General features: G+C 40.5%; 7 protein-coding genes and 1 long non-coding RNA gene across 9 annotated transcripts; 5 read left to right on the top strand and 3 right to left on the bottom strand.

Annotated features, from left to right (window-relative positions):
* The first annotated feature begins 800 nt into the window (after positions 1–800).
* Positions 801–36986, top strand: LOC122668105 (ATP-dependent Clp protease proteolytic subunit-related protein 4, chloroplastic). 2 transcript variants are annotated; one of them, XM_043864679.1, is made up of 8 exons: positions 801–1185; positions 2627–2830; positions 13338–13393; positions 28147–28273; positions 28436–28513; positions 36242–36355; positions 36434–36504; positions 36866–36986. In XM_043864679.1, the coding sequence occupies exons 1-8, from the start codon at positions 922–924 to the stop codon at positions 36969–36971; spliced, it is 1020 nt and encodes a 339-aa protein (XP_043720614.1). In that variant the 5' UTR covers positions 801–921; the 3' UTR covers positions 36972–36986. The 2 variants fall into 2 exon arrangements, with proteins under 2 accessions (XP_043720614.1, XP_043720622.1); XM_043864687.1 differs by lacking the exon at positions 36866–36986 and having other exon boundaries at positions 803–1185; positions 36434–36711.
* A 2577-nt stretch (positions 36987–39563) lies between these two features.
* LOC122668121 (expansin-like B1) lies at positions 39564–58181 on the top strand. The gene is made up of 6 exons (XM_043864698.1): positions 39564–39752; positions 39889–39995; positions 40255–40433; positions 40692–40824; positions 41588–41802; positions 58172–58181. Exons 1-5 carry the CDS (start codon positions 39617–39619, stop codon positions 41786–41788), a joined length of 756 nt encoding a protein of 251 aa, XP_043720633.1. The 5' UTR covers positions 39564–39616; the 3' UTR covers positions 41789–41802; positions 58172–58181.
* Positions 58182–65074: 6893 nt separating this feature from the next.
* On the bottom strand, positions 65075–65665 carry LOC122653013. Its single transcript, XM_043846923.1, has one exon. It carries the CDS (start codon positions 65663–65665, stop codon positions 65075–65077), a length of 591 nt encoding a protein of 196 aa, XP_043702858.1.
* A 12595-nt stretch (positions 65666–78260) lies between these two features.
* LOC122643536 (CASP-like protein 1D1) lies at positions 78261–80471 on the top strand. The gene is made up of 3 exons (XM_043837153.1): positions 78261–78554; positions 79473–79608; positions 80179–80471. The coding sequence occupies exons 1-3, from the start codon at positions 78328–78330 to the stop codon at positions 80410–80412; spliced, it is 597 nt and encodes a 198-aa protein (XP_043693088.1). The 5' UTR covers positions 78261–78327; the 3' UTR covers positions 80413–80471.
* A 5368-nt stretch (positions 80472–85839) lies between these two features.
* LOC122662208 lies at positions 85840–86554 on the bottom strand. The gene is made up of 4 exons (XR_006332990.1): positions 86448–86554; positions 86231–86299; positions 86061–86132; positions 85840–85912 (listed from the first exon to the last, which is right to left on the bottom strand). It is a non-coding gene; the product is annotated as an uncharacterized LOC122662208 (long non-coding RNA).
* Positions 86555–98361: 11807 nt separating this feature from the next.
* LOC122653018 (putative F-box protein At5g55150) lies at positions 98362–99511 on the top strand. The gene is made up of 3 exons (XM_043846935.1): positions 98362–98424; positions 98543–99040; positions 99077–99511. The coding sequence occupies exons 1-3, from the start codon at positions 98362–98364 to the stop codon at positions 99509–99511; spliced, it is 996 nt and encodes a 331-aa protein (XP_043702870.1).
* Positions 99512–125478: 25967 nt separating this feature from the next.
* Positions 125479–125989, top strand: LOC122653026 (glycine-rich cell wall structural protein 2-like). The gene is made up of 2 exons (XM_043846942.1): positions 125479–125891; positions 125928–125989. Exons 1-2 carry the CDS (start codon positions 125537–125539, stop codon positions 125987–125989), a joined length of 417 nt encoding a protein of 138 aa, XP_043702877.1. The 5' UTR covers positions 125479–125536.
* A 16240-nt stretch (positions 125990–142229) lies between these two features.
* On the bottom strand, positions 142230–143492 carry LOC122651505 (APO protein 4, mitochondrial-like). Its single transcript, XM_043844948.1, has one exon. It carries the CDS (start codon positions 143290–143292, stop codon positions 142729–142731), a length of 564 nt encoding a protein of 187 aa, XP_043700883.1. The 5' UTR covers positions 143293–143492; the 3' UTR covers positions 142230–142728.
* Between the last annotated feature and the right edge of the window lie 687 nt (positions 143493–144179).

A 144179-nucleotide genomic window follows, 5' to 3' on the forward strand; every position in this document is an offset into this window, starting at 1 on the left:
GCGGCCCGTGATGGCCTACACCATATCCTTAACCTAAATTTGGGGGCGTTACAGTAGGAAGTAGTGGGAGATAGGGTCAATCGGTGGCTACAGCTCTCCGGTGGAGAGTGAGTTGGAAGAGGTGAGTGAGCTCCACAGTGTTTTTAGAAACATGGATGACTACGGTAAGGAGTAGAGTAAGGGCAAAATTGCAATTCTACACTCTCAAGCGTAGAATGGTCATAAAATTAGGGAAGCAGTTTTCTGTGCGGGAGTGTGCCCTACGCCAGCACTCCCATGTGTCTATCTCTCTCCTCCTTAAAATAAGGGGACAAAGATGTCTTTTCACATGGGGAGGACAGAGATAGACTCATGGGAGTGCTGGCGTAGGCCACACTCCCGGACAGAGAACTTTTTCCCTAAAAATTATTAAAAGTTCCTACCATTAGCAACAAACAGATTTTCCTAACGACCTGGGTTTTAAGTGTTAATTAGGTTGAAAAGCAGGGGATATGTTTGTAATTATAAGAAACACAGGGGGACAGTGTAATTTAGGCGCATAACCATGGTTCTAGTGCTTGAGGAAAAATTAAGATTTACTTAAAATGTTAAGGGAAGCAGTTTTCTGTACGGGAGTGTGGCCTACACCAGCCCTCTCATGTGTCTATCTCTCTCCTCTTTAAAACAAGAGAGCAGAAGTGTCTTTTCACATGGGGAAGAGAGATATAGACTCATGGGAGTGTGGGACTGAGAACTTTTTCCCATAAGTTATGCGCTGCCGTGAGTTTTAAATTTGTTTGAAAAAGAACAATTTTTAATAAGAAACCCTTGTATCGCTCTCTACTTCTCTTATCTCAGTTCGTCTGTACCGTGTTCTTCTGTGTCTCAACGTCAACTGATGCAGTAACTATTTATTCTTCTTCTTCTCTTCCGTTACCCGCCATGGAAGTAGCCACCATGTCTTCGCGCTTTTCGCTCGACACTCGATTGTTATCAACTCCGAATTCAAGAACTAGAAACTCAAAACATATCTTGAATCCCTCTGCTAGTGTTTCTGTGAAAGCTTCTCTAACCAGCAACCTAATTGCTCCATTTGTTGGTGGGAGTGTCACTGGCGATTTCGGCGGTCAAAAATTTCGTCCTTCGTCTCTCAATCCGTCATCCATCTCGTCCGGTTCCCGCGGCAAGAGAGGTGTCGTCACCATGGTACATTCCTTGGCGCCCGAAATGCTTTCTTGGCTGCATTTTTTCTTATTACTCTTGGATTCCGAATGACGGAGAGAGTATAATTAGACAGTCATGGAGTTTACTTAATGTTTGATCTTTCTGTTCAAGTATTTAGGATCTTATTTCATTGAGAACCGACTAAAGACTGAAATTTTTAGGATACAGACAGAGAAAATATTGCATTTTGCACTCTCGACCTACATTTTGGTTGCCCGATGTGATATTGAGCTTAGGTGTAACTGTAGGGAGCCTTTTCCTGGTGAAAGTGTAAAATTCGTTTGGGTGGCTAGGAGCCCAGGATCCCCCAATGTATTTGGGTTGCCCTTTGCTGAAACCTATAGGATTGTGGAAATTATTGTTCTTCTCACAGATTCATTGGCTAACTTACACAAGATTATTGTTTATCCCAGTTCATGTTTTGAGGTTGTATCAATTACTGAACCATTCTGCTTTTTTTCACACTGAGTTGAAGTTCTACCGTCTGCACTGAATTTAAGTACAACATGGCATGCATATAGTAGTGGGTATGTCCTTCCTATATCCACTTGCAAAACATGATGATCTCATATTCATATTTATTGATTTTCCTAATCCTCATTATCCAAAAAGAAAAAAGTGTATAGGTGAACTAGTACTCCTTTGTAGCTCAGGTTATATCTGAATTTTAAAATCCCCCTTACTTTTAGGTAATCATATTGATAGCAAGATTTAAAGTTTAAACTGAAAAGATTTGGTTCTTCTAACATTCCAAATACAAAGTTTGCTTGGTCCTTGATACACTTAAGATGTGTTTAGTTGCCACCAAAAGGATCAATCCTATACGTTGAAGATGACATCATAATCAAATTGATTTAAGGTTCAGGACACCAAATTGCTTATTGGTTGTTACTTGGAAATAGGGGCAGTAGTACCATCTGTTCTTACTTTTACTTATGTTTTTTTGTTAAAATGGGCATCTTTTGGATGAATGGAACTGTTAATGTGGGGGCATGAATTACTTTGCGTTTGTCCTATTCTAAGGTATGTTTTCGATGATGAACCTTAAAAAACTGACTTTCAAGGGTTCAGTCTCTTGCTATTTCTTGCTACCATTCATCGACATACTAAACTAAAAGTATCTATTTCTTAATATTATCAAAGTGATCTGTTTTAGTGATTTTCTTTTTATATATTTCCCATGTCTCTCTTTTTTTCTCATTTAGAATGTCTTAATGTTTTGTATGTCTATGGTACGATTAGATTGGTCAGGTCAATGTTGCTATACATTTTGTTGTTTGCTCCTTATTGAAGTTATGTATCATTTCCTCTCACACCCTGATGTTGTTACTTGTTGCATGTAATATATTGAATGTTGCTTCATTTTCTAATTGGCATTTCCTTTGGTTTTCTACTGCCTCCATGGGCATTGATATTTTAACAGGTCATTCCTTTTTTGAGAGGAAATGCATGGGAGCAACCTCCTCCAGATCTAGCATCATACTTGTACAAGAATCGAATTGTATATTTGGGCATGTCTCTTGTTCCTTCCGTCACAGAGTTGATCCTAGCTGAATTTTTGTACCTTCAGTATGAGGATGCTGAGAAGCCAATCTATCTATATATAAACTCCACTGGGACAACAAAGGTAAGCACTATTCTTTATTTTACCAAACTTGCTGGAAAGCACACATGAACACACGTAGGGAGTTTTTTTTTTCTTTCTCTTGAGAACACACACACAAACTCTCTCTCCCCCTCCCCCTTTCTCCTTTTAAGGTCACAAGTATTATCTAATTGTACGTGATTGATCCATAAGGTTGAGCCAATTGAAGCAATTACAACAATATGAAACCAGGAACAATCTTATCCATTAGAATGTGTGCACTCCATTAAGACTTTGTTAGACTTATTCCTGGTGCAAGTTTTGTGGTAAACTGGTAAAATCATTTCACTGTCTAGACATGCGTCTCTGTTTTCACTAATGACAATCCACCTAGATTCATGTTCGTACTGTTGGTAATTTGGTATGTAAAGTTGTATGATATCCTCCCCCTCCTCCAAAAGAGGGAGGTGGGGGTGGGGGAGAGAAAACATTTCCATATGTCTGATAGTTGTAACCATGGTTTCAACTCTGTTCATACAATTGAGAATTGATATCAAACCAATACGGTAATACACCCAATAAAATGCATACCCAGTGCATGAGGCTCCCATCACTGCGGGGTCTGGGGAGGGTCATAATGTACACAGCCTTACCCCCGCTTTGCGGAGAGGCTATTTCCCGACTCAAACCTGCGACCACTAGGTCCCAATAGAGCAACCTTACCGTTGCTCCGAGGTCCACCTTCTTTAATACACTCGATACACAGGGTGCCAAAACCCCAAAATCCTAGTTTTTGAAAGAAAAATTCTTCCTATTCTAGTGATTAAACAAGCAAAAATTTGTACTTGTCAATGAAAAGTTGTATCACATAGTATTAATTTCAAATCTTTTTGCTTAATTGCTTCTCATTACTTATTAGCAGGTTTGATCATAGTTCGAGAACTCGCGAGATCTCGCCGAGTTTCTCGGTTTTTAAAAAAACCAAGACGATACTGCCTGCGAGTCTCAAAAGTGCAATATCTCACCGAGATCTCGGATCTCGGTTCGGGTCTTGGTTTTGACCCATTTTGTAACCCACCTACCACTTAAATACCTCACCTAACTCGACAGAACTCGACATATCTTGGCGAGATCTCGGATCTCAGGTTGACCCATGGAAATGACCCATCTACTATGTATTTACCTAACTCAACAAAAAAAAAATAAATGCACCAACTCGGCGAGATCTCGACTCGACTCGGTTTTTCCAAGAGCCAAGTTGGTACCGAGACCCGAGTTTTAGTACCTTGGGTTTGATGTTGCACTTGTCAATGAAGATTTGAATCACATAGATGCCATAAAGACAAAGTTAGCCTGATATTGGTTGGATTTCATTATTTAATATTTATTTATGGTGTACAATTCTTAAAACTTTAGCTTTTCATGTATCATAAGCATATCCATGCAATATCAAAGCGTGTCCAGCGTCTCTCTGATACATCTCTTAAAACCGGCTTTCCAATACACTGCCCAATATCGATACTTGATACCTTGGTTGTAACTCGTTATATCTGGATGTTATTTTTCTCTTTTGACTAGCAACTATTTCATAAAAACTTGGAAAGCATTATAAAGTAGTTTTCCATAGCATTTGGTAAATTTCTTAATAACAAGTTTTAGTAAAATTTATTCAATTCCTATTTTCTATGATCTATGAAGTATGGCTTCCAACAGGAACTTCCTAGGTTGACATGTTCCGGACATGGACATGCATGTTGACCACGTTAGACACATTGTTGTATGTGACGGTTGGGGGGCAATGGAAATCAAAAGGGGGAGGAGTAGGAAGAAGAAGAAAGAAGGAGGGAAGAAGGGGAAAAACCCCCAAAGGAAATCAAATATTTGAGGGGGAGGGGGTTAGGAGGAAGAAGAGGAAAGGAGGAATAGAGGAAGGTGATGCGATCCTGGGTTCTGAAACCCTCAAATTGGATCTCTATGGGCCCACATGAGTAGTAAATAACTCGAATAAAGGTTCAGTGGCAAATCAGTAATATTTGAAGCAAGGCAAGTCCTTAGAAGTAAATAACAGAATTTGGGGACCAATCTGGAATTAAATCTAAAAGTAAAAGGCTATTCTGGAAAGTAATTTAGAGATGGATATAAACTGGAATTAAATTCCATAATTGGGGGTTTATTTTTTAATATTAAGATACAGGGGTTTAACTGTGTAAGGGTAAATAGAAGGTCTTAAATCCTTCTTCAACCTTAAACAATGGCAAAAGCCATGAGGCAGTGGTAAGGAGAGATCGATTCCGGTGGAAGAACTTCCTCTACGGGTCTCGAGTTAACCAGAAATTTTAGGCATGAACTTCCAACATATAGACCTCATATGAGTGGTCAATAATAGCTCTTGAAATCAGGTCGTTAATCAAATAAAAATTTCTGAACTATCAAAGGGCAATGGATGCAGAACCAGATGTAGTTTCAGGTAAGTATCTCACAGTTTCCGTTGAGTTTCAGACTGAAACTCAGTATGACGTGTCACCTTCTACAGAGAAAGGTATTCCAAGAAGTCCCAGTCTGAACTGAGTCGCATTGATGGAGTTCTAGAAATTTTCTCCAAACCAACAAGTACTGCAGGTACAGGGAATAGGGAGAGAGTACAACAATACTGCTAATAAAGAAGAGAGGGAAAGTAATGTAGCCCTAGATAGGGAATGAATCCTACTAGAGGCCAAGCAATAGGATGTAAAAGGGGCTGCTGGTTCGAAAAGGCAGAATTATGGAAATTAGGGCAAAACTAGGGTTAAGATGAATGGAATGGGTGATTGTGATAAACCATAAAGTAAGGTAGGTCTCAAGGAGTGTAATGAAGTAGGTTTCACTAGGTTTAAACAAAATTTGAAAATCTGGAACTTGTAGGGTTAGGGTTTTGGGAAACAGGAAAAATATGATTTTAGGGTTTAGAAGGATAGTTCTGTCAAGTGTCAAGGGCTTCTGGTCGACCTTTCCAGTGGCAGAGAAGAACACTCGGCCAAAGGGGAATGAGATTTTGATGGCTGGATATGTGGGATCTGCAATTTAGGGTTTTCTAGATCTGGTAGAATTGAAGGGAACTAGGGTTTATGTGTTCAGATGGGGTTGGGAATGGGATCGAACAGAGGGAATGATCTAAAGGAGCTGAGTGACTTTGAGACAATTCTGATGAGGGAATTATGCTGGACAGGTCTAAGAATGAGTTAGGGTTTATGAACTTTAAACAAATAAAAAGGGGGATCGAATGGGGGGAAGGGTTTAGAGGATTAGAAGAAGAATTTGGGTGTCAAACTTACTAGAGGTTCCACTGGCAGCAAGCTTCGACAGGTTTGAAGGATAGAACCACCTTCGGATAGGGATCCTCCTGGCCATCATGGTGCAAGGAGTCACAGGAGATCCACCTGTCCTTCTTCCTTGATAGAACCACAAGGCAAAACACTCTAAAGAGCAGTAGCAGCAGCAACAATGCAGCAGAGAAAACTTCATGATTGGGAGACTTCAAAACTATCTCTTCTGTTTTTCTTTATTCATATATATAATAATAGGGCCAAAGGGCCATCCAAGATTCAGCCTTGGAATATTATTCCTTGGCTGAATCAAATTACAATTCTAAAGCCCTTCAAAAATCGTGGAAGGGAGGAAATCCTAATTTAAAACAAAAAAACTTAAAAGATTCCTAAACTACCCTTCTAAAGTCGTGGAAGGGAGAATTCTAACTTAAAACAGCTGATTCAAAAGAAGATTCCCTACTAGCGAACAAGATTTAAGAACCAATTAGCCAATAGGAGCACTTCACTTAAATTAGACCAATTGAACCAATTGGATGCAACCAATTTAAATCGGTTCAATTTAAAAAATAGAAAATAAAGCTAAGTATAGAAAATGTAAGTAAACTACTAAGTAATTAACTAAGTATGGGGGCCAAGGGCCAACCCTAACTAGCTACTCAATGGGCCCCACATGGGAGTGGGGCTTGTTCCTCTTCTTCCTCTTGATGTGGCCCTTTGATGCTGCATCAGAAAGAGGGAAGAAGAAGAAGAGTAGTCTTAGAAGAGAAATAAGGGAAGCAGAAGATCTGATCTGAGATGGGGGGGGTGAAATCAAACAAAACAGAGAAGATGAATGAGAGGAGAGAGAACACACCAAAGCTATTAGCAGTGTACGGAACCAACAAATTTCGTTCAATCCATTTCCACCTTCCAGTTGAAGGATTGCATTCATGTATAGGTGATGGTGGCGGTGGAAGCGATTTGACGCATTATGTATCTCAAATTTTTTTATGGAACAAGGATCTTAATGAACACATCGAATAAATCTAACAACGTGCTTCATGGTTACCTAGAACACACAAGTGGTGTGCTCGTCCAAAAGAATGCAGCACTCAAACATGATCACTGTCAAATGCACCTTCTCCAATGGTTGAATCCCAAGCTTGAAGAAGAAGAAGAAGACTCTCTTTTTCTCTCTTCAATCAATTTCTCTAAATTGTGTTGTTTTGCAATCAGGGTTTCAGCCACAACTTCTCTTAAATAGAAAAGTTGAGTTAGGAGATTGCAATCTAACAGACTAAATCATGTCAAGTGGTGTGATCCTAAAGGGTAGCCTTTAAGTTGTCCTTAATTGCACAAAAGGATGATACTACAAAAGGTGTAACCTGAAAACTCCCAGTGGTAGATATTTTCATTATACTTATCCTCCACACTACCAACATTCGTAATGGACCTTGAAACCATGGAATGAAATCACAGCCATGTAATTAAATCCATTGCATTCAATTATGAGAGTGTCATGAACATTGATTGGACCCAAAAACATTTGAAACACTTTTCAAATATAATTTTTTTAATATAATAACAATAAAATAAACACTTTTTGCAAATTCTTTTCAAAACAATTACCAGGTCCTAGATTTCGACTAGTCACAGTCCGACAACTCTCTCTCTTGGATGTTCTCCCTAAACTGGCAGTGGAAACCTTATTGAGTGTCACCTTGACACCCTCATTACCATTTATATAGTGTATGTCGAGCGGCTGGTGTGTAGCTAGTCTTATTGGTAGACATCAACCATCGGCACACCACAAACACTCAAAATACAAATGTAACAATAAGTCAATAAGTGCCTCCCAAGTATGGGATAAAGAGACTACCAGAAATTCCTGTTGCCATACACAACTGGCGGTGAACCATTCAGGAATTTCAATGGATCAATGTTCTACACATTAAAGTGTCTGTATTTATATTTCCGACCAATCCTTATTGCGAATTATACAATACGGCAACCCTAGAACAAAGTGCCCAAGTCTGTTCATAGTTGAGAACAAGTAATGGTACTATTGGGCTGTTGCACAAAAAATAACAATTATAACAAGCAAATAATAAAAAATGTAATTAATTAATTAAATCCAACTAAATTGGGTTTGATGGACACACGTCAAATGTCAATATATCCAACAATAGGCTCACTGACTCCCACTTGTAATCTAAATTGAAACAGAATTAAAAATGAGCTCTAACTCAACTTCTTACTAACTTCTGACTAATTCCAACAAAATAAAATTAAAATTGCAATTTACATAAATAACCATGATTAACCGAATGTTTAATTGCATCATAAGGTAACCTTGATTGAGAGTGGAACTTTGCAGCTCTAGTCTCCTTGAGAAGAAGGGAGGAGAAGGGAAATTTTGTACCTTTTTTGCTGTTGCTACATGTTTGCAAGAAATAATAACCGTAAGCGTACGGATCAATCGTAGCTACGGGTCGAACTCAAGGAGATGTACGCCACTCTATTTTACTCACTTTAAAGCAATGCAAAGTGAGCCAAATTAAGGTATTGGATTGAACTAATTAAACTAACGAAAATTAACGCATCCTAACTCACAAGCATCTAGCGAATTGAATTGGCGTCCTAACACATAAGCATCTAACCTATCAAAACTAACGCGGATTCGAAGGAATAAATTGCAGCCACACATCACAACCACATAAAAAAACCAAAAGAAAGAGATTAGAGAGGGAGAATGAGACTAAGAGATTAGAGATGTAAAACCCGAAGGGGCTTGAACCGGATTGAAATTTGCTTGCTTCTCACACTTAAAATGGTGCTACCAAATCTGAAATTAAAACAAAAATTATTAAATTAAAATCCTACCATAATGCATAATGATAATAGTGAATAAAAAATAAAAATCCTAAAAGCATGATTGAATTAGAGAGATAGAGAATGAGAATGAAAATAAAAATAATGGAGACTGAAAATTCCTAATAGAATGGAGGGACTAATGGAGATGAGAATACTAATAAAATAAAACTAATAGAAGAAGAAAGAGGTAGAGAATAAGAAGAAGAAATTAGAAACTAGAAGAATTAAGAGGTTGAGAATAAGAAGAACACAAAAATAAAAATAAGAACTTGATACTCCCTTCTGCCAAAGTTGAAAGTGCATGAATTAACTAGGCCTTGCATGAATGTAATTTGATGAAGCTTGAACACTTGATTAATCCTTGCATTGCTTCCTCTTCCAAGTCTTCTAAATCTTCTCACTAGAATTTAGAAGCCTAGACTAGAAAGCTTTAAAACCTAAACAAGAATTATTACAACCATATTGAAGACATGAATTGAAAGTAAAGCTTGAATTAAACCTATTACAACCATGAACTAAGCTTATAAAATCAAAACTAAGAACTAGAAAGCAAAAAATCACAAATTAGAAGGAGGAGAAGAAGAAATTTTACTAAGTAATTGAACTAGTTTACAAGAGAGTGGCTAGGGGTATTTATAGGGAAGGAGAGGAGAAGGGAGAAGAGGTAGGAGAAATATTCCCTTCTCCTTCCTTTACATAGCTTGATCCCCAAGAAAAAAGAGAAAAATAGAAAGAGGGAGAGATAAAAATTTTAGCTACATAAACCTTCTATTTTTTAAAAAGTAACTTTCTAATTCTATTCTTGTGCTTCCTTTTCTTTGTAGGTGTCTTCTCCAAGCAATGAGATCAAGGCATCTTTGACTTTTCAACCTTCCAAGGATAAGAGAATATTTTTCAAAAGAAATCTATCCATAGTACAATTCCAAAAGTGCCCTTGGAAAGTTGGAGGAGAGAGAGTGTGATGATGATGATTGGGATTTCCACTCAATCAATTAATTAAATACCAAAGCTGTCCTCTAAAAAAGCATGGAGGGTGGGATGCTTATATAGGCCTCACTGTTGCATTCCTTGCGAAAAATCACCCAAAATAGACCCAAATTTCGTTCAATTTGGAGTTCGGGAGCCCAAGATATCTCAAGTTGAAGCTGGACTGCTCCAGAGCCTTCCAAATGGAATCTTTCGGCTAACAGACAAGTCGACTTTTGATAATTGCAATATGGCCCCTCGAATCCAAACTTCTGCTTTACTTTGTCCCTGGCCAATTTTCGATAATTACAAACAAACCCCTACATGCCATTTTTGTGCGTCGTTACGGAAACGGCCGTAACTTGTTCGTTTCAACTCGGAATCAAGTGCTGTTTGAACCGTTGGGAAGCTGACTCGACGGGCTACGCATCCATACTATTAACACCTCAAAATTATACTATGGGGCCCACTATATTCACGTTCAAATTTGATTGATTGGCGTGATTCTTTCAGTGCTCAATCCAAACTTGATTTTCTCGACTCCTGGGCGCTTCCAGCTACTGCCAAACACCACTAAACAACTTAAAAATGGCTCCTTAGCATCACTTGCTCCATTTTCACAAGAATTCGCCTAAAACCTGAAAACACAAACAAAAACCTCGAGTAGCTCTGTTCCAAGTATAAAAATGCATGCTTTATGACCCTAAGATTTCACACATAAATGTGCTCATCACTACACTTAGTAACTTGAAGTTTGGCTTGCCTGTAGTTCAAAGTTCCATTAGAGAACTCCAATGTCAGACCCATAACTCTTCCTTTTCTACCTTACGCTTTCCACACTCTCCTACGTTCAACCAAGTCAAACCATTAACAGGGCCCTAACTTTGAAGCTTTCTAGCACATCATTAGAGCTTGTTCCACTATTTCAGGTAAACCATATTCTCCAAAAATTTTTTTTTTTTTTTTGAAAATCATATGATCAATACATGCTGGTTAGTGATGAATTTATTATATCCAACTCACCAGCCGTACCAGTACATGCTCCCAGAGGCGTCATATCACAGTTGATCAGTGGGTAGTTCTTCACACTTTGCAGACCCATATCATAGGATAGGTTACCTTCAGTATATCGATGATGCAATTTACATGGCAACTGTGGAGGACTATACCATAGTTGTCATGGCGTCATGGCGATCCAAGTCGATGGAGTGGTGTCTGATCGATATATCGACACGTCGCCCGCCATGGCGATCATGTTGACCATGGCAGAATTGTAATTAAATCCAAAGTTGAATGGCAAACTAGTAGATAAATCAAGATTTGTAAGAGCAATGGCAGAATTGTAATTAAATCCAAAGTTGAATGGCAAACTAGTAGATAAATCAAGATTTATAAGAGCAATGGCAGAATTGTAATTAATCTGAAGTTGTAAAGGAGTGGCAGAACTGTAATGTAATGGAGTTAAAGAGAAAACTGAATGGATTAAACAGAATAGCAATAGAGAATATAAGGGGTTCTATATAAATAATATAAGTTGTCCTTACTTGCAATTTTAAAGACTTAATGTCTTCTTCAACCTTGCAATTACACGATAGAAAGAGAGGCAGAGAGGCGGTGAACTGGAGTAGTTCCAGCAGAGGAAACTCCTTCTTATGAAGACGATTCTCCCTGCAATTTCTGGAACAAAATCGCAGCACCAAGGTCTGTCGATCCCAACGAGAAATAGCCCAAAATTCTACTAGCAACCGAATGGTGAGATCTGAAATCAGATCTGGCAGATGTCTTAGTTGCAGGTTACTAAACCAAGGCTAAAATAGGAGATTTAGGGAAGCAGGGAGTGGGTCTAAGGTTGGGGAAGAAACAAAAAATTAAAGAAGAAGAAATCGAAGAGGGAAAGAGAGGCAGGAAGAAGAAATCGAAGAGGGAAAGAGAGACAGGATGCCATGGCGTAGGTCGATATGCACTGACCTCCAGCGCCAGGACGCCATGACAACTATGGATTATACTCGTTTCTTCTCCCAAACTATGGCGTGACATTCATATGTCCTACAGTCAGAGGACAATGCACGTCAGGTCCTCAGACTATGAGTGAGATCGATCTTGGACGGCGCAATAATTATGATTAGTAGACACTTGACTTGTATTAGGAGAGTGTATTGATGTCATCCAAATTATGTACTTAATATTATGAGTTGTTGACTCTATGTTTGTATGATTTACTGTTTAAATTGCTTATTATGTCCTCTAGTACTTAAACAATGTGTAATTATACATTAGGATTCGACCGTATATTGGCAATCAAGGGTGCAAATCCAAATCACCACTTTGGGTGACTATTTTTGCAATATGAACATTTGCATGTGTTTATATAGCCTAAAATAGGGTTTCCATGAAGTTTGAGGCTTTAATTTGGCCTAAAACCTACCAAAATGACCAACCGCTTGCACAAAAAGTATCAAATTTTGGCGAAATTTCGCCAATATTTCGGTATCTCGGAAATTTCGGTCCGGCGAAATGGCCTTGCCAAAACGAGATTCAATACTATGATTATACTCGTATACATAATCACGCTTATATATAAAATTATTCATACATGGACACTTATACATCATTGCGCCCCCCCCCCCCTTTTTTTTTTTGGATTGCTTAAAGCATTCATTGCAGTTCTTTGGAACCATCCAATGTTTACCCTTCTTCACTGCGAACATTTCTATTCTGCCGTTTCTTTAGATTGAAGCTCAAACTTCCAACCATCATCATATGTATATTATTCCCCAAAAACCGGCTTAAGAGAGGATTCTGACTGCAGGGGCGGAACGAGAGTTTTTTTCCCTTTTTTTACTGTAATACTTTCAAGACCTACACACATTGGATCATCCACACCACAGGATTTGTTGGACTGGTTATCTTTTTACCTTTCTACTCACAATAAATCAGAAATTCTTGCTGAAGATTGAGAAGAGAAACTCTGGTATACTTAACAAAGCCCTGTACAAATGCTTGCAGTAACTAGATTGCATGGGAAAGAACAGCTATTTTCTTCTAGTGTAGGATGCAGAATGTTCCCTCAACCTCGAATCTTGAGAAATTGAAGGCTGGAGTGGGCTTACATGTAAAGCCCTCATTCTGATCTCATAGGCTGGTTCTGCATTCTCTTCATAGACCCTTCTGTTTCTCTCCATCCAAATACTTCGTGTAACTGGACTTGAGCTAATTGTCGCAGCTTTTTCCCCTTATTTGCTGTTATATTGTTCAAGTACTTTGTTTTTATGATGTCTTAGTTTCTTTATGAATTGTTCTTTCTTTATTTTGTGAATATGGTATTTTCTTAGTAGGATTTTTTCTTTATTTTGTGCATATAATATTTTCTTAGTTATTCGATCCTATATTTCCTAATTTTGATAAAAATTCTCTCTTTTTTCCAGGGTGGCGAGAAGTTGGGTTATGAAACAGAGGCATTTGCCATATATGATGTTATGAGGTTATATATCCTAGTTCATAATTCTTTTGTGAATCATTTGCTACTTATTCTCATGAAGACATGCATAAATTCATTAGGCTCACAAATTTAATTTTCTTGCTGTCTTACAATAAAAAATAGGGGTGCAAGTTTGGCCCTGTCGGCCCGAACCCGCCCTGGCCCACCCTGAGCCCGAACAGGGCCTGGGATATTTGGCCCTGAGGGGCCCGGTCAGGGCTCGAAATTTCTGGCCCTGAGTTAGGGTTGGGTCGGGTTAGGGTTGAGGCCTTGGGCTAAGACTGGCCCGACCCGGTCTGACCCTGTTTTAAGTTATACTATAAAATATATATTGATATAATATATATATTATATATTATAAACTTTAAATGCCACCCGCATTTTGTTATATAATATATTATATATGAAGACAATAAGTGATATAATCATATAATACATTTTATTACAATGTTATTTTACGTAAAGTTAATAATTTTCTCCCTGGCACATTCCAGCCCATGCATTTCCTTCCCCTCCCCATGATCAAGGCCAATCAGGGTCAGCCCGGCCTGACCTTGAGGGCGGGTCAGGGTTGGATTTTTCTGGTCCTGAGTCAGGGTCGGGTCGGGCCTGGGCCCAGTTAAGGAGTCTTAGGGTTGGGCTAGGGTTCTATAAAGCCCGGCCCAACCCAACCTTGTTGCAGCCCTAATTAAAAGCATTTGAAGAATTACAAATGGCGATTAGGAGATTTCAATTTCTTGTCTTGTAGCTTCTGCGTTGTTTTTTTTTTTTGTGGGGTGGGGGGGGGGGTGGGGAGAGGTTGGGGAAGCTTTCAAATGAATATTCACAAAGCTAAATGTGTTTTACACTATAACTAGGCATGATGGAAGCAAGGGTTCCATTACCAAAAAAACAAAAAAAAAGAGAAGCAAGGGTTCAAAATGAGAGCTACAAGTCTTATTCCCTTGGTTCTCATAGGACACATGTTTCCTCAATTTGATACCTGAATAAAATGAAGAATCACCCCCAGAATTTTTTTTTTTGGCTCTCTTTAATGTAAGTTAGGGGAAACCCTCCCCTGGAAGCTTTTTTTCAGTTTAGACATGATATAATACTAAGTAGAAAAGATTGGGCCACATCATCTTGGTTATAAATCTAATAGTTTCAGTCCTTGCAGAGTACCACATGGGTACCATGAATTCTAAGTTTTTCCTCATGACACTTCTCTTGCTAGAGCTGGTTTTACTTAGGTTATCTGGTGAATTGTTTTCTGAAAAAATAATCTCATTCAATTGAATATAGCATAACTTGGTTTGGAACAAAAGATCCTATATGGTCATGATACTCAATCAAGTCTATCAGACAGATTATTTGATTGCCAATTGTTGGTTCGAATATTTTCGAGATACAGATTTAGCTTCTTTTCATGAAATAAGAACACATCTTTTTACATATATGTAGTTATATCAATTTGCAGATATGACATGTATAAACTATTTAGAGCTTATAATATGCTTCAATGCAAGATACGCTGTACTCTTTTTTTTGGTGGGGGGTGGGGGGGTTGGAAGGGAGACAATAAACCATTCGGGTTCAGTGAAATAACCTGTAGCATAATAGGGAGATTGAACCTTTTTCTCCAGAAATACCTGTGCAGTATCAGATATTTTGCATTGTGTTATCGGGGCTCTGATAAGAATTTATACTATCCACGCCTTCTAGATTTAGAGTAAATAACTCAGCAATTGAAACCTGAATTCTGGGTGTGCTCATTGTCAATTTTTGAATCATTTTCACCATGGGTATGGATCAGCACTGGCAATTTACCAGGTCAAGAACTATCCACACCTTGTAGATTTTGAGTAGAAGTCTGCAAGTAAAGAGCTGAACTGCATAGCTTTGTGAAGAAAGGTAAAGAGGCTTGTTCCAAAAATACAGATTTAGAAAATATTTCTTACTTTGTTTTTCAATTGAAACTACTCAAATGACGGAGTAACCAATCCACTAATAGGAATGTTATACTGAGTTGTGACAATAGGCCACAAATTTACTGGTGACAATAGGTAGTTTCCCTATAGTAATCTAGGAAGCTGGCAACAGGATTTTTGAAGATATAAATTGGTAGGCCCCTCTCTCTCTCTCTCCCACCCCCACCCACTACGAAAAAAAAAAAGAAAAGGAAAAATAAATATATTCCATTTTATTTATTAAGCCTGCAATTTTGAGCCCAATAATGATTAACATATGATTAGTGGGGAAAATTACATCTCACTATGTCTAGTGCAGTGTATAGCTTCATGAGCTGACATGTGGCAATACATGACTACAACAACTCAGGCTTATCCCAACTAAATGGGGTCGGCTATATGGATTTGTACCCTTGAATCAGCTCTATTCAAGGTCGTACTTGATACAAGGTCTAAGCTATGGATGTCTTTCCTCACCACTTCTCCCAGAGTCATTTTAGGTTTGCCCCTAACTCTTTTAGCTCCTACAATCTGAATCCAAATCACTCCTCCGCACTGAAGCATCTAAAGGTCTTCGTTGAACATGGCCATGCCACCTCAAATGACTCTCTCGTAGCTTATCATGTATCGGAGTTACACCCAAATTAGTTCTAATTTGATCATTCTTTACTTTATCCTTCCTAGTTTTGCCGTACATCCATCTCAACTTCCACATCTCAGCTACACTGAGTTATCTATAAGTTGCTTCTTAACTACCCAACATTCTGCACAATACATTATAGTCGGTCATACGACTGTCCTATAAAATTTTCATTTTAAGTTATAAAGGAATGTGTCGATCACACAACCTCTCCACGTCATCCATCATAGGTTAGTTCTTTGTGAAACATGATCCTTTTTATCACCTTTATTTATGATTGATCCCAAGTACCTAAAATAATCTCTTTATGGAATCTCCTTCTTATCAATTTTCACCACCTAATTATCTGTCCTAGTGCAACTAAACTTACACACCATATACTTCGTTTTTGTTCTACTTAACTTAAACCTTTTTATTCCAAGGTTGAGGTTGATCTCTATAACTTTCACTTGGTGTTAATCCCTATTTTTGTTTCATTTACCAAAACAATATCATCAACAAAAAACATACACCAAGGAACCTAATCTTGAATGCCTCTGGTTAAATCATCTATGATAAGTGCAAACAAATAAGGGCTTAAAGCTGATCCTTGATGTAACCTAATTGTAGTTGGGAATTCACTACCTTGACCCTCCTCAGTCATAGTTCACAATCTCGCTGAGATCTTGGCAAGATCTCGAAAAACTAGAGAAACTCGATCTGGTCGAGACAAGATACTATACGAATTAAAAAACTGCACAGTTTCAAAAATCTCGGTTGAGATTTCGGTCGATATTTCGGTAGTTTCGAATATCTTGCCAAAATATCGATGAATTGCTACAAAGCACTTTATAAAAGTGCTCTAACTCGATTTTTATTTGGAGATTTCGAACTTTCTCGCTAGAGAGAGTGCTGGTTTGATCTGGAGAAGGGGAAAAACTTGGTTTCTTCACTTTTTGGCCACACCATCATCACTCCTTGCTACTGGGATACACAACTAAGAGATCGATTGCTGCCTATTCCTCCAGATTTGGCTACATTCAACCATTGCAGGTAAAGTTACTATTCACAAAATCTATTTTATGGAAAAAAAAATGACATACTTATTTTATGGGTATGGATTTTTTATATGTTAAACACCGAAGGCCAATCTACGACCTCATGGTGTCGAACAGCCTTACATACTTGGGACTTAGGAGACTTATGTATTATTGTTCGCTGTACTTGGTAGTTGGTATTATTGACTTATTGTTGGTGGTTGGGACTTCGGACTTATGTTATGTATAATTGACTTATTGTTCTTTGTAGTAAATAATGTAGTTTGTAGTAGAAACTTTAAGTCTTTAACTGTTTCTTTTCAAGATTGTGTGTCTTCATCCATTATTGCTTAATTTATTTGTTTTACTTTCAAACAATGTTTACATTAAGGGTTCGACCTTTACTGCCAACCAAGGGTGCAAATCCAAAGCACCAAATTGGGTGTGCGTGTGTATGTCTTTTTTTTTTTTTTTTTTCAATTTGAACCTTTAAATATGTTTATTAAGCCTAAAACAAGCTTCCCTTAAAGTTTCAGAGCCAACTATGGCCATTTGCCCACCGAAACATAGTTCAGGGAAAAAAAAAAAAAAAAAAAAAAAAAAAAAAAACCACTATCTCGGCGAGATCTTGAGATTTCGAAAAACTCGACCTGGTCGAGATGGCTCTTCGAGACAAGTTTTCAAACTATGCCCTTAGTTCTTACACTAGTCAATGTAGTCACCACACCATTATACATATTTGTAACTATTTCCACCCCATTTAGCTGAGATCTTCCTGACTTACTGGGTTGTGCCTCTTTCCCCTTACTTTCATCTTTCATTTTTCTTTTTATTTTCCATCTATTAGTTGTCATTTTCCAGTTTTTCATTTCTCATCTCTTTTCCCATCCCTCTTTTCCCCATCTCTTAATTCCCCATCTCTTAATTCCCCCTTTTTTTGTTTAGACCTCAGTTTTACCTACTTTGTTTTGTTTGGATCCATGTAGCTGGCCCCATTAAGTTGGGATAATTATTGTTGTTGCTCGAAACACTTCTCTTCTCTAGTACTTGTTAGATTAACTCTCTAGAGACTCTGTCATAAGCTTTTTCTAGGTCAATAAAGACCATATGGAGATCCTTTTTGCAATCTCTACATCTTTTCATGAGTCTCCTAAGTAAGTAAATAGCTTATGTCGTGGATCTTCCTGGCATAAAAGCAAATTGGTTTTCCATAATGGTAGTTTTTTTTGTCTCAAGCGAGTTTCAATGACTCTCTCCCATAATTTCATAGCATGACTTACTAGTTTTATGCCTCTATAGTTATTGGAACTCCGAATATCACATTTCTTTTTATAATTTTATTTTATGATTCATTAGTTTTATGCATAGTACTAAATCTCGTCTCGGAAGGCCATTTTGGCCAGACCGAAGTTTTCGAGATACCGAAATTTCTCCGAAACAATGTATTTTTTCTATGAGTTTTGCTTTGCTATTTTCGGGTGCAAAATGCTGAAATGAGCGTGTAAATAATATGAAAAAAAAAGAAGAGAGAGAGAGAGAGAGAGAGAGAGAGAGAGAGAGAGAGAGAGAGAGAGAGAGAGGCAATGGTGAAACTTTTGGGGGAGAGAGATTAATTCAATTTCCTCCCTCTTTTCTTCATTAAATAAATCCCATTAAGGGCATAATAGTAAAATACCCAGAAAACATAAATAAAACAACTTTACCAAACTACCCTTTTCTCCTTTCTACTTTCGGTATTAGCGTCAGGCGTTAATACCGAGAAGACATAATTCTCGATAACACTCCCCCTCAAGCTGGAGCATAAATGTTATTCATGCCCAGCTTGTTACAAATATAATCCACTCTTGGACTCCCCAAAGACTTTGTAAATATATATGCAAGTTGCTCTCCTGTACGAACATGAATAGGAGAAATCAGCCCTTGTTGCAGCTTCTCACGTACAAAATGATGGTCAACCTCAATGTGTTTCGTTCTTTCATGAAACACAGGATTTGAAGCAATATGGACAGCAGCTTGATTGTCACACCATAGTTGCATCGGAGAATCATCAACGAACCCAAGTAACATGGGCCATAGCCCTGTACTCCGATTCTGCATTGCAACGAGCAACTATTGTTTGTTTCTTGCTCTTCCAAGACACCAAGTTCCCTCCAACAAACGTACAATAACCTGTAGTGAACCTCTTGTCAACTGGAGATCCTGCCTAATCAGCATCCAAAAACCCCTCTTTCCGCCCATGGCCATGATCACTATAGAGGAGACCACGTCTAGCAGCCTTTTTGAGGTAACGCAAGATACGCACAACTGCCTCCCAGTGAGATGTTCGAGGAGCAGATAAGAACTGACTCACCACATTAACAGGAAAGGCAATGCCAGGCCGAGTCACTATTAGATAATTCAATTTTCCAACTAACCGTCGATACTTCTTAGGATTACCTAAAGTATCACCATCATCAGCCATAAATTTTAAATTGGGATCCATGGGAGTATCTAGAGGTTTGGAACCCAACATCCCTGTCTCTGAAAGAAGATCAGGAACATAGTTTCGCTGTGACAGCAAAATCCCTTTCTTCGCCCTTCCACACCCAAGAAATACTTCAACTTTCCGATATCCTTGGTCTGAAACTTCTACTGCAAATATACCTTCAAGTCCTCAATACCAGTAGCATCATCTCCTGTAATGACTATATTATCTATATAAACTACAAGAAATATTTTCCCTGCACCAAAGTGGCGGAAAAATACTGAATGATCATTACTACACCGCGACAGCCCAAATTCCAACACAACTTTAGTGAAGCGACCAAACCAAGCCCGAGGGGATTGTCTACCCATACAATGACTTCTTGAGCTTACAAACCAAGCCAAACTCCCCCTGAGCAACAAACCCAGGAGGTTGTTCCATATAAACCTCTTTAAGCAAATCCCCATGTAAAAAGGCATTCTTAATATCTAATTGATACAAAGGCTAATGATAAGTAGTAGCAAGTGAAATCAAAATACGAACAAAAGTAAGTTTCGCCACATGAGAAAATGTATCCAAGTAATCAACACCATATACTTGGGCATTGCCCTTCGCCACAAGGCTGGCCTTCAAACGGACCAAGGATCTATCAGGGTTCACTTTCACCATATACACCTAACGACAATCAATAGCAGATTTACCTGAGGGTAAGGGAACAAGATCCCAAGTCTGATTTTCCTCCAATGCCAACAATTCCTCATTCATAGCAGCCCTCCAACCAGGACTAGACAATGCCTTTGTGATAGACTTAGGAACAGGATGATTTCAATGGTATTTAAATAAGAATGGAAGGTAAGAAACAAAGTTAGAAATGGGGTGTTGGGTACAACTCCAAACACCCTTACGATGAGCAATAGGAATATCAAGATCAGAAAGAGATTCCACAGAAGAAGAAGGATTACCTATTGGAGGATCAGCTGGCGAAGAAGTAGATGGGGCAGAAGTAGCTGAAACGGGGGGAGCTCATACTTTCCATTGGTGACATTGGAACATAATAGGAGGAGGTGCCGTGATGAGGCAGCCTGTGGAACAATGTTAACAGTAGACTAAACAACATACAAAGGAAGATCATCATCCAACTCAGACACAGTAAAAGAAGAAGCATGATACGGGGTGGATTCAAAGAAGGAAACATCAGCAATAACAAAGTATTTTTGTAAGTCAAAGGAATAACAACGATAACCCTTTTATGTGCGGGAATAGCCAACAAAAAGATACTTAAGAGCTTTAGGGTCCAACTTTGAACCACTAGGACGATAATCTCGAATGAAGCAAACACTTCCAAACTCCCGTGGTGGTAACACAACTAAAGGCATAGAAGGAAATAATAAAGAAAAAAGAATACCACCACGTAAAACAGAGGAAGGCATGCGGTTAATAAGGTAACATGCAGTCAAAACAACATCTGCCCAAAAAATTTTAGGCACTTTCATCTTAAATAAAAGAGACCGAGCGACTTCCATTAAATGTCTATTCTTCCTCACGGCCACTCCATTTTCTTGTGGAGTGTTAGCACAACTAGGGGTGTCAATGGGTCGGGTTGGGCCGAGCCTGCCTAAACCCTGACCCTGACCCAACCCTGGCAGGGCCAAGAAACCCTCGCAGGGCCAAGAAACCCTCAACCTTGACCCGACCTTGCCAGGGTTTTCCTTAACCTGGCCCGACCCGAACCGACCTTGATAGGGTCGGGCAGGGTCGGGTTGGCCCTGATTGACCCTGACCTTGACTTTATTTATTTATTTATTTATTTTTGGAAATGGTTTTTCTTATGCCTGTAATTTTTATTATGTCAAAGTTGATCAGATTGTAATTTTCTAGGATTTGTCAGCATTGCAAGTAAAATATTTTAACTTAATTTGAAGCAGTAAAAATGAATAGCTTATAAACACTGCACTCAATGAATCTCGTTAGATTGTCCTATGGTCAATCTCTTGATAAGGCACCAATCATGTTACATTCAAACACCATGACCGATCAAAAAGCCAAGTAAGAGAAAGAAATAGGGCAATAAGCTCACAATACTCAAATTAAGATCATTAAAGCCTTAACCAATATAACATCTTATACAAATAGAAAAAATTCTGAGTATGGAGTCTGAGTAGTTCATGCCGTAGATACCCAAGGTTAAGACCCACTCCAATCCACCTCTCGTGAAACCTTATGAAAGCAGGATTCATACTACATCATAACTCCAATCCACCTCTCTTGAAACTTTATGAAAGCAGGATTCATACTACATCATATCATTATTTAGTGTCACATTAAGCTGACAAAAAACAGGGGAAGCATCATCAATCTCATGACTGTGTAACCATCACACTAACCCGAAGGTCAGGTTACTAAAAGCCACACAAAAAAAATTCAATAATCCAAAATAAAGAATGATATGAAGAAGGTATTAGAAAAACAGAGGAAGAGTGTACGGAAAGGGAACCATGGAAGAAAGAATGGGAATGGAAAGGAAATCTATTTGTACAGTAATGGATATAGAAAATGGGACATCTAAAACCTAAATCCGATATAACCGACCAGAAATAGGTAGGGGATGATGAGAATTGACTCTTTGAGTCTTCATATGGCGACACTTTGGCATTCTAGGTTTTTGATTGTTCTGTTAATCTAATATAATGGAAGAAGAGTTGGGCTCACTGGTCGAGTTACAGGCTCCAAGAGATGCTTTGATCCAAGAGCTAATATAATGGGAGAAGAGTTGGGCACTTAGCCTCACAGATTCGATTTTTTTTTTTTTTTAAATATTTTCTTGATACGAGAAAAAATTGGAGAGATATAAAGAGAAAACGTCATCGACATTCCCTGAGCGAAATCAACCCGTCAATCACTTGCAGAAGCTGGATGCCGCCGCTGCTATGGAAGAGATAGAAGTGCCGCTGGGAGTGAGGGAGAGTGGAGAGGTACAACGCAAGCTACTGGATTGCCGCTATGAGTGAAGGAGAGGAAGGTCGTAGATTGTTGCTTACCTCTGAAAACTTTGGTCACCGATTTCGCCGTTGTGCATGTAGCTTTTGGTCAGCCTTCTCCTCCAAAGTCCAAACGAGAACGATAGATAAGGCAAATCCAGACATCGCAGAGGGAAAGAGATAGGGTTTCGAGACGGCGCATGAAGGGAAAGAGAAGGGAAAGAGATGGGATGAGTGAAATGTGAATCGCTTTTAGGTTTTGAGGGTTTTGAGTGTTTTTTTATTATTTTTTGTTAGGATAAAGAAGAATAAAATATATATAAATATCTATATATCTATATATTGTATATATAAAAGCATATATATATATATATATATATATATATATATATATACTTATAAACAATTCAGGGTCGGGCAGGGCCGGGTCGGGCTCAACCCGAGGCTTAAACCCGAACCCGACCCGACCCTGCCGGGGTCAGGCTATTTCTAAACCTTGACCCGCCCTTCGGGTTGAAAAATCAGGGTCGGGTCTGGGCCGGGCTTAGGGCGGGTTCGGGGCCGAGCGGGCTTTATTGACACCCCTAAGCACAACAGGATTGATGAATTATACTACATTAAACCATAAATTCAGCAAAGGGAGCAGAAAAATACTCCTTAACATTATCACTACACAGAATACGCAAAGGAGTCTGAAATTGGGTATTAACTTCATTCACAAAAGCACAAAAGATGGAAAATAACTCCGAACGATTTTTCATTAAATAAAACCAGGTAACCCTGGAATAGTCATCAACAAAGGTAACAAAATAGCGAAAACTTAACTTGGACACGACAGGACAAGGACCCCATACATCTGAATGAACTAAAGAAAAAGGTTGGTCAGACCTTTTATTAACTCTAGGAGGGTAACTCACACGGTGAAGTTTCCCAAACTGATAAGACTCACAATTTAAACTAGAAATTGACCGAAAATGACTATCTAGAAGCTTCAAACTGTCCAACGAAGGATGACCCAAACGACAATGAATCTGGTGAGGTGATGCCACACTGGAACACGCCATAGAAGAAGTGTCCTCAAGTATATATAACTCCCCCGATTTACGACCTCTACCGATCATTTTCTTCGTCGTAAGATCCTAAAACACACAAGAGTCGGAGAAAAAGGTTACAGAACAATCATAGGTTTTGATAAACCTATTACCAGACAAAAGATTGAAAGGAAAATCAGGTAAATAAAGAACGGAAGATAAGGACAAAGAAGATGTAACAGGAACAGTACCAGTACCAGTCACTTTAGCTAAGGAACCATCAGCTAAAGTAACATTAGACGATGATTTTTGGAAGGAGGAAAATATACCTGAGACACCAGTCATATGATCCGAAGCCCCTGAATCAATGATCCGGGGATGAGAAGTAGCAATCGAAAGACATGCAATGGCATTACCTGTCTGAACAAAGGTGGCAGTTGGAGGCTGGGATGACTGAGAAATCTGAAACTGGGTAAAACGAGCATACTCCTCATCAGACATCTTCATAGTCTTATCCTCAGGCTGTGGAGATGTAGAAATAGCAAACTCAGTTAGTAGCAGAATTGGCAAACTGTTACTGAGGAGGTTTGCCATGAAGTTTCCAACAAAAATGTTGGATATGTCCTGGCGACCACAATGGTGACAAGTCTTCACCGAATGGAACTATTTGAAGTGCCTTGAGTACCCAAAGAAGGTGGTTTACCAGAACCAGCCCCACGTCCACGACCACCACCATTATTACCATTGCCACCGTTACCAGCCCCACTATTGGGCCCACGGCTGGGTGGAAAAGAGGCCAAAGCCGATGTGTCAACAGAAGTAGTACTCTCACAGGAAACACGTAGAACTCTGGATAATGTCTCGGACAGTGTGACTACCTTATCACCACCAAGAATTTGGGAACAGACTGAATCAAACTCCTTTCCAAGTCCTCCCAAAAATCCCATGACAGCAAGTTGTTCCCGCTGACTTTGCATTTGTTCCACATTAGAAGAGATAGGAAGTAGAGAATTTAATTCCTCATACATCCTCTTGAAATCAGCAAAGTATTGGGTCAAAGGATGACCCTTTCTATCAGCCCTATAGAACTCTTGAGACAGATTATAAATGCGACAAAGGTTAATCTGTCCAGAGTATAGAATATTGAGGTACTCCCACAACTCCTTGATAGTGTCAAATGTGTGGGTTACCAAATCAACAATTTGGTTCTCCATAGAATTCAGTATCTGTCCCAAGATTCTAGCATCAACAGTGTCCCACAATGGGACATCATCAGGTTTGATCTTGAACAAGTGATCTTGTTGATCACGTTCGGTTAGAACCAACTTCATAATTTTCTTCCATTGTTGAAAGTTGGAGATCCCCTCCAATTTATTTTCAGTGATACGATTGGAGGAGGAAGAGAAAACTTCAGTCATCACAGTCTTTGAATTGTCAACCATTATTCACAGCCCAATCGATGGAGGAAAACTGCAAGAAAATATAATAATAAAATTCTGCAAAAAATTCGATCCTCAAAAACCCTGACAAAAATCGATCTCAAAATTTTGATGATCCACGAAAAATTCTGCTGCCCCAGTAGCTTCCAAAAATCCAGTCAACAAAAAAGAGAGTCCAAAACTTCAACCAAAAAATCGATTTCTCACCCTGGAAAAATCAATCTCAAAAACACTGTCAGGTGCTGCCGATTTTATTCTTCAACTGTCAATGCAATCTTCACTCCATCAATCACCCATAAACACAAAGAGAGACCTAGTTCTTAATTTAGAACATGAACTAGTCTCTAAATAGTCCCAAAAGCAGCATAGGGTGCTGCACCCCTTCAAAAAAAAGGTAGGAGAAGGCGCAAAAGCTTACAACAGTTCACTAACTCTTCAATATCAACAAAAGGCTTGAGAAAATAGAAGAAGATGATCAAAGAGAGTGGTAAGCAGTACCTATAGCTCTGATACCATGTAAATAATATGAAAAAAAAGAAGAGAAAAACAAAGGAGAAACAGAGAGAACCAAGTGTGAGAGAGAGAGAGACGATGGTGAAACTTTTGGCGGAGAAAGATTAATTCAATCTCCTCCCTCTTTTCTTCATTAAAGAAATCCCATTAAGGGCATAACAGTAAAATACCCAGAAAACATAAATAAAACAGCTTTACCAAACTACTCTTTTCTCCTTTCTTCTCTCGGTATTAGTGCCACACAATTCTCGATAATAGAGCGAAATACCGAAATAACTGAAATTTTGACGAAATAGTGCATTTTTTAGACCGAAATTTCCAAAATATTGTATTTTTTTCATTTTGACCTACCATCTCGTCTCAGACCCACCGAAATATCCAAAATTTCAGCAAGATTTTGAACTATGGTTTTATGCTTTTATAGTTATTGCAACTTTTAATATCACATTTATTTTTATAAATCAGTACCACAATTTTTCTCCTCCATTCATATGGTATTTTCCTTGTGCTCATAATCTTATTAAACGGCTTAGTTAGCCAAGATAAAGCACAAATTGCTAAGCTCTTGCACTCTTCTATTGGGACCCTCTCTGGACTTGGTGTTTTGCCTATTTTCATCCTCCTTAAAGGCTTATTTACTTCGGACACCCAAATTTTTCATATTTATTTACGACATGTGGTGTCTTGATGGATAATGTAGACTTCCAGGATACTGTCACTCAAAATGTCTTTATTTAGTAAGCTGTAGAAATAATCTTTCCATCTCTCATTAATGTTCTCATCCCTTATTAGTACTTTTCCATCTTCACTTTTAATCATAGTTCAAAAACTTGTTTCGTCTCGTCAAAATCTCGAATATTTCGGTCGAGTCGAAACGAAATGCAAGTTCAAATTGAAAAAATGCAATATTTCGAAAATTTTGGAAATTTCGGTCATCTCGTTTTGGAAATTTCGGTTATCTCGGTCATTTCGGCATTTTAGACCCACAAATGGCCAAGCAAAACTCATAGAAAAAATACCATATTTCGACAAAATTTCATCGAAAGTTCGGTATCTCGGAAATTTCGGTTAGACCGAAACACCGAAACGAAACGAGATTTTAAATATTGCTTTCAATACATCTAACATTGGTCAAAATCTCTACTCTTCCTTTCCCTCATTTTAGCCATCTTATGAATAGCTTTTTCCCCTTTCTGTGCTCAGATTGTGGCAATACGTGACCGAGTCCATGTAATAGAGGAGCCCACACTCATCTCATTTGTTGGGTCTATAAGCAGATGAGTTGACTGAAAATTACTAAGTTGTCAATGTGTATCTTATATTCATTTCCTTCGGTGGCTATTATATCGTCGTTTTTTTTTTGGAACTTTGGTTTAAACTTTTAGCTACTTGCTCATTTTGAGGAAAATTTTACTAGTGAGATGGGTGGGGGGGGGTCCTCTATCACATGGACACCCCCCCAATGTACTGCCACATTGCAAGTTGTGAAGCAGCACACTTCAATACGCTTGGTGAAGTGTAGCAAAATTCCAAACAAAAACTTGCATTTCTTTTCATCAAATAATCTCTTGTTTAACTTTGTTTTCTTCATTTAGCTCCCAAGAAAAGGGATTAGGTTATGTCTTGATAATGGGGGCTTCAAGGCCTGTGTTGTGAGAGCGTTATATGCCGCAAAGAAACTAATGTCTTAGCTCCAAATCATGAGTGACCGTCTTGATTAGCCTCATTTAGTCCTAACTTGCAAATGCCTCACATTGTGTTGTAGTTTTTTTTTTTTTTTTTTTTAAATAAGATCTGTTTAATATTTTTGAATCTTGGCGCATCGAGGATAGCCTGAGGAAGACATGGATACCTTTGGGCAGCCAACTCAGTCTCACACGTCAGAAGCAATTCCAAGCAGCAAACTTGGACTCAGGAGCCATGAAGCATGGAAAATACATTCATCATTTCTTATGTGTACCCCCCAAAAAAAAATTTACAATGGGGGCCAAGATCAGCTAATGGCATATGAGGAGTGCAGTGTGATGTTGGGCTCTCCTCTTGGGATGAGTCCATTATGACCTATCTCTTGTTGTTTCATGTATTCCCCTCATTTGGTCTGGCCTTTTGTCAGACTGAAGCATGTTCTTTTTACTTTCTTCCTTTTTAATATTATTCATTTTATTAGAGATTAAATTAGAGTTAATATGCATGTGAATTTCTTTCAAAACAGAAGGTTAGAACTAGCAATTCTTTATTGCACCATGGTTTTAAGTATCCTCCCATATCTACTGATACGTATCGTATCTTTAAGGTGCTGATATGATGCGGTACTGATACAATACTTTAAACAATTGGTATTAATACATGTAATTGTTCTCATCCTTTATACATAATCAATTGAATGCATTTGTCTCATCATGCTTTGTTCTTTTTTATACATATTATGTTTTACATATTACTTATTTATAGTGTTTTATGCTTCAAAACTGTATTTTGCATATATCTTAAGAATTTCCATACGCATTTTTAGCGTATCTTCTATCTCTCTGATACGATACGATATGACACCTCTCTTAAAATCACACTTCTGATACGATACCCAATACCGATAATTTAACCTAATATACTTAAAATGTTAGGGCTAAGTTTATATGCGTATGGATTTAGAAACAAATTCTTTCATACCATGAAGTATTAGTGTTTATTAGTTTTGGTCAGTGAAAATTGAGTTGCTTCCTTTACGGCAGGTATGTAAAGCCACCTATTTTCACCCTTTGCGTTGGCAATGCTTGGGGAGAAGCAGCACTGCTTTTAGCTTCTGGTGCCAAAGGAAACCGCTCTGCTTTGCCCTCTTCAACCATCATGATAAAGCAGGTTTTTCTTAGTTATTAAAGATGCTAATGTCCCTCTGTGTGTGTGTGTGTGTGTGTGTACTATGATCTAGTTTACCTTCCATTTTCATCTTTCATATGGCTAATCTAGATATTTCAATTGGATCTTAATATTAAAACAATCTTTCTCTCCCTATGTATGCAGCCAATTGCAAGGTTTCAAGGTCAAGCAACAGATGTTGACCTTGCAAGAAAGGAAGTAAAGAATGTGAAGAAAGAGTTGGTAAGATTTCGCTTACGGTTTCAATGTAGTTATGCAGTAATCCTGTTGTATAGCACATACAATTTTTTTTAATAAATGGTGCATTCTATTTGGACCTGAAATATGAGGAAGAAGTATGAAATTTCATTTATGAAAAATGTCCATTCCCTACTTGAAGTCTGGATATCAGCACACAATGCAGTGATCCCTGAAAAGCTAGGAAATGGGATAAGGAAGAAATTTTTCTATGATGTTCTAAACCTTCTGAATGAGTTCTATTATTCTATAATCTACTAATTACTAAATAAGACCTTAGTCTGTTGTGTTGTATAGTATATTTATTAAGCATCAGTTTGGATGGTCAGAGTTTCAATTCTCATGATTAGGATAGACAGTTAAGATTGAGATGAGATTTCCTTGGGTAGCATTCCAGATTCCAACCAGACCAGTTGTTCTCATGTTTCATGGAGTATCTTCTTCTTGTGTGATTAGAAGTGTTGCACAGTCAGTATGGTTCAGTTTCGGTTGGCTGACTGAGGCCCTTGGCACCATTCATGCCAGACCCAAACTGAACTGATAAGCTATTGGTCCTTAAAAATCGATTTGCTATTTGTCGGTCCGTTTCGGTCTCTCATCAATTTTTTAATATCGGGCTAATATCGGTTTGATCTGGGGCTAAAAGCAGTTTCAGACCCGGTACTGACCTGATAATAACCCAAGAGAGAGAAGTCAACAGAGGTGAGTGGGGGAACAAGGGAGTGGAGGCTGCCGTTGTCGGCAGCAGATGTGTGAGAGATAGATTTCCAGAGTGAGATGGAGGGAGAGAAGGGCAGAGTTGGAGGGAAGGGTTTGCGAGTGTACCCACAAATGCTGTGGAATGCATCTTAACAAAAGCATTTCTTTTGTTTATACCAAATTACATAAAATGCCACCCTACACATATTTTCATGACTTGTATGTTTGAGAACATTATTTTAGCCACATAAGCCAGATTAGCGAATGTGGCAACCGGACACGTGTCAACTACTTACAAGTCTATAATTACTAACTGCTCGCCAACTCAAACCTATTATCTTTCAACCACCCATGCTCTCGCATTAAGCAACACAGGTTGAGGAAAACATTTCGTTCATTCATAACATCTATCTACTTGTCCATACAAGACCTCATGTACACGTTCAGGTCCTGTCAATGCTTTATCATGTACACGTTCAGGTCCTGTCAATGCACTATCTTGAATAGGCTCTCTAGTTTACAGTGAATCTTCTGCATGTAGTAGTAGAGCCATACACATTGCAGTATCTTCCTTATCAATCTGATCCATGCGTGCACTAGACATACGAATGCTATGATCCATTCCTAGAGTGTCATTAAAAATATACTCAATCAACAAATTATAAGAAGTTAATCTAAAAGCATTCATATATGATCTTATGTCATCCATCAAAAGTAAAAATAACACAAACTGTTATGACTGCAGTAGTTGAAGGAAACCCCAAAGTCTAAAACCATTGTCATCCTTAAAACCATCCAAATTAAAAACCACAAAGTATCCAAGTTACAATCACCCAGATAAAGACATCAATAGAATAAAGAAATGATCAGCCAAGCATTCTTAGAAGTATGGTCTTCCGGTGTGCAAAGCATGAAATGAATGCCTCTCACCATTGCGGGTCAGCCATGACCCGTGTAAGTGCCTTCGTATATAATTCTTTATTTAGATCATTGACGGTCTCGAGCTCTTCTGTGGCTCTAGTAATGTTGTATTGTTGTTCAACAGCTTAGGTTGACGTGCAAGACATACTAGCATTCCTCTCCAACCTTGATCTACTGATGTCTTGAATGACCCTGCAGGCCATTGAGAGATCAGAGTTTCTGCTCATTTTTCTCTTTGTATTAGGAGTCCTATCATGCCTGTGGGTTGGAGCCAGTGTGTGGGTAGCTTCAGGTTGAGTGTCTCCCAACGGCTCGACTCCGTCAGCATCAGTAGACTCATCATAAGACTCATGATTAACCTCCATGTCAATTGACTCATTAGTTGACAAAGCATTACGATTGATCATGCCTCCATCACCGCTTGCATATGTATCTCCAAATATCATGCATAGTTCTGGCCACTGTGGAAGACCATACTTCTTGGACTTTAACACATGGATTTGAGGTTTTCAAGAGAGAAAGAGAGATTCTAGGGCAAGGAGAAATGCAATGGTAGATGCAAATACACTATCCATACCTGATGTTTGAGAATTTATACCCCTTTAGGGCAAAACAGTTTTCCCCAAATTTGAGAAATTTCAGTGGAAAGTTCTCAGAAGCGATGATCGCGCGGTGGAGTTCATAGTTGCAAGGTGGGTGAGAAGAGGAGTTCACAGTGGGAGATCTCAGTGGGGTCACAAACCTTGATCGCGCGGAGGAGTTACACGGTCGCAAGTCGGGGGTGAAGAGATCAGTAGTTCACAGTGGGAGGAGTTCACAGTCGCAATTTTGGGGGTGAGGAAATCGCAGGTTGCAAGAGGAGTTGAGCATTCGCACTAAAGTAAAGAGTTCACAGTCGCAAGTCGGGTGAGAAGATCGCAGGTCACAAGAGGAGTCGAGCATTCATGCAAAAGTAAAGAGTTCAGTCGTGCAATAGGGAAAAAAAATCGTATATCACCGTCAATCTGTCATCACCTTTCCAAAAAAAATAGGCTTGTTTCTTTGGAGCTCCTTTTTATGTTTCTCAAAAGGGCTCCAAAACCGTTTCTCTTACCTGGTTCGTTACAAAAAAAAGAAAACAAAGAACAAAAAAAAGGCCGGACATCACATATATGTTATGTTCCAAAAGTGTTCCAAAACCATAAAAACACCAGAGAATCATTTTATTTTTGAACATTGCCATACAGAGCTTAAGAGACATAGAGGGGGGTGGAGTCGCTGAGGAAAGTGCACAGAGAGAGAGATTTTGAGGGTTTCTTTTCACCCCCTGCTCGGAGATCGCTGCCTGCCACTCTTTGGTGTTGCAGGCACCTTGCTTGCGGATCTCATCACTCATTGAAAGGATTAGTGAAGTTGTAGGCGCTGGTGAGGGGTCACCTAGTGAGGAAATAGGTTACTGCTACCCTCCAGTTCATGCTCTGTCATCCAGCGATGCCTTCGGTTATGGCCAGTTGCAGTTTTCTTCTCTGTTTCATGGTTATGAATGGCCTTTTCATCCGGTGACGCCTTTGGTGCCACTCCTAGGGAAAGGATGAACAGTGAGAGAAGGGAATCAGAATCAAAAGCACCAGATGAGGTATGAGGTAAAATATCGGTTTTTTTATCACTTCGCTCTTATGGTTGGTTCTTATTTGCTCTTGATGGTTGGATCATCCATTCCTTGGATGATATAATATCTTGCTGACATTCGGGCATAGTGTTTGTCCAGATTGCCCAGAGAAAAGAACAACATTTCATCTGTAGGAATTCTTGGTGGGCTTTTAGCCTTGATGTTCTCTGGAGGGCCAAGGAATTCTCTGTGCATGAAATCCATGAAAGCTTCAATGGAAGGGAACGGCAATGAACTGCAATAGTTGAAGCTGTCTGTACTGTTCGAGTGCCAAAAACCAATCTCAGAGAATACCTGTGAGACAGGCTAGAAATCGCCCAAAAACTTCTGGCAATGTTGTACCAGTAACCAAGAGTTCTGAAGTCATCCATGCTGTGAATTCAGTGAAGTGTTGGGACCATTGTGATACCGGGATTCCGTCCAGTGTGAAAAACTGTTTGGAATCAAACCTCTGGGAGTACTCCGGGTTGTGAACGAGAGGGAGGACAGCTTGTGGTCCATTGACCTCATCTGTTTCATCTGTGACAATCGGCTCAGTCTGCTCCTGTGTTTCATGTGGTTGTGGAGGAGCTGTTCTGTTCTCTGCTCCTTCTTGTTGCTCAGTTGTCTGGTTTATGTATTGTTCAAGATTGAACTTATTCATTTCTGGATCAGAATCAGAGTCTTCAGTGTCATCTTGTTCTTGTTGCAGAGTGGCCTGGAGGGACATGGATAGCTAAGGTATGGAGATATGAAGTGAGAATATTTGCATTCTCGATGGCACCAATGGAGGAGGTTGAACTAGAGGTAGAGGGGAGAGTGGTTGGAGGAGTGTAAGGTTGTAAGGGAGGTGGAGGTGGCCTAGGGGAGTGTTGTGGACGATATGGGTGATGCTGAGGTGGCTGTGCCTTGCGAGGTGCAAGATTCCGCTGTTGTTTTTGTACTTGTTTCAGCATTTCTATAGGAAAATGGGGGGTTGAGGTGGGGGATACTGGTGGGATTGCAGGATAGGGGGTAGGTAGATGGGCATCTAGGAAATTCTCATAGGAAGAAGTATGGGAAATTGAGAGGGTTGGGTATGGTGAAATTGTCCACTCTGAAGACTTTGCAATTGGGCTTCAAGATGTTTCTTCTCAAACTCTTTCTCTTGGATCAGTCTACTTGCTTCTTCAAAAGTGGGGATTGAAACTGAAATATGTTGTAGTTCCGTATGAAGAGCTTCAATCTCTCTTTGGAGGCTATCAATAAGTGATCCTTGAGAAAATAATGATCCTTTCATTTCTTCTTGATTCTGAACAATACGATGAAGATATGAATTCTGAATTAGTGCATTCTCATTCTGCAAATTCATAGCAGCTTCGACTGGTGTAACCTGTTCTTGTCGTCCGCTGGGAAGGACAGTATTTGTTGCTTCAATTTTCCACTTATGCCTGATGTGCTGGGAATCTTCATATTCTGCAGTAGGAGGGAAATTTCTGAGAGAAGATGAGGATGAGCCTGCAATGGGGGTGAAAGTATAACAAGGAATGGCCGGTGTTGGTGGATCTGGTGGTAATGAGGGTTTTGGTGCTGGTTTGCAAGTAGGTGTTACTGGGGGTGGAGGCTCAGTTGGGGCTTTCCTTTTTCTTGGTCCATATTTCTACCAAAAACTGGTATCTTCCTGGGTCATCTCCAAGGGGATCAACAGTTGGGTCTCCTTCCCTGTAGCGCCGCTAAAGCTCCTTTTCAAAGGAAGACCTGCCTTCTTTTTTCGAGGCTTCTTCCAAAGACTATCTTCATCGTCTGATGAAGTCAAGCAATCTGGGCAGTCGCAGATGTCAAACCATTTGTGTCCAGTAGGAGATTCAAACTCATAGTCAGGGTGTCCATCTGGTTGGAAGTTTTTGATGGGGACATTCTGCAAAGTGTCTATTTCTGTAGGAAAGATGGGAATTGCTGTCATCAAATCTGGAGGTCTGGGAAATTTTTATCTCTACCTGACCATCAGGTCTAGTGGTATAAACAGGGTTTGAAGAGATTACTGGTTGAGTCTCAGGTTGCTGTGTCTGTTCATAAGCTGTAACTGAAGTTTCGGGTAATAGCTTAAGAAGCTCAAGTTGAGTGATCTGTCTGGGGACATGAGTACAAGTTGGGACTTGGTTTGAGTCCACATGGATAAACAGAGCATCACTATTGTGACCTGTATGGACATCAAATGCATGATTTTGCAACCTGTAGGCCATCTGGTAATGGAGTGGCTGCAACTGCTGTTGAAACCTGCGGAGCTCCAGTGATCTGAACCTGAAATTTGAGGGCTGTAGGAAGATGGATGTCTGATAGTGGGATATTAAAGTTGGGGTACAAGGTGTAAAATACAGTGCCCGTATTCAAAGTGGTCTGGATGGTTGCTATGACGACAGGTTCATATTTCTTGAAACGGCTGTCTATTAGTGCACACCTGGACGCCACTGGCAGACCTTTTCTTCCATGAAAAGTAAGGGCTAGACGGATAGCACTGAAATGCACATGGGTGTATCCTTCTGCAACCCATTTTCTAACTGCTTCGGAAGGTAGCTCTAAAGTAAAGAGCTGCTCTTTTTCTGTTGCCGGGATTTGGTACTGGTGAAATCTGGATGCTTGGACAATGTCCTTCAGATCTGGTGGAGTTTTCTTGGCTTTGAAAAGAGTCTTGATGGTTTTTGCTGCTGTGTCAGGATTCTTTGGGAAAACACTGAAGGGATTGATGAGGGGATAATTGGTGGGATGAATGACCTGGTTCTCTGGGAGATAGTTGATCTCATAGAGGTACTCGATCTTAGAAGAGGAGGAAGTTCGGAATCCAGAGGAGGACTTAGAAGAGGAGGATTGTGAGAACCTATTACTGTTACTTATAGATGGTGCAGAGAAGATATTTTCACTCATTGTTAAAGTATGTTGTCATCAGAAGAGATCTAACTGGGATAATTGCAGAGTATAATATACCCAATAATGATCACTGTAGCAACCTTACGTTGGACATTTTCCTGAGACACACTGGGCAAAAGTGGCCCTTGCCTGAAAGCCCGAAAATAGTCTTGAAGGACTTCGTCAAATGGAAGTTATGCAAATGATCTGGGGGTCCGTCAAAGGATAGTTCTGATATGGAGGATCCTCGTGAAGAGGCAACCATAGAGCATACTATACCCAGAGACTGTGGAGCAATTATCAGGGCTAGAAAACTGTCATACGGAGGAAGAACTCAGAAAGAAAGAAACATTGTAGTGATAAAAAACCGATATTTGGTCTAATGGTCTATCCTATCGAGTAACCGTTGCGCTATTGCAACCTGTTGGTTGCAGGTTCAAAACTTGGAAACAGCCTCTCCTACAAAGCAGGGGGTAAAGTTGCGTACATTTGCCCCTCACAGACCCTGCAATAGCGGAAGCCTTGTGCACTGGGATGCTCTTTTTTGGTCTATCCTATCAAACACCCATTGATTCAGACCGGACCAAACCGAAACCTAACCATTAGGGGTAATGGTCAATTCTATCGGTTTGTGTCCGATTTTTGCCATCCTACCTATGATCATGGGAGTTGGATCTGTAGATAAAAGTTTGCAATTTCCCCTTTGCTGATCAACTGTGTAAAATTGAACCAATTTTTTGTTTTACCCATTTTTTTAAGGTTCAGACTGGACCTGAAAGTCAAACTCTCCTCTTGTGGGTATTAATTTTCTAATATACCTAGACTTGGAGAGTGGAACTGAAATTCACAAGCAACTTTGTTGCATAGATTCTTCTTAAGAGGTGAATTACCAGTGTCAAACATTCAAGATCCCAAAATGTCAGATACCAGTACCGCGATTTTGTGTTTCTTTTATATATTTTGATAGTTTAACAATTTTATTAATAAGAAAGGCTATGACAAGAATATCAACAACAACAAAGAACTCCAAGAAACAGCAATGTCAAAACTAACCGCCTCCCCCACCCAACCCCCCAAAAAAAAAAAAGAAGGAAAGGAAAGAATAAGAGCCACACGGTAGGATTGGCTAAGTCATAAATTACTGTTAGCTGATTTCCCCATGCAAGATATATTACCAGCAGATTATAGGAATGTGATCACATTGTGAGATATTGAGATACAATTACCTCCATTCGGGGTTTCCTTTTGTCATCTCTTTCCATTTGTGCATGGACAAACACCAATCTTAGATTATTAGCTGGACCTTTCAACAGAAACTTTTTTCGTGGCATATGTATTAATTTTTAAAATCTCATTAGCTAATCCTTTTTTGTTAATGTAGTTTTGGGGGGAAAAAATGTTACTGCCTTGTAAATTTCTGTAATTTATATCCTGATAAAAACAACACGAATAAAATGATTGCTTAGGTCAATTTGTTTCTAAATAAAAGTGTCACTGTTCCAAGCCATATAAGTGTTTTTCATTAAACTATGTATATGCTGTTGAGAAGCCGACTTCATCTAACTATTATATTTCTTCTCAAGGTTGATCTCTACTCAAGGCATATAGGAAAATCACCTGAGCAGATCGAGGAGGATATCAGGCGTCCAAAATATTTCAGTCCTAGTGAGGCGGTTGAGTATGGTATCATTGATAAGGTAAGATTAGTGAAAAAAATAAAAATCATTTCCTTATGTTCTTACGACAAACTTTGCATGATCCCGTAAATCTTTTAGGTACTGTACAATGAAAGAGGCAGTGAAGATCGTGGAGTTGTTTCTGACCTGAAAAAGGCTCAACTTATTTCGTAAACTCTGCTGGGCAGTAGAACTATGGAGGCAATTTTACAGTTGATAATTTGCAGTTGCAAGTCATCATCTGGTCTGGAGTGACTGAAAGCTGAACTGTATTATTGTATGATAAAATTAAATAGTTTCAATCAATTGTCCAACGGGGACAGTCTTTATTTATGTTATTCCTAGATAATTGTCGATAATATTATCCCGCACCCTTGGAGCTTGTTTTTGCAGTGCTTATGATTAACCGCTGTCTTTTATCAGTACTGTTGAACAATTTTTGACGAAGCCGCAGTCGACTGTAAACCAATATCGTTAATCAGTTGACTAAAGGATTCAAGAATTCTCTCATGATCAAGTTTTATCATAAAGAGCATGTCATGCCCTTTTGTGGCTTCAAATGAACTTTCCAAATTTCAGTCGCAATCAGTTGCCTTTGCCGTATCTATGCCTACAGCACATCAGTTCCTGTTCTTAACAAACCTATGGATAATGGTAAGTGCGAGCTGGTTCTGGAAGTGAAAGATAATGGATTGTTGTTTCATTGCCACATCTTATTATTATTATTGCTTTCTCATGAGGGAGGTATTGAAAGCAATGTTACTTCTATGTGGGCTAGTGGTGCATATATTATGCAGCTTCAACAGCTTGGGGGTTATGTGACATCTGGAAAGAGTGGTAAAGTGGTTGCTTTGATTGTTTAGTAATTTTGGGTTACACATTGCACCTGCCTTATGGCTTGTTTCCGCATTGAGATAGTTGGTTGCCTTTGAAATCATTCTTGTTTGCATAATATATAGTTTCACTTTCAACCCTCACCAGTCACCACTACATTCTAGTTGGTCCTCTGTGTCTTCCTCTCTTGCTCAAACCTCACAAGTGTAGGAGGGAGATGTAAAGAATTCCCACAGCTATATGCAAATGTGGGCTATACGCGTAAGTAAAGCCAATTTTTGTGCCAATTTTGCCTTGCTCTGCCTCCATGTGGCAAGGGACAACGACCTTTTTTTCTGGAACTTGAACGAGAGGTCACTGGTTAACCTCACCACTAATATGATCAATTCTTTGGAGGTTGAAGACAATTGATATTATACCCATTCTCCATTTTTATCTTTTTTAATTTTTTAATTGTGGGTATTTCTTTGCTCGATTGAAATACTATAGGGGGGCAATTTAATACCATAATAATAGACCCTAAACTTGATTAGGGAGAGACATCGGCTAATTTTATAATTTTTTAGTATCAGCAGTAGGGATGTAAATGGCGGATACGGATCAGATGTGATCGGGTCTAGATATTCTCTGGCTGAATACGGAGTCTTTTAAACAGATTCGGATGCGGATCGAATTCAGATTTTCGACCATCCGTTTACATCTCTGCCTTGTGTAATTCGGACCTTCCTCCCCCTAGATGATACAATTCACACGATCCATTTCTACCTATTGAATCTTCAAAAACCTTCAAGATCATTATTTACTTAATTTTTTATTATTAAGTATTTGGATTTTTTTCCGAACGGATTTTTATCAGAGTATTTGGAATTTTTTCCGTATATCTCTAAACAAATATTGATGTCTCTAAACGGATACGGATGTTAATCGAATTCGGATTTTCGATTATCCATTTACATCCCTAATCAGGAGCTTGTGTTGTGGTTGCTTTGGGCAGCTTGATAGTCAGATTATTTCAATTGCTGGTATTGTGAACAAAATTGAAGTCAGGAAAAAAAATTAATTATAATAAGAAAAATCTATATTTTATATCATCATGACGTATCAAATTATCAAAGATAAATCTATAGGAGGAAATTTTATCCTAATATTTTTAATAATAGGAAAGATATATATAAACCCCAAAAAGGTAAGAAACTTCATGTTTGGATCTATATGAACCCCCCCCCCCCCCTTCTCTTCCCAAGTGTTTTCTTTCATAGATATTTCGGGCCTTTCTTAAAAGTATATGAGACTTTTAGTCCTATACCAGGGACCCTTGAATTGGATGGCCTGGATAAGTGGTTACCTACCTCAAATGTGATCTTCTATTCGCTTCTCCAATATTTACATAAATAAATTTAAATTAAAAAAAATATATATATATATACCATTACCCATGGAAGGATATTCCATATCATCTTATTTAGTGATCTAGTAAAATGTGCTATAGTGTTAATGAAAAAAAAAATCTGAAAAATGCCACAAAATTAGCGGAAGAGAAAATTCCCAAAAGAGGAACATGGTTTTGGAGGATAGATAGTTACTAGGGAAAATGATGTACAAATTCTAAGTGACCTTGGAAAACCACAAATGAAACAAGTACATACATGTATCTGAACTCTAATTAGTTTCTCATTTTACATATTTTAAGTGACCTTTACCAATGTATGTGACTTATTACTCCTAGGCCCAGAGAACCCAAAAATTGGATAACTGGCCACCTACACAATTGTGATTTTCCCACCCACTTCTGATAAGTATAGAGCTATACAAGTATTAATTAGTCCACTCTACTAACATCATTTTCAGAGTAACAATGACGGGTCCAAAGGATCAAATCTATGATCTAGTGACAATATCTTATGGGTTTTCTTGAGTGCTTTTGCCCCAAATTCCAAGAATTTGACACTTAATTTAGTGAGTCATTTGTCATTTACCAAACCCAAATAAGCCCAAAGGTTTATCCATTCACTTAATCATCACTAGAGAATGAATATTAAATTAACCACCAAATGAAAGAGTGAGATTTTAAGGATAAAAGAATTGTTTTGAAGTCTTTAAGTACATGTGTTGAAAAGAGTAGGACCAAAAAAGAAAAAGAGAGAGTGGGGAAAAAACAGAAAAATTAGGCATGGCTGCTAACATTCTCTTTGTCTCTCTTTGTCTTTGAAGAGATAATTTTTCCAAAGGGTCAACAAAGGAGTCTCTCTAATTTGTACACGTTGCATATAGCAACCAAGTTTTAGACTACTAGCTAGCTAGCTACCTCCCAACCCTTCAACTATAAATACAGGTAGGTTAATTCCTCTCTTCACCTCCTCCTCATCCCACAAACTTGCTTTCGTCCTCATTACAATATTTGGTCATCTCTTTTAATATTTAGAGTAATTAATTCTGGTTCCCTCAAACATGGGTTTGCCTCTTGGCTTCTCATCTTGTGTTCTGTTTCTCATGGTGCTCTTCCCTGTTTTATGTACTTCCCAGGACAACTTTGTATGCTCAAGGGCAACCTACTTTGGTAGCCCTGATTGCTTAGGGAACCCACGTATGCCTCTCTCTCTCTCTCTCTCTCACACACATATAGAATTGAGTCTAAAGCATTTGTGCAAGAATATCATGAACAATTGTTTTAGTTTGTTCAATATGAAGGGAGGGAGAAGACTAAATGGTTTTTGAAACAGGTGGAGCATGTGGGTATGGTGACTATGGACGAACCGTGAACGATGGAAACGTAGGAGCCACCTCTACGCTTTGGAGGAGCGGTGCCGGCTGTGGTGCATGCTACCAGGTCCATCTCTACCTCATGTTCTTCTAGACTCTAAAAAGGCTATGTTTGGTATGTATTCTTGAAATGCATTCTAAATCGATTTCACATTTTTGGGCGATAAAAGTAACTATTTTTATCATTCGAGAACGCAAAATACAAAATCGACTTAGAAGGCATTGCAAGAATGTAATAACCAAACGTTGCTTTATTTCAAATTCAAAATCCGATAGAAAGCTAATAATGAAGCTCAATATATTGTTCACTAAATGATGGAAATCAGGTTAGGTGCAAGATCCCATCAAAGTGCACAGACGAAGGGGTGAACATAGTGATCACTGACCATGGTGCAAGCGATAATGCTGACTTCATCTTAAGCCCTCGTGCCTTCACAAAGATGGCTCGCCCAAACATGGCCTTAGATTTAATGGCGTATGGTGAAGTTGACATCGAATACAAAAGGTGAATATTGCTCACATGATCACATCAATGCCTTCTTGCGTATGTGCTTGCAGTGTATACATAGGCTGCGTTTGGTATGCATTCTTGAAATACATTCTAGTTCAATTTTGCATTCTTGGATGATAAAAATAGTTGTTTTTATTGTTCAAGAATGCTAATTTGACATAGAATGCATTCCAAAAATACTTACCAAACACATCTTTAAATTAATGATTTAATTAATAACCTTCATGTCACTTTTCAACTGTTCATGTGCAGAATCCCATGCCAGTACCCGGGGTACAACCTTATGGTTAAGGTCCATGAACATAGCAAGTTTCCTGATTACTTGGCCATAGTTTTCATATACCAAGCTGGCCAATATGATATTGTAGCTGTTGAGATATGGCAGGTATGTTTGGCAACAATAACTATTTTGTAAATTCTAGTAAGAATCAAGAGGCAGGATTCTTCGGATTTGAATCCTCTCAAGTACTTAAAAATCCAATCAATCGTAAAAATATGGGCAGTGGAGTTTTTTTATCATCTCAAGTGTTGGGTGGATGATTGGGCAGTGCCTAGTGCACCACACTTGAGAGGATAAATTTCCGGATTCTTCATTCTCGTCCATGGGTGAAGGAAAATTTTTGCCTATTTTCTTTTACCAAATGTTTTTTTAGGGGGAAAATCTTGTTGTAACCAAGATTGGTTATAATAAGATTGTAATTTTAATTTTTTGCCCTTTTAGTTTACATATTTTTTTTTAAATGAGGGTAAATCTTGTCATTTTACATAAAAATTGTATTAAATATTAGGACTAAGTTTCCCTCCACCCATAGAGGACAGTTATTCACCCACCATCCAAGGGTTCACAAACCCCTCTTAAGATTTTAGTATGTTCTAAAATACTCTCCCGATACCCTTTCCCGCTCTCTCCGTCCCATGGGATCCCATTCACCGTGGGTGAAGGGATAATCTCAGTCCTATTAAACAATTTTCAACTTTTTAAAAACATTTTTTACCCCCTGTATTTAATACTGCATTAAATTACTTTTGAAAAATAAGATAATGAGTATTTTAAAGAAGATTACAACTCTTTTTTGCTTCACCACTTTAGTGACAACAAATTGTTCCCTTATAACTTAAGTTTTAGCTAATATATTTATTGGGTGCAGGAGGATTGTCAGCAATGGAAGCCAATGAGGAGGGCATACGGCACAGTCTGGGACACACCAAACCCGCCGAGAGGTGCACTTACAGTGCGGTGCCAAATGACAGGAGGCGCCGATGGGCCAAAATGGGTGCAGATGACTAATGTGGTTGCTAGTGAATGGAAGGCTGGGGTTGCTTATGACACTGCAGTTCAGCTTACTTAAAAACTACTTTTGGGGTGGTGGGGGGAATAGATAGTATTTACTTTGCTTAATAAAAATGGTTATGTTTATGTACTTTGTTTAGTGATGATAGCTTTATTAATGATGAAGTTTTCGCTTCACTTTCTTGTATGATTGTGATTTCTCTCAACTTTTAAGAATAAGAATGGGCACTCAAGGATAAATTGGTTAACCACTCAACAAATTATAAAATTAAAAAAAAACAAACAAAAAAAGGCATCTCATGATATCTAAGGGTGGTAATCGATTTGGTTTCAATTCGATCAAGGTATGAGATGTATAATCAAAATCGAACCGTTTAATTAAATGGTTTCAATATCCCAAATCAAAATCAATTATTAAATGGGTCCAATTAATTGGCTTTTATCGGTTTTGGTTTTATTGTCAGTTTGAGTTTATTGGTTCGAGTTAACGGTTCTGGGTCCAATTGGGAATGAACCTAATTTTTTAAGTCAATAAATAAATCTGATGTTGTTGGGCTTGAACTACAACATCTAAGCCCAAATTGTGATTTAAGAAATAAAAAACAATTTATATTAATTTATAGGTGTAAACCCACTACAAAACACTAGAGAGTTTATATATAATACCAAGACTAATCGGTTTATTTAATTGGTTTAGAATATATACTTGGTTTAATAGTATACCCGATAATTGATTTTAATTGGTTCAAAACCAAACAATACGAGTCGAACCAATTAGCTTCTTTTTAGACTTCTTTTCCCATTCCTATCTTGTTTTGTTTGGATTCATGTAACCGACCTCATTAAGTTGGGATAAGGCTGAGTTTGTTGTCGTATTAGGATGATATTGTAATCTTCAATTTTAATTTTGTTTAATTTGGTAGAGTTAGATACGTATTAAAAATTCTTGCTTAGTTTCCTTATTGAGTGAGTTTCCTAGCTTTATAATAGTTTATATTGGTAAGGATCTTTATTTTCTTAAAATATGCTCGTAACCCAATGAATTGAATAGATTTGAAGTAGCGATTTCCATCTTCTGCCATCGGTCCCACTCAAGCCAAAAATATAGATCTGCGTCTTGAACCGAAGCTCTGATACTAATTGTTAAGAAAACAACGCTCAGAAGTGGCGATTTGCAGAAGAAAACGAAATATGAAAGAGAAGAAATAACACACACAACGTACAACACAAAGGATTTACGTGGTTCACCCCCATGATGGGAAGCTTCGTCCATGGCCGAGCAATAGAACTGATTTCACTATATCTGAAAAATATGGCCCAATTGTAATAAGACTCACTAATCTTTACACTTTAGGGGGGTTAACTGAAGCCCACAATACCCATTAGGAGATCACTCCTGTATTGGGCTTCATCTAACTCAGCCTGTCAATCAACACCTATCCACTACTCTGACCCACACAATGACTGCCACTAGCCAATACATGAAATAATGTAACATATAAAAGTTGGGATGGATTCAAATCCTGCCCTAACCATCCTAGAAATATTATTTTTGTACTTTATTACAGAAAGCATGAAATAAAATTCCATTAATATAGCAATATTGTTACATGATTCATCTCTTGCGAATGGTATTGTTCTACTACAATTGAAGAAATCAATAGAAAAGGTCTTTGCACGTCATTGATTCGTCAAGGTATTTTCATGGTAGCCAACTGTTAAGTTAGTATTTTGGAATGATATAATATGAGTATCGTTTTATTTTTAGATAGATGGATGTGAAGGAAAGAATCTACTTTATGGGTACTCTAATCTGTTTAGTGGCTGGTCAGATGGGCTGAAATTTTTTAAATAGGTAAACCCCAAAATCCCTTGCTCACACATCAAATTTCAGTTCAAACATAATTTAATTATCAAACAAGTACTTAAACCATTGGAAAATTATGAAAGACTTGATTACTTTCCAGACTACTAGTAGGCAAGCGTCCATTGGCATAATTTTCACGGGGCTAATCCAAACAATTCCCTACTATTAAACCTTAAACTAATCTGAATTGTTATACCATAACAGAATATCAAAATCTGAATCCTTGCTTTTACATTAACGATGATAACAAATATATATGTATTGGGTTTTGGAAACCCTACATGTGATAACGATAGAGTTCTATTCTAACTCAAACTAAATCTAGCGTAGATAGAGATTGTGAAGAAGTGAAATTCTATCTACGTCAATACCTACAAATCCAATGGCCAGATTTGCCACATATATATATCTTTCATGTGGCAAAACTACGGCAATGTTTGGTATGCATTCTAAGACAATTTTGCATTATCGTATGATAAAAATAGTTGTTTTTATCGCTAAAAAATGTGAAATCGACCTAGAATGCAATACCTAAGAATGTGATGGTTCTGTTCGTGACAATCTAGGAGGATGTGGCGCCATTGGCTGCAATGAAACTGGACGTGTAATTTTTGTATTAGAGGTGCTACACAAGAGGACAATATTGTGCGTATTGAACTGTTGACAATTAAGAGTAGCCTCCTGAAAGCTCGGTCTTTGAACATATTTCAGGTCTAGGTGCAATTAGACTCTTTAGTGGCTGTGCAAATGATTATCGATCGATTCCAGATCCCATGGCACCGTCTTGGATTGGTCGATGACATTCGTGAGCTGAGAGACTGCATTCGGAGCTGTGTTTTTATACATCATGTGAAAGAGACCAATTCATGTGTAGATTTCGTTGCTGGGTTATTCATTCTTGCCACAAAATCCATATATGTATATATAGTCTCCTAGAGACACTTTCGTCTTATACAGGATGATGCCAATGGGAAGAAATTTTTTAAGATGGAAATTCTTCCTCTTAGTCTTCTATTATTCCACCAAAAAAAAAAAAAACAAACAACAACAACAACAAAATAAAAAACAACGAAATACAAAAAAAAAAAAAAAAAAACTAGGAATGCGCTTGTCAAGAATACTCATCCCCAGATGACCATTTGGGAAAACTTTTGCCATATAATTTCTTAGAATAAGATACAAAATATATATTCTATGAAGGAAGAAACTTCATTAAACTAAGAGAAGCAATGGTTAACAATATTGTTTGTTACGTACATCCCCATGAATATTATTGTGTCTAGCTAGAAGAGTAAGCTTTTGGACAATGTAAATGTTGACTCTGTTCATTTTCTTGAAACAAAAAGAGAGAAAGTTGCTTAGATCAGATTGAATATAAAAAATGGCCAGGGGTTAATTGTGGATAGTTTGAAAGGTGGAGTTTTAAGGAGAGAGGGAGTGGAGGGGTAGTGGGGCAATTGTGGGTAGTGTTAGAAAGCTGAAACAAAAAGGAGAGGACAAAAAGATGGCCTGAGTCGAACGAAATCGTTCTGTCCTTAAGACAGTATTTGTACCCTCCTAATCCTATAAAGGTTTGCAGCAAACCTGCCTCCCAAGATAAATCAGGCGGACTGTTCGAAGTGCAAAGTGCGTCATCAAAGCGCCACATTACGCGTCACGCACGCGTACGCATACGCATACGCACTCGACCGTCCTCGCTCGCAAGTGCATCGTACAATCTCTTCTAGCATTACATGTGATAATAATAACTACTAACTACTAACACATATAAACCCAATGAGCTTTCCTTTCATAGCCGATGTGGGACTAAAAGTCCACATCAATATTTTGAAAAATTCCAACAATTTTTCTCAATTTTTTAAAATAATTGAGCCTCAGTCAATAAACTCTCTGTACTTCTAAATCATACTTACATAAAGGTGTCTTTCGACTTGAACCTTTATGCTGTCAAAATACATTAGTACTTGTAAAAAACGAAGTAGCCGTAGCCTTGAACTTAGAATTTTATAGTGACAAATCTAATATACTAGACATATGACTGACTTGAACATAGTTTCAATAATACCCGCACATTTATGGCCTTGTGCTTTCATCTTAGGTTTTCATAAGTGCCTTAGAGACAAGCTTTGAATCTCACAGAAGCAGCCCCACGTCCTGTATTTATATAGGTGAATCTAATAAAATGTAATTGTATGACTTGCATTTCCTATAAGGCATAGACTCATTAAAGGATTGATCCTACCCTCTGTCCGTTTCTCCATACAAATATGCACTACCTTAAGATGTCAAGAGATCTTATCTCTACTAGTTGAGTGCATAATCGGTTATTACTACAAGTGTTTTTCCATTGAACTAGTTGACTAGATGTTGGTCTAGTGTCTAGTTGATTTCCACTTGCAGGTTACCTTTCATTTAAAAGCTTTAAACCCATCTCCCTGGAAGTCTTCCATACCACATCCCTACCCAGGCCTTTTGTAAAGGGATCAATCAAATTTTTCTTTGACTTTACATAACTAATAGTCACAACTCCTTTGATGAGTTGTTCTCTTACATAGCTATGTCTTAAACTGATATGCCTTGACTTTCCATTGTAGACTTTATTATAAGCCCTTGATAATATTGCTTCATTATCACAAGATATTGATATAGCATGCATTGGCTTAGGCCACAGAGGAATCTCTATTAAGAGGTCCCTAAGCTATTTTGCTTCCTTTACTGCCATTGCTAAAGCAATAAATTCAGACTCCATAGTGGAATGTGAAACTACAGTCTGTTTCTTGGATCCCCAAGAAATTGATCCTCCACCAAGGTAAATATCCAACCACTTGTGGACTTTGATTCATCGGATCCTATGATCCAATTGGCATCTGTGTATCCTTCTATTACTGCGAAAAAATCCTTATAACTTAATGCATAATTCATTGTGCCCTTTAAGTACTTAAGTACTCTAGAAACTGCATTCTAATGAATTTGTCCAGGATTATGAGTAAACCTACTCAAAACATCAACTGTAAAAGCTATATCAAGACGAGTGCACTGCATGACATACATTAAACTGCTAATGATACTAGAGTATTCCAATTGAGATATACAACTCCCTTCATTAGAAGTTAATGTAATAGAATGATCATATGGGGTAGCAACTGGTTTACAATCCTCATGATTGAATTTCTTTAATATTTTCTTTATGTAATGAGACAGTGTTAAAAAAATACAATCAGAAGATCTAACAATTTTGATTCCCAAAATTACATTTGCTTCACCCATATCTTTCACATCAAAACATGAAAATAGAAAAACTTTTGTCTCTAATATGATGCTTGAATTAATACCAAAGATTAACATATCATTAACATATAAGCATATTATACCATCATGTCCATTCTTGAATTTAGAATAAACATATTTATCAGATTCATTTATTCTAAATCCATTTGCTACAATCTTTTGGTCAAATTTATCATGCCATTGCTTAGGAGCTTGTTTTAGACCATATAAAGATTTGACTAGTTTGCAAATCTTATTTTCCTGGTCTTTCAAAACAAACCCTTCAGATTGTTTCATTTAAACTTCTTCTTCTAAATCTCCATTTAGAAAAGCAGTTTTAACATCCATTTGGTGTATAATAAGTTTATTAATCGATGCTATAACAATTAACAATCTAATTGTACTAATTCTAGTAACTGGAGCATATGTATCGAAATAGTCAATACCTTCCATTTGCTTAAAGCCCTTGGTTACAAGCCTAGCTTTAAACTTATCAATGGTTCCATCAGCTTTAAGCTTTCGCTTAAAGATCCATTTACAACCAATAGGTTTAAATCCTGGAGGTAAATCTTTTAAAATCCATGTTTTATTACCCATGAGAGAATCTATTTCATCATTTATAGCTTCTTACCAAAAAGGCAGAATCTTGAGAATTCATGGCTTCTCGAAAAGTCATTGGATCATGTTCAATATTATACACACAAGAATATGTAACTTCATTTCTATTACCTTCTACCAAAAATTGATAGAAATCTGGACCAAAGGATTTTTCTACTCTAACTCTTTTACTTCTTCTTAGTTCAACACTCTCATTATTTTTAGAGTTTGATTGTACTGTATTTTGATCCTCCTTGTTTGTATCTTCATTCTTCCGTTTCCTAGAGAATGAATCCTTAAAGAATTCAGCATCTTTAGATTCTAAAATTGTATTTTGGCTAACGGTCTCTGTAGATTCCATTGTTAGAAATCTATAGGCCTTGCTATGTTGGGCATAGCCAATGAAAATACACTTAATTTAGGTCTTTTAGGATCAGTTAATCTTACTAATGCTCTACATCCCTATACTCTGAAATATCCAAGAGAAGGTTTTCTCTTCATCCAATATTCATAGGGAGTGATATTAGTCTTTTTATGGAAAATACGATTAAGTATATGACAAGCAGTCATTAATGCTTTCCCCCGTAAATTCTTTGGTAAGTCAGAAGTAAGTAAAAATGTATTCACCATTTCTGTTAGAGTCCTATTTTTCTTTTCTGCTACTCCATTCTGTTGAGGACTATAAGGTGCCGTTGTTTGATAGATAATTCCATAAACTTCACAGAAATCATCAGTAGAGAAGTATTCCTTTCCTCGATCAGTTCGTAAGATTTTAATCTTACGATTTAATTGATTTTCAACTTCGGCTTTGTAGATTTTGAATTTCTCCAAAGCCTCATCTTTAGTCCTTAACAGGTATACATATGTATATTTTGAACAGTCATCTATAAAAGTGATGAAATATCTTTTACCACCTCTAGTTAGAATACCTTCTAACTCACACAAATCAGAATGTACCAATTCTAAGAGTTGTGTATTCCTTTCTACTTTTTTAAAAGACTTCCTAACAATTTTAGACTTGATGCATACAGAACATTTGTCTTGACTAGAAGATGTGAATTCTGATAATAATCCTAATTTAACCATATTTTTCATGCACTTATAATTAACATGCCCAAGTCTAGAATGCAATGTATCAAAAGCAGAAACGATATAAGCAGAAGATGAAATTCCATTTATCATATTAAATTTATACATCCCGTTCGATGCATATCCTTTCCCAACATAAACTCCCCCTTTGGACACTATGACATTCCCTGACTCAAACAGGATTTTAAATCCATGTATGTCAAGCAAGCTTACAGATATTAAATTCTTCCTAATATCAGGAACATGAAGTACATCATTCAAAATAAGCTTCTTCCGGAGGTGAGATTCAGAACCACTGTGCCTTTACCTATGACCTTAGCAGTTGAAGAATTTCCCATAAAGAGATCTTGTCCATCTGCTATAGGTTCATAAACCTTGAACAGACTCTTGTTCTTGGTAATGTGTTTGGTTGCATCGGAATCAATCCACCATTCCTCATCATCATCAACTGTATATACCTCGGATATCATAGCAGCCCAATCATCATTGTCAACGACGTTGGCTTGGTCCTTCTATTGCTTCTCCTTGAGATAAACTCTACACTATTTTTTGAAATGATCGGCTTTTTCGCATTTCCAGCAAGCCGCTTTAGGGTTAGTAAAAGTACCATTTTTTTTCTCCGAAACAGTGCCTTTGCCATCATACTTTCTCTTTTTTCCCTTAGAAGATGCAGTTTCTATAACATGAGCCTTAGGAGATTTTTCTTCCAATTCAAGTTTATCCAGTTTATGAGAATTCTATTCAACTTGGATATACTTTATCAGCTCTGGTATAGTCATTGCATCTTTCTTTTGTTTCAACTCTTTCGGACAGTCTTTCCAAGCAAAAGGTAACTTAGAAATAATAGAAGATACTTGGAAAGATTCGTCAAGAGAATGGCCCTCAGAGATGATTTGATTCATGATCGAGACCTTGCAACTCATAGGTTTGAAAAATAATGGACTTATCTCCTAGCATTCTGTTATCAAATAACCTACTTATGAGAAATTTCTTGTTGCTAGCATCTTCAATCTTGTACTTCTTATCAAGATCCTCCCATAATTCCTTTAAGGTGCTGTCTGCAAATTTGGGCTCTTACACAACATACAATGAGTTCGACAGTCCATTAAGGATATAGCCTTTGCACATGAAATCATCTTGTTCCTACTTCTGGCATTGCTTGATTTGAACCAGTGTTTCTGCACTGGAAGGTTCTCCATCGGTGCTTGTCGGTGGTACTGGCTTCTCTTCATTCAGGACATGAGCAAGCTTTAAAGCAGTGAGGAAGAAATACATCTTCCCTTTCCAACATTTGAAAAAGGATCCATCAAACTTCTCTAGTTTGCTTATCTCGTTCCCAGGTATCTTCATTATTGCAGTCTCCTCCATTGAATTAAATACTGTCTTAAGATTGTTAAAAAGTTGAAACAAAAAGGAGAGGACAGAAAGATGGCCTGAGTCGAACGAAATCATTCTGTCCTTAAGACAGTATTTGCACCCTCCTAATCCTGCAAAGGGTTGCAGCAAACCTGTCTCCCAAGATAAATCAGGCAGACTGTTACTGGTTGCAGAGACAGTAACACTATGAAGCTATCAGAGATTTTTTTGATATGTGGACTGAGAGAATTCGTGGCCCATTTATAGGCCCACAAGGCCTGTTCGGATGGGTCACACCCATTGGTTCATATGGCTTGACCTGACAGGTCATGACTATTGGGCTGGGCTCTCTTGGCTATTCGTGTGGGCTGCAACTCTTGGGGTCAATGTTGAACCAAGGGTTGCACTTCCTTTTTGATCAGCCACTGATCCGACGGTCGGATCGATCCTAAGCACCCTTTGATCAAACACCGTCGATCCCAAAAAGATTAAGGCAACGATGCACACGTGCGAAGTGCAAAGTGCACCATCAAAGTACCACATTGCGCCTCACGCACACGCGTACGCGTACGCGCTCGGACGGTCACCGTCCTCGCTCGCAAGTGCACCGTACAATCTCTTCTAGCATTACATGTGATAATAATAACTACTAACTACTAAAACATATAAACCCAATGAGCTTTCCTTTCATAACCGATGTGGGACTAAAAGTCCACATCAATATTTTAAAAAATTCCAACAGAAAGTTTCAGAGATGGGGCCGTGTGGTGGCAAGGTAGGGATGGTCGATGATGGTGGCAGGGTTAGTAGTAGGTTTTAGGAGGGATGGGTGGTTGCAAGGGAAAAAATTTTGCTGCTACACTTGTAGCAGGAATATTCCTACTACCCTGCTGGCACCCAAGGAAATGGGATCAGGGAATGGGTAGCAGCAAAATTTCGTCTGGTTGCAAAGTGGGGGCAAGGCGGGGATGGTTGAAGGTTTTTTTTAAACAAATTAATAATTTTTATAGTAAAAAACCTTTAGTGATAGTAAAATTAAACCGTCGTAAACGATTACCTCTTTTTTTTTTTTTTTTTGTAAAATACTGCCGCTAAAGCCAAACTTTAATGTGTAATTTCCGCCACAAAACAATAGTGACGTCACATTCACCTAGTGGCAGATTCTTAAAAAAAAAATACCTTTAGTTGCGTTTTTAGATTTTATTGGTGGTTAACAAAAGACTTGAACCCAAGACGGCTTTGAAGAAATGGGATTTTAAGAACAATAAGACACCAAATGCGCTAGGTATTTGTTGCCATGCATAACGACTACTATTTTTAAATAAATAAAGAATCCTCTTCACAGAGATTTGCTTCTCTTCTATTTGGCTTTTTTTTTTGTACAAAATATTCTACATCATGTTGGAATAATTGTCTCCATCTGAGAATTAATTAATCTAGTTTTTCTTTTGCATTATGATGTTGCTTTGCATTTGTATTTAGAGGTCAAATTTTTTCTTGTGTCCCCCTCAGACCTCTGATACTTCTCAGTCTTTTATTTGTTTAATGAATTTACACTTTAATCTTTCCCAACCCTGCTTATATAATATATATAATGTACTAAGGCTCTCTTTGGCATAGTTTATATTTATATTTATGACCTATTTATGAATATCAATTATGATAATAGGTTATGGGCTATAAACAATAATCGTTTGGTTACTACTAATTAAACATAATAGATAATATAATGAAAAATAGGTTTGGTATACTTAAGTGAAGAATATATTATGTATTATATAGATAAGATACTATATATAATATATATAATATGATATATGATATAATAATATAATATATATATATATATATATATATATATATATATATATATATCATATTAAAAGATACTATATGATAATATATATATAATATGATATATGTTAGGGGTGCTAATCGGTCGGTTTAGACCGGTTTCAGTTCAATTTCAGTGTGAGAATGAGTAATTCCAAAACATGATCAAACAAGGGTGCACCGATTTTGGTTTGATTTCAGGTTTGTATCGGTTTAGTTTTGGGTTACCTTGTAAATATATTTAAAAGCGTAAAGAAAAATTGCATTTGTAATGAATTTCAATCTGGTATTGGTTTCTTACCAGGTTATATCTAACATGTCAATACAGTTTTTTAAGTTCGGTTCGATGTCTTATTGGCTTCAACACAGTTTGGTTTGGTTTCGGTTTCACAAAACCGCATCTGAAACATGATCCAATAAGCTCATATCGGTTCAGTATGTTCACCGTGGTTTCAGTCGGTTCGGCTCAGCTTCGTCGTTTCGGGCTAGGTTTTGACATCCTTAATATATGTTGAAAGATGGTGGGGGCGAGTGGGGTTGGACAGAGAGAAAAAAAGGTTTTGTTCTAATTTTCACTAATTTTACAAATTTACCCCTACTTAATTAACAATTCTGCACATGTTTATTAATGGTACCCGCATAAACAAATATTAACAATTTATGGTGATAAATTATATTATGAATTTATGCTTATATTGATTTATTTTAATGAAAAATAGGGGTCATAAATCATACCAAACACATCTATTTATATTTATGTGTCAAATAAACATAAATTTAAACTATACCAAAGACAACCTAAGAGGTCAAATTTATGAACCCTATTTTATTTAAAAAAAAAAAAAAATAGAAAAAGAATAAGAACAGTAGTTGGTGACTTGGTGTCATGTTATGTTTTGATAAATAACACATCCTTTTGTTGTTAGTTGTTCTATTAATAAGTTTTTTTTTTTCATTTTAAGCTTTAATGATATATGCCATATTTTTGTGTATCTATAGATACTTTGTGGTTGCTCTATCAGTGTCTCTCTCCTATGGTTTCATTACTTCACTTGCAACCTTATGGGCCCTTATAGCGTTGGTCCCCAAAAGCCTCGTCAAGTTCCTTTTGGTGTTAATGGCTAATGACGTGGTAAGATATCTATTATGTGCCTAATGGGATCCAGTCACAGTGTATGGGTGTTATCTTGATTTAACGTGTTCTATCGGTTCTATAAACTTAATATATGTTCTAATATAAGTCTACTTGAATAAAGAATCGGGTGTGGTGGGCCCCATTGGATAGAACTCATTTAACCTAAAAACCCTAGGAAAGAGGGTGTATTACTTTAAACAACCTTGTGCTTAAACCCTAAACCCTAACACGGTCAACTACCTAACATTATAATTGAACAATGAAGAAAAAGGTATCATCATATACGATATAAGAATGAATTTTTTTTTTTTTTTTTGGTTGTGTGTTTTAATGCGGGTGATGATTGGGATAGTGGCGGCGGCCACCGGTGCAAGCGGTACCGTTGGTTATATTGGCATGAGAGGAGATTCTAAAGTAGGATGGAACAAGATATGCAATGTTTATGCCAAGAGTTGCAGGCAGATTGGGGTTTCAATTATAATATCCTTGAGCGCATGTATTCTTCTTATCATGCTTGTTTCGCTATCGGCATTCTCAGTTCACATCGGCTAGCTCGCAAAGCATTGAATTAGACTGCAACCGTTGTTTCGACATCGATCTACATAGTTATATCAAGTGTTCTTTCTCTCTATCTTCATCTTAAGAGTACTTTGTGTTAAAAAGTATGAAAAGTTAGGGTTTATATTATGCAGTAATGAAACTGTGTAGAGCATATGTTTTGATAATTTGAGATTGTTTCTATTCCCTACTATGATACTATCAACTTCTATATATATAAATTGGTGACCTATATAGGGTTGGGATGGATTCAAAACCTGCCTTAATTACCATCCTAGGACCTCTTTATTTATTTTTAACAGAAAAACATGAAAGAAAATTTCATGAACAAAGAAAAATCATTAATATACAGATAAATTCAAGAATTCCCCATAGCAAAGCTGGAGGATAAGGAAAGGATCGGTCAAGATTCGGCTTAAAAATCCATAAACCCTAGATTTCATATAGGATCATTTCAATCCGGATCGGTCAGATTGGCCAATCCAATCCATTTTTTTCAAACCCTGATCTGAATGATGGAATGGATTTGATGTTAGAACAAACACCAAACAAAACACGAATATAAATAAAAACATAGCAAGAAGACACAGAGATTTAACGTGGTTCACACACCAATATGGTATGCTACATCCACGACGAATTGGAGATGTTTCACTATGTAAATTGGAGAAAATTATAATGTAAATCTCTCAAGAACACCCAAAACGGCGTTGTTGTTTTCTCCTAGAAACATTAAATGGAAAACCTCAAAATTTCACACCTTTACAACAAAGTGGGTAAAGAATATAAATCCTCCAAGGGGATCAGGTCGAACCTCCATCCTATCACCCCAAACCCTCCGCTACCATCATAGATCTCAGAAAAAGTTTTATTCGAATCGTCACCAAAAATGTCGAAACGGGTACAAGAATTCAAGACATACATAACATTTGATATTATGAGAAGCTGCAGCATGGGAAATATTTTGATTGCTTTTAATGTGTGTTACACTTTTTTATTAGTGAAGCTTGATTTACCAAAAAAATTATATGTAAAGTTTGTCCCTTGTGGAAGAATTAATCACCAATTGTGGTTTAATTTCTTAACAAGAGCTATTGTGACTGGTTGTTTTCTAATATGTATATTAGTTATTGTTTTTAAAAACCCACCTCCAATGTTTGTACAAACCAATGGCAGTTAATTGTCTGTAAGTTTATGTGAGAAATAATCCAATTAAGGTCAAAGGATTTCCCCAGCCACCAATCAATACCTCACCTTTGGGTATAAACTTTAAGGAAATAAAGAATTTTGTTAGTTCGAGGGTCACTACCAAAGGGAACACAAGCATAGAATGAAACAATCCTGACCTCACACAAGCAGCAAGTAGAGCAACAAGGCTTGACTTGTCACTTTTGTCAACAATAATTTCTATTGGTCCACGTCTCTCATAAGTGGGGCCTATAGAAATGGATATGGATTTGGGTTTTCTAAGGTCACAAATTGTTAACAACACCTCGCATCAAGACTCCAATACAAGCAGGTCTTTGGGTATCACAAATTCTATCAAATGGTCGGTAAGAAAATGAAAATCAGTTTCTCATTTTCTTTCCTCACCCCCCCCCCCCCCACCTCTCCTCTCAAGCAATTAATTATTGGTATAGTTCTGCTACAATTAAGAAATCCATTAACTTACTGGTGTTCTAAGTTAAGCTTTTGAACAGTTCATGCTCAACAGCCCAATATTTTAGCAGTGAAGGTCGAGGGTCAAACACAAAACAAATCTTTCTTTTTTTTACTTTTTTATAATTATTGAACAGTTCAATGTTAATTAAATACAAAATAAAGAAAAACTCCATTATTTTAACTAAAGCTGCATGGGGGAATAAACCCCAATATAGGGTCAATGGATCAAGTCTGTTTTTCATTTTTGTTGGTAGAGGGCAATGGATCAAATCAAGACCTTATTTACTATAGTACGTATATAATATGTGGGGAAGAGTTTTATGTTCGGGAGTGTAGTCCCTACTATTAGAAAAACAACTCCCAAAAATAGCGATTTTGGATAAGAAAACGGAAAAAGAAGATTAGATAAACATACAACACCAGATTTTACATGGGTCACCCCCAATTTGGTAGGCTATGTCCACGGCGAGCGATAGAATTGTTTTCACTATTTCTCTGAAGCAAAATTACAAACCCTCAATACTCATACACTCGAGAGAGATAAGGACACGTTATAAGAGAACCCTAATCCAGAAAAGTACAAAATTGCCCCGTAGACCCAAAAATCCACTGATCGATGTTGACTGAACCCAACATATGTCAAAATACATATCAATTCGAAGGTCTCAACAAGCTCTATAGGGCCCCGATGTGTGAACTTTTAGACCATTCTCTTGTATATCTCACCATGTAAGATCTTCAACAATCAAACCCAAATTGTGCTAAGGTGGCAATTTTTTTTTTTTTAAATTTAGGAAACCATTATTCAAAAATATACCATGCGATTCCGATGGGCTGGGCTGATGTAAACCTGGCTACCTTGGTTCTTACTAATATTAGGCACCGGTTGGGCCAGGCTGAATTTTTTTTTATCATTTATATATAAAAAGGCTAATTGAACATGTGGGCTGAACCAATCCAAGAAAATAGAAACTTTTGTAATCATGATTGTGACTATTACCTAATCATATGAAAAAAAATACTTCTACATATCTATTTGTCCTCATTGGAGCTAATTTGTTGCCATTAGGGTTTAAATGGATTTTACCTTTTGGGTATTCTAACAAGGGACTAGGATCGTCTCCAGGGAGCCCAGCGCCCTGGTCTTACTAATATGGGCATCCAGCGGTTGAACTACGTCACACACATTTTAATGCACACCTAGAAATGTGTATGGCATAGTCCAACAGCTGACAGCACCTGAGTGTGTTGGGCTCCCTGCATGCGTAAATTCTTGTAACCGAAACAAAGCCTTACATGTAAATGAAATTCATATGAATTATGTAGACGTCATGCTCACATGTCAAAGTCCAAGCAAATCAGAGTTGGTCAACCCATTATAAAATTCACGACCACCAAGAGGGTGCATAACAATTAGACATACATGAGAGAAAATGATAAAATTTAAGACTAAGACGAGTGGCCAAATCCGACTATTTCTTATATGGGTATAAGTTTCGCCCTATCGGCTGGAGCCTACTCTGGGTTATTTTGAGCCCAAACATGTCTAGGTTGGATTTTTCAACCATAAGGACGGGTTAGGATTGAAATTTTCAAGCCCAGAGTCAGGGTCAGGCTAGGTCAAGGTTGAGGTTTCGGGCTGAACCCTGCCCGACCTGGTGTTAGGATATGCTTTACAATTTAGTGTTTACATTTACAATTTTTGTTTAGTATTTAATTATCTATGGAACGAAAGTACTTAAAATTTTAAGATTAAACTAAGTTTTTTGACCCAAAGAAAAGTCTAATAGTCAATTTTAGATATGAAACAAACCAATACCCAATCACACGTGTCTCTTTTGTTTAATGCGTAGGACACAAATGGCAAAAAAAAAAAAAAGCAAGGTAAATCAGGGCCAACCTAACCTTGGCAAAATCAGGGTCAATCAGGGCTAGCCAGTTCCCTTGACAAAATTCAGGGTCAATGCGGGGTTGGGATGGGCTGGGGTGAGCCCGACAGGGTTAGTCCTGGGCTGAGATATCTCAGCCCAACATAGGACTGGGTTTGGGCTTGGGCTTGGACTGAGCTAAGAGGACTCAGGGTTGAGCTGGGCCGGCTTTGTTTCACCCCTAATTCTTAGAAATTCAAGATAGTTGAAACTAAATGGTATCCATTTGGAACAATAATAAAAAACCTGAATCAAAATCAGCCATTTGAAACCAAACTAAAGTGAACAAAATAAATTGATTATGTTTTGGTTTTGGAAACTGAAAACTTGCTCGGTTCGATTCAGTTTGGTTTCGATTTTAGGTTTAATTCTGTCGGTTTGAACCAAATCGAATAGAATGAAGTGTATCCTATATAAACCGAATCCAAACCGAAACTAAACTATACACAACCATAAAAGACTAAAATACAAGTTCTAAGATTTCAGCTTTCACATCATCTCTTCCCACTCTATCTTCGGCTATAGATTCTCCTCACCTCTCTTCTTCAGCTTTGCACTTCTGTTCGTTTATATGTCCATTTTTGTGCTTTGCTTTTTCAAGACTAGTCCGAGAGATTCTCAAGTCTCGTATGAATCAAAGAAGTGAACCAAACAAAATCGAATTACTTAAACCATATACAAATCAAATGAAACCGAAGACAGAAAATCGAATAAAACCAAACTAATTCAATTCGATTTTGATTTGAGATTATAAAAATTATTCGACCTATACATATTGTATCTTGAACTGAACCAGAACAAAACCCAAAAAATTCTAAACCGAACAATTTGACACCCTTAGTTGAAACAGTGTGTGTTACTAGTGTATATCCCTTTTATATGTATATGGGCTCTGGATAGGGGAGAAAATAGAAGATATAGAATTGAATCTGCTTATGTTATTGATACAGTTCAGTAATTCATTGTTTTCTAAGAGTTTTCTTACAAAAAAAAAAGGTTTTCTAAGAGTTATAAGAGACTGTTGGTGCAGCAGTGCAGGTTGGTGGACTTGATATCAGACTGGTAGTTGTTTACCAAAATGTAGGTGCAGCGGACGGAGGGTCGTTGGCGTGCACCCGGTGGGAAAGAAAGAAAATGGAAAAATGGGAGTTACCACCTAGATTTAGGGTCTAGGATCCATGAATGGTGCCCCTCCTTCGCAGAAGGGGCGCTAAATTAACTCCAATGACTCAATGGATGGTCTGTCCCAGATCTCTGGATAAGTGTCAAGTTACGGGCTGAGAAGGTGTTAGGCACCCAGCAACCGCTCGACCGACGGCCGGTCTTCCTAGACCAAACTCTGTTGTGTACTGTTGTGTTATACATATTATGCACCTAATTAAACTAAATTTTTTTTTGAAGATTTTTTATTATCTTAATTGAAATTTATGAACCTAATTAGGCTAATTAAGATTAATGTTTTAATCCTAATTACTACTCCTAAGTTTGGTGATTATGTACATTATGCATCCTAATTAAGCTAATTAATGGATTTTACCCAAATTAGAAAGCCTAACTCTATGGTCAAAAACATGGTTGACTGTAAAAAAGAAAACCAAGTTTAATTATATTATGGAAAAGGACAATCATTGATAAGCAAAATAGCTCATAGGCCAAAATAGCCAAAATAGCCAAAATTATGAAAATGCCACTAAAGGGCCAAAATATGTACAAAGGCATGAAATCATATTTAAATACTGTAAATAAGAAAAACATGATTAAATAACATTAACATCATGCATTTGGATCATCAAGAGCACATGAAATGGCAAGAAAATGTGGGGTGATAAAAATTACCAAAATGCCCCTGTTATGGCAAACATGTAGAAAATGCATGATAATTCATGAAAATGCTGACTTATGCTTAAAACATGTTTATTAAATGTTAAAACATGCAGCAAAAGTAACAGGAGCCTTTCTAGGGTCCTAAGCAAGGTTTGGTCACAAAATGACCAAAATGCCCCTAAGGGCAAAATGGCAAAAGTGTCAAAAGACACTTAGAATCATTGTAGGCATCGAAAGTGATGTTAAACATCCTAAAATGACTGACCACACCAAATGATATTTCCAGAATGATAGCCTAGGCCCACGTTTGGTAAATTACCAAAATGCCCCTAGAGGGCGCAAATGACTTTGTATACATATCTATCAAGCATGATGGTCACGTATGCATATGAAAACATCCTAAACCATTCTAAAACAGCATGTCATGCATAAAAACATTTTTTTTCTATTTTTCCAGAATTTTTCATTATAATTAAAAAAATGACATTTATACCCCTAAATGAGGTGGGAAATGTATAAAAACTATCAAACATGCATGTCAGTGGATAATGATTCCATAAAATCAAGCATGATGAAATATGCATTCCATAATTTTTTTGTGAATTTTTATGCATTTATATTATTTTTAATATTTTCTGAAATGCTAAAAAGAAGGGAAAACAAAGAAAAATACAAAATCCCCATCACAGATCCGAATTGGATCAAAACAGAGCCCATTCCCACTAATCAAAACATGATATTTAACATGGTCATAACACTTTTGTCCAAATATCCACCCACATGTTCAGATTTTACATAATCCGAAATCCTTTACAGGGGCAAAAATGTCACAAAAAAATGATTTGGAGCTTGAGAAATTAATTAATGTCAAACATGGTGACAAGCATCATCCCTGAAAATTTCATATTTTTATCACTCTTGAATTATTTTTAACATTTTTATAACTGAAAAACAACCTCTGTTGTAAAGAAAATCAAAACAAATACTTAGAAATAAGTAAAAAATATGGAAAATTACCCTTGAAGCGTGGAAATACCTGGGCTCGGCTTGAGTAACCTTTTTTTGACCGTAAGTATCGCTGGAAACCTCCAAAAGCCGCTCCAAGTGTGGTTGCTCCGAATGGAAAGAATGGTGAAGAAGGGGTATTTACGGAATTTTATATCAGTAATGGAGCATAAGCTATGGATAAAAAAACCATGAATGGTAAGAGGGGATCAAGGACTACGTGAACGTAATTTTTCACTAATTTTTCTCTGTCCCTAGACCCTCCAAATGGCCTCCTATTTATAGGAGAAAATCTGTTCGAGGAAAGGTCTCAAAGACCCTTGGGGCCTTAATGGCTATGGGCTGGCTTGCGTGTGGCCAGGCTTGCTGAGCAGCCTGGGCTTGCGTGTGCTTAGGCTTGCTGTGCAGCCTGGGCATGTGTGTGCCTAGGCCTGCTGGGCAGGTGGGCATGGGTGATGGGCCATGTGTGGCTCAGCCTAAATGGTGGGGGCTTGTCCCCTGCCGACAGTCCAGCCGGGCCGGGTCAGACTGGGTTGACCAGGTTCGGGTCAGTCCCGTCTGACTCGGGTCGGTCAAAATTTTTTTTTTTTTAATTTTATTTTTCTCTCTTTCTCAAAGATTCCATTTTAAAGGCCCACATTCAAATATTGATATCTTCCAATCCGTGTGGCCAATTTTGATGCGCCACATATTGCCGCGAAGGTCTCAACCCGTACTTTTCATCCGGATATCGAGGAAAGCACATAAATGGTGTTTCACACCGATCACGGTCCAAATGATACCAAAATTACATGAAATTTTACGTGTAAGCACAATATGACCAAATAAAGTTATCCAAATGATTTCAGGTCACATCGGGTGGCTCGGATACCAAGAACCATACCAGGGGTAAAATGGTCATTTTCACAAAAATTACCTGATTTGGTCGAAACTTTACCTGAAAACTTAATATGACCAAATGATGTCATCCAAAGTATTTCGTACTAAATCGGGTGGCCCAGATATCGAGAACCGTGCCAGGGGCAAAACAGTCATTTTCATGAAAGGTATTGGATTTGGGTGAAACTTCAAATGTGAACTTAAAATGGTTAAATACGGCTATGTTAGGGGTTTAGGCTTTATTTGGGACAGTTTGATTACAAAAAGTGAGGTAGGGGTAATTTGGTAATTCTTGCCATTCAGTCACCACACGAGTTACGTCCTTGACCATCATTGCCTAAACACACTTCCAAGGTGTCAAAATGTGGTGTCTACAGAATGCCCCCATTTGACTGAGGGCACGCAATGGACGAAAGTCAAATGAATGACTCTGCATTTTGTCACAAGGGAGCAAAAATACGACCTACACCTTGCTCAAGGATGCAAGCGTTAAAACGAAAATCCGAAAAACGAAAGCCCCCTCGGCAAACAAATTCCAAGAATTTCAAAAAGTGAAAAAGAAGCAAAGTAGACCGGAAAAGAAGTCGTTAAAGATCAGCAATATGAGATACCCAATAACCCAAATAGGCGGTTACCCGATTGAAAACCCGATAAATCCCTTAACTATTCTAAACGTCCGGCAAATCTTGCTTAATTTAAAGGAAGGAGGTCAGATACTTACCTGAATTTCCAAAAGAATAATGCCTGGTGAAGTGGAATCTTACAGCTCTTACGCCAATAAAAATGAGTGCGAAAGTTCCAAACTGCGATCAACTGCACCATTTGACCCTTGCGGGCTAAAAACTTTGTTATCCTGGGACTAAATACCCGGGGGGTTAAATACCTTGTTGTTTTGGGACTAAATACCCAGAGGGTTAAATACCTCGTAGCTTTGGGACTAAATATCCTGAGGGTTTAATACCTTGTTATTTTGGGACTAAATACCCAGAGGGCTAAATACCTCGTTGTTTTGGGACTAAATACCCTGAGAATATAATACCTCGTTATGAGAGTTCAAGGCAAAATGCTACTTTTGTTATTTTTATTTTCTTAAGAATGCTAGAAAATAATGCATTTATTATAACATGTTTAGTGATTACCAAAATATTCTAACACAGTAATGGTCAAGCAAGAAGGAACTTAGAAAGAAAGCAATCCATCACCATATTTATTCGAGAGACCAGGTACCACCGGGCGAATTCAGGTGTGAAGACTGAAATTTTAGATGGGTACATGATGTCATGTGTATACTTGAGATGGGCAACATGGAGGGCAACAAGATAATGGTGCGAAATCACATTGCATTAAAGTCAAGGTTACAAAAAAACAAACATGGGACATGAGAGAGGAGTCAAAGAGATCTAGATGCCCCAGTCCTTGATATTCGTGACCCACTTTATCTTGAGGCTTGGTCCTGATGCCACCCCCATAGCCTTGAGATCAAGCGAACCGTCCTATCTGACAATTCCTCAGGCGGGTGAAAATTCACAATCTCAACCGGGTACCCCTGAGTTAGTCGATACTGTCTAAGAATGCGAGTCGGCATATAAAATGAAGTATGGGTCAAGCCCATCAATCTGATGTACTTATAACCTGGAGATCTTAGTATTGGGTTGCTCTCTCGCCACCAATGACAATCCCATCGGATGTCCTCAACTGTCTTATCTTGGAGAAATTTCTGCCAATCACTTATCAGATGAAAATTTGTGATCTCTCTCCTGCACTGATAATGGAATGTACTGAGGTGATCAGCTGGTAAGGGCTTCAATAATTGCAACCTTTCAGTCAACCAGAGTTGGAGGACATAAGGACAACCTGCAAAATGATCTATACCAAATTTCTGAAGTTGTTGCATTCGGTCAAGACCCTTGAAAGTCTCAGCTAAAACTGTAGGCACAATGTCGTGACCCTCCTTGAGCTGTTTCATCACATCAATGATAATGGGGGATGCACCACGTCCTGGGGCACGTAAAAGACATCGAGCTATCATGCAAAAAAGATAAGCATTCTCTCTTTGCTCATGAAAAATTCCTTCTGCGTATCGTCGAGGAGCGAATGACTTGGCGACCTTCATGATATTGATCTTCCCAAAATTCATAAATTGCCTCATTTCTTTGGTACTCCAGCCGAAGAATTGTTGGATATCTTGAGAGTAATCCTGTCGTAGAGTGGGGCAGAACACATTGCCTTGAGGAGGAGACAGTAAACAGGCTCTCAATTCTTCAATGGTAGGGCAAATCTCTACTGATCCAAACTGGAACACATGCAAATCAGGTATCCAAAATCAGGGTACTTGGCACAGAAAATCATTATGTAGTTCCATACATCTCATGCGGCTAAGGACCTGGAGTTTGACAGTTTCTAGAATGTCGGACTGTCTGGTGGACCTAGTGAGGGTCCATCCTCGTAGTAAATCATCCATAGTCTCGGTGTGTGGTCGATGCATCTGTACCATAAGCCACAAATTAGTCAGATAAACATACCACATCCCCACACCCTTTTTCTTTCTTTCTTTCTTTTTTCCCCTTTTTTTTGTTTTTTGTTTTTTTTTGGTTGCACTCCCCATCTGCTGCTACTAATTTTTTAGGATGACCTATTCAAGAAATAACACATTATGTCTGGACCCACTCAAACCTATGACAACCATAAGAGACTTTTTTTTTTTTTTTTAAGGACTCTGCAGGGACGTCCGATGGCTCTACCACGGACAGAGAGACTGGAAGGAATGGTGAGCTCGCGAGAGAGGTCGCACCATTTTAAAGAAGTTGATGGTTTGAAAGAAAAGTGGATGGCGGGTTAGCAAGAGCAGATCCCGTTGACGTTAAAGATGGATAGAACTCTTTGGGAATTCTACCGATGGAGTAGGCAGTGGAAAGAATTCAACTAAGATGATGGGAGGATTAGATGATGAAAATAGCAATGAATTCATCGTTCCCTCAAAATAAAAGTCTCTAAGGAAATTCATGAGAAGCCCAAAATGATGGTTTTTATGGTGATGATGATGTGATGGGTGGTGTAACCGGGCTTAAAAGCTGCCTACGTATCCCCAGTCGGGAATCAGGTCAAATGTAGTTCGTGGGGGTGGATGGATCAGACATAATACCTCTTCAGCTGATCCAAGTTGGTCAAATATTGTAGTTCTTGGCCGTCTAAGTCAACAAGACAAACTGCCTTCCCTGGGAGGATCTCTGTTATTCTGAATGGGCCGCTCCAATTTGGTCGGAATTTCCCCCTTAGGTCAGAGATGGGAGCCCTCTGCTCCTTCAACACTAAATCGCCAACATTCATAGGGCGTGGGTGGACTTTCTTATTGAAGGCTCTTGCAATCCTCTACTGATATTTCTTTGCATTGTCCATGGCCCTCATTCTCCTTTCATCAATCAAGTGCAACTCTTCATGCCACGTCTTCAACCATTCAGCTTCAGGGAGTTGGCATTCCATGAGTACTCTCAATGATGGTACTTCTATTTCAACGAGGAGGACCGCTTCCATACCGTAAACCAAGGAATATGGGGTTGCCCCAGTCGGAGTACAGATAGACGTCCTATATGCCCATAGTGCATATGATAGTTTATCGGCCCAATCCAAGTGGGTGTCAGCCATCTTTTGGAGTATTACCTTCACATTCTTATTGGCCGTCTCAACCGCTCCATTAGTCTGAGGTCGATAAGGCGAAGATTTGTGCCTAAGGATCTTGAATTGATCACATATCCATTGGGCATTCCCCCGAAAATGTGTACCTTGATCAGAGATAATTTTGCGGGGTACCCCATATCGACAAATGATGTTCTCTTGGATGAACTTAGCTACCTTAGCCGCTGTCAATATTGCATAAGATTGGACTTCGACCCACTTCGTAAAGTAGTCGATGGCCACTAAGATGAATTCATGCCCATTCGAGGCCTTTGGTGTCACTTTCCCGATGATATCGATGCCCCATGTAGAGAATGGCCAAGGAGAGCTTAGTGTGTGTAGCCCTATTGGTGGCACATGGATTAGGTTCGCAAACACTTGGCATCTATGACATTTCTTCACATACTCAATGCAGTCTGCCTCCAAGGTGTTCCAATAGTAACCCAACCTTAGAATTTTCTTTGCTAGCATGCGAGCATTCATGTGTGGCCCACAAATCCCCTGATGTATCTGGTCTAAGATGGTCTAGGCTTGATCTTCGTCAACACACACCAATTGCACACCATCGTAAGATCGCTTGTACAAGATATTCTCATGTATGATGAACTGGGTGGCATAACGCCTAAGAAACTTCTTTTCCCTCAAGGTCGCATCTGTCGGATACTTCCCTTCTCAAATGAAATCTATAATGGGGGCGAACCATGGCCGGCCATCAGGGGTCAAAGTGTTAATGCAGTTCTGATATGAGGGTTGGCTTCTTAAGTCTACCATGAATGGTTGAATCTTCTCCTTTGGGCCAAAATTGATCATTGACGTAAGCGTTACCAAGGCATCAACATATCTATTGTTCTCCCTTTGGATATAGTTAAAACTAATCTCCGCAAACTGCTTCATCAAGACTTCTATATACCCTTGGTAAGGCTTTAGCTTTTCATCTCTTGTCTTCCAATCGCCTCGGACCTGACATACCACGATGGATGAGTCACCGTACACTTGTAGGTTTTTTACCCCTATGGAGAGAGCTGCCTCCAAGCCAATGACACAAGCTTCATATTCGGCCATGTTGTTGGTGCATTTAAATTCCAATCTAGTGGCCATGGGCTTGTAGACTCCCTCAGGGGTTATAAGTAGAATGCCAGCTCCGCATCCTTTCTGATTGGCTGCACCATCAAAATACATTTGCCAAGGTTTTATCTCCCTTTCTATATTTATCACTGCTATTTCTTCATCAGGGAAGATATCCTCTAATCTTCGTGTATCCATGACTGGATGTGCAGATAAATGCTCTGCGATTGCCTTTCCTTTGATAGCCTTCTATGTGACATAAGTGATGTCAAATTCTAATAAAAGTAGTAGCCATCGGGCAAGTCTCCCTGTCAACGCAGGCTTCTCGAATAAATACTTTAAGGGGTCCATCCTGGAAATCAAGAGAATCGAGTGAGCCAACATGTAATGCCTCAACCTCCGTGTAGCCCATACCAAAGCCGTGCAAGTTTTCTCCAAGGCTGTGTATCTTGTTTCATAATCTAGGAACTTCTTGCTTAGGTAATACACACCCTGCTCTGTATGACCATCTGGTCCATGTTGGGCCAACATCGATCCCATTGAATCCTCAAGCACAGAAAGATATAGTAGTAGAGGCCTCCCTGGTGTTGGAGGAACGAGGACTGGTGGATTCATTAAATATTCCTTGATGCGATCGAAGGCCTCCTAACACTGAGGGTTCCATTCCTTTGGTTGTCCCTTCTTCAGTAATTTAAAAACAGGCTCACAAATTGTGGTTAGCTATGAGATGAAGCGGCTGATGTACTGGACTCATCCCAAAAACCCTCTTATTTCCTTCTCTGTCCGAGGTGGAGGCATTTCTTGGATCGCCTTGATCTTTGATGGGTCGACCTCGATTCCACTTTGGCTAACCATGAATCCCAGGAGCATCCCTGCTGTTGCTCCAAATACGCACTTCTGGGGATTCAATCTCAACTTAAACTGCTTAATTCACTCGAAAAAGAGCCTTAAGGCTTTGAAATGTCCATCCCGATTGACAGACTTCACAATCATATCATCAACATACACTTCCACCTCCTTGTGTATCATGTCATGCAAGATAGTAGTTGCAGCCCTTTGGTAGGTAGCGCCAGCATTCTTCAGTCCGAAAGGCATCACCTTATATCTGTATGTCCCCCATTCTATGATGAAGGAAGTCTTGTCTTTATCTTCAGGGTTCATCTGGATTTGATTATAGCTAGAGAAACCATCCATAAATGATAGGAGTGCATGCCCTGCAGTATTGTCTATCAAAACATCCATATGTGGTAAAGGAAAATTGTCCTTGGGGCTTGCCTTGTTTAGATCTCTGTAAACTACACATACCCTGACTCGGCCGTCCTTCTTTGGCACTACTACAACATTTGCCACCCATTGCGCATAATTTGACACTTCAATGAACCCAACATTGAACTGCTTTTCAATCTCCTCCTTTATCTTCAAGGCCCACTCAGGACGCATACGTCGGAGCTTCTGCTTAAATGGTTTTGCATTCGGGTATAAAGGGAGGTTATGCTGCACCACCCTAGTATCGATGCCTGGCATGTCAACGTATGACCAAGCGAATACCTCTTGAAATTCCTGTAGCAACTCCACCAATTTGTCCTCTTCAGCTTCATTGAGAGATATGCCGATCTTGACCTCTTGGGGGTTTTCTTCTGTTCCCAAATTGACCAACTTGAATTCATCGGGTAAGGGTTGGGCCTTGTTTTCCTCGGATGCCTTTATTGCTTCTAAAAGTTCGGGCGATGGTTCATCGCAGGATTCATCATCATTAGAAAGAGAATCATGAAAGGTGGGACAACAATCATACACAAATGGAGTCATTTCATTTATTCCAGAAGTAGCGGTTACATCAGACGCAACTGACCCAACTGGGGTCGACTCGAACATTTCAAAAGGAAAAGCAGAAACAGAAGCACCACTATTATATGGTGGGATTACAGGAATGGACTGAGTAAGGACTGGACAACCTATGAATTCTCAGGTCCAGACACAACAGACTCCATAATATTCAGAGGGTGGTAAACAAAGTCACTCAAGCAGCTCCAGTTGGGGAGGACGCCTATAGTAGGGTGAACCATAGCCACTTCATTGAACAAATCTGTTAGATCCAGGTTGTTCGCCTCTTCCACTTGCAACTGGTTCATCTGCATTTGGATGTCGTGTTCCACCTCGACCCAATCAACCTCAGCATCAAAAAAGATCTTGAAACCTGAAACTTTGCACTTGGTGACCCCATCATACCACGGCTCAGGAAACCCACAGTATGGATAGTCCTCACCCTTCCTAATAAATTGTCCATTCAGGGTTTTAAAATAGGGAGCCATCTTGAAGTCTTCAATTTCTTTGTGTTTCTGATCTGGTATTTCTGCCACTGTGCTGGCTGCCTTTCCCTTGCCATTGTCTGCCATGAGATTTCTACCCTCAGACTGACTTTTCTCAGGTATGATTGTTGACTTCTTAAATCCTTCACCCTTCTACTGCTGGCAGTTGCTTCGACCACAGTCTTGGCCCCTACGACCACTTGAATAGGCTTTTTCTTGTTCATACTTCTTCACTATCTTTTTCTCATCCCGAGTTTGAAAATCCTGCTTAGTTGGAATATATCCGAGACCATGACGTTGATTATTTGGGGAAATAGCTGGTACAACTATGATGCCCTGTTGATACTTTTTGAGACCCATCCCGGGAAAATAGCCCATCTGTAGGATCATTCGCGGTACGACAGGATTGGTGATATTGAACTCTGGGAGGAAAAACAGTTCTCTTGGTGGAAATGGTCCGTTTATGGCACTCACATTGCTTAAATGAAAACCCCCAAGACGAACATCACCAACCACCTTACCATCAACTGTAATGGTAGCCAAAGTGTTCACTAGTTCAGGATCAGCCTCAACCGTCACTACCTTCCCGTTGGATATGAATTTCACCTTTTGATGGAGGCTTGAAGCGACTGCCCCAGCCTTATGCAACCATGGACGACCCAACAATATATTGAACGAGGTGAGTATATCAATGACCTGAAAATCAACTTTAAAATTGGTTGATCCAATGGTGATAATGGTGGTAAATACACCCAATACGTCCCTCCTTGTATTGTCATAGGCCCTAACGCTTTGGTTTGATGGCTTTAGCTGTGCTTGGTCAAATCCCAAATGCTTGAAAGTAGGGAGTGGGATTACATTCAGAGCGGATCCATTGTCTATCAGAACCTGAGGGACCCTACTCTTATTGCAGTCCACAGTGATGTGTAATGCCTTAGTGTGATTAGGCCCCCCTGAAGGGAGATTCGCATCCGCGAACATCAAGGAATTCACTGCATACACCGCCCCTACAAGATTTGCCAATTCGGTAGTGTTAGTTTCCATAGGAACCTGAATTGTTGCTAAAGCTTTCAACACTGCGTTTCGGTGAGGAGGGGATGCCATCAGTAGCCCCCAGATGGAGATCTGAGCTTGAGTCTTCTTTAGCTGCTTCATGACTGGATTTTCTAGTTCTGCCTAGTTGATTGCCTGTTTCGGATCCTTCTGCTGCCCCGATTTCTCAACAATTAACTCAGTAGGCTTGTACTTCTTCCCACTCCGTGTCTCCGCAACCACTTCCTCAGACTGGGGAGTAGTGATAGGGATGTATACCTCTAAATCATTATCTAGTTGTTCCCTTGTCGCCTCTGAGCTCTTCTTTAGGATGTAGATCTCGAACTCTTCCTTCACCGCCACCGGTTTGGGACCATGCCTTGGTATATGGACTTCCATATCAAACTGCTCTAAGTCATCAACTTCAATTATCTGAGGCTCCAAAATAGGAAATCCCTGGGTATCAGTCGCAATTACATTGATGCTTGCGGAGTTAGAGTCTTCAGATAGGTCAACTGCATTGTGTGGTTCAACTGCATTGATAGGGCTCCGAGGAGGTACACATTAAAGGCGTCATCAGGAATCTTAAAGTCAGGAGGGAGAACTTCCAGAGTGCCATATCCTCCCAAATCACGATCTCCATACTTCAAAAAATGCATGATTTCTCGCCTTACAATCTTCCTTTCTTTTTCATCTTTTGTCTCGACCATACGCTCCTGAATGTAAAAATCCCATTCTTCTATATCTTCAGGATCAGAATCGGATTCAGTGGTAGACTCTGAACTGGTTGGACCTGGGATTGGGGCAGATTCTGAAATGTTCAACTCATCTGTATCTACCCGTATGTATTCTCCCGGAGGGGTAGACGGCGTGTAGTATGGGGAACCAGAGTTAAATGACCAAGTGTCATCTTCATTGAATTCTGCTTCTGAGTCACTTGACTTTCCATTGTCATCTGCTGGCATTGGCTGGATTAATGAGGTTGGATCTGTCTCCATACATTCTCCTTGCAACATGTTGATAGAGTCATGTGATGGAAGAGGATTGGTTGTCACATTTGGCTACTTTGGTCCGAGTTCAAACACCTTAGAATCCAACCTATCTTGAATAGCATGCCGGAGGTTGTAACAGTTGTTGATAGCATGCCCCTTCTGATTATGATAGTGACAATACAGTTCAGGATCATACCATTTTGGAGGAGGATTTGGGATTGGTCGGGGTCCAGATTTCTCAATTAAGCCGACTCTGAGGAGCTTTTTAAACACGACTTCCAATGGCATGCCCAGATCCGTAAACTTTCTCTTCGACAGTCGAGGAGCTGGAGGAGGGGCCGGGTGGACTGCTTGTTCCAACTGGTATGGTACTGTGGATAGTGTTGGCTCGGGAAGAGGAAGTGGAGGAAGAGCAGCTACCATCATTGTGTTCACGTCCTTGTTTCTCGGCCGGGGAGGTCTCCTACTACTGCTTGCTTCATAGGAACCTGTCTGGTATCTGCCATCTTGTGGGAGATTCTCCTCATGAATTGCATCTTCAACCTGTTCATCGACGACAATCAAGCTATCAAAAGTGGTGATGCCTTGTCCAAATATGTATGTGTGGTATGGATGCCGCAACCCCTTCATAAGCATGCTGACCTACTCTCGCTGACTGGGTCGGTCCCACATCTGAGCTGCTTTGTCACGAAACCTTTTCAGGTAGCTAGTAAACCCTTCGTCAGGCAATTGCTTTGTTGTCTCTAATTCTCGCCTGGTCAATTCTACCTCAGTGTTGTAGGAGTATTGATGGGAGAAAGCCTTCATCATGTCTTCCCAAGTCCGAATCACAGATGGATCTAAGGCCATCAGCCAACGGTGAGCAGCACCAGTTAGTGAAAATTGGAAAGCTTGCCCCAACTGTTCATCTGTGAAACCACGAGACTTCAACTGGCCGATGAAAGACCTCAAGTGGGTACGAGAATCTCCTCTACCATCAAACTTCTCGGTCTTCCACTTAAATCTGTCAGGGAGTGTTGCATAGGGGAAAAAGCATAATCCTTCAGTATCGATGATTTGATCCTCAACTCCTTTCAGGTTTCTGATTGTATGCTCAAGTCGATAGAACTTATCTTCCCAAGTCTTATCCTGTTGACTCTGCTGTGTTTGCTGAGCAAGAGTGGAATCGATCATGACTTGGTCCTCACCGTCAGCTGCTAGGGTTGGTGGTGTAGGCTGATGCAGGAAGAATCCTTGAGGATAAAGAGGATCCGATTGTACAGAAGTATTTGGTGTACGATTGGGATTCCCTTGTGTCCTCATAGTTGTCATCATGTTCACCATCATCTGTTCCATTTTGGCCATTAATCTGTTTTCCATTGCTTCCCATCCAGACGGGGGATCACCATGCTCACTCATTCTGCCTGAACTGATGGAACTTCCTGAACTCTTTGATGTGACACTTGACGGAGGCAAAGAAGGAATTCTGACAAGTTTGCTTGTAGTGGGATCTCTGACCCAAGGCTCTCTCTGACAAGAAACTCTTTGACGAGAAATGATGTGAGGCGGGGGAGATTACAGTGTCCGACTTTGTATGACCCCCTTGATAAGAGGAGAAAGGGAAGTGTGAGAATAATGGAGGTGATGATCTCTCTTCTAAACACGGTCATAGACATTCGGCATACAATGGGGGACTCGAACACACAAAAATTAGCTCAAAAGAGAGTACCACCAACTCAAGAGCACATTAAGGAAAGGCATACCCAAATTGGGGGAACCCTCTTTTGACAAAACAAACAAGATGGTCCAAACAAGAATTTCATGCAGCCAACACTACCTTGAGACAGTCACCAAAGACCATATGGACCATATGGTAGATAAATTCGGATCTTCCCCTACTACCAGGACAAAAATGTAAAACCTTTACCAGGTTGAGATCTACACCACATTGGATTGATTATCGAGGAGTAGGCATCATCCTATAGTTCCAATCTTGTGGTGTGGACGTAAAAACCAACACTGATGTAGTTATAAACAATTGCGCCCTAATGTTAAAGTCAAATCCTTATTCATCTGTCAATAGATGGGAGACTGAAACTAGTAGGATTGGCTATAAAGGAATTCCGGAATGGACTGCAGTCAAAGTATAGTTAATTGTGGCGCTCCTACGCATTGGGTCTATGTTCAATACATGATGCATGCATAGGGTAGGCTATAGGACAGAAAAGGTCACCCTTGACAGAACCGATATACCTATCGCTCGTATGTACGAAGCGAGTAGAGGGTACGTGGTTCCTTTGATATACCAAAGGTACGATATCAAGGGTTGTGGCTTCGCCGCGGATTATCCATGACTACACATGGGTTCCAACGACTAACCACGAGGTTGAGTGATTCCATGCAGTGAGTGTGTGCACGAATGTGATGCAGGAAGTGGCTATCATCCCACCTCAGAGTACTTAGTATGATGTGCCCCACCTCCCCGGGGGTAGAGGCACAACAGGGAATACCCTCGTCGTTTGATTTCACTTCGAGTACGATGCATGATGCAGTTAGTACAATCACAATATATACAAACAATTATGTATAACACAATAAGTATACAACAAAGAGTGGTCAATCAGAAGTCTGACAGTCCCTAGCGGAGTCTCCACTGTAGGTACAGCAGACGGAGGGTCGCTGGCGTGCACTCGGTGGGAAAGAAAGAAAATGGGAAAATGGGAGTCGCCACCTAGATTTAGGGTCTAGGACCCATGAATGGTGCCCCTCCTTCGCAGAAGGGGCTCTAAATTAACTCCAATGACTCAATGGATGGTCTGCCCCAGATCTCTGGGTAAGTGTCAAGTTACGGGCTAGGAAGGTGTTAGGTACCCAGCAATTGCCCGATCGACGGCCGGTTTTCCTAGACCAAACTCTGTTGTGTACTGTTGTGTTATACATATTATGCACCTAATTAAACTAATTTTTTTTTTGAAGATTTTTTATTATCTTAATTGAAATTTATGAACCTAATTAGGCTAATTAAGATTAATGTTTTAATCCTAATTACTACTCCTAAATTTGGTGATTATGTACATTATGCATCCTAATTAAGCTAATTAATGGATTTTACCCAAATTAGAAAGCCTAACTCTATGGTCAAAAACATGGTTGACTGTAAAAAAGAAAACCAAGTTTAATTATATTATGGAAAAGGACAATCATTGATAAGCAAAATAGCTCATACGTCAAAATAGCCAAAATAGCCAAAATTACGAAAATGCCACTAAAGGGCCAAAATATGTACAAAGGCATGAAATCATATTTAAAAACTGTAAATAAGCAAAACATGATTAAATAACATTAACATCATGCATTTGGATCATCAAGAGCACATGAAATGGCAAGAAAATGTGGGGTGGTAAAAATTACCAAAATGCCCCTGTTATGGCAAACATGTAGAAAATGCATGATAATTCATGAAAATACTGACTTATGCTTAAAACATGTTTATTAAATGTTAAAACATGCGGCAAAAGTAACAGGAGCCTTTCCAGGGTCCTAAGCAAGGTTTGGTCACAAAATGACCAAAATGCCCCTAAGGGCAAAATGGCAAAAGTGTCAAAAGACACTTAGAATCATTGTAGGCATCGAAAGTGATGTTAAACATCCTAAAATGACTGAACACACCAAATGATATTTCCAGAATGATAGCCTAGGCCCACGTTTGGTAAATTATCAAAATGCCCCTAGAGGGCGCAAATGACTTTGCATGCATATCTATCAAGCATGATGGTCACGTATGCATATGAAAACATCCTAAACCATTCTAAAACAGCATGTCATGCATAAAAACATCTTTTTTCTATTTTTCCAGAATTTTTTATTATAATTAGAAAAATGACATTTATACCCCTAAATGAGGTGAGAAATGTATAAAAACTATCAAACATGCATGTCAGTGGATAATGATTCCATAAAATCAAGCATGATGAAATATGCATTCCATAATATTTTTGTGAATTTTTATGCATTTATATTATTTTTAATATTTTCTGAAATGCTAAAAAAGAAGGGAAAACAAAGAAAAATACAAAATCCCCATCACAGATCCGAATTGGATCAAACCAGAGCCCATTACCACTAATCAAAACATGATCTTTAACATGGTCATAACACTTTTGTCCAAATATCCACCCACATGTTCAGATTTTACATAATCCAAAATCCTTTACAGGGGCAAAAAATCACAAAAAAAAATATTTGGAGCTTGAGAAAATTAATGAATGTCAAACATGGTGACAAATATCATCCCTGAAAATTTCATATTTTTATCACTCTTGAATTATTTTTAACATTTTTATGACTGAAAAACAACCTTTGTTGTAAAGAAAATCAAAACAAATACTTATAAATAAGTAAAAAATATGGAAAAATACCCTTGAAGCGTGGAAGTACCTGGGTTCAGCTTGAGTAACCTTTTTTTGACCGTAAGTATCGCCGGAAACCTCCAAAAGCCGCTCCAAGTGTGGTTGCTCCGAATGACCAGAGTGGTGAAGAAGGGGTATTTATGGAATTTATATCAGTAATGGAGCATAACCTATGGATAATAAAACCATGGATGGAAAGAGGGGATCCAGGAATACGTGAAGATAATTTTTCACTAATTTTCCTCTGTCCCTAGACTCTCCAAATGGCCTCCTATTTATAGGAGAAAATCTGTTCGAGGAAGGTCTCAAAGACCCTTGGGGCCTTAATGGCTATATGGGGCCAGGCTTGCTGAGCAGCCTGGGCTTGCATGTTGCCTAGGCTTCCTGTGCAGCCTGGGCATGCGTGTGCCTAGGCTTGCTGTGCAGCCTGGGCATGCGTGTGCCTAGGCCTGCTGGGCAGGTGGGCATGGGTGATGGGCCATGTGTGGCTCAGCCTAAATGGTGGGGGCTTGTCCCCTGCCGATAGTCCAGCCGGGCCGGGTCAGACTGGGTTGACCAGGTTCGGGGTCAGTCCCGTCTGACTCGGGTCGGTCAAAATGTTTTTTTTTTTAATTTTATTTTTCTCTCTTTCTCAAAGATTCTATTTTAAAGGCCCACATTCAAATATTGATATCTTCCAATCCGTGTGGCCAATTTTGACGCGCCACATATTGCCGCGAAGGTCTCAACCCGTACTTTTCATCCGTGTGATAGATATGGTCGGATTTTGCCTAAAAATGGTACGGATATTGAGGAAAGTATATAAATGGTGTTTCACACCGATCAAGGTCCAAATGATACCAACATTACATGAAATTTTACGTGTAAGCACAATATGACCAAATAAAGTTATCCAAATGATTTCAGGTCACATCGGGTGGCTCGGGTACCAAGAACCATACCAGGGGTAAAACGGTCATTTTCACAAAAGTTACCTGATTTGGCCGAAACTTTACGTGAAAACTTAATATGACCAAATGAGGTCATCCAAAGTATTTTAGACTAAATCGGGTGGTCCAGATACCGAGAATCGTGCCAGGGGCAAAACGGTCATTTTCATGAAAGGTGTTGGATTTGGGTGAAACTTCAAATGTGAACTTAAAATGGTTAAATACGGCTATGTTAGGGGTTTAGGCTCTATTTGGAACAGTTTGGTTACAAAAAGTGGGGTAGGGGTAATTTGGTAATTCTTACTATTCAGTCACCACACGAGTTACGTCCTTGACCATCATTGCCTTGACACACTTCCAAGGTGTCAAAATGTGGTGTCTACACAAAACAAAAATATCAGACTAGTAGTTCTTGTTTTTTATGGAAATCTTAGATTGGGGGTAGAAGCTTAGACAACATCTGATATAATATTAGGGTTATCATATAATTAATTATAATAAAATGTAATAAGTGGAGTTCTCTTTTTGAGTCCTTTTGAGGTAGCAACCAATATTTATATTTGTTATTGAAGATTTTTAGAAAAGGGTTGGAGATATTTTATTACTATCACCAATCGTGTTCCCTTTGCCACATACATGGATATGTGTAGATGGATTCAAGTGAAAGAGGATTCCGTACCCGTCTAATAAGAATTTCAACCCAAAGGAAGTATCAGAGGTGTAAAAAGTAAGTTGAAAATTACCCAAAATGACAAGAATATCATTTCATTGTAATAAAATTTAGTAGTATTTTGTAATTTTAGTTAATGTTATGTCAATTGCAAGGTCATTATGATTTAAATGAAACTTTTTTTTTTGGTCCTTGTAAATGTCACTATGCCTAGTGAAGATAATGTTCTGTTATTTGTCACATGGCAGTGCATGGGTTAATCCATATCATAGAGGACTCCATATACATCTCAATGACCAATTTTAGTCCAAAGTAAGCAAGGAAAGTTGCTCAAATTTAGCCTAAAAAAGAAATCTTTTGCAATTTTTGTTTTTTTTACTATTCATTTTAAGATTAAATTGTACCAATTTGTCTCTATCACATGGATTAACCCATGTACTGGCAAATAAACTTCACTAGGTATAGTGACGGGAAAGAAATCCTTTTTTTTTTTTAAATTAGGAGAACAACTTTTGTATGATTAGGTCCCCAACATAGTTTCAGTAATTGGTATTGGTGACGATGATACAGATCGATTGATACTGATTCTTAGAACCATGGTCCCCAAGGGTGTCAAATGGGACGGTTCCTTCCCGATTCCGGTCCCAAGGAGGTCAATCCCAAAACCGTCCTATTTACTGAATGGCCCCAAAACTATCCAATCCCGTTTAATAGTGGGACGGTCTGGTTTTGGTTCCTTAACGGTTCTAACCACTCAAAATCTCAAACTGTCAAATATTACAAAATTCCTAAGTATACAAATAAATTTCCCAAGGATACAAATAATTGAATATATTCCTAAACATAATTCTTAACAATACAAAGACTCAACTAAATCCAAAATAATTGATAACCCTTAGTTTTTCTTTATAATTACAATATAACTCTTATATAAGTTATGATTATTAAGTATTAACTAATCATAAATAAGTAATTTAGGCATGTTAAGTAGGTTCTAGCGGTTCTGGTTCTAATCAGTTCCTTATTAGGCTTTCGGTTCTGCATCCGTTGGGAAACTCATCCCAGAACCATCCCGTCCCATTTAATAATCGGTTCCAAAATCAGCTCCCAGAACCATCCCATTTTGTTATGGGACAATTGCTTTCGGGTTTTAGCGAGATGGTTCTCGGTTCCAAACCCATATTGACATCCTTAATGGTAGGGTTGCAACAGGGTCGGGTTGGGCCGGACTTTTTAAAACCCCAGACCAACCTAGAGTCCTCTTAGTTGGGCCTAGGCACAGCCCCACCTTGACTCAGGGCCTGGAAAATCCAAATTTGACCCACCCTCAGGGTTGGACCGGGCTGACTCTGATTGGCCCTGATCATGGAGTAGGGAGAAGGGAGAGATGCATAGACTAGACTAAGTTGGGCTAGGCCCTGGAGAAAATTATCAATTTTACATAAACTAACATTATAATAAAATATACTATCACTTATAAATTTCATATATAATATATTATATAACAAAATGTGAATGACATTTAAAGTTACCAATATATATATATCTATATTACAATATAACTTAAAACGAGGTCGAGTTGGCCGGATCAGTCTCAGTCCAAGGCCTCAATCCTGGCCTGACCTGACCCTGACTCAGGGCCAAAACTTCCAACCCTAACCCGTTCTTAGGACCAGGTAACTCAGCCCAGACTCAGCCTATTCAGGCTCAAGGCGGGTTGGGGCCGACGGGGCCAAACTTGCACCCCTCCAATAATGGTCCCCAAGACACCGAACATGAAGGTTTGAAAAATTAGATTACTTCTTCATATCTATGTGTCATTATTGAGGTTTGAAAAATTGACTAATGTTTCAAAAACAATAAATGTATTCACCCACCATTCATATTCATATGCTATAAAAATTTGACAAGTGTCAAATCCATTGTATTGATCTCATCACCAATTTCTGATATGAAATTAAAAATAAAATATATAAATCTCAAGTGATTGAGATTAAACTTTAAACCCTTATCTTTGAAATGTCTGCCACCTGTGACTGATTAGGATAATAGGTCAAAAAAAAACCTAGATAGATATACATAAGGCCTTAGTCAATCTTTCTTTCATTCTTCCTTTCTCACTTTCTTCTTTCTTTGTTATCGTTTTTTAATTTCTTTCTCACTCCAATTGTTCATACTATACACCCTGACGTGTGAATGCATAAACTTATAATATAATCTTCAAATTCTCTTCATCTAGAAAGTTTCTCTCTCTCTCTCTCACTCTATCTCTATCTTTGTTGAGTATATCCAGTAAACAATTTAAAAAAACAGAAGAAATTGTCAATTTGTCATCACAGGTAAACCCGCAAAAACTGCAAAATCCCCAATTCAGATTCTCTACAATGTCCATTATTGAACGCACTTGATGCCAGCACCCCCTCCCTCTCCTCCTTCACATCTCTATAAATAGTTTTGTTAGAGTGTTTGTGTTCAAGTGAACTGATTCATTCTTGATAGTAATAATTCTGCAAAAAAATCTACACAGCTAAGCCAACAAATTAATGGCGTCCAAAAAAGAGGTGGCAGCGGAGTCCGGCAACGCCGAACCGGAGATGTGCACCGGGAAACTGATCTTCATGGATTTGTACGTTAGGATTGTATTGTTTGCAGCTTCGTTGACGGCCGTGGTTGTCATGGTTACTAGTAATCAGACCAAGCTCGTTCAGACAGCCTCGTACTCTTTCCCTGTACCAGTGCCTGCCAAATTCAATTACTCTCCGGCCTACATGTGAGTTCTATATACATAACTCTAAGGACCCCAATATTTCTCTCCCTTCTCTCTTTTTCATTTTCATTTCATATCAAGTAAGTCAAAAAACTTTATTACTAATAAATGATACTTATGTTGCGGTTGATGTCTTGTATTTCGTCGCTTGGATAAGTGGTTTGATTCCCAAGAGAATTTTTTAAGGGTTATATGTGTATTCCATTAAATTTCCTATATAAGGTTTTACTACGTGAGAGGGTCGAGACTATGCCTGGCAAAGACTCTCCGATGCTCAAGTCAACTTCCTTGCAACTAAAGGGAATAATAGAGCAATATCCTCTAAGTATGAAGTAAGAATTGCGATATACCTAGCCCCCCTTGGGGGGGAGTTCTATTTATATTTGTGGCTTGGTAGTGTAGATTGGAGATGAGAATCCTTCTCCGATATGGATCTGGCTTGATTTAATAGTCTCCTTTCAGGAGAGAGAACTATTCTTGGAGAGTCTGTTTTAAGCAAGTTTCTATATCTCGTAGATTGATAAGATTCCTTCCCTTAATGGGGAACTGGAAGCGTAGATCTTCTAGGTCTTCAAGTCAGAGTGTATCTCTTTGCTTTTGGGATTTTAGAAAGTTTCCATATCAGGAAAGTAAGAAGAGAGACTTCATGGATCGTGTTTCCTATTTCCATGTCTCCACGTGTCTCATTGTGAGTAGTTGGAGTATTTTACCCATAACAATTATAAATTTATAGCGAGTGTTCTTTCTCTGTAAGCAATCTGAGAGAGCTGTAGTGAGGCCGAGCGGCTGTAACCCTATTCTCTATTGAGATCTCATCTAACTGTGGACGTAGACAATCTTGCAGAACCACTTAAATTCTTGTATTCAATTGTGTGATTGTTTGTTTACGATTTCCATTCTCTTGTACAACTTTGCATGTAGATACTTTGTAGCAGCGCTTTCACTGTCCACCTTGTATAGTATCATTACGGGAATTGGGTCCTCATGGATGGTTTTAAAGCCTTGTACATCGAAGGAGCTCCTCAAGTTCTACTTGGCCTTAATTGCCTATGACGTGGTAAGGTTTTAGCCTATCTTATTTTTCCATTCTGTATTGTAATTGGTGAAGCCCGATTTTGGTCCAAAAAGTGCAGTTGGGATCTTCGGAGAGCCATTCGGCCTCGAAACGAGCTCGGATGGTCTAAAAAGGGCGTACATCACTGTCAGAGGTTTTAAGTTGTGTTGGACTCGTCAAGACCTTCAAATCGATGTGTTTTGAGACATATGTTATGTTTTGGTCCGACCCTGTCCGGTTTGGTTTTTTTGGGTCTGGGGGCATTTCTATAATTTCTCGGGTTAGGGCTTCTCTATATAATGTTCTTATCTTTGGGAGGGCTGTTAGAGAGGTTTTGTAACATTTTCAAAAGATAGTGAAATCTGTTCTATTGCTCAGCCAGGACATAGCTTCCCATCTTGGGGGTGAACCACGTAAATCCTTGGTGTCGTGTGTTGTGTGTCTTCTATGTTTTTCGTTTTCTTCTGCAAATCGCCATTCTAGGCGCTATTTTCTTAACAGTATTAAGATAATAATGTTCGATTCAATAATGAAGCAAATTAAAACTAAATTTGATATGTGTTTTTGGTGCAGGTGATGCTAGGATTGGTGGCTGCAGCCACGGGCACAGCAGGTGGTGTTGCTTATATAGGGCTGAAAGGGAATTCTCATGTGAATTGGAACAAGATATGCAATGTTTATGACAAGTTCTGTCGACACATAGGAGCTTCAGTTGCGGTGTCTTTGTTCGCTTCCATTCTTCTTGCCACACTCATTATCCTCTCGGCTTACTCTGTTTACCGTCTCGCTCACAAAGTTGTGAATTAGGCCGCCATGGCCATTGCTTGGAGATCTACAATTGCATTGAATGCAAGTGTGTATTGATCATCCTGTTCACCTTAGTGTTGTTTGTGTTCGAAGTGTTAGAAGATAGAGGTTTATTAATTTCATCCGGTCATGTAAATGTGTCGAGGGCGGGCCTTGGTGCAACGGTTAAGGTTGCTCCATTGTGATCAAGAGGTCATGGATTGGAGTTTGGAAACAATCTCTTTGCGAAAGCATGGATAAAGCTGTGTAAATTATGACCCTCCCCAACCCCACAGCGGCAGATACCTCGTGCATTGGATACCCCCTTTTATGGTCATGTAGTTGTGTTGTGTATCTTGTTTATACGTACTTAATATTGTTTTGTATTTATATTTTGGAAAAATCTGAGTTTTGATATTGTTTTGTAGAAGATTTGGGCAGTTCAAATTACTAAACCAGCACACCTCAAGCTACCCGACCACAACCAACCACCAACCACCAACCCAACCCCCATATCAAAGTCAAAGAAAAAAAAAATTAATAATAATAATAATAAATGATAGAAAGCAGTTTCTTATGGCTACGAAATAAGAGAAGGTAATTTTGTCAATAAAAAAAATATGCCTATGTATCCATTGTTTGGACATCGACAATTACAAATGTGTTCATCTTCACCTGAGTGTCTTTCTTCAGAGTGTGAATACTCGAGGTTTCTATGCAGTCATGTAGTTGATATGTTGATGAGGTTCGCCAACATTTTTATGGACTTGAATCAGAATTAAGACAAGGCTAAGCCCATCTTAAGTCCAGCAAAGCTCATGACATAGTCCAACTACATTTAAGATTAGGTTGATATAAGCTTTGTAGTATATATATTTTTGGGGGTAAATCTCAGCAAAGGTAAATATTCAAATATCCATAGGGCTGGGGAGCGCAGGGACTACGTGCACATGGTAGTCAATGAGAGCACGCATCGGCATCTCCGGAGGCAGGATTTTCACTTTTTATGGAGGTGGGATGGTCATTTTACCCCCAATACGTCTGGACGTGGTGTACGTGCCCCAGAGAACATTTTCCCATTCAAACAAAAAAGAGTATAAAGATATTAATGTCCGCGCGGTCCTATACGAATACAAGCACATAATACACCTTCACATGGCGATCAGCAGACACACTCCACCTAAACCAACTACTCAAAAAAACAAAAAACATTGAATTTAATTATTTTTTTCTTTGATGTGATTTGGAAACTTTTTGTTATCATTGGATTCGAGGTTTCACTTTTCGCTGCACTTTTTGTTAAGTAATCCACTATATTATTTCTTTTTCTGTAGCAGTGAGTAATTTTACAATAATTATCCCCTCAAATAAGAGCATAATGCAAGCCAACACTGTTTAAAGAACCATGAAATTGACATGCACTAGCTAGATTGAAATAACCAGAGTCAATAAATCATCTTCTTTAATCCCAACCCCTTTGTTTGTTGAATACAACTAATAAGGCCTTCAAATTAATTTAGCATACAATGATCGATGTTTGTTTCAATGCCTATGAATAGGTTAAAAGAAGACAAACCCTTCCGCTATTATATATCCCTAACAATCCCTCCAACTCCTGTCATACCAAGGGAACACCCATCATTTAATTTAAACCAACCCTCCATTCACGATCACCTCCCTGGCCCCACACATCCCCCAACCCCTGAAAAATAATTCAGTGATTAATGTCAAAAGGTCCTTTCCATGTAGGCCATGGAGGAAGGCCTTCGTAAGTGGGCCATGCCGAAAATCCAATAGCATTTGTTAAATGGTTGGATACGCCTATATGATACCTAGGTTAGAGCTCAAATCAAGCTGACATGTCCACATTATTGCCTAGTAGTCATGTGTCAGACAGGCTGGGGCACATCCTTTATGGACCCAACAACTTAGTCTTAAACTAACTTATCAATGCAATTAGAGCTGCAACATGGTCGGGTTGGGTCGGGCTCCTGAGTCCCCTTAGTTGGGTCCATGCCCGTCCTGATCCTGACTTAGGGCCTACATACCTTGATTCTTACCCTGACCCTGACGGGCCAAGCCCAGCCCAAACCCGCCCTGATTGGCCCTGGCTCTACAATAATTAAATTATTATTAAAATAACAAATGTAGAGAAGATGTGAGAGAAGAGGTTTGAACCTGAGACCTTCTAGTACCAATTGATTTTTGCACAACACAAACTGCCAAGTGCACTAAGCCCTTGTTTATATAAATAATAGCTTCTATTTTTTAATAGATAAAGAAATTTCTTCAGGGCCAAAATCAGTGTAAAAAAATCAAGGTCGGGCTGAGCCCGAGGTCTCAACCCTGACCCGATCCAACCTTGACTCAGGGCCAGGAATTTCTGGCCCTAACCCGCCCTCAGGGCCAAAAATCTTAGCCCAGGCCCTGTTCGGGCTCAGGACGGGTCAGGGAGGGTTCGGGCCGACAGGGCCAAACTTGCAGCCCTAAATGCAATTGTATAAAGAGCTCATCTCTCCACACATATCAACAATGCCTTAGATAAGTTCTACTATAAATATGGGTTAGAGAATTATTTCCACCTCTTAATCTTTAGGGTAAGATTTTCCAATTCAGATCCTTTACGGTGTGCTTCCTGTAGCGGCCTGTGCAGCTCAGACACATCATTGCATGCAATGTTCGTCTTACCCCTGCTCAAGCAAGGTGTTCGGATAGGAGTAAGGCAGACAATGTGTACGACGATGTGTCTAGATCGCACAGGCCGTTACGGGCAGCGCACCATAGACGATCGATCATGATCCAAGATTTTCTCACAATGCCAATGAAAAGGGAATCACCCACACCACACCAATTGCGGTGCAGGAAATGTTATAATCTATATGGGCTCATATTGTTAGGGTAGAAAAGAGAAATTAATAAAAAATAAAAAATAAAAACATTTGAGAGGGCGATAGTAGACGAGTCCGGATCCTCTACAGGAGTCATAGGAATCCTCTCCAATGACACTCTCCACAAGCCAGGTTTCATATCAATTCAGTGGACTTAATTCCGTCTTTTTTATTTTATTTTATTTGTTTCTATTTTTCTTTTTTCCTTTCTCCCTCGTTTTTAGGAATCCATAAAACATGTTTAGTTAAAATAGGTAATTAAGTCCACAATCTAATCTCAAATCTCTCTCTCCCATTAAACATGATTAATTAAAATAGATAGTTAACTCCAGAATCTAATCTCTCTCGGTGCAAGTGCTGCATCATCCGCCGTGTGAATTGAGGCTTAAGTCGGAATGAACTCACCAACTTACCATCTTACTCACACACAGAAACTTGATATTTAGGGCCAAAAGGCTGGTGGGTATTAGTTAGCACATACTCCGAAGAGGATTATGTTTCGTATATGGTGGGAGTTTGGAAGAACATCATGGATAGCTGTAAAGAGTTCATAGCTAGGGTAAAGTTCAAAGTCCAAAAGACTGCAGAATTGGGTAGGGGGGGGGGGGGGGGAGAAGATTGAAAAAGTAAAAGTGGTGGCTTGTTCTTGAGTGGCACCACTTGAGAAGCTACCAACCCTGCTAGTTCAACTTTGAGATGGTATTTTGGCTGTAGATAGCTGTAGTTTGGGAAGGAGGAAACTGCAAATCTGTGTTCCATATGCATGTCTATCTATATGTTTCTGTGTGTGTGGGTATCGAAAAATGACTTCAGTGATATTTTATATAGAGAGAGATTTTATTTTATTTTATTATTTTTTTTTTTTTTGGGGGGGGGGTGGTAAAAAGAGAGATTCAAATGGGTTGGATTCATTGTTGAATATAAAATCTGAAGACTATATAAAATTTGAAGACTATTTATAAGCTATGTAATGTTCTTCATCATGCATGGAGACTGATTCTTACATAATATACTCCAAGGAGGAATTCAAACTAATCATATATCGCAAAAATTATGTCATCCATATTTAATTCTCTTGGATAATCACCAATAGATTCTGGAGTTAATTACCTATTTTAACTAATCACGTTTAATGTGAGAGAGAGAGAGAGAGAGAGAGATTTGAGATTAGATTGTGGACATAATTGCCTATTTTAACTAAACACGTTTTATGGATTCCTTAAAAAGAGGGAGAGAGGAAAACGAAAAAAAAAAAACAGGAGGAAAACGGTAAGTCTTCGTGAATTGATATGAAACGTGGCTTGTGGAGAGTGTCATTGGAGAGGATTCCTCTTCAATGACGCTGTAGAGGATCCGGACTCGATAGCACACTGATCATAGAGGGGAACTTATCCCATTTCTTTATTAGTCAAGTATAATTGAACGATTATTAGTTTTTATGCTTGCAATTGGACCGAGCTGAGTCTGGACTTTTGAAGGCCCAAGGCCAAGCCCAGGGTAACTTAGCTTGGCCCAGGACCAGACTTGCTCAACAATGGGCTGGGTTGGCCTCAGTCCAAGCCCAGCCTGGCTAGGGCTTTCAGTATGGCTGTAACTTGTATATATATATATATATTAAGGGAAAAGGCTGGGTATGCTAACGGTACGTATACCGTATGCTAGCACCCTATGTGTCTATCGTTCTTTTCCTACCTTTGAGGGGTAAGAGAGTCATTTCAAAGTGGAGAACAGAGAGATAGACACATAGGGTGCTAGCATACCCATCCCTCTCCCATTTATTTAAAGTTCCAAAAATAAAATTAAGTGTCTCTAACCTTTAATTTTGAATGAAACTCAAACTCTTTATTTATTTTTTTTGTATCTATACAACTTTGTAATACACATATATACTCTTAGGTATCTATATATGTGTATCATAGGGCCATGCAAGCCTAGCCTGAGCAGGCCTTTACCCAAAGCTTGGCCTGGCCTAACCTTGGGCTGGAAATTCTAGGCCCAATCCATGGGCTGAAAATCCCTTGCCCAAGCAAGAAAATTTTTATATGATAATATTGGAAAGAAGTAATCATAAATCTGTTTATGAGGAATATAGAAAAATATATAAAGCCTAAGCCTTTGAAATAAACATCAAAGCTAAATAGAAAGGATAAGTAACCTCACACAGGCCTGAAACATAGTTTGGGCCTCCTAATGAGTATCACCACTGATGTATCAAAATCCAAATACTTACAAAACATAAATAGATCACACTATAAGCACCCCAAAAAGAAAATTACTTTATATAAACTGTAAAACTAATTCTGCCATTAATGGTGGGTAGGGAATGGATCACTTGGTACACAAATGCTGTTGAAATTGATTTTGAAGAACCTTTTCCCATATTGACATTCATGTCCTTTTCTTACTTGGAACTGGATGCACCATCATCAGGTCCAGCTAGTCTTACATACTGAAACATCAACATATATATACACAAAGAAATCAAACCATGAATGTGATTTTAAGTCAAGCAAGCAAGAAGGTAAATTAGAAATGAATCTAATTAAGGACAAGTAGAGACCTGAAAGTAAGATTGAAGCTTCTCTTTCAGAACTGCATGTTCTATCTTCAAAATTTCCACAACCCTCTTGCATCTACACACAATGTTATTGTAATGAGCTTCATATTGGACCAAACCAAAACCAAAACCAAAACCCCAGTTGAAGTGTTGCAGAGAGACCAGATTTTTTTTTTTTTTTTTAAAATGAGAAAAGAGAACAGGGTTAGAATAAAAACACTTACCCTTCTACATTTCGAGCATCACAGTAATGTTGAAAATCTAAGGTCGAGTCTTTCACCTTTTTAGCTCCAATGCTGTTACAAATCATATTTGTTTCACAAATTTTTTTTTGGCTTTAATGGTTAAATCATATTCTTATATTAATTAGTCTTTAATTATTATTATTAATTACCTTGAACTGCTGCCCTTAATTTTAAGCATGTACCTGTACAGCTTATTGAAATCAATGGGATTCTCATTCCTACATAAAGACATAAATTATCATCATAATTATTATTGTTGTTATTATTATTTATAAATATAAAAAAAAAATTTAAAGATAAAACTAATAGAGAAAATTCTTCTTCTTTTTATTTATTTTTTTTTTTGGGGGGGAGAGGTAAACTTACAGTCCTTTCTCAATGTTAATGATCACTTGGGAAGAATCTTTGAAGAAAATATTAATAGTATCTTCAATAAAATTAGGGTCATTCTTATCTTGCAATTCCTCTAAAGTAGTAAACCTCTCATCAAGGTACCCCTACAACAGCAATCCATTTATTTTGTTGTCAATCAAACAAATGAATTGAAATTAATTAGTTAGAGATGAGATTATTTACTTTCCCATTTAGGGCTTAATTATGCTACAATATATAAGACATTAATGAGATTATATATTAAGGTGAGTATCATGTTCAGGTATAGAAGGGAAGAGATCAGGTAGAACCTCATTGAAGAGAGAATTTCTCAACACAGAAACATGATATATCAGATGACGTTTGTCGGCCATTGTTGAATTAAGTGGAAAATGTGAGGAAAATGTAGGAAGGAGATTGTATATATACATGTAAATAGTAGAGAGGAGAAGTGAAGATCGAGAAGGAATGTAGACATTGTGAAAACAAGAACATGAGACATTTATTTCAGCCCACTTTCGTGTGATACCCTTACAAGAGAAACGATTTGTGTGATGTGCATGCAACAAACAAGCATGCATTCATTTTGCATCTGATGAGGGAGACAAAAAAAAAAAAAAAAAAAAAAAAAAATTCTTCATGCGATTATATATCTCTTCTGTTTTTGTTTTCAGAGACTCAAATCTGTGATCACTTAGTCACAATAGAGCAACCTAATCGTTGCACCAATATCCACCCTCAATATGGAAGGTACCATTTGCCACATTATTTTGCAAATCGGACCAGTGCAAATACCTAAGACCAAAGTCTATCCTTCTTAAATTTGCCAAAATCAGATTCATGATACATTGGTCCGGTTTCCAGATCTATGATTGACCCTAATTCATGGGTTGGTTAGGCATTCAAGCTAGGGTTTTTTTACATCAATTCACATCAATTCATTGGACCTAGGGGATGCCAATATCGATCGTCACTTTCACTGGTCAAGTATTCTACAACAATCAATGGAAAATCCTTCCATCACACTTGCATTTTTTTTTTTTTTTTTACCATGTGGATTGGTGATTTGACAAACTAATTATTTGTTAAGTCTGATAAACCCAAAATCACACCAACCAATCAGAGGCCGTCACATGTCCCGGCCCAAGTAGGAAGACCATCAAGGACCAAGTCCAGGTACTACACGCAAGCTACTATCGCCAACAACAAGATATACATCATCTTATGGGTACAGGGTACCTGTCTACTAAGAACATAGTCCCAGATGGACTCTCATGGGTACAAGGTACCGTCTACCAGGAACATAGTCCCAGAAGGACTCTCATGGGTACAGGGTACTACCGCCTATCAACTACACAATCCAAGATGGACGCAAGCACCAGACACCTTATCCGACAACGTATCAACGTCTATCCGCTAGGTACATCAGCCCTACAAAGACACTATCATCTATAAGGGACAACCAACCATGGAAGACCCCTGATACTCCAGGACTCTATCAATCACGAAGGATTACTCATCATTAACTGAGACTCTCCACTCCGCCATACTCCACTATAAAAGAGAAGGTACTCTACCCCATAAATCCATCTTGAATTCTAACTACTCATCTCTTTGCTCAGAGAGATCTAACTTAGGCATCGGTGAGTCCTAGGCCAGAACCACACCGGTTCTCCTTTGTCACCTAGGTCTTTTTGCAGGTTATGGCATTCGAAGGGACCATCAGACGATTTCTTGACGCAACAGATTGGTGCCGTCTGTAGGAACGACGCTAGCCATCGTACCTACTAGCTTGATTTCATAACTACTCAATGGCACCACGGGGTAAGAAGACAACTCCCTCCACCAACAATGCTGCGAGGGAGGGGAACGGATCACCTCCTCCAAAGAGCTCACGTCGCAGAGCCAATGACCTTGTCTCTCAGGAGAGGGAGGTCCCAGAGAACCATCGAAGCCCTAGGTCACCAAGATCGAATGACTACTAAGGTCAATAGACCATATGCATCAACAACGAAGAACAATTTGCGAAGAAGATTAGAATTTAACCTTAAATAGCAAGGGAAAGAAGTCACAATATGTACAATCCAAAGTGCTGAATCCAGAGGTCCGACCAAAAAAAAAAATTTGCCACGGCCAAAGGCCATAGACGACAGGCCATGGACATGGGCAAGGTTTAAGGTCCGAAGTTCGAGTTCGAGGTCCAAGGATGAAGTTCGAGATCCGAGGTCCGAGGATAAAGTTCGCGAGGAGTCGAGGTCAAGGTTCGAGTAAAGGTGTGTCTATGGCCAAAGACCAAAGGATAGCAAATATTTTATATACCAGAGACGACAGGCCATGGACATGGGCAAGGTTCGAGGTCCAAGGTTCGAAGCCGAGGTCCAAGGACGAGGTTCGAGGTCCGAGGTCCGAGGACGAAGGTCGCGAGGAGTCGAGGTCAAGGTTCGAGTAAAGGTGTGTCTATGGCTAAGACCAAAGGACAGCAAATATTTTATATACCAGAGAAGACAGGCATGGACCAACGGAGATGGGAGCAGATCAAATCAAACGAGCATCACAGGCGCGAACCAGAGACGATAAACGCGAAACCCGGATGCGCACGACGATCGCCAATGGCCCCGGACAACGGACGACTGGCCACGGGCCACGACCGAGGAGCCGCGGCCAAAGGGCCATGGGCGAACATACCCAAAAAAAAAAATAAGACCAAGGGTCCACGCCCAAAAAGCCAGGAAGAAGAAGGGTAAAACAACACGTACTAGGTGTGGATGTCGAGGTGGGCGCCAACCCAAGGCAACAGGTCGAGGTGGGCACGAACATTGGGGTGGGCGCCGACCCAAGGCCAGGCACGAACGTGGAAATGGGCACGAACATCGAGGCGGGCGTCGACCCAAGACACCAGGCGTGAGGTGGGCGTGAACGTCAAGGGACCAGGTCGAGGTTTGCACGAACATTAAGGGACCAGGTCGAGGTGGACGTGAACGTCAACGCACCAGGTGCGAACGTCGAGGTGGGCGAGAACGTCAAGGCACCAAGCATGAACGTAGAGGTGGGCGAGAATGTCAAGATACTAGGCACGAACATCGAGGTGGGTGCAGACGAGGCTCACAGGCACAAACATCAAGGCAAGCACGGATCGCCAAGTGTCATGGGCACGAATGATCGAGGCGTGATCGAGTGTAGATCGGACTAAGTGGGCGTCAATTCTTGGAGAGAGAAGGGAGAGAAGAAAGAGTGAAAAGAAAAAAATAAAAATAAAAAAGGACCAAGGGTCCACGCCCAAGAAGCCATGGGCGTCGACTCTTGGAGAGAGAAAGGAGAGAAGAATGAGAGTGAAAAAAAAATTCTGTGAATGGGCGTGGATACTTGGGCGAGAAAACAAAGAGAGAGGAGAAAGAAAAGAAGAGGGAAAGAAAAAAGTAAGAGAGAGAAGAGAGAAGAAGAAAAAAGGGGGTTTTTGGCCAAGGCCAAGGATCGAACACCGATTGACGGGCGTGGACCTAAACAGGCACCGATCGAATGAGGGCGCGATTTGAATCGACGTCACCAGGCGCGGATCGAGTGCACAGGCGCTGACCTCACAAGAACGTAGACAAGACAGGAGCCAAAAAGTACGGAGTTAGGCACAAGGCGGGGTAAGCCATCAAAGCAAGGTTAATGACCAAGAGAGATCAAGCAAGCATGCAGAAGGCACCACGATTCATTGTCTCCCAAAAGCAAACACTTGGGTGCACCAAAAAGTAAAGACCAAGTTCAAAAAAGGTTCGAGCCCAGTAGACTCGCAAGCTGGGCATGTTCGAGGTTCGAGGATCGAGGATCGATGTCAGAGGGCTAAGATCCACGATCAGAGTTCGCAAAGGTTCGAGGTTCAAGAGTCGAGGTTTGAGGTCCACAGTCAGAGTTCGTGAAGGTTTGAGGTTCGAGGATCGAGGTCCGAGGTCCGCAGTCAGAGTTCACGAAGGTTCGAGGTCGAGGTTCGAGCAAAGATGTGTCTATGGCCAAAGACCAATTCGAGTCAATATCAACCAAAAATAAAAAAAAATGGGAAGAACGAGATGTCATATTTGTTGCGAGTTTGAGGTTTAGAGGCAGAGTCCGAGAAGTTCATGGAGTTTGAGATGGTTCGAACGCCAAGGTCCGTAGACCACTAAGGCACAATGCCCGAAGACCACCAAGGTGCATTGCCACCAAGGTCCGAAGACCACTAAGGTGCAATGCCACCAAGGTCCGTAGACCACCAAGGCGCAATGCCACCAAGGTCCGTAGACTACCAAGGCACAAGGCCACCAAGGTTCGTAGACCACCAAGGCGTAATACCATCAAGGTCCGTAAACCACCAAGGCACAATGCCACCAAGGTTCGAAGACTACCAAGGCGCAATGCCACCAAGGCACAAGGCTACCAAGGTTCGTAGACCACCAAGGCGTAATGCCACCAAGGTCCGTAGACCACCAAGGCACAATGCCACCAAGGTTCAAAGACTACCAAGGCGCAATGCCACCAAGGTCCATAAACCACCAAGGCACAATACCATCAAGGTCCATAGACCACCAAGGCGCAACGCCACCAAGGTCCGTAGACCACTAAGGCACAATGCCACCAAGGCTCAATGCCACCAAGGTCCTTAGACCACCAAGACGCAATGCCACCAAGGTCCGTAGACTACCAAGGTAGACCACCAGCACAATGCCACCAAGGCGCAATGCCACCAAGGTCCGTTGACCACCAAGGCGCAATGCCACCAACGTCCGTAGACTACCAAAGCACAAGGCCACCAAGGTCCGTAGACCACCAAGGCACAAAGCTTCAAAGCAAACAATGCAAAGTCTACTCTCTTGGACATTCTGATCCAAGAGAGTGGGGGCAAATGATAAACCCAAAATCACACCAAACAATCAGAGGCCACCACGTGTCCCGGCCCAAGTAGGAAGACCATCAAGGACCAAGTCCAGGTACTACACGTAGGCTACTACCGCCAACAACAAGATATACATCATCTTATGGGTACAGGGTACTGTCTACCAGGAACATAGTCCCAGATGGACTCTCATGGGTACAGGATACCGTCTACCAGGAACATAGTCCCAGAAGGACTCTCATGGGTACAGGGTACCACCTATCAACTACACAATCTTAGACGGACACAAGTACCAGGCACCTTATCCGACAACGTATCAGTGTCTATCCGTTAGGTACATCAGCCCTACAAAGACACTATCATCTGTAAGGGACAACCAACCATGGAAGACCCTGATACTCCAGAACTCTATCAATCACGAAGGATTACTCATCATCAACTAGGACTCTCCACATCGCCATACTCCACTATAAAAGGGAAAGTACTCTACCCCATAAATCCATCTTGAATTCTGACTATTCATTTGTTTGCTCAGAGAGATCTAACTTAGACATCGGAGAGTCCTAGGCCAAAACCACACCGGTTCTCCTTTGTCACCTAGGTCCTTTTGCAGGTTACAACACTCAAAGGGACCACTGGACAATTTCTTGACATAACAAAGTCAATCATGTGGTTAATTTTTTATGGATCGTATCCCTTAATTTTCAATGGTTCATCTTGAGTTTAATGTTCTATACTCTTCAAACTATTCAAATTCATTTTAAACATCTGTAATACACAAGGGTGTTTTAGGTTGGTTTAAAAGTTTGACCATGATAGTGCTGTGAAAAATGTCCACAAAATTTGTCACATGGCAATAATAATAGACATAATGGAGAAGGTAATAGAAATGGGTTGCAAGGAATTGCTCTCTTGTTATCATAGCTTCTTTGAAAATCCAGGCCGTTTTACTGGCCATTGACTCACATTACTAATACGATAATTAAAAATGTTAGCAAGAAGAATCTTCCCTTTCATTTCAATTGAGTTTTTTCTTTTCCTTTGGTTCCCAACTTACTTCAACTAGTTCACCATTATATTTATTATTCACAAAGGTAAAAACCGTATATCCTTACCACATTCCTTAGTTAGCCTAAATTCGCCCTTTAAACCTGGAAGCATTCTAGCTACTCCTGATAGCATGTACATTCCTCCAACATCTACTTGGGCGCATGCTATTCGCCATGAGATTTCATGTTGTTCCCATGGATATATTCTTATTTTGGCAACACAAGAATGGTGCTCATGTGGGTGCATATGATTAATGTTGTGGTGAGTGTGGTTGATGATTCTAAAAGATTGTTTTCAGTTGTTGGGCAATTGGTCTAATGTTGTCATTGTTGGCAATGATGGTGGGGTAAAGGCTGGAAGCATTACTTGTAAATTTTTGGTGCACTATAGTAGCATGCAGAAGTTTTAACTTTGCAGCCTATTTGAGACAGGTTAATGATAAAATAAGAGTGTGAAGGTTTCCCTTGTATAACTCAGGAGATTTGCATGTTGAGCAAGTATCACTGCTTGTTGTGGCTTCTCTTGTCTCTTGTACTTGAATGCTTCATTGTCAAGCCGAGATTACCAGATTGCTGTCTTCAAGTCTTGATCTTGGGGTCTTCAAGTAAGGATTGTAAGAGGTGAGGGGAGGCAATAGGCTAAGGCCAAGTGAGGACCAAAGGGTAAGGATTCAAGTTAAGGGAGTGGGGAGTTGAATTGGGGCAAGCAAGCACCAAAGAAGGATTGTCTTGTGTGTCTCACTTTCCTTAACATGAGAGGGGGTGTATTTATAGATGTAGAGGGATGTGTGCACTCCTAAATTCGTATAGGTATGGCTGGGTTCATCCAGATCGTCCAAATGGGGGTTGTTGCATCAATGGTGGGTATAAAGTCAAGGTAAGGACCAATGGGGTATGGGCAAGTGTTTTGTTGCTTTAGGGAATGTTTCTTGGGGCCTAAGGGAGTCAAGATTGAGATCCAAAGTGCCAAAAATAGATTGGGACGCGAAAGGTATTGCAATCAGAGCAAAATATGGCAAGTTTGGGCTTCTCGGATCAGCACAATTTCGACAGTAAAAGTGCCCGAGTTGACATCGAGTGGCTGTTGATGAATAAGGCTTGACATCGAGGGTTGGTGATTGAATGTCGAGTGCCTTTATCTAAATGTCGAAGCGAGATAGACAATAGAAATACATTGTTCGACAGTGAGAGGGTATAGCTCGATGTCGAGGGCTGGTAGGCCCGGTGTCGACTCGGGGCCTTTGAGTGTCGAAGCAGGTTTTGGTGTCGATGGGTATGATTTGGACTGTTTGGGCCAGGCTGGTTCCAAGGGGTCTGGGTTAGGGCTAGCCTTTTCAGGGGTTCTTGAAGGGCTTGGAGACTTTGGTTCAAGCTCCGTAAAGGGAGTGGATAATCGGTAGAACGGATTCAGGCAGTGCACACTAACGATACATCCACAGATACACCGGCTCTAGACCTTGGAGGGTGCTCATCATTGTTACGAAAAACCTCCAGGGGAAAAGACAAAATGAGGTGTCTACACTTGCTCGAAGTTCAGCTCCCTAATCTAGTGCTTTGAGTCTTTGGTCTTTGGCCTCCACTTGGACTTAACCTTTTTGCCTCCTCTGCCTCTTGAGTGCTACCATCCACACTTGAAGCTTTAAAATCATAGTCTAAGAGTCACTTACCCAGTGATTTCGGTATTTGACAACGAAGTGATGCTTACAAGGAGACAAGAGAAGCTACCACAAGCGGCAATATTTACTCCTTCTGACTAGGTAGGTGATACTTTACTTTTGAGTTTTATTTAACTTATGTCGTTTTTGTTGATTAATTTGTTTTGCATCTCCGGAGGAGTGTGATCCCATCTCATTAGATGGTGATCATACACCTTCTCCATGCCGTAATCTCCTTTGCATGCATGCATCAATCCACGAACCCCATGCCCTATAGTTTAAGAGTCCCCACGTTTGCATTCTTGTCATACCCCATGTCCGCAGCATAGCCTGCGCCTAGGCACATGAGGGTGGGCACAATGACCATCCTGCCCCCGTGCACAGGCTACCCATGTGCCTGGGCATAGGCTACGTTGCAGCACAGAGAACATTCTCCTAGGGGTGCAAGTTTGATCCTGTCGGCCTGAACCGGCCCTGAGCCCGAACAGGGCCTGGGTTGAGATATTTGGCCCTGAGGGCAGCATGTCAAGGCTGAAAATTTCTGACCCTGAGTTAGGGTCGGGTTAGGGATGAGGCCACAGGCTAAGCTTGGCCTGGCCTGACCCTAATTTAAGTTATATTATAAAGTATATATTGATATAATATATACATTATAAACTTTAAATGCCACCCTCTTTTTTTTATATAACATATTATATATGAAGATAATTTGTAATATAATACTTTTTATTATAGTGTTATTTTATGTAAAATTGATAATATTCTCCCCGGCCCATTCCAGCCCATGCATTTCTTTTCCCTTCCCCATGATCAGGGCCAATCAGAGTCAGCCTGGCCCGATCTTGAGGGCGGATCAGGGTTGGATTTTTCTGGCCCTGAGTCAGAGTCAGATCGAGCCTGGACCCAGCTAAGAGGATTTACGGTTGGACCAAGGTTCTATAAATCCCGGCCCAACCCGACCTTGTTGCAAGGTACTTGCAGCCCTACCCATAACTATATTTTACCCTTCTTTCCCAAGTTGGCATGGTCAAGTACCCTGTTTCCCTCTTCGCCAACGAGCAAACCCTCGTAACATCTCCCTCAGTCCCTCGATTCCCTCTTACGTCCTTGAAAAGAAGCGGCGCAGCACAGTGGATCGTGAGCGACACCGATGGTCGACTCTGCAACTTAGACGGCGGCACAGCGGAAAGGTCACAAATAGAAAATCTCTCTCTCTCCATCTCAAAATCCTTTCTTTTTTTTTCTGGTTTTCCATCGCCGTCTCAAAAAATCCTCTCTTTTCTGGTTTTTCAATGGAGTCTTGAAGAGGTTTGCGTTAATTCCACTCTGAAACGAATGCGAGGCTTTTTGTTGGGTTTTTGGCTTCATAATTCCAACGGATCTGAGCTTTTAACTTGGGAGGGAGGAAAGAGGAATGAAGGACTTCCTTGCTTCCCTGAACGGAGTCTCTCCCTATTTTGTCTCTTTTCTATTCAGTCTTCTTCCTCCTCTCTGTCGTATCTGAAATATAATCCCTGGTAGAGACACGTCTAATAATTTGAAGAATTATTCTTGACTTTCACTATGTCCGCAAGAAGAAAACTCCCAGCGCATCTGAGCTTAGTTTTTTTTTTTTTTTTTTTGTTGGTTGAAATGCTTAGTTAGTTTTATTAAGTAATTTATTAGTTGCTGTCTTGATTCCCAGATTAAATAGGAATCGTTTCAGTTTTTGTTTGTAGTTAAAAGCAGAGTTATGTCAGACTCATAATTCCTATTCCAACTAGGAGTGCTATTTTGTTATTATTTAAGCATCGTAAGAGCCAAGGCTTAGATTCACGATTTATGCAATTGAAGAAGTTGTCCTCAACATAGCTGAGGGAATCATGGGGGAGAAATCATTACAGAAAGAGGTTGGTAAACTTGGGATTTTTTGCTATTCATTCTCTGTTTTCCGCTTGGAATGGAAATACAACAAAGTTTTAGACTCCAGGATCATTCTCTGTCCACTCTTCCCTGTTTCTGTAATTGGGAAGATATTGCATCAGCTTAATGACAACCTCTTCACAAAACTCCAGGATCTTCTTGTTGTGGTCCTCCAACTCTAAACTAGGATCTTCCCTGCGGTCATAACGTGTCGTCCCACTTGGACTACTTGATTGCAGTACTACTTGATTGAAGTAGTCCAACAGAGTAAAAGATATCTTTGTCTGGTGCAACTCTCGACATCTTATCATCCCACCTACAAATGCAAATAGATTTTGACTCATCAGTTCAGAACAAAACTAGGTCATTATATTCACTAGTTCTTCAATCTTCAGTAATTTCCACTACTCCCTTGCTTTTAATTGTGGAATAAACAAGGATGTGTCCGTTGGCGTTGGGGCTTTGAGAAAGGATGCCCTTGAAATAAGCTGTTGTAGGTTCAAACTTCATTAAAAATCCAAGCAGTTGGGCTGATTTGGCCTCTTTTTTCTTTTCCTAATTTTTGCAATCTTGGGCTTCTTTTTTGTTTTTATGCTCCCTCCCTTTGTGATAGCCATTACTGCTGGAGTGGGTTTGGTTGCAACAACTATGGTTGTGTTGGTGGAGTGAATATGACCATCAACACAGGTGAAGTGATATTGGATGAAACCATTGCAGCCTTAGAGGGCCATAATTTCGAAAATTTTGAGGGTTTTAGATTCTTAAATAATGTACTTACATTCTGTTGTAACAGTGGTAGCAGCAGCTTGCACTTCATTTAATGATTAAACCATGTAGGATCCTTTTGGATTCCTTTAAAACTACTCCTAGAATTTGAGAAGATCTGCAATTTGTATGCTGCATCGCAGTTTTTTTCATGTTTTTTACATTCTCATGGCTACTTCATTGTTGATTGATAAGTGTTTAAAAATAATTGATTGTAGCTTGAAAATTGATAGTTGATTGATTTTTTATTTAAACAAACTTTGTTCTATAATTGACTCTAAGATTGATATGGATGTTTGATTGTACTATGTAGGTTATGAGACTTGAGAGCCTACACAAAATGGTGAATTTATGTGTGTACATTGCTGTATTTTTTTTAAAATCTAATATGGAAACAGCCTCTCTGCAAAAGCAGGGGTAAGGCTGTGTACATTATGACCCTCCCCAGACTCTGTAGTGGTGGGAGCCTCTTGCACTTGGTACGCCCTTTTTTATTTTTTCAAATCTAAACGATTAATACCTGTTTTTTCCGTTTTTGAATTTTTGCCGTTCTTGAAATGTTTGACTGGATTTTAGACTGTCCAGTTCAAATTTTGAGCTGTTTTAAACAAGCTGTATTGAACACAGTATTTTTGCCGTTCTTGTTTCGACTAACTATGGACCAGATTGGGTGGCTTCAAGCGTTCCCATTTCCTCATCCAAGTATAAGTATGAGATGTTAATATGGACCCAAGATAAGTTACAAACAAAGGGCGTGTCATATTTTTTGTTTTGCCACTCATCGAATAGTTTTTTCAACTGAGCACAGGAAGAAAACTCTCGACGATGGCAATGGCAGGCGATAACTGCAACATTATGGATATGGGGTTCATCGATCCTTTGATCTAGGGCTGCAAGTTTGGCCCTGTCGGGCCGAACCCGACCTGGCCCGCCCTGAGCCCGAACAGGGTTTGGGCTAAGATTTCTAGCCCTGAGGGCGGGTTAGGGCCAGAAATTCTTGGCCCTGAGTCAGGGTCGGGTCGGGTCAGGGTTGAGACCTCGGGCTCAGCCCGACCCTGATTTTTAACCCTGATGGCCCTGAAAAAAAAATTCTTTATTTATTAAACAATAGAAGGCATTATGAAAATGAACAAATGTGTGGCGCACTTGGTAGTTTGTGATGCATAAAAGCCAATTATTATAAGGAGGTCTTGGGTTCGAGCCTCCTCTTTCACATCTTCCCTACACTTGTTATTTTAATTTGTTTATTGCAGGACCAATCAAGGCGGGCATGGGCTGGGCTTGGCCTGTCAGGATCAGGGTTAGGGTCAAGGTATTTAGGCCCTGAGTCAAGGTCAGGGTAGGCCTGGGCCCAGCTAAGGGGACTCAGGGTTGGGCTAGGGTTTTAAAAAGTCCGGCCCAACCCGACCCTGTTGCAGCCCTACTTTGATCCTTCTCCTTCTCGCTATAGGATCCATGTTCTCTGCTTACTAAGTAAAACAAAATGATTTTCATCACACAAAAAATAATAATAATAATTATTATAATTATTATTATTGTAATTGTAATTCTTTGTAGGGTTGTTGACTTCCAAGGATTGAGTTTAGATTGATAATCTTTTGAGATTGACGAGGCTTTGAAACTTCTCTATTTATGGATTGAAATTTATAAGCAATTTTGGCCTTGTGGTATTGACTATGTGCATGTCCTTGCTTCTGTTTCATGGCATAGCAAATAAAAATAATAAAGTTGAAACTTTTGGGATGGTATTTGTTTGACAAGTTTGTTTTTGTCCATTTTTATTTTGTTTTCTGTAATGCAAGATTTCTTTTATTTTCTGCTATTAACTTTGCTCTTATTGTTTTTATAGTTTTATCATTTCAGCTGTCTATTTGTCACTACTCTAGTTGCACGAGACAAGGAAAGGGTATAGGGAACTGGTTCGAACTTTGCAATGACATTCTAGGACTGATTGTGGATCAGTTTTCTGCAATCGAAGACATTGTTCATTTTGGTGCGGTTTGCCGGCCATGGCGATCAGTTTCAGTCAAGAAGTTGCACTTCTCTACTATTGTTGATCCTTGGCTGATGCTTGCAGAGAAGGAAGACAGTGACAATCGTGGCTTCTACAGTCTCTCCACCAAAAAGGTTTACCACTTGAACTTGCCAGAAGCTCGCAGCAGGAAGTGTTGGTCCTCATGCGGTTGGTTGATTACTTTGGGGCTTGATTTGGAAATTCACTTATTAAACCCCTTTTCTCGGGATCAAATTCGGCTTCCACCTCAACCAACACTCCCTGGTCAATACCCTAGTATAGTAGGTCCAGAATTTGTCCGCCGGGTTTTTATATGGAAAGTGATATTGTCCTCAAGGCCAACTCGTTCCTTCGGAGCCAAAACAACCCTTTCTTGTGAAGATGATGATGATGATGAAAAATGCGTGGTTATGGTGATATTTTCTGAATTCAAAAAATTAGCCTTCTTGAGATTGGGAGATGAAGTTTGGACTCCTTTAGACAGTCATAGAGGTATTACTGATGTCGTCAACTTCAATGGTCAATTCTACGCCATCACTCACCAAGGGAAACTGTTGATTGTTGATATTTCCAGTCCTCATCCAAAGACGATTGAGTTTGCTGAACCAGCAGAGCGTATAAACATTTATGCGAAATTTTATCTTGTGGAGTCAGTAGGAGAACTCTTTATGGTTGAACAGGATGTTTATGAGGCCTGTGAACCTCCGACAAGCGACAATCACATTCATGAAACAGATGGTTTTGATGTTTACAAGTTCAATTTTGATAACAAGAAGTGGCCAAGTCGTATAGTTTATGGTAGATGCCAAGACAAATAAGACAGAATGGTCATATTAAAAAAACTGGGCATGCCACGGAGCTGTCCAGCCATGTGTCCGCCATTCCCTCCTTCCTAGTGAAATGATCCCTTTACCCATGGTTGTCTTTCTTTTATGTGTCTATTGCCCGTTAGCTTACTTGGAGCGGGTGTTGTGCCCAATCCTTGTCTAAATCATAATTAAATAATAGGAAAAATAACCTTAAAAGGCAGCGTGGCCTTAACGCCAAAACACAGAGGGGCATGAAATGAGCGTCCCGCCCCACTCGCCCTGAAGCGTGAAAATCCCATCCCTATTGGTACTTCTGTGTATGTACCTATTGACCCCCCACATAGGGCCACACTGCCTTTCAGGGAACCTTCTCCCATAAATAATTTAAGACTAGACACCAATATTGACACATTAATCTTTGGGGAAAATTACATTGTCACCCCCTGAGGTTTGTGTCAAATACAGAACAATCCCCTGTGTTTCTAAATTATACAACCGCACCTCCTGAGTTTAGGTTAGTTTTTATAGTCAGCTCCACTCCGTTAGTTAGGTGGTACGGTGTTGGTAAAGTTTGTCTTCAAATGACTAATATATCCCTAATGGGGTGTGAGGCTTACTATTTTGCCCATAGGGCATCCCTAACTTCACACCCCTTTCCAAGTGCACTGTTCTTCACATTCCCTCTCTTGAGAGCTCTCTGCAACTCTAATGGTGCCCAGAAATAGAACAAGCAGTTCCGTCCTAAACCCATCTCCCCATCTTCCCATCTCCTCTTATGAAAACCCCTAAAATCCCTATCTCCCCGAGAGGGTTAGGGTTTACTCGCTTCCAGAGTCGATTGCGAGCTCTGCCTTCGAAGCTACCCTTGGAACTTCATCTTCGATCATCATGGCGGTTGGAAAGAATAAGAGAATATCGAAGGGGAAGAAGGGAGGGAAGAAGAAGGCGGTTGATCCCTTCTCTAAGAAGGACTGGTATGATATTAAGGCGCCTTCGATCTTCAGCAATATAAATGTTGGGAAGACCCTCGTTTCAAGGACACAAGGGATCAAGATTGCGTCTTTCGAGATATACCTTGTTGATCTTCAAAATGATGAGGATCACCTTCTCCGTTTGTGTGTCAGTTCTTCCCACATCACACACACCGTCACCATTCCATTTATACTCTCTCAGTCCCCTCTCTAAAAGATCTCTCTCGCTCTCTACCTCCTATAAAGACTACAACTTTCTTTAAAAAAGTCTCTTCTCTGTTGAAATATGTAGTAAATAAAATTCTCCATCTCTCTCACTTCCTTCCCCTCTTTAAACGTTTTTACACACTCGAGACGTTTTCTCTTTTTCAGGTTTCCCTAAGCTCGGAAACCCATTTCGTCCTCACTCTTCTTCATTCCTCATGGCGACAAAACCAGCAGAAGAAGCTTCAGAAGCCCTGAAATACCAGGTAATGGATAACTTGTTCTCTAGATAACCATGCGCTTTCATGTCCACCAATCTCAACATCCTTTATGTTTCTCAAACACTGCTTGAGTTTTTTTGTTTTTTTGGGTTCCAGACATGGGTTTAGAAAGCATCGATCCACTGTGAAGGCTGCAAGAGAAAGGTGAAGAAGGTGCTTCAGGGTATCGACGGCGGAACAGTGGCGCCACCATCGATAAGAATGCCTGAATTTTAAGAGAGGACGATGGGCTGATCAGAAACTGAAATTGAAATTGATGTTGAAGCGGGATAAATTGAATTTAATCCAAAAAATTAAAAAAAATGAAAGAATTGAGATTGGAGGAGTACCTTGTAGGTAATGCTACGGTCCATGGGATCATGATGGTTCACCTTTGGGAAACCAATAAAAATATATGTTTCGAGTTCCCAACTCTTGGGATCTCCAGGTTGTCCCTAGGGAATCCTAGGGCATCCCAAACTGGCTTGGGGATCCTATTTTCAATTTTAAGATTATTCATGGTCGCCCATGGTGCCCTACTAGGACCCTGTTAGGATTTGGTATGACAAACCAATGCCCATACGTCCCATAAAATAATGGGATCCATGTCATAGAGGAAAACACATCTCTATTCCACCCTATGGATAGAGGGATCCATCCCATACCCGAATGCGCAGCGGAAAGAATCGATTCGGGTTACTTTCGCATCCCATGAATGATCATAAAATTAAAACAACAGGAATTAACATAAGTTTGTTAACCTGATGAGCCTCAAGTGTTGCTCCTCCAATAGACAATGGTTCTTCCTCTAATGAACACTCCAAGTAAACAAATTTGAACTTCCAATGGTGCAGCCAAGGTTCTTCACGCCAATCCTAGATCCTCTTCAGTTCCTCAAGCACAGATCTGGGTTTCCAAAAGTCTAACTCTTAAATAATAGAGAGCAATAAAGAGCAAGAAGAAGGAGAAAGAAGAGGTCACAGAGAGAGAGAGGGCGAACAGCCAAATTCGTTCAAGACTGGAAAACGTGGGCTGCCCCCCTTCCCCTTGGTGTGTTTATATAATAGGGTTTCTAAAACCCTACTTGGATCAATCCTAGTGAGAGTCTGACACTCTCTCTCCTTGTTGGCGTTTTTGTTTAAACTCAAAGTGCTTCTAATTGGTGAAGAAGCATAATCTAATAGAGAATGATATAATTAATTAATTATTTTAATTTATGAATAATTATAATTAGCACCATATCCATTAATTAAATAAATAACCAATTATTTTAGCAAATTTCAAATAATTCCCTACATAATAATAAATTATCATGTACAATCCCCCCCCCCATTAATCAACACCATCATTATGGAATCCAGGGCATGTACACTAGTACTGCCAAACCCCATTCCATAGTACATGTCTACACATGAGTGTCTATCTCGAATGTGTGCTAACATGGGTCATACCATTTGTCATGTTAACTCAGATTCCAAAACAATTGTTCGATTTTTCTCATCGAGAGTGTGCCCATTATGGAAATGCTGGTATTGGTTCCTTAAAGCTACTTAGTTGATTGATAACTTGGAAGCGAATGTGTTTTTTTCTTATAGAGAAAGCAACCGTGCTGCTGATTTTTTTGGCTAACATGGCCTATAAGTTAGAATGTAGTACAGTTTACGTTTTGGCTAACATGGCCTGTAAGTTAGAATGTAGTACAGTTTACTGGTTGCAGAGGGGAGCTTCCTATTGATCTTTCCCACATCATCAGAGAAGATAAGGCTGGTTTGCCAATGTTTCCACCCTCCAAACTAGCTTTATTAAAGTAGAGTTGGGAAAATATATACCTTTAATAAATAAAGATTGAGTTACCACCCTCCAAACTAGCTTTATTAACAGTGCTTTATTATATATGGAAAGAACAACAATGAAACCCAAGTCCCACCCAAATGCTTAGGCAAAAACGTTTTCCATAGCACATGAAAACAGTGCTTAGAGTCATCAGTCCATGCATGCAAGAATTTAAAATAAAGTCCAATTAATGTGAACAAACTGAAACAGAGAAATAATGGAACAAAGACATTCAGTAGTAGAAACAGATTTTAGGACAAACTTTATCAAAACAGACCTCCCAATATAAGATAATAAAGGGGTTTTCCGTAATTCCAATTGAGATTTGACATAGGATATAACACTATTAATTCCAAGTAGTTTTCTTCTCTTTCTTAGGGACCAAGGGAGTCCCAAGATAGGTAGACTCAATCCACCATCTCTGGAACACCAAGAATAGTAAAGATTTTTTTTTCTTTCACAATCTCAGGGGTGCCCCTTCTATGAAAAAAACACAATTATTATTAAAATTAATGTGTGGCCTGATAGATCATGAAAAAAGATTAAGAATAGCCTCTGTTGCGTCAAGAAATCGTCGAGCAGTCCTGCGAGTGCCATCACCTGCAAGTGGACCAAGGGATCAACAGAGAGAACCGGCGTGGTTCCGGCCTAGGGCTCTCCGATGCCAAAGTTAGATCTCCTGGCGCAAACAGATGAATAGTGATTATTCAATATGAGATTTTATGTCCCTGATGGGGTTGTGTACCTTGCCTTTTATAGTAGCGTATGGCGGTGTGGAGAGTCCCAGTTTGATGGCGATTGTCCCGTTGAGTGGATAGAGGCCCTGGGTAACAGGGCTCTATCCTGATTGATCATCTCCCCGCGGGAGGGAGTGTCCTAGTGGTATCAAGATCCTTGGTGGATAGATACCCGCGTGTGGTGATAACGTCCTTGGTGCTTGAATTCATTTGGGTGACGTGACCTCTAAGCGGCGGTCTAGAGTCCTGGTGGTGACATGAGTCTTAGCGATACGATCGGGTCATAGGTGGGCAGCCCCCTCCTCACGTGCCCACGATGCTGTGCCTGGGTGCAGGCCGTGCCTGGGTGAGGCCGCGCCTGGATGTGTGGCCGCGCCTAGGTGAGGCCGCACCCTAGGGGTGGCCGCGCCTGGGTGAGGCCGCGCCCCAGGGGTGGCCGCGCCTGGGTGAGGCCGCGCCCTGAAGTGTGGCCGCGCCCGAGTGAAGGTCGCACCTGGGTGAGGCCGCGCCCTGATGTGTGGCCGCGCCTAGGTGAGGCCACGCCCGAGTAGTGGCGGCTCCTGGGTGAGGCCACGCCTGGGTGCTGGTCGCGCCCGGGTGCTGGGACCCCGGTTCATTCCCCTTGGCTATGGAGCGGGTCGTCTGTGACACGTGACGATCGTTGATTGGCCCGGTGAATATTGGATGTATCATTTGCCTCCCACTCTCTTGGGATAGGATGTGCAAGAGAGTAGATGCTTTTACATAGTGAGGGGTCCGTTGCGAATAGACTTTCCTTGTGGGGTTTACCTGTAAATCCACTAATGAGGTAGGAGAGGTTGGGGGTTCAAACCTTTCCTCCTACACTTTTTCTTCTTTTGTTTTTTGTAGGTATATGTTCCTTTCTCTCACTTTCTCTTCTTTCACTTCTCATTTCTCTTTCTTACTTTTTGTCTCCCCTTTTGCTCTCCTTTAATTCCCCCTCTGCATTCCCCTTTTTGTCTTTTGTCCTCTCTTTGGTGCCCACCATGTGCTTGTTTTTGGGTCACCTCCACTAGTATCCACTTTGCTTGATTTTGGGTCCTTGTGTTTGGTTTGTGTTCTCTTGGTGCCTTGGTTTGCTTGGAAGGCTTGAGTGGTACTTGGCTTGAGTGCCTTGCCAAGCTGTGATCTCTATCACTTGATTGTGCCTCGTGGTGTGGCCACGTCATCGTCGTGTGCCTGTCTTTCCGCGCGGTCGCCTTTTTTCTGAGGTAAATCGATCCCCTTTCTTTCTTTTTCTCTTTTTTTTTTTTTTTTTTTTTTTTGTAGGGCGGCGCCTCGGTGAGACCGCACTTGCGGGTGTGGCTGCGCCTCGGTGAGGCCGCGCTTGCGGGTGTGGCCGCGCATGGGTGGCCGCGCCTGTGGGTGTGGCCGTGCAGGGGTGGCCGTTCCTGGGGTGGCCGCGCCTTGCGAGTGTGGCCGCCTGGGTGGCCGCGCCTGGGTGTGGCCGCGTCTTGCGAGTGTAGCCCGCGCCTTGTGGGTGTGGCCCACGCCTTGCCGGTGATGCCGCGCCTATGGTGGCCGCGGCATGGGTGTGATGGACCCTTGCTCTTCTTCCCTTTTCTTCCTCTTGTATGTGATGGATCTGCTGTTTATATTTTGCAGGTGGCATTCCTTTCATTTTTCTTGCCAGCTTCGGGGAGATTGCTTTCTCGAGTAAGTAGTTCATTCCCCTCCTGTCCTTCATGTCGTTTCTCGGGTGACCTGGCCCTGCTTGGCCGGGGTTGGATCTTCGAGGAGCGTTCCCGGATCGCCTTCTTCGTGGGTACTCCCTCCTCTAAACCCTCCCCTAGTGATACGATGGAGGAGTGGGACCTTCTAGTGTCTCCGGTCCCAGAGTAGGGATCGTCGACCCTCGGGCGGCATCCTCACCGCCGACCCCGCCGATAGGTTAGGCCTCGTTGCTAGCATCTTGTCACCTTCTGACTTGGTCTCCCTCCGTGAGGAGTTCCATATTCCCGCCGAGGTCATGTTGCGTGCTCCTGGGCCTGGCGAGTATGCCTTCTCTCACCGTGCGGGTGAGATCTGTCTCTATCGTTCATTTTTTCTCCAGGGCCTTCGCTTTCCTATCCCTCGCTTTGTCGAGTTATTGTTAGAGCATTGGCACCTCACCCCTGGGCAGGTGTTGCCCAACTCTTGGAGGGTGATCTTGGGTTTCTATGTCTTCTTCGCCCACCTGGGGCGTGCCGCCACTGTTCCCCTTTTCTCCCACTTTTATCTGTTGAAGAAGGGGAACCATGGATGCTATCACTTTGCTCACCGCATGCTCAAGGGGCCCTATGCCTCTGTGGAGCTTCTCACGGGGATCACTAGTCACGTGAAGTATTGGAGGGATCGCTTCTTTTTTGCCAAGGTCCCCCGATGCCCATTACGGACTGTTAGGGAAGTTATTGACTTCAAGAGGGTCAATCAGGGGCTTGAGCTGAGTGATTTTGAGGGTGACTGCCTCAAGCTGTGCCTGGGTCGCGATCCATTCCACGTCCAGGAGTTGGACTCGGAGGCCTTCCTGTCTCTCTAGAAGCTGAGTCCTGGTAAGAGCATTGTCTTTTGTACTTGATTGGCATGTTGGTATTTGAATGAATATGTCATCTGATTGGTTGGGCGGTCTATGCAGTGGATACGCGTCCGGACTTCAGTTTACTCCGTGGCAATCTGCGGAGGAAGGCCGCTTCTTAGGGTGGTCCATCTGCTGGAGGGACCGATGTTAGTGGCGCTTCTGCGCCTGTGGTTGTTGGAGCGAAGCGGAAGGGTGGACCAGGACATGCCCGTGTGATGAGCTCTGGTGTGCGTGTCCTCCTTCCCCGTACTTCTCCTGATGATGATGGCGTTTCTGGCTCTGTGCCTCTGCCTCCCTCTGTCGCTCCTTCCGGATCTTCTGTATTGCCCCTTTCCAAGGGGAAAGGTGTGAGTTCCTCTGGCGGTACTGCTACTGATCTTCCCACGCTAGGTGAGTCCCTGGTGATCACCTTGGGCGTGTCGAAGGGCTCGACCTTAGCTGAAGCCGGTGTGTCGCGGGAGTGGGTGGATAGGGGCAGACTTCCTACCGCAAGGATGGCCTTGCAGAGGCTTAGCGATGCTTGTCTGGCTCAGATCCTCTACCATAATATGGCCTCGGTGAGTTATCCCTTTTTTGTCTCATCATGTTCTTTGCTCCCTTTATTTTTAGATTGTTTTACCGCCTGCCATGTTGATTGTAGGTCCATCATCGTATTGCTGAGGCGGTGCTTCGATTGGTGGGTCATACTTCTCGTGAGGTGCAGATACAACGCACCCTGCGTGACGTGGAGAGGGAGCTCCAGGGACAGATTGATGCCCGTGAAAGAGCCGAGGCCGACGCACAGAGGGTGCCAGGGGAGCTTACGGTGGCATCCGGGAAGCTCCTGGAGGTGTCTGAGGGCTGCGTGCGACCTCTGCTGGTGCGGCCGAGAGCTCGGCTAGGGTTCTTGCCTTGGAGGAGGAGCTCCATTCATTGAGGGGAAGGCATGAGGCGGAGCTGGCATTTACAGGTGAGCGAGCTGTAGCTGAGTTCCAGGCATCCCCTGCGTTCTCGACGCTGTATCAGGCGCAACTTCAGCCCGCCTATGAGGGAGGGGTCCGGGACTTAGCAGCTTGTGTCCTGGAGGTGACCCCCGATTATGACTTCTCTGTTTTGGGGTTCCCTGAGTTTACTGCGGCGCTTTCGGGTGTAGCTGTGGTGGAGAGCGTTTCGGTGTCAGAGGTGGAGGCCGTCTTACCTGAGGGGGGTGCTGCTGCGCGTCCTCTTGAGGTAGACATGATGTCTCCTGCTGGGTCGGAGGTGACCCATCACTCTGTGATCCCTTGACCCTACGGCCGTACCGATCCTGTAGATGTCTCAACCTTTTTCTTTTTTTGAACTTGAGTTTGTAACTACTATGACTTTTCTATGTGATCGCTTTTACTTTTCTTTGACTACATTGTCTCCTGGTGACTGTTTGCGCGTTGATACTCTCTGACCCTTGATAGTCATGGGATTTTGGTAGTGGCGTCGTGCCTTGGTGATCCTCGGACCTTGGGTGGTTACCGCCTTAGGCGTAGAGCCTCAGTGTTGGCATATCGTCTTAGGCATGAAGCCTCGATGTTGGCATGTTGCCTTAGGCATAAAGCCTCGATGTTGGCATGTTGCCTTAGGCATAAAGCCTCAGTGTTGGCATATCGCCTTAGGCATGAAGCCTCGATGTTGGCATGTTGCCTTAGGCATAAAGCCTCGATGTTGGCATGTTGCCTTAGGCATAAAGCCTCAGTGTTGGCATATTGCCTTAGGTATGAAGCCTCGATGTTGGTATGTTACCTTAGGCATAAAGCCTCGATATTGGCATGTTGCCTTAAGCATAAAGCCTCAGTGTTGGCATGTCGCCTTAAGCATGAAGCCTCGATGTTGGCATGTTGCCTTAGGCATAAAGCCTCAGTGTTGGCATGTCACCTTAGGCATGAAGCCTTAGTGTTGGCATGTCGCCTTAGGCATGAAGCCTCAGTGTTGGCATGTCGCCTTAGGCATGAAGCCTCAATGTTGGCATGTCGCCTTAGGCATAAAGCCTCAGTGTTGGCATGTCGCTTTAGGCATAAAGCCTCAGTGTTGGCATGTCGCCTTAATGTAGTGGCAGTGATTCGATTGAGTGGTAGAAGAAGACAAGTATTCTTGCAACATCTCTTTATTTTGAATGAAATTTACATTGACCTTGAAACAGTGATGTCGTTCATCGCTACTCCTATCGCATCGCTTCGTTATCACTACCACTATCTTGTTATGCTTTTATCTGGTAGTACTTCTTCGGAGATGTTCTGAGTTCCAGGTACGGTCTACCTTCTTTCCCCCTGGAGTCTTCAAGCGGTAAGTCCCTGGGCGTATCTGCTTGGAGACTATGTAGGGTCCTTCCCAGCTTGGGTGATGACTTCCCCGCTCTCGTGGGTCGTGATGCACTTGCCCTCCGTAGTACTAAATCTCCCTGGTGCAATAGCCTTTCCTTGACTTTGGCATTATAGTACCTGACAGTTCCTTGCTGGTAGGCGACGTTCCTTAGTAGTGCTCTTTCGCGGACCTCATTTATAAAGTCTAGGTTCACCTGCAGTCCGTCGACATAGGTACGTTCATTGAAGTGCACAAACCTATGGGACATGGCGCAGACCTCTACTGGCGCCAATGCTTCAATGCCATATACTAGGCGGAATGGGCTCTCTCCTGTGGGCGTCCGTACTGTAGTTCGGTATGCCCACAGGACGCTTGGTAGCTCTTCTACCCACTTGCCTTTGGCTCCTTCCAGCCTTTTCTTGACTCTTTCCAGTAGCGTTCTGTTGGTGACCTCCACCTGACCATTGGCTTGTGGGTATGCTACCGACACAGGCCGATAGTCGATGCTATAGCTGTGACAGAATGCTTGGAATTTGGGGTTGTTGAATTATTTTTCATTGTCTGAGACGAGGATCCGTGGTACCCCGAACCTGTAGATAACGTCGTCGCGGACGAACTTCTCCATCTCTGTCTCTGTTATCTTGGCCAAGGGTTTAGCTTCGACCCACTTGGTGAAGTAGTCGATCATGACGACCAGGTACTTTCTGTTTCCCGGTGCTGCGGTGAAGTTGCTTAAGATGTCTAGTCCCCACATGGCAAAAGGTATGGGGTTGAGGATTGATGTCAGCTTGGTGGCGGGTAGATGGGGTACAGGGGCGAACAACTGACATTGCTCGCACTTCTTGGCATATTGGATGACCTCCTCTTGCATTCGTGGCCAGTATAGTCCCTGGCGGAGGATTTTGTAGGCTAGGGCTCGTCCCCCCATATGGCTTCCACATATTCCCTCATGGACTTCGGCTAGGGCGTACTCTGCCCCCTTGGGTCCTAGGCACCGGAGTAGTGGTGCTGTTGCCCCCCACTTGTACAGTACCCCATCTAGGACGGTGTACTTTGCAGCTCTCATCCTGATCTTCCTTGCCTCGGCCTTGTCTTCTGGTAAGACATCGTTCTGGAGGTAGTTGAGTAGAGGGTCCATCCAGCTAGGTCCCTCCTCGACCTCGTTAACCTGCTTTTCCTTGTATGTTGGCTCATACAGGATCTCAACATAGACTGCGCTAGCCAAATTTTGGAGTTCCTCATTGGCTAGCCTGGATAGGGCGTCAGCGGCGGCGTTCTCATCCCTGGGAACTCGAACCATCTCAAACTTCACGAAACCCTCGATCAACGCTTGAGCATGTGCTAGGTCTAATGCCATCCTCTCATCTTTCGCCTCATACTCTCCATTCACCTGATTCACCATGAGCTGGGAGTCGCTCCGGGTGGATAGGTGTGTGACTTGGATGGCTTTGGCCACCCGGAGTCCAGCTAGTAATGCCTCGTACTCTGCTTCATTATTGGATGCTTGGAAGGTGAATCGAAGAGCATATTGGATACGAAATCCCTCGGGGCTGGTTAATATGAGACTCGCGCCACTTCCTGCCGCATTGCTTGACCCGTCCATGAACATGTCCCACGATCCGTGATCCTTCTCTTCGGGCTCCCCTGTTTCTGACTCGATCTCAGACAGGGTACACTCTGCAATGAAATCTACAAGAGCCTGGCCTTTGATGGCTGTCCTTGGTTGGAACCTGATGTCATGCTCACTTAACTCCACCGCCCATGCTATCAATCGCCCGGAGACATCCGGCTTGTGCAGTATCTTCTTCAGGGGCAGGTCTGTGAGGACTATAATGGTATGGGCTTGGAAGTATGGTCGTAGCTTCCTGGCTGCCGTTACCAATGCATAGGCTACCTTCTCGATCCTAGTGTACCTGGTCTCTGCATCGATCAGGACATGGCTGACGTAATAGATGGGCCTCTGGACTTTGTCTTCTTCCTTCAGCAGTACTGCGTTGACCGCTACAGGGGTGGCGGCCAGGTAGAGTTGCAACTCTTCGTTAGGTTCTAGTCGCCCAAGCAGTGGTGGGCTCTCTAGGTACTCCTTCAATTCTCCGAACGCCTTTTGGCACTCTTCCGTCCATGTGAAATCTTTAGGGCTTCGGAGGTTCTTCAATGTTTTGAAGAATGGTAAGCACTTATCACCTGATCGTGACACGAACCTGGAAAGGGCGGCGACCCTTCCATTCAATCTCTGCACTTCCCTGACCGTTCGAGGAGGTGCCATTTCTTGGATGGGCTTGATCTTGGATGGGTTGGCTTCTATTCCACGGACTGAAACCATGAACCCCAGGAATTTTCCTGACGTTACGCCGAAGGCGCACTTTGCAGGGTTTAGCTTCATCTGGTTCCTCCTCAGTACTGCAAATGCCTCCTCTAGGTCGGTCAGGTGTTGGTTGGCGTGGATGCTTTTTACGAGCATGTCATCCACATATACCTCCATGTTGCGCCCGATCTGCTCCTCGAACATCTTGTTGACCATCCTCTGATAGGTGGCCCCTGTATTCTTTAACCCGAACGACATGACGTGGTAGCAGTAGTTCTCTTTATCCGTCCGGAATGCGGTGTAAGACTCATCATCCTCATACATGAGGATCTGGTTGTATCCGGAGTAGGCGTCCATAAAACTCAGCATCTCATGGCCGACGGTAGCGTCGATCAGTAGGTCGATCCTGGGCAGTGGGTACTCATCTTTTGGGCATGCCTTGTTCAGGTCGGTATAGTTGACACACATCCTCCACTTCCCATTTGGCTTTGGTACCATGACCACGTTGGCGAGCCAGGTTGGGAACTTCTCCTTTCTGATGAACCCTGATTGGCTTAACTTCTCGACCTCCTCCTTAATTGCTGCTTGTCGGTCGAGGGTGAAGTTACGCCGCTTTTGTTGAACGGGCTTCCTAGTTGGGTCGACATGTAGTCAGTGTTCCGCTATGGAACGTGGTATTCCCAGCATGTCGGAGGTCGACCATGCGAAGACATCCATGTTTGCTTGGAGGAGGTGTCCAAGCCCTTCTTTCTGCTCCTTGTTTAGCAGCGAGCCAACCTGAACGACCTTGGAGGGGTCGTCCTGGCTGAGGGGCCAGGGGATGAGGTCTTCCACTGGCCTTCCCCTTCTCTCTGTCAGTTCATCTCTCTGGTCACTGACCATGCTCTCTAGGTAGAGTGCCATTCCACGGGAGTTGCCATTGTTCTTTTTCATGAAGGTGGCATAGCACTCCCTTGCTTTCTTCTGATCTCCTCGGACTTCGCCTACCCCATTCTCGGTGGGGAACTTCATCTTTAGGTGAAGTGGCGATATGACTCCTCTAAGGGCTGTCAGTGATGGTCGCCCTAAGAGGCCGTTGAAGGACACCTCGGACCTGACTACCATGAAATTCACCATGATGGTTACTTGTTGAGGGTGTACCCCGAAGGTGACGGGTAGTTCTATGGTACCTCTGATGGAGGCGGTGGCACCTGAGAATCCATGGAGATAAGTGGGCTTTGGTTTGAGCTGGTCGTCCCTGAACCCGAACTGTCGATAGGCGTCCAAGGAGAGTACGTCAACAGACGCCTCTGTGTCTATCAGTACCCTGTGTACAGGTCGATTGGCTACCTCTACCTGTACTACCAGGGCATCTTCATGCGGGAAGTTTAGTCCTTCTAGGTCTTCATCTGAGAAGGAGATCACCGCCTCGGTCCTAGCTATCTTGCTGGGCTTCTCTGCCACTCCCAAGAACCTGGCATGAGCTTTAGCTTTTCTGGTGGACTCTTGCCCCGGTCCTCCAAGTATGGTGAGGATAGGAGGTCCCTTGGTGCCATTAGGTTCTGTTGCATCTCTCCGCTCTTCTGGGCGGTCTCTCTCTCGATCTGTTCTTCTTTCTTCTCGTCTCGGTTCCACTCTGTCTCCGTCGAGCCCTCTATCTCCTTGGCCTGAGCGGTTGTCACGTCTCCCCTTCACATACTTGTTCAAGCTTCCTGCTCTTACCAGTTGCTCTATCTCTCTCTTCAATTGATAGCACTCCTCTATGTCATGCCCATTCTCTTTGTGGAAGAGGCAGTATTTGTTAGGGTTCTGCTTCTCTGGTCCTGCTAGCATGGGTCGTGGCCAATGGAGTAAGTCACGGTCCTGGATCTGCATGAGTATCTGGGACCTGGTGGTGTTCAGTGGTGTGAACTCGGGGGTGCTTGCCCTCTCACTCCTCTCTGGGTGGCGGTCTATCCTCCTAGATGGGCGGTCGCCCTTCTCTTGTTGGCGCTCTGTCCTCGACCTCTTACCCTCTTTGCGGTCATCAGGTGCTGACCTCTTGTTGTCTTGTGGCTTGGCCTCGATTATTTTCGTTCTAACTTGTAGTACCTCAACCATATTTGCAAACTCATTGCACCGCTCCAAGAGCTCTTTCATAGTCCTGGTCTCATGACGTGCTAGGTCCTTGATCAGGTCCAGGTCCCTAATACCTCCTGCTAGGGCTGCATGCTGTGTCTGGTCATCCAAGTCTCGAACCTCCAGGGACTCTTTGGTGAACCTGGTAACGTATTCCCTGAGAGATTCCCCAGGATTCTATACCACGTTCAGTAGATTGATGGTGGTCTTCTTTTGCTTGACGTTGCTTTGGAAGCGGGTGACGAACTGTTCACATAGCTCTGCGAACGAGCCTATAGATCTCGGTCGTAGCCTGGAGAACCATGATGTGGCTGCTCCCTTAAGGGATGTCGGGAATGCCCGACAGGAGACCACGTCCGACCCCCCATACAGCGTCATCATGCCATTAAAGTAGTTGATGTAGTCATTGGGGTCGGTGGTACCATCGTAGAGTTCAAAGGTGGGTAGTCGAAACCTGGAAGGTAGTGTGGGCGACATGATCTCTGCGCCGAGAAGGGGTGTTGTCCAGGTATGGAATGCGTCTCGCCTTTGGTCTCGCTTCTTCAACCCTTCCACCTTCTCATCCAGGTCACGAGTCTTTGATCGAGCTCCTCGTCCCGTGCCCCCCCACGCTTGGCCGGACGTTGGCTGTGACCCGTTCACGCTCTCTCTGGATGTCCCCTCCCGCCTTGAGTGTTGGCGGGATGGGGAATGGTCACACCGTGATGAACCCTGTCGTGAAGGTGAGGGGCTTTCTTCTCTGTAGGTCCAGCTTTGTCGTGGTATGTGACCTTCTTCCAGTCGTCCGTCGAACACAGACCTCCGAACCGATCTCTGTGGGCTAGACACCCTCGCCCTGGGTGTTGGCGTCCTCCCACGTTCTGACCGCGGCGAGAGGTCTCTTATTCTCCTGGGATGCTGGGAAGGCTCCCCCCGCTGCGGAGTGGGGGTTGCCTGTCGCGTAAGTCTCTCTGACCTCACGCCCCTGGGAGATGATCTCCTAGGGTTCGGCTCTTGTCGAGGTACGGACTCCACCCTTGCTGATGGTGAAGTCCTTCGACGGTGAGACGTTGCACGCTGCGTCAAGTATTCTCGAAAGAGTCGTTGTTCATCGAGGATCTGTCATTGCAGGTCGTTGATCTAACCCACAGTGGCTAGAGCATTGGGGTCAGGTGTCACCTCTACCCCCGCATCGTCGGCCTCGTCATTGTTGGGCTCGTCGACCACGAACTGGTCATTAAGGGGGATCTCTTCCTCCAGAGGGACATGGTCCTGGTCGTTGGCTCTGCGGCGAGAGCACTCTGGGGGTGGTGATCCATTCCTTGCTCCGTTGTTGGTGGTGGTAGTCTTCCTTCATGCCATTGAATGAGTATGGAAGCGAGCTAGTAGTTGTAATGGCTAGCGTCGTTCCCACAGACGACGCCAATCTGTTGCGTCAAGAAATCGTCGAGCTGTCCTGCAAGTGTCGTCACCTGCAAGTGGACCAAGGGGTCAACAGAGAGAACCGGTGTGGTTCCGGCCTAGGGCTCTCTGATGCCAAAGTTAGATCTCCTGGCGCAATTAGATGAATAGTGATTATTCAATATGAGATTTTATGTCCCTGATGGGGTTGTGTACTTTGCCTTTTATAGTAGCGTATGGCGGTGTGGAGAGTCCCAGTTTGATGGCGATTGTCCCATTGAGTGGATAGAGGCCCTGGGTAACGGGGCTCTATCCTGATTGATCATCTCCCCACGGGAGGGAGTGTCCTAGTGGTATCAAGATCCTTGGTGGATAGATACCCGCGTGTGGTGATAACGTCCTTGGTGCTTGAATCCGTCTGGGTGACGTGACCTCTAAGCGGCGGTCTAGAGTCCTGGTGGTGACATGAGTCTTAGCGATACGATCGGGTCATAGGTGGGTCGCCCCCTCCTCACGTGCCCACGATGCTGTGCCTGGGTGCAGGCCGCGCCTGGATGTGTGGCCGCGCCTGGGTGAGGCCGCACCCCAGATGTGTGGCCGCGCCCGAGGGGTGGCGGCGCCTGGGTGAGGCCATGCCCTGATGTGTGGCAGCGCCTAGGTGAGGCCGCGCCCGAGTGATGGCCGCGCCTGGGTGAGGCTGTGCCCTGATGTGTGGCCGCGCCTAGGTGAGGCCGCCCCCGAGTGGTGGCCGCGCCTGGGTGAGGCCGCGCCCGGGTGCTGGGACCCCGGTTCATTCCCCTTGGCTATGGAGCGGGTCATCTGTGACACGTGGCGATTGTTGATTGGCCCGGTGAATATTGGATGTATCAGCCTCTAAAGATAATGCAAAATGCATCATGCTCAAAAGCACGACAAAAAAAAAAAAAAAAAAAAAAAAAAGAGAATCATCAGAAAATAATAAATGAATAATCTCAGGGCCACTACTCCCCACCCTAATTCCTTTAAATAGAATAAGTTCATGGGTGAACATGCAAAAGACGAGATAACCCTTCTATAGCTAAGATAAATAGGTAGGTGCCGTGGAAAGAGGACAACCTTGATGGATGCCTTTGGAGGGCTCAAAGAAACAAAACTACTCCTTAGAGTTTGATGGAATAGGTCAGTAGGTGCAAGTAGAAACCAAATAATTGATTATGTTGCACTAGTGTTGATTAAACTCAAGAAATTCAAAAATTGTACAAAGAAAATCTCATTCAAGCCTATCATAGGTTTTAGACATGGCAAGCTTAATGGCCATCCAACCCCTCTAATCCTTGTGTTTTCGAAGGCAATCAAAGATTTCATGATTAGTGATTAACTGATTATGTTGTAAATTATTTAAGAACAAAAGAAATACCATATGTCTACGGAGGTTATTAATCGTTTTTGCATGAAGCAAGTTAGCAATTCTGTCACCTTCAAAATGGAGATCCTAGATTGCTGCAACTAAAATAACTCTTCAACCTCAAAAGGCAAAAAAAAAAAGTGCTTAGATAATTCAGAGAGCTGAGAGAGAATCTCGGCTGTAAAGTCCCAAAAAATATATATTTTTCTCAAAAATGAAGCATTTTAATTGATAACACCTCGATTCCATATCCACAAAAATCTCATTAAACATGCCAATTTGCAACACAAGTTAAAATCATCACAAGAGTTTCATTTATTTTCTAAAAAGAAAAAAATAAAGAATTTTAGATGTTTGAGCTAGATAGCTTGAAAATGATAATTTTTTTAAAAAAAAAGCTTGAAAAGGATTAGATTCCAACAAAATTAAGTTATGATAAGATGAAAAGAAGTAAAATCCTTCTCTTTAGCTTGTGAAGAGTCTACTTCCTTAAAGTAGGTTGTTATGTGCTTAATGGGGCCCACTCTAGTACGTGTATGGGAGATAGATTGGGCGATTCTAGTATGAGATAGATTACAAGGCTTGATTTAACGCGTTCCATAAGCTTCAGAGCCTTTGGCGTATCGGTCAAGTACCTAACATTTGGTATTAGAGCTAGGCATCATATCACAGGTTCGAGTCACGAAAAAGGCTACCTAGAAGGCTACCTGGAGTAGAGTGAAAGCCTTCAAGAAAGGGCTACCTGCCGTCAACCTAGTATGAAATAGGTTAAAGAGCTTGATTTAATGCATTCCATCAGCTTTAGAGCTTTTGGTGTATCGATCAAGTACGTAACATAAGCTTGGAGGTTGAACCTAACATCATGTATGAGACCCCTGAAGATCATGCTTTGCTTCGCCAAATTTCAAAGGATTTTTTCCTCAAGATTTATAAGGCCTCAAATTGGACTTTACTAGAACAAGCGTGGGTTTGTGAGATACAGGATGAGCATGACCATCGGCGTACTTCGTCTCTATGCAGAAAATTGTGAATAGGTAAATTAGCATAAGATTTTATACAATCGCATGGAGTAATGATTACAAAAATTTTTTTTTTAAGTTTGAAAATTTTCTCTTCCCTTTCCTTTAATTCCCCTTGCAACCAAACGGAGCCTCAAATTTTCCTTACGCTCTCACCTGCTCCATTTGGGCTCCACATTTTCTTCTTCAATCCCCATGGTTTAAAAGTTAAAAACTTCGAATTGATGCGATTCCTTTATCAACCCTTGGAATTGATCCAGAATCGAAATTTGGATCAGTCAACATGATTCCAATACGATCAAAATCGGTGAGAAATTGACCGGAACATGCCTTAACCCTAGTTTCAGCATAAGGATCAGTCGAGTTACTGGCGGAGGAAGAAGAAGAAGAAACAGCACAAAGGAAGAAGAGGAAATGGGAGAAGACAAATGCAAGAGGGAAAGTAGGGGAGGGCAAAAAGGAAATAGAATAATATTAAGGGTATTTTGGGGTTTTAGAAATTTTACACATGTCACATCATAACTTAATAGTATTTTTTAACGGTTAGGATACAGTTGATAGAATCTTGAGATAGTAGGAGAAGGCATCATCATTATTCAAAATTTGGGCATACTTAGAAGGGAGGGGGATGATATTTCCCCAACACATTTTTACGGATTAATGCACTTGTACGCCAAAAAAATAAAAACACAATTTTTATTGAACCACGTATTAAACACGTATTATACATACAACACGTATAATAAGTCTTATAAAACGTTACTTTCAAAAAAATAAAAAACCTAAAGATTCAAAACCCCAAATCTTGATTCTTTTTCCAAACTAGAAACCCTTCAAACCTCTTTCGTCAATGTTTACAACCGAAGAATCTGTTAGCTTTGAAACAATAGATTCCTTTCGGCAATGGTTGCAAGCTTGCAGCGGCGACTTCGTGAGTCTCCATCAAAAGGGTATTGGGTTTGGCTCCCTACTCCTTAAATCTCAATATCAATTTGCCGGAGAAGTTGCAGAGGTGGTTCCGCTATAGATCTCTAGCATAAATCTCGAAGAAATCCCAATCTACCTTGCTTTGCATGATGAGTTGAAGGTTGAACTCATCTTCTGGCAGGAAGCATACCCATAATCAGAATTGGCGTGTTTATTCGAGTCTTGCTCCTCTCTTCGGTAAGAATCCAGATCTTCTTAGTAGGCTTATTGGGTTGTTTGTTGATTTGGGTTTGCAGGAGATGAAGATAACCCTCACGCACGGCTTTGCTGCTTTGGGTTTGTAGAAGAAGATAACCTCAATGCAATGCTCAAGCTCTAGATTCTAGACTCTAGGGTTTCAAGACAGTTGATGTGACTTCAATTCAGATCATTTGGAATAAAGAATGGAGTTGTATTTTTCTTGGTCTATGTGCACAAGCATTTGAGTTATTTGGGTAATGTATATATATCACCCACGAGGTTTGATGGAAGAATGATTTTATCCCCCAGTTTTGAAAATTCTGCGTATTTTCTTGAGGTTTATAAATGGTAATAAATAAATTCATTCCGTCAATTTATTATTAACACTATTAAAATCAAAAGGTGAAGTGATAAAAATGTCTTTTCAAGAAAAGAAAAAAAAAAACCTGCAACTCATCATCCTCAAATTGATTGAGGAAGATGAGTTACAGGTATCCCCATCGATTGCTCCATCCATGGCTTCTAACGTTTTGTAGATGTTGTCGAATGCAAACCTTTGGAGAATGTCTTGTAGATCGAGCACAGATTTCTCGACGTTGGCGGTAGAGAGGAGAGGGAGGAGGCATTCGGAGAGCTCTGCCTCGACGACGGTGCCAACAAATTTGCGGAGGGACTTGGTGTTGAATTCGGGGCTGGAGATCTATCTCTCAAACTTCCAGCGATCACCGTCAACATTGAAGATGCTAGAACCAAGTAAGTCGTAGAGACTGTTGCGAAAGAAGGGGCCTTTGGGGTATTTGTAGAATTGCGTCTTAAGGATGTGTTGGACGATGGCGGGATTGGCAGTTATGATGTTTCGACGGCTAAAATGCTTGAAAGTGAAGGTTGCATTTGGGGAGTTTTGGAGAACTTCAGCTATCCATGGCATCATTAGGTCTCGATTTTTGGGAGCAACAAAGATGTGACCGATCAATGGGTAAGCAGTTGGAACTTTTCTTGATATATTTGCAAGATATGAAGACCCAGATGACATTTTGTTCTTTCTGATTAAGAAGTAAAAGAAAAAGACGAAAGGAATCGAGATGTTCCATTAAAAGCCATGGATGGAGCAATCGATGGGGATACTTGTAACTTATCTTTCCCAATTGATTTGGGGAAGATGAGTTACAGGTTTTTTTTTTTTTGAAGGGGCATTTTTGTTACTTTACCTTTTGATTTTAACAGTGTTAGTCATAAACTGATGGAATGGGTTTATTTGTTACGGTTTGTAAACCTCAGGGGGGTACGCAGAATTTTCCAAAACTGGAGGGTAAAATCATCCTTTCGTCAAACCTCAGGGGTGGTAGGGTGGTATGTGTAAATTACCCTTTTTTTTCTTTTCTTTTTTAAATCCAACGCAATGCTTCTCATTTGATATTTGGACATGTAGAAATTTTTTTTTATTTTGCATTAATGGTTAAAGGAGAGGCAAATGGTTTTAGTGGTTTGGTTGATATCAACAACCTACGTCCACTGTAATTGAGTTTTCCACTATTTGTTTAGGATCCATCGATTCTCTTATTTTAAAGAGGCATGGAATGAGAGAATTAGAGAAGATAATTTTAAACAGATAATTTTAGATAATTATAATGGATAATGATGTGTCACTAAAAGATAACTCCACGGATGGATGACACGTGAAAAATCTTGAAGTCTATTTATGAAGAAGCAGGGTTCGATATTGATTCATAGAAGTCTTTGGAAACCGAAGTGGTCAGCCCACTATTCCAAAACATGTAAAGATTGCATCGGACACAGACATCAGGATGGTGCATGCCATCAGTCATTCGACATTGGGAGACGGGGAACAGACCTCCATCATCCACATCTCCATTATATCCCATCTCAACGTATCAAGTCACGCTACAAATCGGCTACATTTAATGAAGGCGTGCTAAGAGATAAGATGTCCATCGAAAGGGTTAATTATCCTTTGACAACCTTCTTCTCATTTAAGGCTTGCTTGCGTAAGCCAACTAATATTGGATTGCATGCAAATTCAAAGCCCCATTATTTCACATCATGGCATCTCCTTCTGATCACTTATAAAACCTAATCAAGACACTTGGTAAGGGAGGGGGAAAAACTCAATCCCACATATTAAAACCAACTCTGGACGCGATTTGACTATGGTCCAAGAACCCTGGTTTGGTTCTACGTTTCTTCTCAAACCAGTGTCTCCCCTTTGACTAGTTGTGCTAGAAACTGACTTAGGCATCAAAGGATTACACCGGAGCCAACTCCGATTCACTTCCTGTGCTCTCTTTTCTTTTGTTTAGGTTGATGTATTGGATGACGCACAGTGCCTTTTCAGTTTTTTACCACATCAATAATCCAAGAGGGTGAGGTTGTTTAGGATTCTAATCCTCCCTTTCCTTGTGCACGGAGGAGGTTGAAAGAGACACTGGAACTTCTTTATTTCTTTACTTGTGCGTGGAGGAGATTGAAATAGACTCAATCACTAAAGTGGTTTCACCGTCTTTATCACTTATAAGAAAAAATAAATAAATTAAAGCATATTGGAGGTTTTAACGTTTCTTTTTCTTTTAGTTAATAAAGCAAATAATCTAGCCTAGTCTCCTTGGAAGAACTCAAGAAAGGTTGGAGGCCCTGCCCACCCCCTTTCTTTGCCCGTTGGCCTCCTAGGTCGTTCTTCTATTTTGAGATCTAGATAAAGTTCTGCTTCGGGAGGAAGCATTCTTTGTGATATCAAACTATTGAAATCTATACCCTTAAACCCTTCTACACATATCAATCATATTTGTTTTACTATTTTTTTTTTTTTTTTGCATTAATGGTTAAATCATATTCTTATATTAATTAGTCTTTAATTATTATTAATTACCTTGAACTGCTGCCGTTAATTTTAAGCATGTACCTGTACAGCTTATTGAAATCAATGGGATTCTCATTCCTACATAGAGACATAAATTATCACCATAATTATTATTGTTGTTATTATTATTTATAAATATAAAAAAAAATTAAAGATAAACCTAATAGAGAAAATTTTTTTTTTTTTTTTTTTTTTGGGGTGGGGGGTAGGTAAACTTACTGTCCTTTCTCCTAAAGGGTATTTTTGTCTTCAAACTTTTAATTTGGGCAATTTAGTCCTAAAAAATTAGTTGGGGGAGTATTAACGTTTAAAATGAAACGGCAGTTAGTTTGATAGACTAATTTACTTATTTTCAATAAAAGAGATATAGTGTTGCAATAAAAAACTTTTTGAGATGTTTAGCCCTAGTCTTCGAACCCCAATCCCATGGAACATTATAACTAGTTTTTTGGAGTTTGCTGAAATATCTGGGAACTTCACTAATATAACAGTTAAGTGATGTGACACCCCCCACCTATATGTACAAAAATATGTAACCTCTAGTTTTGTTAAATAGATGTAGTCTTTTATCAAAAACAAAAAAAAGATGAGGGGGTGTACAAGAAAATAGGCCATAGTTGAGGGGGTGTGTTTGAAAGGTTTTAAAGATTAGGGGGTGTACATGAAAACAGGCCATAGTTGAGGGGGTGTCCCTATATTTATTCAAGGTCCCCACTAGGAGCATATAGGGCCCCACAAGGAGGCAAGGAGAAGACCCACAGGGTCCACAAGGGGCCAAAGGGCCACACTTCTTGGAAAACGAGTAATAGTGGTGCATATGCCAAGCACCTAAGGTGCACTTTCAGAAGAGTCGATCCACTGACCAAACCCTCGAACACGCTCAACTGAGCAATGCAAAACTACTAGGCTACGGCCCAGGTGTGCTAATGACAATGAACCATGCTTATACGTTCAATGGACAAGAGAGCTATTATAATATAAAATAGGGAGAGGGTTCCCTACACGGACAATGCAAGGACGAATATGCACACTACAACCAATGAAGGGTTAGAAAATAGTATCATTATTATGGGCTCACATGTAAGGTTAGAATAGGAGAGAGAAATATCAGTGTAGACTTCACTATTTATAATGTGAGGAAGTTATAAAGGAATCTGTACAAGGGCAGTGTACCAATCTTTTTTCCCTACAAAATAATAAGTTGGCAATCAATATGGTGCATTGTCATTAGCATTTCTAGCAGTTCAAACATGAAAAAGCTTAGATCCCAACAATTAAAGAGAGAGAGAGATTACAAAGGGTGTCATTGCATAAAAACAGGTCATGAGAGAAATCTCATGCACATCTAGGGGTATTTAAAATTTGAGTCCTTTGATCCTGCACGTCCCACATAGGAAGAGTCACCTTGTAGCCTAAATATCTGGATTGTGGCAGATAGGATGGGCCTTGATTTATGGAAATTTAGACACAAAGGACCGTTGTTCACATATCAAAATATCAAAATTTAGCCCAAGTGGAGTATGTCAAATGGTAAAATAGAGCTTTAGAAATTTTAGAAATTGGGACAGTGCATCATAAGATTAATGGCTAACATATTAGAAGGCCAGCATGCATGAACATACAAGGAGATGCATGTCAATACTATAGTGTATACATTTTAATATTTACCTTGTATAAACTAAAACATATTCACGATGCATAAAACATAACATAACGTAATAGAAAGAAAAAGATCAAACAACCACAATACAAGGAGACAAGGATTACAAGCTCTCTTCATCACGCCTCTCTATGTTTACAAAGAATTCCTTGTAATCCTTATAACCTCCTCCATTGCTCTAACGATTTAAAAACAAAAATGAAAAGATACAGTTTCCGATATTGCTCCAATGTAAACCCTAACAATTTTCCTCATAATGGGCTTTCAATTTAACGACCCTTCGGAAGGAGTACACAACCCAAACCACAGGATACAAGACATCAACACTCAGCATACCTAACTAACCAGCACATGATATATATTGGCGACCAAGGGTGGGTACTTAGGTGGGTTTGCCGAGTCGTCCAACCCAACCAATATTCACATATTGTGTTATGGATTGGGCTTGGGTCGAATCCCCCCTTGAAGCCCAAACCATATTGAAGCCAAACCACAGAAATAAAAACCCACTCTACTCAGCCCAATCTGCCCCCAATTTGAGCCTGACTGCAGGTTGGGCTTTAGATGAGTTCAAGGCTTGGACTAGACCCCAAACTGGGGCTGCTAGCGATAGCCATGTGCTGGGTTTTGACTAATACAAGGCCCATTTTCACCAATAAATGTAGTGGAGATAGGGGAAAGAGGAAGATAGACTACAAGAAAGAACAAAAAGAAGAGTCTAGGGATCAATCTGAGTCCCAGTCAGATCTACTAGACATCTTCAAGTAGGGATGTAAATGGATAGTCGAAAATATGTATCTGATCCTTGTTTGAAACCGTTTAGGGAATTCTGAATCTAGAATTTTGGGTTTCGACAAAATATCTGAATCTGTCTGAAAGATAATCGGTTTCGAATTTGGATAGTTCCATTTCGGATCGGATAAATATCCGGATAATTTACTATCCGATTGTAAAATGCGATTACTTTAATATTTTTGTAAAAACATATGATATATTATTATATTACTCCTATTATCAACACTTTTATAAGGATATTTTGGTAATCGGAGTCGGAAATCTGTAATTGATATAGGTTAGATTCGTTTTCAAAATTCCGTCAGATATCGGATCAGATACGGATATGTCATTCGGTAAACGGATTTGGATTCAGATAGTAGTAAATCCGAGCCGAATCTGATCTGTTTACATCCTTATCTACAAGAGCATAACTTGAACCAAACCCGAAATCCGTTTACCCGGACAGCAAACGTTGGACCCATTCCATTGAACCATCGAAATGGGTAGAACATTCATAGTTATAGGGTTAGTGGGCAAAAACAATTAGATAAGAAAGTGTGGACTTATTTTATTGAATTGTCCCACTCAAACATCAGCTAAGATTCCCCTTTTTTATCTCTCAACTTGGAACCTTTGGAACACATGAGGGCGACCCTCTACACGTGCATCAACTCTGAAATGGACATTTTCATAGTCACTACCAAATTAGGAGTGTTCTTATGTTCAGGAATAAATGGAAACCTTCTGAAGAAAAGTTAGAATTCTCCCTCTCTCTCTCTCTATCTCTATCTATGTTATGAGTAGTGGTCCATTACCAAATGAAATTGATTGATGGTTCCTTCCACCATTATTGTTCAGAAGAGAATAATATCCATATTTTCTTATTACTTACTTAGCTAAAGGAATGTTGTATTTAATATGACATGGATCACTCAACTTCACATGTGACAAGTGTCACTATTAGGTGCCACTTGGCACCTTTTGGTGGATTATCTGAATGCATCATCTCAAATAAATGAAGTTCACTCATTTCCAAGTCTTGGGCTACTCTGGGTCCTAGTGTTTGGGCCTTGACTAAACCAAACCAGAAATTTGCACCAAAAACAATTTCAATTCTGGCTAAGTAATCTACCTCTGGGTGAACCATGTTGGCATTGAAACCCAAGGTTGACTTCACTCCATGATTGACGGAGATGGGTTGGGCCAGGAACTTGGAATCAGATTGAGTTCAATGTTGAACTTAAGGAATTGGGCCCCCAACAACAGGAACCTAATTGGGACCATTACAGTATGGCTAAGTGCATAAAACGCGGTTTGCTGTGCCAAAGGATGGGTAGGGCCTAAGCATGCGACATTGTGGACTTGCCTTGCCTGTAAGGTTATCTTTGCATATGCACACGTGTGAGCTTCCTGAGATCTTTTTGGGATATTAAAATCTCCTATCCTCTTCCCAAACCAATTTACCATAGAGTGATCGAAACGTTTCCATTAGCCAAAAGTGCTAAAAAGGATAAAACAATTGAGAAATGAACACGGGTCAATATATATGACAAGGGGAGGTTCTCTCTCTCTCTCTTTCTCTTCCCAACTTCCAACCAAAATCAATTATAATGGGGACCGAAAGCGAAGGGCTTCAGGTTTCTGTTTTAAGAGCAGTGCTTAATTACACGTGTCCCTACTAGCACGGCTACTTCATTTGATTCAGATCCTCTACTGTCGGGTTGCTCGGCAGAACCGTGTTGTCCAGACATAGAGCTATGTGTAATTACCGCTTTACCCTCACTCGGGCAAATTCTCACTCTTAACTTGTCCTCCGACCTTTGATTTAATTTGACGGGCTAAAGATGTAGTTTTGAGCAATGGTACGTTACAAATGGCTTAATTTATTACTATGTTTGTTAATAAAATTACTAAAATGCCCTACACTTCAAAACAAACTCATAACAGTGCCATTGATGCAATATTTGATGTAAAAGAGATGTAGCGGACACACTTTGCTTTGAATTTTGGAAGAGGCAATAAGAAGGGTAATATTGTAAGGGTAATTTCTTGATAAGCAGCAGGTCACGCTTTGGTAATGTAATCTTAATGTGGTGAGCAATTACTTTAAGCAGAGGCGGTGGTGGGAATCTAGCGTGGAGAACAGTTTGAGTTTGCATAATTCCTATCCATTCATTCAAGCAGGCGTTGTCACGGGTCTCTCTCTCTATCTCTCTCTCAACAAACCAACCAACTACTCATAAATAAATAGGACTATCCCGCAATCTCTCATGAGAGAGAGTGAGTGAGTGAATTGGCTGATTGAAACTTGGAAACATTCATCGTCACTTCTAGTCAGATATCAGAGAATCACAACAACCCATATTATTATAAATTATCAAAGTGAGATCGAGGAACAAGTTGCTTAGGCAAGAAAAATGCAAACCAACGAGTCTCAATTCACTCATCCCCTGTTCCTATTCCTCTTCCTCTTTTTGATGTTAACATACACGTCTTCAGCCTATAGCTTCAGGGGAAGAAAGGCCGTCGCTCCCATGTCAACAACGCCTCCTGGTTCAACCGGAACTACCACCGGTGGTAGCGGCTCCGGTCATGGTAACAACTGGGAGTACAATTGGGGTTGGGGCTCAAGTCCCAATAGTGGATGGGGTTATGGTTCTGGATCTGGCCGGTCTCCAACTGGGTTTGGGAGGGGGTCTGGGTTTGGGTCCGGTTCTGGCTCGGGGTCTGGCTCAGGATTCGGTTATGGGTCAGGCAGTGGCGGTGCTCGTGGTGGTGGTTATGGCTATGGAAGTGGTTCAGGTACTCCTCGTGGTGGTGGTGGTGGTGGTGCTGGTGTTGGTGGTAGCGGTGGCTCTGGTAGTGGAAGTGGTGGTTCGGGTGGTACTGGTAGCGGCAGCCAGAGGAACCGCTCGCCACCAATTGCTTGAGGTACAGATAACCATGGAATTGAAACTGAGCAGGGTTTGGAGCTTATATTTGTGAGTTATGTAGTAATATGATACTCTTACTATATCATCTATCTATCTATATGGATGGTGTGTACGGATAGATAATATGTTTTCTATTTCCACTACAATGAATTTAATGTATGAGTTCTAGTTATCGAGTGCAACTCTCTCTCTCTCTCGCTCTTAATGTATTTGTGTGTGTGTTACAATATTGTGTTATGGTTGTGGTTGTTCACAGATAATATGTTTTCTGAAAAGAATGTAATGCATAAGTTCTAGTTATTCTGTGCAGCTCACTATGTTTGAATGAATGGATTTTAATCCTCTTCAATTCTTAAAAGCGTGCAGTGCGGCAGTGTTAGATGGAGATGTCGATACTTGGTGCAGTGCGGCAGTGCTAGATGGAGATGTCGATACTTGACAGGTCGAACATCCAACAGTGGATGTCCGAGGTACCAGGTGTCAACATCTCCACCTAGTACTGTCGCACAGCACGCTTTTAAGAATTGGAGAGGATTATTTTTTCTGAATGTAATGTATATATGTTCTAGTTATCTTGTGCATCTCTCTCTCTCTCTCTCTCTCTCTCTCTCTCATACGTGTGTGTGTGTGTGTGTGTGTGTGTGTTACAATCCCAAAACTTGAGATCTGTACTTTGATAGTAAGGGTGTCAATTAGTCCGGTCATTGGCTATCAGACCGATTCCTTAGCAGTTTTGGCCCTAAAAGGTTAGTATCAGAACCCGACCAATAAGCTAACTGGTTCCAAACCTGAAATCCAAGACCATTAACTAATGGGTGGACCGGTTCCGATTCCTAATCATTTACAAGTAGTTTAAAATAAAAGAAAAAAAATCCCATAAGATAGCCATTTGTAAAGCTCTTTCGTCGAGTGCGCAATTTTAATCATATTATAAGATATGCAGTTCACCATCAATTTTGTTTTTTTTCTCAAATCACAAAACTAGTCCATATTACCTCTTGTTTTATATTCAATTAATAAGTGGGAACACTACCACCCTCATAGACTAAGATTATTTTAAGGTATATTCTTAAGTTAGCATTCACAAATGAACCTTTAAATTAATAATCGAATATTTAGTAAAATAGTATATGTAACAAGAGATATGAAAGACTAAAAAAATAAAGGTCTTGACCTTAGCTAGCATAACCTTAAGTCTTAAAAATTATATAATATATAGGGTTAGGATGCAGATTTGTACCAGTTCTAATTCCAACAATTCCTAGTTGGTCTATCGGTTCGAGAATCATTGGGAGACCAATATCTTAATTGGTGGATCTAGAATCAGACCAATAATTTAATCGGTAGATCTAGAACCGGATCAATTAACTATTGGGTGGTTGGTTTTTGTTCATAGTGTGTCGGTTCTAGTCCAAAATTATTTTAAGAATTATTTTCAAACATAAGTAATACTTCATTCTGAATCAAGGCATAAGGCTTCCCTTGTAGATGTAGTGCGGTTTCACAAAGCGTCTATGGTGTACCAGGCGACCCTGCGTTGGAGGTTAGAATCACCCTTATGAACATCGGGATCTCGTTCATTATGACCATTATACAAATTGTTTAGCAATGACTGAAGAATATGAACTTTCTATTTTTTGATCATCACAAATTGAATTATAGTCAAATTCTTTGGGGCGATGTCGATGCTAGTATTTGGGGGATTGCACAATTCAAACAATTACGAATTTGGCTCAAATAAAAATAACTATGGGGAAATTACTTGACTCAAAAAATGAATTCACTGCATGTTCAGATATATTTGCTTACTTTTGAGGGACATTTAATGTTATACCTGCACCCCCGGGAGTATAATTAATTATTATTTTCTTCCCATGACGTGTGGTTACCTTAGTTAGTAAGTTCGGGAACGGCAATTGAACGGGAACGGACACGTACGGCAATTAAACAGACTAAACGGTAATAATATTTTTCAAAAATCCGGCTTAATAAAACGCATACGGTAATAATACGATATGCATTTAATACGTGTTTAATACGGTATAAGACGGCAATAATACTTTTAAAAAAAGGGGCATATATTCATTATGTAACATGAGTGAATTAGATATTAGTTAATTGGCATGATTCATGAATAATGTTTCTCCAGAAAATGACATCCATACTAGCATTCAATTTCTGTGAAATTAGCAGAACATAATCTCTTTGCTGTTTGTTTGATCTCATCCCATGTCATACACTCATACCCGGCCAGGAGGCCATGGTAAGCTATGGTGTATATCTCTGTACTCTTCACACTTGATTTAGTGAAATATATTTCAACATTTTCATATATACAAACAAACAGAGCATATATTAGCCATTGGGTAAAGAAAAACTGCAATAAAGGGCCATTACCCAATGCTGATCCCTCAAGATTCGAACTCGGGCATTGAAGAAGAAGAGTGTTTTGGTGTCAAACTGGAGATTTAAGACTTCACTAGAAACTCTGGGTCAGTCGACACTCATACCAGCCCTGAGCTTGAAGCTTCCTTTTCCTTGTCTTCTTCTTCCTCTCAAAAGTCTCACCTTTGCGCAAACCCTCAATAAAATAACTCCCTTGTCTCTCTCTCTCTCTCTCTCTCTCTCTCTCTCTCTCTCTCTCTCTCTCTCTCTCTCTCTCTCTCTCTCTGTTCAGGTGGGGAAGAAAGAAAGCAAAATTAAATCTAACCTCTCCTTTATCTTCCTCTCTTGATCCTCCATTTTCAATCTTCGTCTCTGTTTCTCAATGTCCTCTAATCTTTTTCTTTTAGATGGTTCTTTCTTTCGTAATTCAAGCTCTGATATCGTCACTTCCGATGTCGATTTGCAGTCACTATCCGAACCCCTTTTCTCTTTCACTGACCCATCATCTTCGTCTACTGAAATCTTCCATGGCTTCTCTGACCAACCAAACGGTCATCTTCAATTTTCAACCGAAACCGAACTATGCTCCTTTGGTGATCAAACCACCATTAATCTCTTATCTTGTTCACCAAAAAAACAGCAGCTGTACTAGCTTCTGTTACCTGGAACTAACGATCATTCACTGTGCTTGCACCTTTGTAAGGTTCTCTCTCTAAGGTCTGAACATTTCAGTATTTTGCTTGTCTTTGGTCTGTACGTCTCCTCCTTGCCTACATTGATTTTCTTCTTCACAACCGAAGAGAAGAGAACCGTGAGGTCCGTGAGGCCTTCAAGATTGAGAAGCGTCGCCGTTGTCGTCGTCGTCGAGACTTTGACGATCGCCGGTGGCTGTTGAACGGAGATGGTGAGGATGATTGGAGATTGGGGGGGCAGCGGCTAGGGTTCGACGCAAATCATAGAATGGAGAAAGGGAAAGTGAAATATCGTTTCTCTTTGGGTTTTTTTATTTTTTTTGTTTTTTTTTTTTAAATATTAGGGTTAAAAAAGTATAATACCGTATGATACCCGAACTATACGAGTATAATATGCGGTCGTTTAAAAAACACGTTTTTTTTTGTAAAAATACGATAAAGTGCAGGGACGAAAGTATTTTTCATCTAAACGTTCAGGTACGCATATAATACGCGTATTATACATGTACTTATTAACTAAGATGGTTACCGCTGTCATATATGCTGGTGAGCTGTTCTCACTGGTGGTCAAACCCAGCTACAAAATTATTGACCACAGTACGGGTTTGTCTGTAAAGAAAACTATCGGGGTCATGGGGGACAAACCATGACAATTGGAGAAGTAAGTTCTGGCTTTTAATTTTATTTATTTATCCTTTTCCTCGATGCCCTCGAAGTGCGGGCCAAGGTTTGAACCACCCGGGCTATTTTAGTTGGATAGAAAATATTTTATTTGTGGGTCCCATTTATTTAAGGGAGCTTGTGATGGGTCTATAATCCCATGGTGGATGGACCCATCCCTAAGTGGGTTCTTTTCTATTTAAAATCAGTGGGTCAACCAATTTAGCCCTATAGGCCCATTTGACTTAATGAACTAAGAATGGGTTTCTATTCTAATGTTACCCAACCAAACGGGTCCTAAAGTCACTTTGTCTATTTAGAACCAAAGGCATTTACTTCTCTTTACTATTCTCACCAAGCCTAAAACGTGGAGGAAGAAGAAAAGGGAGAAGAGGTGTGGAGGAGCTTGATAGGGGGCTTGAGGATCTTGCTTCTTGGAGCCTCAACGTGGGTACCACTTCCTTGAGGAAGATAAGCCTTTAAGGCCTTCTTCCTTCTTTATTTTGGATTTTGGGGTTGGGAGATGGGAGAGAATCGGTCTAGGGCTTATTTTGAGACCCAATGATCGATGTGAACTCATGGCCATGATCATGGTGGAGCTATCTTACTCCTTTGGCTAACCTCAAAGCTCCCAATCCCATTCCAATGGAAAGATCTAGGGTTTCTATCCTATGATGCCCTAAATGAAGTTCTCCTTGCTTCCCTTTGTTGAATCCTTGGGATGCATAGGCCTAATGAGGTCTTAGGACCCTAATGTGCCAAGGAGGAAGCTCTCTTGGTGTTTCCTTTCCTCCAATTTACTTGAAAATGAAAGCCTTGGTGAAGAATCTTTTGATTTTGGGGTTTGGAGACATGTGATTTTACCTGCAGTTTTAAGACCTACAAGAAACCGTCCCTACAACTACCCTGAGACCATCCTCTAAAGAAGCTCTCGGTTAAAATTGGTTTTAGGTGCGGTTTCATATCTAAGGTGAAACCACCCATAAAACCGCACCTAGCAGAACCCTTCCTAAGCTCCTGTTAAGGTTGGATTTACATGTGGTTTTAAGTTCGGGCATGAAACCACCCATAAAACCACCCTACCTTTAAAATCTACAACTTAGGTAATTTGTGGGGGGACCTTTTGGGAACCCTCCCCTTTGACATAATTAACTATATTCTCACTCTTTCACTAGGTTTAATCTCTCATTTTTGTAACGTGCTACTTAACCGCGGCGACATCTCATAATTTCTGGATATAACACCTAGGGTGAGTGGGTTTGGTTTGTTTGGGCTTACTATTATTATTAATTTCGTATGTACCATGCTATTAGTATATTTTATTAAGCATGATTGTGCATTTTGTATACTTTATTAAATGATTGATATGATGATGTTGTGGGTGCTTTCCATTCTTTATTGGGTTACGGTGTCGGTGAATGTCGATGCCGGAACCCGGAAATACATATATAATACCTTTGATTGAATGTCATATTGAACTATATGTGCCGTGCCGTGCTGGTACCCGGGTGCTAAATCAGATGAAAAGTTTATGCGCCCGGAATACCTCTCGGGACGATAGGACTTGCATGTAGTATATCTGCGGTTAGAACTTTTGTACCCTTATGCTACGACCCTTACCAATAAGGGTTTAGGTGTTGGATAACCAGAGCCCGGATTCTGTGGTGTGAGAGAGAGCCAGTCATGGTAGTGATGGTTATCAAGGGGTTTGCCACTGGGATGTTTTGGTGGCATTGTCCAGCGTAGGCCCCCATGTGACAATTGAGGTTTCATTGTGGTGATGATAGAATTGACCCACAGTGTTACCCGAATTGTCACAGTAGTATATACCTTTAACTTAGTTGTGATGATAGACGGACAATTTATTTAACATATGCATACATCATTGGACTATGTGATCTGTGTGTTATGCATCCACATCCCCTCACTGGCTTAGTAGAGCTAACCCCCTCGTGTACACACTTTTTAGATTATGTTGCAGGTGGCGGAGGAACACGACGATCGATGTCCTCGAATTGATTTTCCTACAGGGCATACTGATGGTTGGGACTTGGTCCCCTTTTATATTTTGACTTTTGGGGCCTTGTGCCTTTGTAATAATATTGTCTGCTTACACTATATAATTTGTGTAGAAACTTTAAACTATATGTATCACTTAGTAGTTTGGGCATGAAACAACTATCATGGTATACGCTTTCGCTTGTATTTCTGAATTTTTTAAGATGTAATATTTCTTCCTCCGCACTCTAATATTACTGTGTTGTTAATATTAGTTCTGACTGTGTATTGGGACACTGTATCTATGATCCTGACAGTGGTTGGGATGACACGTGTCTTCCTAGTCATACCCTTTTACTATATTTTATCCCTTGTCGGGATGGGGGTGTGACATTTAAAGTGTCCATTTTCAAAAGTATAGCGGCAAAAAAAATAGCTTGTTCTATTCAACATCTATATGGGGTAGAGAAGAAAGGAAAGTGTGTTTTGCCTTGACCCCTCTGTATCTGCAGTGTTTCCTTCTTTATCTACGGCATGCTTTAGTGTCTTACTGGAACTGGTTTTACTTCCCAACACACACATACATAGCCTAACCATCAGTCAACTGCTTCACACCACTTTCCCCCTTTCTTCTTCTCTTTAGTTCTCAAAAGTCCCAACACACACATTTTGAATCATTGTTTTTGGTTAAAAAACCAAATAAAGATTCCAAGGCATATAGATTTCACCAAACAATAGACTCTGTTTTATTTATCTAAAAATTTGGATAAATTAGTAGGCACAAGCAGGACGAGTGGAGCTTGTTCCCTACCCGGTATTTGGGGGTGGAGATTTTTTAGGGCAGGGTGAGGAGAGAACCTTTGCTCTCATTGATGGACAAAGTCAAGAGTAAGTTGTTGGGATAAAAAGGAAAATTGTTGTCAATGGCAGGACGAGTGGAGCTTGTTCGCTCACTGATATCTGGGATTCCAGTGCATAATTTTGCTATCTACTGGTGGCCGTCCTCTTTGACCAATCAGATGGTAAGGTGGATGCGAAATTTTATCTGGACAGGTGATGTGGATTCAACTAAGAAAATCTCTATCAAGTGGGAAGATGTTTGCAAACCCAAACAGGAAGGTGGTTTGGGCATTAGAAGGCTTTGTGATGTTAATTAAGCACTTTTTTATAAGTTAGCTTGGAATATTAAGCATGGAAATTCGACGATGAGTCAATATTTCCGTGTTAGATTTCTATCCAAATTTGGTTGTTTAAGGAGAAGCTATAAATCTTCTTCGATATGGCTAGGTGTCAAGAAAGTGTGGAGTTTTGTTTCTGAGGAGGAGAGGCGGATTATTGGTGATGGGTCGAGCATTCGTTTTTGGAAAGATAAGTGGCTGGGAGATAAATCTATTGAGGAATCATCTAACCTGGATGTTTCTTTATTTGCTAATGCTTTTTGTGGCGGATTTTATTTCAGATTATAGATGGAGGTTCCCTATTATTCTTTCTTCCTTTCTGAAGGACACTTTTGCTATAGCTTCGGAGATCAAGATTCCTCAATTTCATGTGGAAGATAAATGTTTTCGGAGCCTTACTCCATCAGGGCAGTTCTCTATTAAGTCGGTCTGGGATGAGATTAGAAGGAAAATCGAAGAGTGCCATGGTCATCTATTGTTTGGAATATATATTTATTGCCTAGGCAATCAATTTTTGGGTGGAAATTGGTGCACGGAAAGGTGTCTTCGAATGATATGGTTTGCTCTAAGGGTGTGCCATTTGGCTTCTAAGTGTGACCTGTGTCATGGGGGACAGAATCTCTTTTCCCTATTATTGGAGATTGCGTATTTTCTCAATCTATTTGGAGGAGATTTTTGCCCTGTTTTGATATGGTATGGGTGAACCATGTCTCCTTTAATGAGTTGGTTATATGGTGGAAACGAAAGATGAAGGACATTGCTCTGAAAGAGGCATGGTGTGCAGGGTTGGTTTTAGTGCTTTTTTTCATCTGTCATGAAAGAAATAAGAGATGGTTAGAGGGAAAGTGTACGGAGCCATTTTTAATTTTTTCCTTCTTGTTGAGAGCTCTTCGGGAGCAAATTCGGGTTCTTACGAGTCAGATTCGGTCGGTGGCTGATTTACTTTGCTCCAGAAGGTTGGGTATCTCAGTTTCTCCTTGTATGGATCCTAGGATGTTGGAAGTTTTTTGGTATTCTCCTTCCTTTCCATGGCTTAAATTAAATGTGGATGGTTGTTCTCTTAGTAACTCAGGGCGAGCAGGGGCGGGTGGTGTTATCCGGAATTATCAAGCCAGAGTCATCGCTTCTTTTGGAAATTTCCTTGGGTTGTGCAAAAATTATGAGGCTGAATTTTTGGCTCTGGTAAATGGTATTCTTCTTGCGAGAGATTTGGGTATTCAGTCTCTCTGGATTGAATGCGATTCAATAGTGGTAACGATGGTAGTATATGCTGATTCTATTCTATGGTGTGTTAGCCAAGAATGGATTTACCCTCAACCATATCTTTTGTCTATTCAGTGGAAGATTACACATTGTTTCCGAGAAGCAAATCTAATTACGGATTTTCTAGCCAAATTGGCTGTATGGAGTGCAAACTCTTCATCCTCAATGGTGTTTCCTCGTTCTATCCGTGATGAGTTGTTGATCAATGCACAAGGAAAGGCAAGATTTCGTATCTTTACTACTTAGTTTCTTTGTTGCGAGTCTTTCCCTTGCTGATGGCATTGCTGAAGGTGGGGAATTGGTCTTTGCATTTTTATTTATTTTTTGTTTTTTTCTTTTCTGGTCTTTCCTGTATATTTTCTTTTTTGTTTCTTTTAATACATATAATCTTTTAGCGGAAAAAGTAGGCACAAACTTAGAATGATGTTAGTAAGCACAAGTCCTTCTGAAGGTAAGTTCCATACATACAATGTTATGTGAATTCAAAGTGACTTGATTTCGATCATCTTTTACAAATTAATGCTAATTAATGTATTAGACTAATTGCATCTGCAATGTCACAAAAACATAAATAAATAAAGAAGAAGAAACTTCCAAACTTCCATTTGCAATGTCTTGATGAATGTAGAACACTCTAATAGAGGAATAAAGAAATGACGTCTATGTGACAAATCCAACTTTATAACCCTCTCGAACCTAACAAACTGTTTGACACCTCTACCAGATCGACTGGAATTGGCAAGAATAGGCTTGAATGCTCAAAAAAATTCGAATTGAGATTCCGATTCCCACTCTGATTTCGAATTTTAATTTCAATTTCTTGAACAGTGAATCTTCAGCCTTGGATTTGGATCCTCACCCGCCCAATGAGGCATCCAACAGCTGGACTGCCATGCATACATCTCGGCATGCCGTGCATGCTGACTTGGCTCACACCGGGAAGTGTACACGACAGTCCAACCATTGGATGCCTCATTGGGTGATCCCCTCATTGGCCAGGATCCCGATCCTTCAGCCTCCGCCATGCTCAGGGGCTGGGTTGCCACCTACACATCCTGGCACGCCGTGCATGCTGATTTGGCATACGTCAGGATGTGTGCACGGCAGCCCAACCTTTAGATGCCTCATTGAACACTCAAAGATTCTCTCATTGGAGAGGATCCGGATCCTTTAGCCTCCGCCACGATCAGACAGTAGGCGTGGAACAAATAGAACCACACCCCCGCCTAGTCCAGTAGTCCGTAGAGGCTAGTGTCATGGAATCAAACCCCTGTGTCTTGGTGAGTGACTTGCTTCGTGTTAGCCGTTCACTATCATTCTCAATTACGGAAGCAACGCACAAAGCACCACCGACCCCAGAGAGTGCTAGCTATATACAGTCCTTTTTTGCAGACAAATGGTGCTGCTCGGCTTGTCGGCTTCAGCTGCACTCTCGCCCTAGGGACGTGAGCTCTTCCTTCAGCTTTTGTTCTTTAATGGCTGCTTCTCTCCTTGCCCATAAATCTTCTTTACCCTATCTTTGTGGGACGTCTACCGTTTTCCTCTTTGAATGACTGAATCACTACTACTACTGTCTAATGTGAAACATATCAAAAAGCAAACTCTGCTTGAGATACTGTGTCTCAATTTCTCTCAATCTGCTTAGACGTTATTATCATTTTATTTTGTTGGGTTGATAGACAATATTTCAATTCCTTTATGGGCTTTTAATCAATTCATCACCGGTGGTGGTTCTAGTATTCTGTAAATTGCTGCATGATGGGAAGGATATTGACTTCAGAAAGGAGTACTTTGAAAATCACATTCTGGCTTCATTTTTTGAATTCATGAGTGGATAGGAGATACCAGTCCTTACAGAAGAATGAAATTTGTGTACGCCTAATTGATTCACCTTTACACTTTGATTGGATAAAGCAACTAGATAATGTGGATGAAATATAAGAGGATTCTAATTGAGGATGGGAACCTTGATTTGTCATTGATCAATTTTGGGCCTTTGATTAAGGTCCATAATTATCTTGGTCCAAAAATTTTAGGGGTCATTTTCTAGATTCCTTTATCCTTTGATTGCACCAAGCTAAACTAAAATGAAACTAGTATTTTGCAGTTGGGGGAAACAAGTTCTATGCAAAATTCAAGTGACATGAGTTTTTCTTATGCCTTTTGCCTTTTTCTTCTCTCCCCTTTTAGACATAAGCTGTTCTATCATTCAGGTTAAATGTCATCACCTGCTAGACATAAACAGTATCATTTTTTGTTTTGTTTTTTTTTTTTTAATTTTTTTTATTATTCTTTAAGAGGGTAGTCCTTGGTGCAACAATAAGGTTGCTCCATTATGATCAAAGTGGACATGGGTTTGAGTCTGAAAACAGCCTGTCTATGAAACAACTCTACTTTTGACATGATATAGACCTTAAATGTCTGAATGACCTATAGAAGATAGCGACCGACACTTAATAACATCACAAGAAGGAAGCACTATGCAATGATGCTTGCCCAACTCACAAGCTTCACATTCGATTCTAGATATAGACTGGCAATTAGGACTCATCTGTTGAAGCTTGGAGAGAGAAGCATGCCCTAACCGATAATGCCATTGAAGATGGGAAAGAACTACAGAACTACTGGAAGAAGTATAGAAGACAAAACATTGTCAAGATAGTAGAAATCATCCTTCTTGTGTCCTCCACCAATTGTCTTCTTTGTCTACATATCCTATATCCTAAAATACACACGAGGGGAAAAAAAAGCTTCGCTGAACAATTTAAAGATTTCAAGATTAAGTAGGAGAAACAATACCATGACCAAACACAAGACTAGAGGTCCCATTAGCGAGAATAACACGAGAAGGATGACTAGTTTAATTAAAGGACAAGAAAACAGTAGACGTACTATGTCATATGAGTTGTGGCCCTTGAATCAATAACCCAAGATGTGGGAGACGAAGAAGCAAGTTAAGTTACTGCATCTGTATGAGCTAAAGTAGCAGTGGATGAGGATGTGAATGACTCAAGTTGCTGACACATTTAAGTAACTACGTGACCAAAATCATCATGAGACACAAATGCTGGTTGACCACCTCCAAATGAAGAAGCAACATTAATGTCATTTGATACACATCAAAATGACCATCTATCACTGAAATATTAGCTAATTGTTGTGCCCACTGAGCTTTTCCACATAACTCAACACTTGTCAACAATATGATTGACCTTGCCACAATGTGAACGTTGGCGTAAGGCTTGATTAGTTTGCTATCCTCTACCTCTACCAGTGCCACATTCTCAACCTCCTCCTGACCCACGACCTTTGTCGAGAAAATCAGACCCAGACAAATTTTGATGGTTAAAACTCAATTCATTGGGGTCTTCAATAAATCTAAGTTAGTAGTAAGAGGTTGACAAACGTTGAGTTCTTCCCACATTCCCTTTTGGGTATTGTAATATACAACTACAAACTTATCACCTTCCTTGGAAAGAGTTCTTATAAAGGTCATATGGACAGAACATATTTTTATCTTGAGAGAGTTTTAATGGATCCATACTGTTCTACAGCCAGGCTAGAAGTGTATCATTCTCATGCATTCACTCCTCATCTTCCATAGAGTCAGTAGAGGGAGGTTCTGGTATAAGTATTCAATTTCCCTTTTTTGATTAATATACACCTTTACGGCTTGAGCCCAGAGAAGGTAGTTGGATGCACCATTAAGTTCAATGGCAATGATCTGAAAATTAACAGAGTCAACAGAAGACTTAAGAGTCACCCATTCAATATATATAACAAGTGGACAGTAACAGAGTTAATAAGAACCAAGTAAGGATGTCACAAATCCAATTGCAGTTAAGAAAACCACACTTCCAAAGCAAACCACAAGCAATATACTCAATAACCAGTAGGAAAGTAAGATATCAGTAACAACTCTTACTTCTAATCAATAACAGACTAATATAACAACCAATACATAGTTGTAGAGGTCACACAGAGCCAGAAGTGACCAAACACATCTACCAGCCAAAACCACTGGCAGAACAACAGCAGTAAGAAACGACCAATAACATCCATTTGCACTTCAGATCAAAGCAAAAACAAGGTCGAGTAAGGAGGTATAGTAAACCCTAAGCCCCAACGCGTAGACCAATCCAATGGTTTGATAAATGGCTACAGAAATTGAAACTTAAGAACCAGAATTTAGCAACTGTCAAGAACAGTCACAATACTTATCTGATCATCCCCATATTTGGACCGATGCTAGAGTCTAGTTCATGGAGTCACCCTAAAAACTCTCGGACAGCCATTGGTTGAAAAGAATATATCGGACCAAAGTTTGCAGCCAAAATAGAAGGAAGAACTCCAACTGCAGGGTGTAGAAAACCATCAATCCTTCACGCGCAAGACGTAGGAAGCATCAATCATTCATGTGTAGGACAGTACATAGATCATCACCATAGGAAGCTTAGTTTTGCATGGTTAAAACAACTAGGGTTCATACAAGAACTGGACAGCTTAGGGAAGAAGGAGAAAACCTTAATGAGACTCTCAAAACAAGTTAATGGATCAAAGCTGTTGATTGTCTATTGCTTTGTTACGATGCAGCAGATTTAAACCTAAAGCAATTAAGCAACCAACAATCACCTAAGTATAATCAAAGAGAAAGAAGAAAGAAGAATAGGAGGAAAAAGATAGAAGGCAGCAAGAGAGGCTATCAATTGGAGAGAATGGAGTTAGACTCCAATCAGTACAGCTTATGTTTATTTATAATAGGGGTCATTACAGAATTACAAATCTGCCCTCATCCATGAATAAGACTAAACGGCGAGGGTATGACAAGTATACCCTTGCGGTACAATATTTATATAAAAGCTATATAATTCTTAACAGCCACATATACAAAAGTATCCCTATGGTGTTACACATAGTTATCAAGGCGCTGTCTAGGCGTCCAGGCTCCTTAGTCGCCTTGGGCACCTAGGTCCGCTTTGTTGATGTCGCCTTGATTTTGGACCTTCTCCAACACCTTGGTTGCCTTGCCGCCTTGATAACTATGGTGTTACATTTTGTCATTGCTTGGATGGTTCTTTTCTAATTTTCTTAGCAGTAGCTATTCTTGAGCTGATCCAGCAACCTGCCAAGTTTTCCTGATGCTGGATGGGTTGCTAATGAGGTTCCAAACCCTGGTTGGCTTAAGTTTGTGCTTTTCCCAACTTACCCAAACGTTATCCTTTTTAACCCTTTCTTTAAAATGAGAAGTTATGCTTCTGTTTCTGTTCTCTGCTTCCTAGCCTAAATTAAAAGTTGTTGACTTGTTTCTATGTTTGGGGTTGGAATTTTCCCAAAAAGACCTGACTTGGTGACACTAGTACATTTTTTTGTGTCTTGGAAACTTTTATGAGTAACCTTGCGTGTTAACTGAAGTATACTGTTCTGTCTGTTGTTCCAGCTTCTTTGTGAACAAATTATTGTTCTTTCAGTTCTTGCTTACTGATTTATAAGTTTGTAACAATTAATGATCTTTAAAACATGCTCTTTGCTTACAGAAGCCAAGGATATGCATATTAGGATGAGGATTTGAAGGCTTATACACTGCTTTAAGACTAGAATATCGGGTATGGCCCAATGATGAAATCCTCAGGTAAGTTCTGAATTTGTACCATAAATTTGCTTCCCACCTTCTTGATGCTTCCATGGAATATGAACCTGTTCTCTGCTTATAAGCTACTTTAGGAATATAATCCTGTGAGCTGGTATAATTTGTCACTTTGCCACTAGTGCTATTGTGAATGACCCAAATTCTAAGTTGTAGATGCTGAAGCTTTAAAACTCTCTCAAATAGCATGTAGTCAGTTCAAATCAATTTGTCAACTTTCTCCATGATTTCAATGATAGGAAAAGATGAGTAACAAGCATCCCCATATATAGGTGGAAAATAGATTAGCAAAGAGAGAAAAAGTACGTAATTGTACCACAAAGCAATCAAAATATGGAATTAAAAATTTTTTGTAAATTAGGGTTTCAAGTATTTGACTGCCACCAGTAGTGTTGAAAACTCTGAATAGTACTGATGAATCAATTTAGTCAACTAGATATTTTCTAGGAGGTTTTCTATTATGGATCTACAAACCATGTCCTATTTGGACGAGGATGGCATTGTCTTTTATAGACTATCTATCATCAGTCTCATAGTTTTGTTTTATAATGAAGTTTCAGAGAAAGATTTACGTGAATTCGATTAAAGAAAAATTGCAGAGTATAGATTTTCTGATGCATTTGCATAATTGACCACCCAGCCCAGACCATCAAGCACGTTACCCTGTGTTCAGCCCGTCTCATTAATCAAGCCCATCAATCAATCCACTGGCCTCCCTACTTAATGAGACTTTTCAGCTATCTATGTGCTGACCTAGTATTTGGTGATTGGATGCCTAGTTGTAGTTTTCCTTGGAATTCTTAGCCTTATCATATACTTAGTAAGTTGGTGCTGTCATTTCCTATATCTTTGTTTATTTTCTGTATCCATGATGGTCAAGAGGTCTCCCTTCTTGTTTTGAGTTATTGCTCCACGAGCTGATTAATGATTTGCTGCATGGCCTGCATCAATGTCCAAGGTTTCGGTTTTGAGCCTGGTTTCTATCAGGCCTAAAACCGAAATGTTTCAGTAGTTTATCTATGTGCTGACTTTGTGTTTATAAGAAAGCTAGTGTACATTGGAAAAGATCATTCAGCATACACTAACAAACTTGGATAAAATCACAAGTATCATTTTGAAAAAAAATAAAAATTGAAAGAAACAACTTAATAGATTATGTTTACAATATCAAAAATAGGCTGCCCGAAAAAAACCAGAGCAAAAAACAATCATTTGAGCCTCGAAACCATGATCTCGAGTTGGCTGAGAAAAAATACCAGGTCTTGGTCGAAACGTGATATATCTTGGTTTCATGGCTGGTAGAAACCAATCGAAACCGAGATTTCAAACCTTGCCCTAAACATCTGCTACCCGAACCAGCAGTAAGCCCAAGGTTTGATATTGTTTATATCATTTTGGGAGAAACAACACACATATAAAATATCAGACTTATACTTCTTACAATGCAATAAAGTTTTCACGGCGCCTAGGCGAACCAAGGCGAGTGGAGGGGGCAAAAATACCAAGGCGACACCAGCAAACAAAGCGAGAGAAAAGCGCCTGGACACCTAGGCGCCCGCCTTGACAACTATGCAATGCATATTAAAACCTTGCATAGTAAGACGGGAGTGAATCCCTCTCATATTCCAGCTAAAAATGCTCATTTCAGACCAGAATTATATTCTGCTAATGTTTTCATGTCACAAACCTTTGTGACCTGAATCATGACCCTTATCTAGAAACTCTTTATGAGGAGATTTGAAGTACCAAATGTAAAGGAGACGTATTACCAAAAAAAATGTAGAGTAGAAGCATACAACAATCACATTGTAGACATGGCTTTGAGTAAGCTCACACATTAAATACAACAATCATATCGTAGACATGACCTTGAGTGGGCTCACACATTACATAAGAGACAGGATAGTAGAATGAAATGTAGGGCCTTTAATTCTTGTGGAATTCAAATATCCAAGAAGAAGAGGAGGAAATACAAGTTAATTTGTAGAACAAGAAAATTTTCTTATAAACCCTTAGCCCCATCCCGTTCCCTTCTTCTCTTCCATCTCATCCCAGACTATAAGTGCTTGGTCTCTATCATCAACATCACTAGCAATGATGACTGACAATAAACAATTAGATTCCTGAGAATTCACGTCTAGGAAAAAAATAACATCATGAAAACAAGGATCAATCAGCTCAGGTTTGTTTGACCAGGGAATATTTACAGCGTACAAGTTTCCTTTGAATGTCTGTTATCATTTTCATTTTGGAGCTCTGACTTGGGAGATTTCCTCCCATTTATGTATCTATGTTCACATACACAGGTGACAAGTCCAGCTGTGTGTGTGTGTATGTGTGTGTGTGTGTGTGTGTGAGAGAGAGAGAGAGAGAGAAAGAGAGACAGAGAGGAGCAACCAAGGTACATTACTGATATCTTGTGATAATAAATCCACAGTTAATGAATATAAATAATGTGTACATACATTTCTGTTGTCTCTGATCCGAAAGACTCAAATTCAAATTGGTACACCCGCAGGAAACCGCAAGGCTCCACTTGACTAGACCTGCAAGACTCCAAAGCTAATGAAAATTTGCATAACTCAGCAATTAAAGATGGTGAGAGTAATGGGCTACAAAACCAAAGATAGTTCCTAATCAAACTGCCCAAGGCTAAGACAATTTTACAGCCACAAATTACCATATTTGATGATGACTTGGACCAACAAACTGGAAACATGATGAAGAAAGCATGGTGCTGCCAAAGGAGTTCATGCACTAGCAGTTGCAAATCTAGTACACATTATGCCATGTATTGAAGTAGATTGAATTGAATGAACCCATGTTAGACTTATTAATCTCTTTGTGAATAACTTCTTCACAGCCTTGACACTGAGAACAGCAGCTCGAATGGGAGCTTTGCCTGTCCTTGGCTCGTCAAGGGGGTGGTGGTAAACCTTGTATTTTCATCATACAGAAATACTTGACAGGTATAGTAGCCCCAGCTTGCATGCACAGCTCAACCACAGCTGGTGCATGCCCATAAAACTCCCGTCCCTTGTCCAGAAGCACTGGGGGATCCTGAGGCCGCCGCCTCCAAATGACCTTGGGAGGCACCAAATCATCTACTTTGGCCTTCTGCCATAGATGGGTGCCCCTCCATCCCTCATACTTGAACACACCACACAGCCGTGCCTTATGACCAGAGGGCCCAATATGAATTTCTGAGCAGTATTTGCAGACCTTTGCTGGGTAAACCAACAATAATTTCTGGACACTTGATCTCAGTCTCTCCCATGCCTCCAAAGTTAACTTTGCCACTGATGTTAGCTCCTGCTGTGACAAGGACTCGGCAACAACACTGTCATTTTTACCAGTTTCCGATGTTGAGTTGCTGTTGTACAGGCATTCATTCGCTCCGGCTTGATAGCATAGCTCCAGGACTGCCGGAACACGCTCAAAATCAAACCTTTGGTCATGCTTGATGACATCTTGAAACATATTCTGGAGGTGAAAAGTCTCAATGGGGACGAGAATATCATTCAAGGTACCATCAATCCAGGTATGGACCTGGTTCTTGGCGTGCCGCCTGAAACCATGGCAAGTTTGAATCAGATGGCCATTCTCACCGATAAATAATTCTGGGCAGAACCTGCATAGATTTTAATGAATTAAGTAAGAAAAATAAGAGAGACATGATGTAGCATCTCTAAAAAGTATGTGTTTTCTTTTCCTTATATCATGATTTAGCACCTCATAAGAAAAGATTAATCCAGAGAAAGAAGTTAGATTGGAACTTTACTATGTCATTGGCGTTTTTTTTATTTTTGGCAACAACTTGGAAGGGAGGGGGAATCTAACAAGTGTATGCCTTTGCAGATCACTGCATGTACCATTCACAGTGGCGTGCAGCCTTAGTGACTTGAACCTGAGTCCAATTTCATGGAGAGGCAATGCTGGTGTCAATTTGTCTAAAGAGGCGATTGGCGGATCACTGCATGTACCATTCACAGAGGCGTAAAACAAGAAGAAAGGAAGATATATATGCTCCAACTTGAGGGGGAGTGTTAGTTATATGTCCAACTGGTGAGCCTTGGTCTTTATCTTTGTCTTGGTCTTGGCAGCCCTTTTAGCTTCAAAGTCAGCTGGTTTCCCATGAAGTTTCCAGCACTTCTCCTTGGTGTGATATGGTTTGTGACAGTGCTCACAAACAACAGTCCCTATAGTAGAATCACCAAGAGAAGCAGTGTAACTAGGTGCAGGAGTGGGAGTAGCAGCAGCCTTGAGAGCAGATCTGTCAGTAATAGGAGGGTGCAACATGGCAGCCCTACGGTTCTCCTCAGATGAAACCAATGCATAAGATTGTTCAAGTGTGGGAAAAGGCTTAT

Source organism: Telopea speciosissima, chromosome 1, assembly GCF_018873765.1.
Source record: "Telopea speciosissima isolate NSW1024214 ecotype Mountain lineage chromosome 1, Tspe_v1, whole genome shotgun sequence".
Classification (NCBI taxonomy): Eukaryota; Viridiplantae; Streptophyta; class Magnoliopsida; order Proteales; family Proteaceae; genus Telopea; species Telopea speciosissima.

Coding starts and splice junctions, on each gene's coding strand:
- LOC122668105 (XM_043864679.1), top strand. CDS start 922: ATGGAAGTAGCCACCATGTCTTCGCGCTTTTCGCTCGACACTCGATTG. Junction 2,831..13,337: donor ACTCCACTGGGACAACAAAG/GTAAGCACTATT, acceptor TCTTTTTTCCAG/GGTGGCGAGAAGTTGGGTTA. Junction 36,505..36,865: donor AAAAAGGCTCAACTTATTTC/GTAAACTCTGCT, acceptor TTTATCATAAAG/AGCATGTCATGCCCTTTTGT.
- LOC122668121 (XM_043864698.1), top strand. CDS start 39,617: ATGGGTTTGCCTCTTGGCTTCTCATCTTGTGTTCTGTTTCTCATGGTG. Junction 39,753..39,888: donor TGATTGCTTAGGGAACCCAC/GTATGCCTCTCT, acceptor TTTTTGAAACAG/GTGGAGCATGTGGGTATGGT. Junction 40,825..41,587: donor TAGCTGTTGAGATATGGCAG/GTATGTTTGGCA, acceptor TATTGGGTGCAG/GAGGATTGTCAGCAATGGAA.
- LOC122653013 (XM_043846923.1), bottom strand. CDS start 65,665: ATGGATACACGAAGATTAGAGGATATCTTCCCTGATGAAGAAATAGCA.
- LOC122643536 (XM_043837153.1), top strand. CDS start 78,328: ATGGCGTCCAAAAAAGAGGTGGCAGCGGAGTCCGGCAACGCCGAACCG. Junction 78,555..79,472: donor AATTACTCTCCGGCCTACAT/GTGAGTTCTATA, acceptor CTTTGCATGTAG/ATACTTTGTAGCAGCGCTTT. Junction 79,609..80,178: donor CCTTAATTGCCTATGACGTG/GTAAGGTTTTAG, acceptor TTTTTGGTGCAG/GTGATGCTAGGATTGGTGGC.
- LOC122653018 (XM_043846935.1), top strand. CDS start 98,362: ATGTCCTTGCTTCTGTTTCATGGCATAGCAAATAAAAATAATAAAGTT. Junction 98,425..98,542: donor AAGTTGAAACTTTTGGGATG/GTATTTGTTTGA, acceptor TTATCATTTCAG/CTGTCTATTTGTCACTACTC. Junction 99,041..99,076: donor TGTCCTCAAGGCCAACTCGT/TCCTTCGGAGCC, acceptor TCTTGTGAAGAT/GATGATGATGATGAAAAATG.
- LOC122653026 (XM_043846942.1), top strand. CDS start 125,537: ATGTTAACATACACGTCTTCAGCCTATAGCTTCAGGGGAAGAAAGGCC. Junction 125,892..125,927: donor TGGTGGTGGTGGTGGTGGTG/CTGGTGTTGGTG, acceptor CTGGTAGTGGAA/GTGGTGGTTCGGGTGGTACT.
- LOC122651505 (XM_043844948.1), bottom strand. CDS start 143,292: ATGTTTCAAGATGTCATCAAGCATGACCAAAGGTTTGATTTTGAGCGT.